The sequence below is a fragment of the Rana temporaria genome, chromosome 10 (assembly GCF_905171775.1).
Source record: "Rana temporaria chromosome 10, aRanTem1.1, whole genome shotgun sequence".
In the NCBI taxonomy this organism is placed as follows: Eukaryota; Metazoa; Chordata; class Amphibia; order Anura; family Ranidae; genus Rana; species Rana temporaria.
In genome coordinates this window covers 17,563,883-17,708,061 of record NC_053498.1, presented here as the reverse complement: position 1 = coordinate 17,708,061, position 144,179 = coordinate 17,563,883, and the positions used below count along the sequence as shown (strand labels likewise).

The 144,179-nt window shown below is 44.1% G+C and overlaps 2 protein-coding genes across 7 annotated transcripts; both read right to left on the bottom strand.

The window, feature by feature from the left end:
* Positions 1-6,766: 6,766 nt before the first annotated feature.
* On the bottom strand, positions 6,767-17,123 carry LOC120916380 (zinc finger protein 574-like). Of its 6 annotated transcripts, none has more exons than XM_040327316.1 (3): positions 17,037-17,123; positions 15,128-15,180; positions 6,767-9,591 (listed from the first exon to the last, which is right to left on the bottom strand). In XM_040327316.1, exon 3 carries the CDS (start codon positions 9,572-9,574, stop codon positions 6,986-6,988), a length of 2,589 nt encoding a protein of 862 aa, XP_040183250.1. In that variant the 5' UTR covers positions 9,575-9,591; positions 15,128-15,180; positions 17,037-17,123; the 3' UTR covers positions 6,767-6,985. The 6 variants fall into 6 exon arrangements, with proteins under 6 accessions (XP_040183250.1, XP_040183254.1, XP_040183249.1 ...); XM_040327320.1 differs by having other exon boundaries at positions 6,767-9,586; XM_040327315.1 differs by having other exon boundaries at positions 17,027-17,110.
* Positions 17,124-42,312: 25,189 nt separating this feature from the next.
* On the bottom strand, positions 42,313-95,044 carry POU2F2 (POU class 2 homeobox 2). Its single transcript, XM_040327314.1, has 16 exons — positions 94,962-95,044; positions 87,021-87,080; positions 79,534-79,568; positions 79,409-79,453; positions 71,318-71,476; positions 70,168-70,362; positions 68,335-68,440; positions 67,553-67,644; positions 66,987-67,133; positions 65,964-66,105; positions 65,729-65,877; positions 59,844-60,023; positions 58,009-58,072; positions 55,256-55,418; positions 46,341-46,414; positions 42,313-43,959 (listed from the first exon to the last, which is right to left on the bottom strand). The coding sequence occupies exons 1-16, from the start codon at positions 94,987-94,989 to the stop codon at positions 43,679-43,681; spliced, it is 1,920 nt and encodes a 639-aa protein (XP_040183248.1). The 5' UTR covers positions 94,990-95,044; the 3' UTR covers positions 42,313-43,678.
* Positions 95,045-144,179: the final 49,135 nt, after the last annotated feature.

Below are 144,179 nucleotides of genomic sequence, written 5' to 3'. Positions count from 1 at the left end.
ATTCACATGACAGGTTTATTGAGCTCCAGGAAGATCACTTCACTGTGGTCTCAGTTCCTTCAAGAGCAAAATCTCTGAAACTGCTATGTCTACCCCACCCCGTTCAGATGCCTTTGAATTTTGAATGAGGTCATATAATACAAAGGCTTCTGTGAATGGGCAGCAGAGTGGAAGGCATAATTTCTGTTTGTGCCTCTCTCCTCCCACAGTGTCCTTTGGGAGTGCAATAATCCTGTCCTGTATGAGTAATAGTGATAAGTCCCAGAGTTAACGTGTACCTAATTGGACATAAAGCAGTTGTATACCCACAGAAGAAAAAAAAAACTGAAAGGCATAACACACATCCCCTTCACTCCTTCGGCTCTGGACGCAGGATCCTGCTCTGTGAATGAATGAATGAATGAATGAATGAATGAAAAACGTATAAAGCGCGGCGCATGCGAACTGAATCGCTTCTGGGCGCTAGTTGTTCGTGTCTCATGTCATCAAAAGAGCAGAGTTTTGATTCGTCTTCTGAAAGTCAGGTGGTTTTCCTCCAACCGAATGCTGGTTGGTAAAGCGTTCCATAGTCTAGGACCCTGAAAAGCAAACCTTCTTTCTCCTTTGGACTTGTATTTGGTTTTTGGTACCCTGACCAGATTTTGGTCGGTGGATCGCAGAACGCGATTCGAATTGTGAGGTTCTATCTTGTCGCAAAGATATTGCGGAGCCTTCCCATGGATGCACTTATGTGTCAGGCAGAGTGCTTTAAATGCAATTCTGTCTTTTACTGGCAGCCAGTGAAGGGTTCTCAACGAAGGCGAGATTGATTCCCATTTTTTTTTCCCAGTCACAAGTCTGGCGGCCGTATTCTGTACGACTTGCAGACGAGAGATTTGGTACTTTGGGAGTCCGAGGTAAAGGGCATTTGCATAGTCCAGTCTGGAATTCACGATTGTTCCCACCACGACTGCTACGTCTTCTTTGGGGATAAATGGAATAAGTCTGCGTAGTAGGCGCAACAGATGGTGCGCTCCGCTGACTACTGACCCTATTTGTGCGTCCATTGTCATGAAGGTGTCGAAGATGACCCCGAGACTTTTGACTTTGGAGCTAGGGGTGATGATTTGGCCCAGAATGGGCGGGGGTGTCCAGGTTGTTGCCAGTTGACTCTTTCGGCTGGCGTGAAACATAAGGAGTTCTGTTTTTGAACTGTTGAGTTTAAGATAACTCTTAGTCATCCAGTTTTCTATCAAAGAGAGACATTTCTCTAAACTGAGATGATGATCCTTTTTGTTGCAGATGCGAAAATACAGTTGCATATCGTCTGCATAAGAGTGATAGAGTAGTTCTTGGCTACTGATAATATCAAAGAGAGGGCGAAGATAGATGTTGAAAAGCACCGGTGACAGGGGGGATCCTTGGGGGACTCCACATGACACCGTGCGCTTTTCCGACGTGAAACAACCCAATTTAACTGTTTGTGATCGGTTTTCAAGAAAGGAAGAAAACCATGGTAAATCACCTTCTGCGACTTCTGCTACCTTGGCTAGTCGCATCAGTAACAGTTTGTGGTCTACCGTGTCAAAGGCTGCGCTTAGGTCCAGCAGAACCAGGAGACAAGATTCTCCTTCGTCTGCGGCCTCGAGGGCATCGTCCCATATTTTGAGTAAGGCCGTTTCTGTCCCGTGTCCGGGACGGAAGCCTGATTGTAATGGATCCAGTAGATTGTGGGTATCTAGATGCTGTTGCAGCTGTTGTACCACTACTTTCTCCATTATCTTGGAGAGAACATTAAGGCCTGTTATGGGACGGCGGTGAGTTGGGTCCTTGGGATCCAGGTTAGGTTTTTTCAAGATGGGCTGGATTGTGCCCTCTTTCAACAGGGATGGCACTGTGCCTTCCTTAAATGACTGGTTTATAAGCTGTGTGATGGGTGGTGCCAGGATGTCGGCACATTCCTTCAGCAGTTTGGTGGGGATGATATCATTGGGCGATGTGCTGTTCCGCAAAGCACCAATGATATTTTTTGTGGTATCGATGGAGATCGGTTCCAGAGTGAACTTTGTTGATTGTAGAGCGTTTCTGTGGGTGTTTTGTGGTTGATTGACGGTGGGGTTGAGGGGGGTATTGTTTTGCATGATGCTTTCCCGGATTCTTTCAATTTTGTTGATGAAGAAATCCGATAGTTCATTGCAGAACTCTTGGGTGTCTGAGTTGGGGACTTCAAGACATCCTGGGTTCATGGTCTGGGTGACCATCTTGAAGAGTTCGCGGGGGCGGTTTAGGGCGCTGTTAATCGCCAAAGAAAAATGATGTTTCTTGGCTTTGAAGATTTCTTTATGATATCGTGTTGTTATTGCCTTGTAGATGATGAGGTTATCCTCTGCAGGACTTCTTTTCCAGGCGGCTTCCGCCCTTCTGCGCTCTTGCTTCAGAAGCGACAGCTGGTTGTTGAACCAGCCGGACTTTCTTTTTCGAATGCAGGCTTTGCGTTTCGGTGCTACTAAATCGGCTGACTGTAGCAGGGCTGCGTTTATGGCGTCCAGTGTATCTGCGGCTGTTTGATGTGGATGGATTGTTTTGATTCTGTTTCCCAAGGTAGATTTGAAGAGTTCCGAATGGAGCTTCTTCTGAGATCTAGCCCAGTGTATTGTCACCGGCTTGGGTGCTTTTATCACTGGGGGAATTTTGGAGATTATGAAATTAATTGCATGGTGGTCTGTCCATGGCAATGGTTCATTTTCTAAAATGCTTATTTTCAGATTTTGTCTGAAAATTAGGTCGAGTGTGTGACCTGAAGCATGTGTTGGCCCGCATATAAGTTGCTGTAGCCCTAATCCCTCCAGGTGATCAATGCAGGCGTCCGCAATGGGATCCTGTGCGGAGTTGGCCCACAGATTAAAGTCCCCGAGCAGCAAAAGGTGTTTGCTGTTAAGGGTATAAGTGGATATAAACTCCGTTAATGATGGCAAAAACTGCGATTTTGGCCCAGGTGGCCTATAGCAGAGGAGAATGTGAACAGTCTCCTGGGGGGAAGTTTGAAGTTGAAGAGTAAGGGTTTCCATGAATGGAAGAGGATTTTGAAGGGCTGGCTTAGTGATTGTAATGCGATTCTTGTGGATCACCGCCAGGCCTCCTCCTCTTTGCCCTATTCTGTTTTCCGTTATAATGCGATAGTTTTCTGGCACCAATTCTCCGAGAATGGTGTTGCAGTCGTCTGAGAGCCAGCTTTCTGTAATAAAGAGGCAGTCTAGATCGTTTTGTAGTAAGAAATCGTGGATTTCTAATCGGTGTTTTACTGCCGATCTTGTGTTGATCAAAGCACATGATATGTGCTCGAGCTGGGTTAAATAGTTAAAATTTTTGATGGTCGATCGTCGATCGAATCTCAAAAGTTGCTCTATTTTTAAGGCCTTTTTGGTGACGGCTGGTAATGCTGTTGCGAATTGTCTCAGACCCCGAATAGAGTGCGCAGAGTATCGCAGATTAGCCATTGTCGCCAGTCACATTGTCATCAGTCTTTCCTAATTGCGGCGGCCGCGAATGAGGCCTGGTCTGGCGCGGATCTCTGTAAGATCTACTTAAAAAAAAAAAAAAAAGAGAGAAAAAAAAAAAAAGAAGGAGCCACTCTTTATTAAAAGCCCCATGTATGATTACCCACAAGCCTGATGCACAAACCGTTTCACCTGAACAGATGCCTCTGGGGAGTTATATTGGAGAAATGTGCCCTTATTGTGTAGGGGGACTCAGTGAGTTTCTCTGCAGCAGGAAAATTATCACGGGGTGTTTGTAAGATGACCATACAGGAGATTTTGTTGCCCCCCCCCCTCCCTCCAAATGTGTTCGCCATCAACTTATAAAGAAGGATATTCATTTGTAAAGAACAGTCTTAGGCTTCATGTACACGGGACGTTTTTAGAACTGCTCCTGAATGATTTAACTTAACAGATAGTAACCCACATTTAATACGTCCGTTTTGCCACGTTTACATGACGCGTTTCGCCGCGTTTGCGTTTAGAAGCGTTTTTTTTTAAAGATTTTTAATACGCTCAAAAACACCTATAAACAAAACACGTTTGAGGTCTGAACCCATTTTTTTTTTGCTTTCAAAGAAACGCTGTTAAACGCAACTGCCTAAAAACAGCAATAAACGAGACTGTGTACATGGACACATAGGATAACATTGAATGAGTTCAAGAGCAGTTGAAAAAAAAGCGCCCAACTGCTTCTGAACGTACGTTTAGCAGCGTCAGGTGTACATGGGGCCTTACTTTGTCCTTTTTGGCACTCCTTTAAATCTATATCCAAAAGGAACCTTAAAAAGATAGGAGGTACTAGCAGCCCAATTTCTATACCGACATAAAACCTAGTCCTCTACATCAGGACCAAATCCAGCCAAACCATTGTGTATTTCATCATGGCCGGTCACTTCAACACCAATCCACTTTTACCTATAAGCCGTCGATCTGCATTTCCAAATTTCTATAAAAGCAGAGGGCCCCCCCCAGAGTAGTTTGTGCATCAAATACTTTTCTGTGCAAAGGTCTGTACTGTGCTATTCCCCTACAGCCCAGGGGCCATTTGGAAAGCATCAGGAATGCAGAGTGACCATTTACAGCAATTGTGCCATATAAACTACAGAGGTAAGTCTCTGGGTTTTAGAACCAGCCTGTTGGGGGAAGAGCATAGAGAAGGGGGCAACATTGACAAAACAGCAAGTTGCAAGACTGACAGCCAAAGGCATAATGGGATTTGTAGTTTTAACACAGCTGAAGTGCTGAGGTTGCCATACCTTTCATAGAGTACACAATGAAGGCCAATACCCAGAAAAGAGAAGCAAGGCCAAAACTCTTTTGGCCTTACTTCTCCTGGGGATCACAGAAGTGCACTTTGCTCTGCTGTCGGCCAACGTCACTGTGCTGGTCCAGGCTTTGGAGATATCCCAACTATAATGTTGGCATCCACCTAGATTCCGGCCCAGCAGCTGGCTCAGACTTTCAGCGAGACGCTAGCAGCCTGCGTCAGCCAGCCACTCCCGCTCTTTCTCCATAGGCGGATTCTCCAGTGAGGACTGGAGGGGCGAAAGCAGAGCCGGTGACTGACAGTTGCTGCTTTCTAAAAACCGAGTAATCAGCGGCCTTGATTATTCGGTTCTTGGTTTTCGAGGGATCAGGGGACCAATGCTGCATCCACCTAGGTAATTATTTATTTTTAGTCGTATAATAATTTTCAATTCAACTTCCCTTTTAAGAGTAGTTGCAGGCAACATGTCAAAAGTGGTGCTGTGAATTGGAGAAGCATGTCAAAGTGGAGGAAAAGCCCAAGTCTAACTATTTTTAAGAACGTTCTGTCGCCTCAAAAAAAAAAAACAAAGGATTGGGTGTACTTGCCTATTTTTAAAGTGGTTGTAAACACATTTTTATAACTTTATGCTACAGGTAGGCCCATATTAAGGCTTACCTGTAGCTACCCTGGATATCTCCTAAACCTGCACGGTTTAGGAGATATCCCCGTGTCTGCATGTGCCAAAGTGATCGACACATGCGCACTTAAGCAATGACATGCACGAGAGTGACGTCATCGCGGCTCCGGCCAATCACAGCGCCGGAGCCGCAATACCTGGAAGTAAACTCCGGGAGAGATGTCCGCGGCCGGAGGGGCGGTCGAGGATGGTTGCGGGGGCTTCGATCCAAGGTAAGTAATACATAATGAGCTAGTATGCTATGCATAGTAGCTCATTATGCCTTTATTTTTTTTAAGGGTTTACAACCACTTTAATCCCGCAGGTCTGGCTCCCCTGCATTAGTGGGGCAGCTACTGCAGAGGAGAGGAGGGAGCACAGACAATGGCTGGGTTATCGAAGCCTGTTGGTAACATCACAGCTCCCAGAATTGCCAACCAGTTGAGCCCTCACTGGCAGAGCTGCAGGATCCACGTGACCAGACCAGAACAGATGAAAAATAAATACACAGATCTTTTTCATACAGGATAGGGAGGAGGGGAGGGGGGATATTTTAAGGAATAGGTAAGCGACTTAAAGCGGAGGTTCACCCTAAAAAAAAAATTATCTACCATCCCATCCAGCATACTTGCGTCAGCTACAGTATGCTTTTTTTTCCCCCCTCGCTGTACTTACCGTTTAATCGTTGATTTTCTTTTCTTCTTCCCGCGGGGGAATAGGCGTTCCTATGAAGGGGCGTAGATGATTGACGTGCGGCTACAGCGCGTCACGCTTTCCGAAAATAGCCGGACTAGGACTCGGCTCTTCATGGCGCTATACGGCGCCTGTGCACAGACTAGGAGCTGACTGCGCAGGCGCCGAATATAGCCGAGTCCTAGGTCGGCTATTTTCGGAAAGCGTGACGCGCTGTAGCCGCACGTCAATCATCTACGCCCCTTCATAGGAACGCCTATTCCCCGCAGGAAGAAAAGAAAATCAACGATTAAACGGTAAGTATATCAAAAAAAAAAAAACTGTAGCTGACGCAAGTATGCTGGATGGGATGGTAGATAATTTTTTTAGGGTGAACATCCGCTTTAAGCTTCTCTTCCACTTTAAGCCCCGAAAAGAGAACACACACACACAAAAAAAAATAAAAAAAAGAAGAGTATAGGTTTGGCTTTTAAGACTTATATGACAGGTTTGCTTTAAGGGACTGCTGTTGTCATGAAGTGTGCACAGGAAAAAAAAAAACAGGTAGTGTTGACTTGCAGATGTCGCCATATTCACACATTTCTTACCAGCTGCAGCACACACAAAAAAACACAAACAGGACTTTCTACATTCACTAGTAAAAGGTAAATAACTAGAGGGTTTAATTAAAATATACATTTCAAACAACATGTTAAACTGGAGGGACACAATTAAAGCAGATTTAAACAGCGAAGCTGTATCCCTGCAACATCAGCAAAACGGGTAGCGCACCACACTGCGCCGAATAGATAACTCTGTTCTGTAGTTTCAGTAGATCACATGCTGGTTCCTGGCTTTAGTAGACTTGACTTACAAGGTACCGATCTGAATGTTCCCCAAGTGTATATTCTCCACCTGCAAAGTCTCAAACTGGATATCCTGTACATTTATGGAGCTGCCTTCGGGGAAAATTTCCACAGTCTCTATAATGGGAATGGTTTCTACAGTCTCAACTATTGCCACAGCACTGGAGAGGTCAGCAGCATGGGCCTCATGATCCTCCATTGGTATAGCCTGCTCTCTGTGCAGTTTCCTGTGCTTCCACAGGTTGGAAAAGGAACGGTACGCACGCCCACACTCTGGGCAGGTGTGGGGCCGTTCGCCTGTATGAATACGCTTGTGCTCAGCTAGACGCACTGCAATGGTAAAAGCTTTGCCGCAAACATCACATTTGAAGGGCTTCTCACCTGTGTGAAGGCGAACGTGGTCCTTGAGGTGGGTGGACTGGCGGAAAGCTTTGCCGCAGATTTGGCACGGGTAAGGCCGCTCCCCAGTATGAATTCGGCGGTGAACTTGCAAAGACGTTTCTGTGCTGAAGGTCTTATGGCATTCGGGGCATTCCAGGCTTCTGGAGCCTACTTTCGGCTTGTTCCGTGCTGGCAGGGGTTGTTTACTCTTCCCTGAGTACCCAGCGCCACTTCTTGCGCCAACGTGCTGAGTTGAAACATGCGCATTGAGTCCAGCATCAGAATTCACTTTCTTGCCGCAAATCGGGCACTCCAACTTGTCTCCCGGTCCAGCTCCAGTCCGGTTACAACGATGATCTTTTAAACGCTGAGAAGATGGGTAGTTGGCGCCACAGTCTGCACATCTGAAAGGCTCTTCACCACGATGGCCAATTTCATGGACCTCCAGTAATCTCTTGAGCAGGAAAGAAAGGCCACAAACTTGGCACTTGTATGGGTATTCCCCGGTATGGTGATACTGGTGCATGAGGAGGCGGTAAGGACGGTGAAAGCTAACCCCGCACTCCGTGCACTTGTACGGATAGGTTTGGCTGTGCACAACTAGATGCTGCTGAAGTGTTGAAGACTGGCTGAATGCCTTGCCACACAGCTGACACTTGTGCGGCTTCTCTCCGGTATGCGTAAGCTTGTGGCGGAGCAGATTGGCCTGAGCATTAAACGATTTACTGCAGACGCTGCAAGAATACGGCCGCTCACCTGTATGAGTCAGCATGTGGTTTCGAAGATGCGAGCGTTTCTTGAACGGCTTGCTGCAAGTTGGGCACTTGTGCCTTTTTTCCATTGCGTGCACAAAACGCTGGTGGCGCAACAGCTGAGACATCAGGGGAAATGCTTTACCGCAAGTTGAGCACACATAGCCCCCCCCGGCAGAGGTGGGGGAGGTGCAGTCTGATTTTTTTTCTTCCTCTTGCACAGGTTCTTGAGTTTTAGTGCTGTGCATTCGTCGGTGGTAAAGGAATTTAGTCATGTTGACAAAGGTCTGGCCGCATTCGCAGGAATACAGAGGATTAGACTGGTGGGTTCGGCGATGATTAACCAAAACCGATTCACTGGCAAAGCCCAAGCCGCATTCCACACAAAGATAATGATGTTCACTTTGATGTGACTTAAGGTGCTCTTCTACATCTTGGTGTGTAAGGAACACTTTACTACATAGAGGACAGTTAAAGGGGCCGGTCTTATGACATATTAAGTGTGCTTTAAGTTCTCTCTCGCTCTTAAAAGATGCTTTGCATATAGCACAAGAGCGGGTAACGTCATTCAGAGCAGCTACTTGTTCCCCTACAGGAGGAGCCAAGACACCTCCACTCACCTGTCCAGGACGGTCAGAGGGAGCGGTTTCCTTCACTAGCTGTTCAACTATCTGTTCATTAGCCAAAGGCTGTGCCGCCTCACCTGACTGACCGCTAACTTCTACGGCATTTTCCTGGCCTTGGAAATGGGTGGCTTGATGTTCCAGGAAATCCCCAGGAGATTGGAAAAGCTGAGTGCACTCAGAGCACTTATAAAACAAAACTTCCACTGCACACTCCTCCGCTACATCATCACTCTTTTTATAGGAATGCTCCATGTCCACTAACACTTGGGTATGGGAGACCGCATCGGATGAGGATGTTGGGACATGAAAATGTTGCTGACCGGCAACAAGGTGGACCTCACCAGGCGTAGAGGGGTCACACATGAGCTGTATAGAGTCCTCCACAACATGGCCTTCTGTCTGCAACACCACCTTGGACTGTGGCACATTTTGGGGTTCCATGTGCGTATATCTATGGGCCAGCCACAGATCCTGGCTGTTAAACAAGGCTTTGCATTCCTGGCATTCATAGTGAATTTCATTGCGAGACGGGCGCTTGATCTTTTCTGGCTTTGGAGGATTTTGGAGTAATCGAATATGCAGCTCCTGGTGGGCAAGCAAGTCACTGGGCGTCATTAGCAGCTGTCCACATTCCAGGCATTGGTACTGGTTCTCGTGGGAGCCAAGATCCAGGACCTGGTACTCGGCATCTTGGGAACCGCCTGTATGACTTTGTTGGTGCACAACAGCATCTTCCAAGTTGGGGTACTCCACTCCGCACTCTGAGCACACATAGCGGTGCTCTATAAACAGGACTGTCTCTTCGGACTCTGTCATTGCAGCATCTCCGCTCATCCGGACCGGAAACTAAACTGCCAAGAGAAAAGAATTGTCATTTGAACACTTCCAGACACAGTCACACACACAAAAATAATAAATATACAGTGCAGTGTCAGTCCTCCCCAAAAGTGAATTCTCTCTCAGGGACCCTGTTGATCGCTGTACTCTATAGAGATCTCTAGAATAAGCTTCCAGTTCTGCACATATACTGTGACCACGAGGAGTTCCAACTCTCCTTGCTGGACTTTCCATTTATTTGATGTTATGGAGGATGTAACATGAAGAGCTGAACACACAATAGACGGGAATAACCAAGACCTCCTAGGTGGACAGGAAGTCAGATGTACAGCAGGGAGATCTTGCCGCAGCAATAAGAAAAGAGAAGTATCCACTAAATACTTTATTTTTTCGCTCCAGGAGGCCTCTGCACTCCCCTCTTATCATGGACATGCTGGGTTGTGGGGGGGTCCCTCGCTGTCCTTATATACAATGCAGGGTTTGTGGTCCCACAGTGTATATGATGATGTCCGCATGCAATCACTAGTTGGAGCAACTTAGAAAAGAGGCTTTAGGCCAGTGGTTCTCAACTTGGGGGTCGAATGATGATTTGCCATGGGTCACTAAATCCTGGGCTGTTCCTGAAGCCCACACCACTCTCCCAGCCTTTTTGGGGCCACCAAGCAGGGCAATCACTAGAGCCTGTGGCCGCCCGGCTGTTCCTGGAGCCCACAGCTGCCCACTCCGCCTCTTCACAGGCACCCATTCAGTTCAAGGCATAGCCGGGGGGCAGAGACTAGAGATCAGCTGACTGGTGTGAATGTGAAGTGGGAGGGGCTGAAGGAGACCCAATCTCCTGATTTCGGCATAGGTGTCATGGCTAGGCTACACCACAAATTCGGACACACAGTGAAGCCGGAGACACAGTGAGCAACACTACCTGTGATTAGAGTTGCCATTAAAAGGACTCATGTAGTGCTAAATGTCTGTGGGTTAGGGGCACAAATTACTTGTCTTGCCTTGGGTGCTGACAACCCACGCTACAAAAATAATTTTACTGTTAAAATTTCCCAAGTTGTGGGGACCCCTATCAAGGGGGTCACAGCACTAGAAGGTTGAGAACCACTGCTTTAGGGGGAGCAGTAGCACAGATGCCCCCATGGCAAAGAGTAATGTATTACACCTAAGCCTGCTTGAACATGGGGCCGAATCCGATTCGCTCAGCGAATACTGTCCACTGATCCCCCTGCTGAGCAGATGACAGGTCCGTGTTCACTCAGTTTCTGCAGAGTGGACATGGACACAGCCTGCTCTGCTCCATGGGTGGTCAGATGTAAATAGACCAGCTGTCTATTTACACCCGACTGCCCTTCAATCCGCCTAGATGGAGCAGAATGGATCCCCTTACATTTTTTTTAGCGGACTGGATCAGATTGGAGGTAGGCTAGTGTAAACGGACACAAGTCTATTTACACCCACTAGTCCAAAGGGATACATGGGTCATCTGATCGGGTCTGTCTAAGAAACTGACACACGGACCTGATCTTATTGCCTGTGTCAAAAGGGACCTCATTTCTCATCCCCTAGACTTAAAGTGATTGTAAAGTCGGAAGTTTTTTTTTTATCCTAATGCATTCTTTGCATTAAGATAAAATAAAAATAAAAACTTGTTTGCAGCAGCCCCCCCCCCCAAGACTTACCTGAGCCCAATCTAGATCCAGCGATCTTGTAGGATCGTCTCAGCTGCCCGGGACTCCCCTCCTCATTGGCTGTGACAGCAGCGCAGCGCCATTGGCTCCCCCTGCTGTCAAATTAAGTCAGCCAATGAGGAGAGAAAGGGTCACGGCTCTGAATGGACACATGGACCTGTGACTCGGCCCGGGTGCCCCCATAGCATGCCGCTTGTTGTGGAGGCACCCAACAGGAGGGATGGTCCAGTATCAGAGAAGAGGAACCTAAGAAATGGAGGATCTGGGCTGCTCTGTACAAATCCACTGCCCAGATTGGATTTGTACATGTTTGTTATTGTCAACTAAAAAAAACAAGAGTTTACAATCACTTTAGAGTGTATTACCCCCGCATTTCAAATTCCTGATATGTACCTGCAGCATACCTCCCATCTTTCTGAGATGGGAATGAGGGACACCTAATCAGCAAAAGTATGCAGGCATAGGACACACCCCTTGCCATGCCCCCTTAAAGAAGAATTGTACAAAAAAATAAAAAATAAGATTGGTTAAACCCACGAGTGCCGTTTTTACCACTACTATTCCTTTATATTGGCTTTTAGAATGTACAAATGCAACAATTTAGAAAATCGGATGAAAGGTTTAGCACTGGGAGACACTTTTTGATGATAGATAAAAAGTGCATTTTATATACATAAATATATAGATAAAACCAAAAATGAGGGATAAATGAGGAAGAATGAGGGACATTGCTCCAAATCAGGGACAGTTGGGAGGTATGCTGCTGTATCATGTACTTGTATGAGAAAGTAGCATGTGCTCTTTGCATTGCTTCCCTTGTGTGAAGTCCCCAGTCTTCCTGCCAGTCCCTCTGCTTTCCTGTTAAAAACTGACCACACAGTGGTCAGTTCTTTAGCTACGTGGGAACTCAGCCTGCTCTCCTCCAACAATCAGACTTGTCCTGACCCCCCTCCCCCCCTTGCATAGCCTTTCACTGGGAAGATCAGTGTGCCGTTTCTCCTCCCCCAGCTCTTATGCAGCTGACAACAAAGGAAAAAGATGGAATGTTATCACTTGGATCTATACACAAATGTTTTGCCGTCATTTCAGGTTACAAAACGGAATGGGTTGTTTTACAAGGCGATCATTTACAATCACTTTAAAGAGGAAGTAAACCCTCTTCAAATAATGCCGGGAAAAAACCCACCTGCAAGAAAAAAGGCATAATGAGCTAGTATGCATAGCATATTAGCTCATTATGTGGCACTTACCTGAAATCGAAGTCCTCCTCGTTCCCCGCCATGTCCCCTCGCAGCTTCTTCCTGTTATCGTTGCTCCAGTGATGCGATTGGCTGGAGCGGTGATAACGTCACTCCCGCGCATGACCGGCAGATCCCCGCACATGCGCGGGGATACGGCGTTAATAACTCCAATTATGCCATTCACAAAAACGGCACGCTCAGTGTGCCTGCGCCGTTGTCTACAGCGCGCATGTGCCATAGACATCAGCGCCTGTCATTGTAAATATCTCCTAAACCGCGCAGGTTTAGGATATATTTCTTGCACCTACAGGTAAAGCCTTAATCTAGGCCAGGGTTTGACAAATTTGCTTGGAATCTAGGCGCCAGCTAAAAAAGTTAGGAGCCAGAAAACGCGCCCCGTCCCGACGAGCTTGCGCGCAGAAGCAAACACATACGTGAGCAGCGCCCGCATATGTAAACGGTGTTCAAACCACACATGTGAGGTATCGCCGTGATTGGTAGAGCGAGAGCAATAATTCTAGCCCTAGACCTCCTCTGTAACTCAAAACATGCAACCTGTAGATTTTTTTAAACGTCGCCTATGAAGATTTTAAAGGGTAAAAATTTGTCGGCATTCCACGAGCGGACGCAATTTTGAAGCGTGACATGTTGGGTATGAATTTACTCGGCGTAACATTATCTTTCATAATATTAAAAAAAATGGGGATAACTTTACTGTGGTCTTATTTTTTTTATAAAAAAAAAAAAGTGTATTTTTTTCCCAAAAAAAGTGCGCTTGTAATACCGCTGCGCAAATACGGCGTGACAGAAAGTATTGCAACGATCGCCATTTAATTCTCTAGGGTGTTAGGATAAAAAAATATGTATAATGTTTGGGGGTTCTAATTAGAGGGAAGAAGATGGCAGTGAAAATAGTGAAAAATTACATTAGAATTGCTGTTTAACTTGTAATGCTTAACTTGTAATACCAACGGCCACCACCAGATGGCGCCAGCTCACACATCTGGTGGTAATAACTTTTAATACCAATGGCTCACCACCAGATGGCGCCAGCTCACAAAAAAAAAAAGTTTTTTTTTTGCCCACCTTCCAAGCCAAGTCGCCAGGACACCATTTCTAGTCGCCATGGCGACCGGGATTTGTCGAGCCCTGATCTAGGCTTACCTGTAGGTGCAGGTTGTGTGGTTGGGTTTGCAACCACTTAAATGAATTGAAGCAAAACACAGTAGTGCACCAAGCAGGATGCAAGGCATTGAGGTAACAGACAATTTATTTTGGACAGAGCTGCTGAATGCCATTCAATGCACAGAAATGGGCTCCAAGTACAGCTGTATTAAACTTTTACAAATGAAACTGTTAGGTATTCAGACTGCGTCTCTGACATATTCAGGTAAAAGTAAACCAATCAGCTGGAAATGCCTTTTCATAACATGTGCTGGTGTGATCTGCCACCTGCACACTCCTTCAGATAACAATTGGAGCGCCAACAAGCCTCAGCATCCCGTTTTGAAAATATTCACTTAACACTTTCAGCAAATCAATTCTCTCTGACAGGGAACTTGGGAACTCCAGCAGGGAGCCGCTACCACAGAAACATATAGAATGGAGCAGGATATTCCACTGGTCAGCAACCACTCAAATGAAAATCAGTTCTAGCTGAAGCTTCCAGGTTCTTCTACTAGTTAAGACAAAACCAGATATCGCTTTAGTCAGAAAACAAAGCCCTACTAGATCACTTAAAGTGATTGTAAAGCTTTGCTTTTTTTTCCTCTTTTAACCATTTAAGACCCGGACCAAAATGCAGCTAAAGGACCCGGCCAGCTTTTGCGATTCGGCACTGCGTCGCTTTAACAGACATATGGGATAGTTCTATTGCATTTTTATTAACTAGTTTTTTTTTTTACTACTATCCACTATCCAATGAGGATCAGAGACAGCGGCTTGAGCTGCTGTGCTCAATCCTGTCACTGGAACGATTGGGCTCAGTTAAGTAAAGGGGGGGGGGGGGGGGGGGGGAGTTCCTGCAGCACAAAAGGTTTTTCACCTTAATGCATAGAATGCCTTAAGATGAAAAAAATGTAAGGGTTTACAACCTCTAACTTTTGCAGGTATAGCTATGTAAAACGCTAAAAATAAATGCCTATACTGTTCAAAATCCAGTAATACACTATCTCACCCTGCTCTGCACATGCTCAGTTGCTTTTACAACACTGTGGTAAAGTTTTACTGCTGCTCGGGGGCTCAGCAAAATGTCAGCCTCCATGAATAGAGCTTTCTTTTGGTGGTATTTGATCACAGGAACGATGCTGGAGGCAATTTACACACCGATTTTGGTAGCATAATTATTCATGTGGAATGTCATAATTATTCATGTGGAATGTATGTTCCATTTGTTTTTTTATTACTTGTTGTTGATAAAGTTCTGCTTTAACTGCATCACATGCCACTTATCCTACTGATGTGTGCGCTGTTTTAGGACTGCCCAATGATGAATAGGATAAAAGTAAAACTGGATGCGACCACTGTACCAAAAAATGTCAATGTCTTGATAAACAGTTAAAATAATAATAATAATGTCTTCCAACTATCTAGCTAATGCAGACATGAGAGCATCCACCTACCCGACTGCACAGCGAGCTGATCAAGGAGGATCAGGTATGTTCATGAAAGTAACCTACAAAAAGAATAAATTCAGGTTAGATGGACATTGTATAATCAATAACCTGTGACATCACAAGTGTCCTCATATCAGCACAAGGCATCTCTATAACACCTCAACTACTAAAATGCCCATACAGATTAAAAACGTATGGCACTTCCACCTATTAGAAGGAAGGGGAGTCTGCTTTGATTTGTTCTGCCATGTCTGGTTGAACTGCTACAAAAAGACCATGTTTGGGTCAAAGCAAACCACCAATGTGAACCAGTTAGAGAAATATATGCAGCACCATTGCAAACTTGTTCTATGAAGTGCAGTCTCAGGGACCATCCTCAGACGAGTTTAACCACTTAAATACCGGCCCATTGTAATATGACATCCACAGATGGGATCTCCCATCCCGGGTGGACATCATATGACGTCCTGGGCTTTGTGGGGGGGATATCTGAATGATGCCTGCAGCTAGAGGCATCATTCAGATATCTTTCTCTTCTGCCGGCGATTCTATGCAACATAAGAACGATCATAACGGCGATTTCGCCGCTTGATCGTTCTTATAGGCGGCGGGAGGGGACATCCCCCCCCCCCCGCGCTGCACGTTCTGAATAGCTGGACAGGGGGGGGCCTGGGGTGGCAGGGTGTTGGGGAAGCGGGGGGGGCCCTGGGTGGCAGGGTGTGTTGGGGAGATGGGGGCCTGGGTGGCGGCGTGTTGGGGAGGCGGGGGCCTGGGTGGCGGCGTGTTGGGGAGGCGAGGCCTGGGTGACTGTGTGTTGGGGAGGCGGGGGCCTGGGTGGCGGTGTGTTGGGGAGGCGGGGGCCTGGGTGGCGGTGTGTTGGGGAGGCGGGGGCCTGGGTGGCGGTGTGTTGGGGAGGCGGGGGCCTGGGTGACTGTGTGTTGGGGAGGCGGGGGCCTGGGTGGCAGTGTGTTGGGGAGGCGGGGGCCTGGGTGGCGGTGTGTTGGGGAGGCGGGGGCCTGGGTGGCGGTGTGTTGGGGAGGCGGGGGCCTGGGTGACTGTGTGTTGGGGAGGCGGGGGCCTGGGTGACTGTGTGTTGGGGAGGCGGGGGCCTGGGTGGCAGTGTGTTGGGGAGGCGGGGGCCTGGGTGGCGGTGTGTTGGGGAGGCGGGGGCCTGGGTGGCGGTGTGTTGGGGAGGCGGGGGCCTGGGTGACTGTGTGTTGGGGAGGCGGGGGCCTGGGTGACTGTGTGTTGGGGAGGCGGGGGCCTGGGTGGCGGTGTGTTGGGGAGGCGGGGGCCTGGGTGGCGGTGTGTTGGGGAGGCGGGGTGCCTGGGTGGCAGTGTGTTGGGGAGGCGGGGGCCTGGGTGGCGGTTTGTTGGGGAGGCGAGGCCTGGGTGACTGTGTGTTGGGGAGGCGGGGGCCTGGGTGGCGGTGTGTTGGGGAGGCGGGGGCCTGGGTGGTGGTTTGTTGGGGAGGCGGGGCCTGGGTGGCGGTGTGTCATGTGACTCCTGATAGGAATAGAAGGATGTGGCTGGCGCTCACGCGCTGTACACTGCGGAGTCCTGAGACACCCCAGGGGGCACAATGTCACAAAATCTCCTATAAATATAAAGAATGAAACTAAATTAACTAAAAAAAGGCGCCCTAAGCATAAAAATTTACTTTCAAGGCATTCTCTATATAAGGAACAGCCCCCACCACACTCCCCCCACCCCCACAGAGGGTCCATCCTCTGACTGACTACAGGAAACCACCCAGTACACTGCCCCACACCTAATTCAAGGGAACGTTCCTTTAAATTGCTGGCAGTCAGGCGCAGGCCTGCCAGCTGCCGGTGTGGTCAGAGTGTCAGCTCTGCGGGTCACAGGCCCGGTCCTTTCCTCTTCTTCCCGCCCCGTACACCTCACCTCCTCTCACCTACACACCGCGCCGCTCTCTCAGCGCGATTACAAGGCGGCCTCGCGTTGGCTGGCCTCGGGAGCCAGGTAACCAATCAGAAACTCCCTTCTTCGATGCGTTCGTAGGAAGCGACGGCGGGGAGTTGACGTCGCCGCGCTGCTCCGCGAGCGCCATGTTTGTTGTGGGCAAAAACCTTCTTAAAAAGTTTTCTTCCTTATTTCTGTAGGGGATCCATGGCTCTATGTCCCTGTAATGTTCTCAGCCGATGTATGTAACGTGTTGAAGGTTTTGTGCAGGGTTGACTGTGTTGTCATGGAGGTTGCCATGGCAGAGTTCTCCATAATAAAATGGTTATTTACATCCCCTTGCTTTAACCCATTGCCGACCGCCCTAGAGTAAGGATGAGCTCTGGCGTGTTCGCATGGTACACGTGCAGAGCCCGCCAGGAAGTCTGCACAGCGCTGCGCTAATCACAGCCAGGGAGACATTTCCTGATGTCTGCAGCCGAGCATCGGGACAATGTCTCCCTGGCTGTGATTAGCGCAGCGCCGTGCAGACTTTGTGGCGGTCTCTGCACATGTACTATGCGAACACGCCAGAGCTCATCCTTACCCTAGAGCAGTTTAACTGCTAGAGGGCGGGCAGCTGTTCTCCGGATCCTTTGTGATTTTGGACTTCCAGGTAGGGGGCGCACGTGACATGCATAGGGTGACCACATTTCCAAAATGGCATTCAAGGACACACACCCTCTCTCACCTTCCCCCCAAAAAGATGAGGGGGGCAGGGGGTAATGTAGTCGACTGTCTCTGGGTTGAAGGGGAATTTGGCGGCGGGTTATTTGTCAGGCGAATGTGCCACTTGCCACCAGATGCAGTGCCGCTTGCCACCCATAGCCTGCCACCAGTGCTGCTGTCACTCCCTCTGCATGAGCCACGTGCGTAGAAGGAAAGGAGTGGTGTCACTATCTGGAGAATGAAGATCACACCAGTCCCTGCTGCTTGCCACTGGGTGCCAGAGAAGGAGGAGGTGCCAAGGTGGGTGGGGACAGCAGTGCTGCACTAGGCGCAGGCAGAGCTTTTTTTCTCAGAAAATAGGTGCAGGAACTCAACCACGACCCCGTTCAGATTTCACAAACAGTAGAAGGGTCTTAAAGGGGCATTAAATACCAGGATTGCATTACATACAGAGTGCAGAGTTTCGGGGGGGTTACACACAGTGCAGAGCTGTCACTTGTAAACAAAGAAACCAGACTTCTGTGTTTGTGGTGAGCAGGGAGCAAAGGGTCTGACAGGCCAGAGGTGGTGGAACTGAGTTCCCCCCAAGTTCCCCCTGAAAAAAAGCCCTGGGCGCAGGCCTCGCTCCTGGTCTCACTGTCTGAGAGTAAATTGTCACTGGCTGCAAGATGCCAGGCAGTTATTAGTTAGTAGGGGGTGGCTGTGTCCTCTTTTTCATTCCGAGACATTGTATTGTCCTGGAATGAAGGTGCCCGGGACCCAGGACAGACTAGGGTGACCACATTTCTAAACTTCTATTCAGGGACACCCTCCCTTCCCAAAAATCAGCTTGTCCTGTAACGAATCACAGCACAGTGATTGGACACAAGAGGCAGGATTTATGATTTATCCAATCACAAGAAGGGGGCGGGATTGTACTCCTCCAAGCATTCCCGGCCAGGACAAGTACTGTCAGTGAGTAAAGCAGTGATGTGGCAGCCTTTTTTGTGGGCATCAGATTTGCCCGGGGGGTGGCTGTGTCAGTTTCATTCCGGGACACTGTATTGTCCTGGAATAAACTTGCCCGGGACAGACCTGCAAAATGCAGGACTGTCCCGGGCAATCTGGGACGCGTGGTCACCCTAGGACAGACATGTCATTTGCGGGACAGTCCCGGGCAATCCGGGACATGTGGGCACCCTAGACGTGCATGCCACTGGCAGCTTGCTTCTGCTGCAATTACACACAGCAGAAGGCGATGGGCGAGTGTGAGGCACTCAATGTCCTCCGGGAACCCACTGATCATCAGGCAGAGAGACAGAACTGCGATCTGCTTACGTTAACAAGGCAGATCGCCGTTCTGACAGGAGGGAAGGGATGGAGTTTATGACCCTGCAAAGCAGAGAATAAATTCCATCTCTTCCTCTAGTAAAAGCACCTCCCTCAGTATAGTAAAACCTAGGCTAGACACACATTTAACCCTTTGATCGCCCCTGATGTTAACCCCTTCCCAGCCAGTGTCATTAGTACAGTGACAGTGCATATTTATAGCAGTGCCAGAATGTTTCGGCGCAATATCACAGTCTCGCTAAGTCGCTGATCGCTGCCATTACTAGATAAATAAAAATATGCCATAGTTTGTGAATGTGATACCTTTTGCACAAACCAATAAATATACGCTTATTGAGATTTTTTTTTTTACCAAAAATATGTAGTAGATTACATATTGACCCAAATTTCATTTTTTTTTTTATTGGAAGAAAGTAAAAAAATAATGTTTTTATTTTTTTTCTAAATTATCAGTCTTTTTGTTTATAGAGCAAAAAATCAAAAAGGCAGAGGTGATCAAATACCACCAAAAGAAACTCTATTTGTGGGGAAAAAAAGGACATGAATTTAATTTGGGTACAGCGTCGCATGACTGTACAATTGTCAGTTAACCACCTAATCTGCAGAAGGTTTACCCCCCACCTTCAAGAGGAAGTGATGAGTTTTACTTCCTCTTTTTTCCCCTGCAAAGTAAAAGCATATTGGGCATTCTAGACCATCAAGTGGCGCTTACCTGCAAACAAAACCTGCGATGTCCCCGCCGGTGGCGGAATCCATCTTCACCCTTCTTCCTTCTGGGGCTGTGGACTCCGGCTCTGTGACTGGCTGGAGCCACATGACGTCACTACCGTGCATGCACGCGGGAGCCGTCAGTCATGGCACTTGCGAGTGAAGAAATGGCACAGAGGTCCGCATGCGCCCATGACATCATCAGCGCACTACAAGTTAATTATCTCTTAAATGGCGCACGTTTAGGAGATTCTTCCACTACCTATAGGTAAGAATTATTCTAGGCTTACCTCTGTGTTTTTATTTTTTGCGCTATTAAAAAAAAAAAAGACCAACAATTTTGATGTATTTTAACCACTTGCTTACTGGGCACATATACCCCCCTCCTGCCAATTTTTTTCCCAAATTTTTTTTTCTCAGTCTAGGTCGATACGTATTCTTCTACATATTTTTGGTAAAAAAAAAAAAAAAAAAATCGCAATAAGCGACTGGTTTGCGCAAAAAATATAGTGCCTACAAAATAGGGGACATAATTATTATTATTTTTTTTTTTTACTAGTAATGGCGGCGATCTGCGATTTTTATTGGGACTGCGACATTTTGGCGGACATATCGGACACTTTTGACACATTTTTGGCACCATTCACATTTATACTGCGATCAGTGCTATAAATATGCACTAATTACTGTATAAATGTGACTGGCAGGGAAGGGGTTAACACTAGGGGGTGTGAAGGGGTTAAATGTGTACCATGCATAGTGTTTCTAACTGTGGGGGAAGGGGACTGACTGGGGGAGGTGACCGATCTGTGTCCCTATGTACAAGGGACACAGATTGGTCTCCTCTCTCCCTGACAGGACGTGGATCTGTGTGTTTACACACACAGATCCACGTCCTCGTCTGTGTAACTGCCGATCGCGGGTGCCTGGCAGCCATTGCGGCCGCCAGGCACGCGCATCGACATCTCAGGGATGCGGCGGGCACGCGTGCGCCCCCCAGTGGCTGGAGGCCAGAGGCCGTATATAGACGGCCTCCCGGCAATTGGCATCCACACTGCGGCCGTATAAAGTCGTACGGCCGTCAGGAAGTGGTTAATATTGATTGTCTAAAATAAACATCAGCTCGATATACTTCAGTATTGGGGCTCCCCGTTTCTCCTTCTCCCTCTGTTTGCCTGACGCACTGAAAGGACGTTTTGTGGCTTAAAACATCCAAAGAGAGAAAAACACATAGGAAGCCATCATTGGGTTACAGATAGATCGGAACCAATGAGGATACATATATAGAGAGATCGTTCGTAAGATGCGATATTCTGGATCATCCCTGGTTATTCCTATGCTGTTTACCTTACAGTAGTAAGATAAGGAGCCACTGCACCTGCGGGTGAAATTGCACCGAAGACAGAAATCACCCAAGTCACCCAGAAATTCAGCACCTTTATGCCCTGTACACACGATCAGTTCGTCTGATGAAAACGGACCGATGGACCGTTTTCATCGGACGAACCGATCGTGTGTGGGCCCCATCAGTTTTTTTTCCCATCAGTGAAAAAAAATAGAACCGGTTTTAAATTTTTCGTATGGTTAAAAAACCGATAGAAAAAAACGATCGTCTGTGGGGAAATCCATCGGTTAAAAAATCCACGCATGCTCAGAATCAAGTCGACGCATGCTCGGAAGCATTGAACTTAATTTTTCTCTGCACGTCGTTGCGTTTTACGTCACCGCGTTTTGGCACGATCGGATTTTTAACCGATGGTGTGTAGGCATGACTGATGAAAGTCAACTTCATCGGATATCTGATGAAAAAATCCATTGGTTCGTTTTCATCAGATGAACCGATCGTGTGTACAGGGCATTAGGCTACTTTCACACTGAGGTGTCGCGCCGTCGGCGGTAAAGCGGCGGTATTTTTAGCGGTGCTTTACCGTTATTTTTGGGGCGCTATTCGGCAGCTAGCGGGGCACTTTTAACCCCTGCTAGTGCCCGAAAAAGGGTTAAAACTGCTGGCAAAGCGTCGCTGCAGCAGCGCTTTGCCAGTGGTTTGGCGGCGCTGCCCATTGATTTCAATGGGCATGGGCGCTTTAGGAGTGTATACACCACACCTAGAGCACCTCAAAGATGCGGCTAGCAGGACTTTTTTGAGCGTCCTGCCAGCACAACACTCCAGTGTGAAAGCCTGAGGGCTTTTACACTGAAGTGAAAGAATCCGCTCTTTCAGGGGGCTTTGCAGGTGTTATTTTTAGGTCTATAGTGCCTGCAAAGCGGCTCAGTGTGAAAGTAGCCTAAGGCCCCTTTCACACGGGGCAGTGGATGTGCGGTGGCGGTATAGCGGCGCTATACCGTTGGAATTGCTGCGGGATTCTGCCGCTAGCGGTGCGGTATTAACCCCTGCTAGCGGCTGAAAAAGGGTTAATACCGCCTACAATGCGCCTCTGCAGAGGCGCATTGCGGGCGGTATTACCGCGGTTTCCCATTGTTTTAAATGGGAAAGAGCGGTGAAGGAGCGGTATACACGCCGCTCCTCTCACCGCTCCAAAGATCCTGCTTGCAGGAGATTTTTTTCTCTCCTGCCAGCGCATCGCCTCAGTGTAAAAGCCCTCCGGCTTTCACATTGAGAAGGCTGGGGCAGGAGTTTTTCAGGCGTTATTTATGTGCTATTTTTAGCGCTGTACCGCCTGAAAAACTCCTCAGTGTGAAAGGGGCCTAAATCATTAGCACCTTTCTCTGAAGACACCATTCACCTTTGAACTGTTAATCACTTTTAATCAAATTTGAAGTTTTCCAATATTTGCACTTTATTACGTGGAGTGAGTGAGAAACTTATATAGCGCAACACATGCGAACTGATCAGAAGCAGCATGTGGGTGCCTGCAGGCGGGACTGTGATAAAGTTGTTCCCTTCAGTAGGACATTGGTTCTGAACTTTATTGTTGCTACCGGCAACCACTGGAAAAGTCAGTTATCATCTGTCCTTGGTTGCTTGGGCACAGTCAGTGCCGATCGACATGCCTGGACAAGTCCTGCTTGAGCGACATGCCTGCAAATTTCAGTATATTTAATAAGGGGTTACAGCAGCATCCCTGGGGAGGAGTCTGCCTATCAGTTCCACTGCTGCCAGCCTGTCTGGAAGCGAGGGGACGGAGCCACACCCTGGAGGAAACCCAGCGTTCCCTGCTAGCAGCAGACACGAGACGGAGGACCAAGATGGCGGAAGGTGGTCAACTACTGCCAGTCTTGACTTGGTTGCCAGAGTGGACGCTAGTAGACACTGGCTTTCGTTGAAGTTTGCTTTGGGGATGGTTGGTGGGATGAAGCGGCTCTGTCTTCTATGTCCTAAATGCCGGATACCCACGGCAAATGTCAGCGCGTGGGTCCAGTGAGGCCATTGTGGTGAACCGCTGCTGCAACCAACATTCGCACAACAGGAACCACATTAATTCAATGTGGACCTGCTTACAGGACTGTGTCATCTGCAGCCACGACAACCTCGGAAAAGCGGGATCGGGCCTAACATCATCCCCTAAAGGCTGAGCGAAGTTGCGGCCTGGTGACTCCCCCACTAAATACGAGGATGTTGGGAAAGAAAGGACTGTCATGACCCGCAGCCTGGTTGGGGACTCGGGAACCAGAAGTCCCTGAAATATCGGCTGCACTGCATCCATGTCCTTCGCCATCCGGATTCCAGCAGAGCCAGTGCAGGAGGTGGATGAACTCTCCGGTGAGCTGGATGTGTGGGGGCAGGGTCATTGACTGGGGTTCTCCCAGAGTATTAGTGTAATTTGGGTCCTTGAAAAGACTGGTAGAATAGTCATCCCCTGAAGAGAGCTCAGAGGAAGAGGAATGGGAGATGGGAACTTCTCAAGCCATAGAAACCCAGTCTGAGGAGGGAGGAGAGCCATAACCAGTGCTGGATGCCAGAGGAGCAGTAGGGACGCCCATCTTCAACAATCTAGTTTTTGAAAACAGACCCTTCACCACCCAGACCAGAGTGCACCTACAGGCAATGGGTAGTAAAATCCAGGATGCCTGTGCTCTGCCCAGGAAAGGGAGGCCTAAGGAACTACCCCGGTTCTCCTGCTTCCAACAAGAAGAACAGCGAAGGGTCGCTCTGGAGTGGGGTCTGGACTACCCATACATTCCTCCCCAGATAATGGACATCATGGAGAACTCCCGGGGAGAGTGGGAGGATGAACTCATCTGGGACTTTTTGCATGTTCCCAAACCTCTGAGGGTGCCAGAGTGGAGCTTGGGCCCGTTTTGGGGACATGCCATCTACAAGGATCGTGTGCTCATTGTAAGGACGGGTCAGCCTTTAAAGAGTCACTCGGTCTCTATTAGGGAGGAAGGGGGTGCAGGAAGAGACTACCTGAGTACAGCCACTTAAAGTGTTACATGGACTGTGGGACGGAAGCAGTGTGTGCCTTTTTTTTTCTGACTGCCGGATCGGACCAGCCTGCTGCCCTGGGTCCCCAAACAATGAGATGGATCCCATTGTAAGGTCACTTGGGGTAAGGTCTGTTCTCAGAACCAAAATTCTTTTGGAACCTGGCTGTTCGGGGAGGGGCCCCTCCCATCAGGAATTCCGAAGAGGACTGTTCACCTGTTGTGCATGTGTTTTTTTCCTATTGTTTCGTTATAACCCCCTTATAACAAAACAAAAACGTGTGTACTCCTGTTACTCATTATTCTCTGTTGAAAGGATGCGAACCCCCTTTCAGCGGAGGTCAAGTGTAGGGTGTGATGTTCTTTTGTCTTCCTTTAGGATCCTTAGTCCCCGTTCACACCTAGGCGTATATACGCCTGTAGTGCGACGCCGCAGCCGCCCCTGAGACGCCAGAGGGATGATTTAGCATGCACCTCTATGGAGATGGTTCACATCTCCACGCCGAACGCCGTACGCCTGCCGCCTGAAAAAAAGTCCCGGACCTTTTTTTCAGGCGGCTTTCGGCGTTCGGCATAGGAGATGTGAACCATCTCCACAGAGGGGGTGAAGGCTGCATTCACAATCGCGGCGCCGCGAATCGCGGTACAAAACACCGCTATTTGTCGCCACAATTCGCGGGACAAAACGCCGTGATTTTGTACGCCGAGGTGTGAATGCAGCCTTAGGGATGGAACGGCTGTCTGTCTCCATCTTCCTGGGAGGACAAGAATTTCTGTGAGCAGAGTATCTTTTCCAAGGGAGAGATGCTCTGGCCCAAAATGTGTATATACTGTTAGCTGCAGTGCCTTATTCATTTTTTTCTTTCCCTAAATAGCTTCCTTTACCTTAGTGCAGTCCTCCTTCACTTACCTCATCCTTCCATTTTGCTTTTACAGTGGGGATCGAAAGTTTGGGCACCCCAGGTAAAAATGTATATTAATGTGCATAACGAAGCCAAGGAAAGATGGAAAAATCTCCAAAAGGCATCAAATTACAGATTAGACATACTTATAATATGTCAAAAAAAAGTTAGATTTTATTTCCATCATTTACACTTTCAAAATGACAAAAAACAAAAAAATTGTGTGTGCAAAAGTTTGGGCACCCTACAGAATTTATAGCATGCACTGCCCCCTTTGCAAAGCTGAGACCTGCCAGTGTCATGGATTGTTCTCAATCATCGTCTGGGAAGACCAGGTGATGTCAATCTCAAAGGTTTTAAATGCCCAGGCTCATCTGACCTCGTCTAACTTTTTTTGACATATTATAAGAATGTCTAATCTGTAATTTGATGCCTTTTGGAGATTTTTCCATCTTTCCTTGGCTTCGTTATGCACATTAATACAAATTGTTACCTGGGGTGCCCAAACTTTCGATCCCCACGGTAAATGTCCTTATTTCTTCTGAGGAATCCTCACTTCCTGTTCTTCTGTCTGTAACTACACACCGTAATGCAAGGCTTTCTTCCTGGTGTGGAGAAAGCCTCTTGAGGGGGGAGGGGGCGAGCAGAAGTGTCAGGACGCCCACTAACACACAGCTCCATTCTCTATCTGCAAAGTAGAGAGTGTCCTGACTTGCCTGCTCGCCCCTCCTCCGTCAATAAGCTTTCTCCACACCAGGGAGAAAGCCTTGCATTACTGTGTGTAGTTACAGACAGATGAACAGGAAGTGAGGATTTCTGGTGAGTAAAAGAAAGAAATAATGACATTTAAATCCTCCAGGTCTCCTCCGCTAAGCTGGCCCAGTGAAACGGCAGACCAGCATAGCGGAGGAGACGCCGAGAGATACCATATCTGTATTTACATACTCTGCGCATTCTCTACCTACTTTTGTAAGTGCAATACCACTTTTTTTATTAAATCTATTTTATGGCAGTATACACTATGGAATTCCTCCTTTTTCTGAGATACTATTGAGTGTTCGATCTACTGCATACACCCGGCTTCAGCCACGAGCCTTTAGGGAGACTGTAAACACCCTAGGCTCATACTGACCGCTGTGATTGTGGTCACAGCTTCTGGTAAGGAGACTGCATCATCAGCACTTGGGTGTTCCCCTTGGTGGAATGAGTGTGTTTTCTGGCTCTATCACAAAGTCTATATATAAGAAGAATTTCCTGGCTTCATACACATTCAGTTGGGATTTATTGGGACTCTTGCATTATATATTGGATTGTCACATTCAGTCTGCAATTGCAGTAAAACATGCCTGTTATAGTCACTGTGTAACCAAAGGGGTTAATCCTCAACATTGTGTAAAACAGAAGTTTGATCCTGTCTTTTCTGATCCTCCCCTTCTTCCACTGTCCCCAATCCATCTCCCGATAGTACAGAGCTTTGGGGCCAAGCTGCACATGCTCAGTTGTGTGTGTAATGCTGGAGAGTTTTTTTTTCTTCTTGGGAGAGTACATGTGATCCGCATAGGGCTAATCAGCACTGTCCAGACAGAGGGTCAGTGGTCCTGCAGCCTCATAGAACAGTCAGAGGAGAATGAAAACTCCTCCTACAAGCTTTAACAGACACTGCTAGAGGTCACAAGACTGTAATATACTGCTGATAAGAAAAGGTATTTAGCATTTAGCAGTGTATATTTACTTTAATACTTGCATTTCCATGTTCTATGTACTGTGGGAGACTAGATATAGTGACTGCAGGGCCCTGGGTTCAGTAACACTTTCAGGCTGGATTCACACTTAACCGTTTGCTTACTGGGCACTTAAAAAAACCCTTCCTGCCCAGGCCAATTTTTAGCGCTGTCGCACTTTGAATGACAATTGTGTGGTCATGCAACACTGTACCCATATGAGATTTTTATCATTTTTTTTTTAACACAAAAATAGAGCTTTCTTTTGGTGGTATTTAATCACCACTGGGGATTTTATTTTTTGCTAAACAAAAAAAAAGACTGATTTTGAAAAAAAAACAAAAAGAGTTTTCATAGATTGTTATACATCTTTTCTCCTTCATTGATGTGCGCTGATGAGGCGGCATTGATAGGTGCCACTGGTGGGCACTGCTTAGCAGCAGTGGGTCTGGAGTGTGCCGGACCGATGTCCTGTTTACTCCAGATGGCAATCAGCTTTTTTTTTTTCTCATGTTTTCACCGTGAGGAAAAAAAAAAGCCGATTACTGGCTCTGTTTACATCAGGTGATCAGCTGTCATTGGCTGATAAGGGGCCAGAATCGGCTGATCACAGAGCGAGCCGCTCTTCTAATTTGCCTCAGTGTGAACCCAGCCTAAATAAACGTCCTATGTGCGCGAGTATTACCGTATTTTCCGGCGAATAAGACGACTTTTTGCATCTAAAATCATGCCCCAAAAGTCCGGGGTCGTCTTATACGCCGGGTACCTGTCTGTCAGACGGCGGCCATCCATTATTCAAAAGCCGCGCCTCCTCCTCAGACTGTTCCGTGATAGGCGGAACACTAATTTTCCCAGCAGAGCCTCAGTTCAGTGTTCCGCCTATCACGGATGCCTTCTCATCCTCGGCCGAGAGGACATCCGTGATAGGCGGAACACTGAACAGAGGCTCTGCTGGGAAAATTTGTGTTCCGCCCATCACGGAACAGCCTGAGGAGGAGGCGCGGCTTTTGAATAATGGATGCCCGCAGCCTGAGAAACTCTGCAAACAGGAGAAGGTAGGAAGATCGTCGAGGCAGGCATACTGGCACAGTGAGGCAGGCATACTGGCACAGTGAGGCAGGCATACTGGCACAGTGAGGCAGGCATACTGGCACAGTGAGGCAGGCATACTGGCACAGTGAGGGGTCGTCTTATACAGTGAGTATATCCCAAAACCAGAACTTTAGCTGGAAAATAAGGGGGTCGTCTTATACGCCCGCAAATACGGTAATACAGGAGATGCGTTACTGAAGATCACCAGGTAAAAACAGAGGGGGATAAAAGTCCAAAAAAAGAAAACAAATGCAGCCACCACATCTAATGATTGGTAAGCTGCAATACAGTACATTTTTGGTTTTGGGTTTAATAACGCTTTAAAGATTTTTACACATCAAGGCCAAAATGGCTTCCTCAACTGTTGATGGGTTACAGTTTTGTTGACAGATCTTTCCAACAGCGAAGTGGTAGGATATATCAAATCTGTCACCGAAAATGGATCTTTAAATCTGTATTGTTTTCAAAATAATATTTTAGCGCAATGTCTTACTGTGAGCTCAATAAAAATACTATCACCTCATCTTAATGTTCCCCAGCTTCGGCGCTTTGCAGAACCGCGAATCTCCATTCAGTCAGCAAGTCATTTGCGAGATTACGTTAGTGAATTTTCTCAGCTGGTGATAAATTTAGATCTTTGTTAACAGTATTAGCAATTTCGAAGCAGCAAGGTCAAGCAGTTAGCATATTTCATTCCTTATCCCCAATCATTCCCGTTTCCACCAGACACAATAAAGGAACTCGAGTCAAGAGGCGCTTGCGGCTGGAGATTGACCTCCCGTTTCATGATTTAAGATATGTTTAATAACTTTTTCAAATGTAGGCCACACAGGCCTAACTCATAACAGAACAACGACAAATACCACAGAATATACAATACACATTGCTTTCTTTAGGGGCTAGAACATTCACTGAGGAACAGGTGCTGCGTCAATTTCCTTGGCATGGCAACCAGGATTGTGATGGCAAGAAGCAGCTCTTGGGTTATTAAAAGAAAAGGAAAAAAAGGCGATTTTTTTAAATTTACCTCCCAACCCAAAAATAAACCCTGAAAAAATTGTTTTACATAATTTTTTTGTTAAAACCTAGAAAACAAATAATGAAAATTAAGTCAAGAGAAGGTATTTATACAAAAACAGACAAGAGGTCAGGCAGCACCATTAAAGTGTACATGAGGCCTACACCCATTGTTGGTGGGTTCAAAGCGATTCTCTGCCAGCTCAGGAGGCCTTCGCTGTGTTTAGCCTACAGGCACACTTTAACCTTGCCTCCGCTACCAAGGCTGTGCTTTGCAAAGTGCGACAGGACTCGGGAGCAGAAAGTCAAGAGTTCATTTGGCAAGCAACTACATTTATTTGTTGACTTTGGTACCATTGAATATCTCGGTCCATCGGCAGATCTGGTAAATATTGCCCCATAAAACAACCCTTTGCAGTAATCTGTTCCATCTGCCCGTTCTGAGGCAATCGTTTTGGTCTAAATTCAGCACTTCCCGCAGTTTCATAATCCTGAAATGCACCTAAAACCAGTCAGTCAACGGGCTGAGGCTACGTTTCTAGAATAAAATAAAAGGCATTATGCGAATAAAGTAGCTTATATATACCCAAAATCTTTTTATACGTTTGGCATTATGCATGTACAGTTTTCCTAAAGGCTTGGTTCACCTTTAGGAGCATTTGTCATAATAATATATATTTTTAACTGAAAAACTTCAGGCCTGCCGCACCTTGTCCCCATGTTGATGGGGACAAGGGCCTCATCCCCACAACCGTGGCCAGTGGTTGTGGGGATCTGCGGGTGAGGGGGCTTATCGGAATCTGGAAGTTACTAAGGCAAAGGATGTGCACTGTGCCCCCTGGGAAATACACGTCGCATGTCCCAGAAGGCGCAGCCCTTCATTGAGAAAGGAGGAGGGGGACAGGACTAGAGGCGCATTTTTGGGAGAGCCAGCAGCATTCCAATAACATCACAAAAGAAGAGTGGAGCAGCACTGAGCGGGGGGGGGGGTGTCTTAGCAGGACAACACTGAATCCACTGGACGAGTAACTGTGCAGGATCCACAGCCAGGTAAGCAAAGGATAAAAAAAAAAAAAGTGGGTGGAGAGCATGCACCTTGTTGGACTTAGCCCATAGGAAGCCAGCACATTTTAGAAAGTAATTGGAGTTCAGCTTTAAGCAAATAATTTTTTGCAAGCCTTTTGTGAAATGCTTACCTGGAGATCCGCCCAGTAACAGCACTTCCTGTTGCAGACTGCGGTGCAATCAGCAGCAGCCCAAAGGGCAACTGAAGGAGCATACACGGTAGGCTGACAACACTGCTGGCAAATGCAAGGCAGTCGTTTCCCACTATCAGTCTGCTACAAGAGATGCTGGTAATGGCAGGATCTCTAGCTAGGAAAATTTGTAACAGATTTATAAAAACTTTGGTTAAATTAGAAGTAAACCCTAGGTCCAAGGAAGCGGCCATCTTGGCCTCTGTTTAATCTTCAACTGTGATGATGATGCACATGTGATCAGTTATGACACCAACCATTGGATGGTTTGACAATTAGTCAGAGAGCACAACCAATGTGACAGTCAAATCCCTGGCCTGTGCCGGAAATGTAACGGCTTTTGGAAACTTTAATTTATGGGTTTACTTACGCTTTAAGACAACTAAATACAAAATAGCATGATGCCAAACATAATGAAAAAGATTTTGAGTATACATACACTTTACTACAGATGTGTGAAGCATCATTCACTTTGTATATACACAGTATACTATTAAAGGAGAACTATAGCAAAACACTTTTTTTCCCCCCTTCTTTTTGGATAGGGCAAGGGAGGATTATAAACCAATTTTTTTTTATTCTGTTGCCATCTGTGTCCCATTGCAGAGATTTCACTTCCTGTTTTATGACCAAACAGGAAGTGAGAGGAAATCCCTGCAAATTAAGAATTCCTTATGGAGCCTAAAAGGTCACCAGAACTAGTGTCCCTATTGGAAGATTTCCCCCTCTATTACTTTTCCGGGGACAACCTAAAATTTGGTATTTTTTACTTTCTCTTCCAACGATAATGGTAAACAGGACAAATAGGTTTAATCTCATTTAGGCTGCATTCACACCTGAACGCAGCGTTTTGTCCCGCGATTTGTCGCGACAAAACGCAGCGTTTTTTACCACGGTTTTTGCTGGAGGGGTGATTTTCACATTGTCGGCTATGGCCGAACGCCGAAGCCGCCTGAAAAAAAGGGTCAGGGACTTGTTTTGAGCTTCAGGCGTACGGCGTTTTGGCGTTTGGCGTGGAGATGTAAACCATCTCCATAGCCGACAATGTTAAATCACCCCTCCAGTGTATTTCAGGCTGAAATAGCGTCGGGCGTCAAAACGCCTAGGTGTGAATGGAGCCTAACGGAGACACAAACTGGCAGGGTCTAATCCCTCTCTACTTTTACCTCCAAAAATGTTTAAAAAAAAAGTTTTGCCTTTAGTTATACTTTAAATTCATACATCCTTGGATTTAGTCATAATATTAGAATCTGGGCCTCACATACAAAACGTATGAAAAAAATAAAAGGGGCATCTTTGCTTATAGCACCCAACAGGCCAGTTTCTAGTGTAGCTTCAAAAGAAGAAAGCAGACTTAAGTGGTTACGATCTTAACACTTCCTATCCCCTTCGTTATTGTATTGAGGCCCCTGGTTAAGTTAAACGTTCTCTGGCTTTTCCTGCGATTTGCATGACGTTTAGCAATGGTGGCAAATTCACAGTGCTGTTTCGTATTTGCACAATTTACAGTGACAACAGTTATTGTTCATTTTCAGTATAATTAAGCAAAACGTATATACTTAGCACAGGCGTAAAGATTCTTGGCAAATCCCATGAATGCTGGTGGTGCATTATTGTACAAACGTCATTACTCTATTGATCTCAATAGTCTGATGCTACTTTCAGAACAAAGCTTGCCTTTTTTTTTTTTTGAATGCCGATCCTTATACAGAACACAAACAGGCTTACAAATGTTGGCCAAGAGGAACGTACAATAACAACCCGAAAAGTCACCGATCAACAACTATCTTTAACTGAAGTGACTTCAGTAAACTGAAATCTGATTGGTTATTGAAGCCTGAACACATGTACATAATTTCATATATATTTGGGCTGACCATACAAGCATAACAGAGCTTTACTGAGCCCTGTAATCCATGGCATTTGATCACATGATATTTTCTTTATAGGACAGCACTGCACAAAGTTAATTGGTTGCTGAGAATAACGGTGCAGTACAATTCTTTAGACTAGGCAAAGACATCCCAAAATATCATGGATGTAGAAACAGACATACATAATGCATACAATTTAACAGTCATAAATGGCCAAACACAATAGTTTATGGTTTGGGCATTTTTGCAATACTTTTTTTTTTTTTTTTAGGTCTGCCACATTATATACATTCTACCCTAGACCGTTATACATCCGTGCTTGCATCAATTACATAACGGGCCACCTGCTATTCCAGGAAGAAATATTTTAGAGATTCAATGCTTGTCCAAATGATCAAACGCAAGGAAGCTCACTGGCTTTGGTAAGGCAGGTCCCAAAATAAAGAGGCTTCTCGCAATGGGTATAGTAATGAGACTCAAAATGTACACAAATAGGCACCAAACCATAAGGTGAAAAAGCCCATGAAGGTTTTTATTATTTACATTACAACCATATTAAAAAAAAAAAACAGCCAATGTGTTTTTGGGTCATAATCCTTCAGCTGGGCTTAGAAAAGAGGAATGAAGACTTGAAATGACTTGGAATATCAAATTAAAACCAGAAGAACCTGTGTTAGGCCCCATTCAGATATTGCATTGTGGCAACGAGCGTTCCTGCTTCCAATTCTGAAAGCACAACCAATAGGTTGCCCAATGCGTGTTTGTCACAGAAAAAAAGAACCGCTTCCTTTTTTTCGGCGATAAGCCAAGTGTGATTTTTAAACATGTGTTTTGACACAATTGCGGCGCAACAATCGTGGCATAATCGCGCCATGTTTGGGTTGCCATTGGGAATAATGGCACCCAAATGCGTGACATGCGTTTTGCCATGATATGGAATTGCTTAAAGTGAACGAGGGCCTTAAAGCGCAGTTCCTACTAAAATAAAAATATTAAAAGTCAGCAGCTACAATTACTGCAGCTGCTGACTTTTAATAATCAGATACTCACCTGGCCCAGGGTCCAGAGATGCGGAGAAACGAAGCGCCGCTCTTCTTCCCCTCCTCTCCGCAGCACCGGCATCACTACTGTGGGCGCTTCACAGCCAAGCACGCATTGCGCATGCACAAGCCGCGCACCACAATTGGCCGAGCAATAATCTGGGACCTGTGACATGTCCCAGATGATTGGCCAGAGGAAGGGTGGAGAGGTGATCTTCCTTCCGGTGCAACGGTGCCCAGGGAGGAAGTGGGAGATGAAACCCTCTAAAAAGAGGGTTTCCGCTCTACCCCCAAAAAATTACAAATGTCAAATGTGGCATGTTAGGGGGTCACCTTCCCTTAAAGCGGACTTTCCATTTTTGGGTGGAACTTCGCTTTAAGGGATTTATATCTGCGCTCATACTCCTTTTAACACTGCAGATTTACACTGTGGTATGCCTCTGACTACAGCATATAGTATATCCACAGTCTAAAGCCCTGCACCAAGGATCTATGCCAAAAACGTACATTTTGATGTGCTTGTGCAGCTCAGTGAACATTCTAAGGGGGACTGAACAAAGCAGGTACATTTGTATTATTGCAAGAGACACATAGCATGTCTCTTGTGCAATAAAGGTCCCATCTGGTTCCTTTTTTAATTTTATTTTACCATTAGTTCTGCTTTAAAGTGAGAATCAGAGCAAATACCGATCCCTTAAAACTGATTTTTTTCGGATGTTAATTTAATGTTCTTGTAAGTCTTCCTTCCTTTATTCTAAGCCCTGATGAAGAGGGTGTGTTGCTACCAAAATATTTTTTATATTGTCAAACTGTTAAGTAAAATCTTTTGGAACTCTTTCACCAAATTGTTTGGCGCCCATTTATAGGTTTACATTTTGGCCCAATATTGGTATTTCAGTTTTGGGTAGATGCTGGTGGGTCCAATCACACACTATTCCCTTATTTGGGACTTCAGTAACTAGACCTCTCCAAATGATCTCCTCCAGCCACCATGCATGGCCACCATAGGAGGGCATCATTCTTTCTGCAATAGCCAGTGGGGTGAATAGGCCCTCGAGTATCAACAGGAAATTTCATTTTGGAGTGGACTGACAAGTTAAGAGTATGTCACTTATATCTTATAAAAAAAGGCAGATATTTTTTAGGCTTATCCATCATTTAACCAATACATTCACTAATATCTAAGGAATGGATAAGCTGCATTGTATATAATATCAGTTTCTCTTCCTTGTTTGCCTTTCCCATGTAAAAGTGACAGGTACCCTTTAATACTTGTTTGGCACAAGTTAAACAGACAGATGCTGTAGTAGCCATTATCAATATGTACAATCTGATACATACAATACCATCACAGGGCTTATATTCATATACAAGTCTACAGAAACAACAAAAGGCCCATTAGGTGCACTAAAGGTTGTGACATTCTGCGACCTTCATGACGTTGTACTTTAAGCATATCTCACAACTAAATCCATTTTTGGCTTGATAGGCACTGAACAAAAAAAAGTATTTGGCAAAGAAGTCAGGTCATATTTGGATAATGAATTCTTGGAGCAGAGCTTAAAAAATTTGGCCATTTTACTATTGGATAACAGAGCTAGGCTGTAACCAGTTATTAATCAACACCTGGCAAGGACCTGTAGTTAGATATGAAAGCTGAGCTGTGATTGAGGTCACTGCACCAAGCTAATAAAAAATGACAATTACTGTGTTCCAGACATATATAGAAATTTCATCACTGATAACGCAAGATGTATTGATGTTCATAAAGTGCATTTGAACATTCAGTCCAAATCAGCCAAATGCATTCCATGAACATCTAAAGCAAAAGCGTGTGAACTTCTACAGTTTGTTCTCTTTATAAAACAGCCAAAGTGGTTGTAAAGGCAGAAGGTTTTTTATCTTAATGCATTAAGGATAAAAAGCCTTCTGTGTGCAGAAGCCTCCCCAATACTTACCTGAGCCCCATCTCGAGCGATGTTGCATGAAAGACTCGGCTGTCCAGGACTCTGCCTCCTCATTGGCTGACACAGCAGCGAAGCGCCATTGGCTCCTGCTGCTGTCAAAGTCGATGAAGAGAGAGAGGGGGCGGACGGGGCCGGGCCGCAGCTCCCTGTCTGTGTAGAATCAGCAGTTTCTCTGCAGAGGTCCAACACACCTCTGATTCAGAATTAGAGCGCATCAGTCAGCAGGAAACAATGGGCCAGATCCACAAAGAACTTACGCCGGCGTATCTATTGATACGCCGCGTAAGTTCTACGATGCCCCGTCGTATCTTTGTTTTGTATCCACAAAACAAAATACGACTGAATGTGGGCTCAATCCGACTGACGTACGTCTTAGTACGCCGTCGGATCTTAGGTGCATATTTACGCTGGCCGATAGGTGGCGCTTCCGTTGATTTCCGCGTAGAGTATGCAAATTAGCTAGATACGCCGACCCTCAAACGTACGTCCGCCCGGCGCATTTTTTTTACGTAGTTTACTTAAGGCTTTTTTCAGCGTAACGTTACCTCTGGGTCTATGAGGCATACGCAATGTTAAGTATGGACGTCCGGACAGCGTCGAATTTTCCGTTGTTTGCGTAAAACATTCGCGAATAGGCCTTTGCGTAAATTACGTTCACGTCGAAAGCATTGACTATTTGCGACGTGATTTCGAGCATGTGCACTGGGATACCCCCACGGACGTTCAAAAAAAACTTCATTTACGTGGGGTCAAGATGAATTAACATAAAACACGCCCACATCTTAGTCATTTGAATTGCGCGCCCTTACGCCGACACATTTACACTACGCCGCCATAACTTACGGCGCAAATTCTTTCTGGATACGGAAACTACGCTCTAAGTTACGGCGGCGTAGTGTATCTTGAGAGACGCTACGCCTGCCTAAAGATAGGCAGATCTTTGTGGATCTGGCCCAATAGCTTTACTGATTGGTAGTGTGTTGGACCGCTGCAGAGAGACCGCTTTCACGCAGAGCGAGGGTCCTTACAGCATGCTTTTGTACTCAGACTTCAGCCACGTTCTAAAGAATAAACTGTAAGAGTTTGGACATCGGTTTGAATGACTTGCGTCAAATGCATATAGCTTGGCTCCAAGATCGAATTGGCAAAGTTTACATCATGGCACCCAATCTAAAGCAATACAACCACACAAAGATTCAATGAGCCCATGTGATGTTCTTCAATCAAACTGGATGGTGACAATTCTATTGTCAACTGCCGCTACTTGACCATGCAAAACCCATTGCGAAGGTCTTACATAATTTCATATAATGGATCACATACATAAAAGTTTTTTGTTTTTGTTTTTTTGTTTAAAGTTGAAACATTCACAGTTACAAAGTGTCCACAGAACATTTTATCATCCAATTCCCTTCAGTTATCAAATGAGAGAGTTCCATGTGTAACAGAACCAATCTTTGCTCTGCAGCAGTAAGATTACAAAATGGATCTAAAAACACTTTAGGGCTCATTCTTTAGAACTTTTAGTAGAAGTAGAAGTATACAACATGCACTGTGGCCAGCATTTATTATCCACACTACAAATGGGAATGTCCAGTCATTTACCCAATGTTAGAATTACTTATCTTCTCTCCAGAATTATCTGTACACCAGCTAAGTCATCCCATGAAACAGATTAAGGGTAGCAACAAATATGTAGATTCCCCCCCATGCGTTGAATGAGTGAAATCAGTCAATTTCCGCATCCATGCCAAACAGCATGGATGGAGGAATCCCCCCTGCCGGCTGCTGTATCAGACGACAGCAGTACCCTCAGCTGCCTGACTACCTACCAGCAAGGCCACCCAGGGCTTGAATTTTGGCTGATTTAGTAGGATAGTAAGAAATTAAGCAGTGTATGACTAGCTTGTACAAATGGATTATCCAATATACTGTATATGCTTGCTCATGATTGGGTGATGGAACTCTAGAACTTTACCACATTCACTAAGCCCTGGGGAAAAGGAGTGCAACTTCAGTCTATTTGTAATCTATTTTAGTAAGTCAACCCCATTGTCTCCTACCTTTAATCTTATAAGTGATCAGGGCCTAAGTACATGGTTTCATTATTGCTATACATATACATTCCATTGGCTTGTTCAGTCAGTCAAGGAGCTGTGAGCAAATGTAATCTTTAAGACCCCTCTCACACTGGGGCCGTGGCCACGCTAAAACCGCGCTCGTTTTAGCGGCGCTAGCAGGGTGCTTTTAACCCCAAAGAAGGGGTTAAAAGTTCCCGCGTTGAGGCGCTTCTGAAGTGCTTTTCAGGTGCTTTGGAAGTGCTGCCCATTAATTTCAATGGGCAGGGTGTTTTGGGAGTGCCAAGTACAGTGCTCCCAAACCACTTTTCCCAACGTCCCGAAAGCGTACCGCCCCAGTGTAAAAAGTCACACCGAAATGACTAGGAAGCGGTTTTCAGGTGCTAAAATGCCTGAAAACCGCCTCAGTGTGAAAGGGGTCTAAAAACAAATTACAATCTCTTAAAGCCTAATGTCTGCTATTGAAGAAATAATTTAAAACGATCCCCTGCCAATCACTGCTAAAAAAAAAGAACTCTAAGGTTTGTTTTTTTCTTTGGCATGGGTAACACACACTAATGCCCACAGTAATCCACAGTCCGGCACTGGAAAGTGGGCAGGAACTTCCACAACCATAGGCAAAATGAGCACTACATGATACTACAGCAGAAAGGGGGGCGGGGCGGGGCATTTAATTATGTTTTGACTATCCAGGATAAAGCTGGCCATAAACTGTTTGAATGTGGGACAGTTCCTAATAAACCAGCCAAAAGTCACTTATTGGGTTACCTTGTCATCATCCTCCCACCCAACATCCTTTGATGAAAAGCGTTTCGCACTGTGCTTCAGTGCTATTCATATTCATGCTATGAATAAAGCACAGTACAAAACGCGTTAGCCTTTTCCTGATTGTTTGCTGTGGCGTGTGATGTTCTGTGACCAGTTTTAATAAAAAGGAACGTTTTTGGAGTGCAGCTGTCCCAGCTTCTTCTCTTCAAACTTCCCCTTTATAGTGCCGTCGTACGTGTTTTACGTCACCGCGTTTGAGAACGACGAGATTTTGTCTTGACAGTGTGTACGCAAAGAAAAACTTGTCAAGTTTCTCGACAAGCCCAACAAGGAACTCGTCAAGGAAAACTGTTTAATTTACGACGAGTTCCTCGGTCGTGTGTACGAGGCCTTAAAGTAACTAAGTGTTGGGGTAAGAAACCTAACAAATGGTTTACTGGGAAATGTTTATTCTATCCTGTTCAATGTGTTAGGCTAAAAATAACGCTGAGGATTTGGTATGAATATGCCCCAACCACCTGCTATGCCCATCTCTTTGGTCAATAGGAGCAATCTCAATGGACAGGAGGAAGATGAGGAGGGGAGCCTTTCTTACCAAGGACTTAACTTTCCTTATGAACCAAGTAGAGCCAGCTTCAGGAGGGGAACACTGGAAATAGTTTTCTGGCTTCGAGAGTCAACATCGGGTTCCTTACAATGCCTGCCCTTAGAGAGAACTTTTAAAATTCTCGGCAAGTTTGACATTGTGTGCTTCTAGATATCAATGTGATTTTGGTTTCACCTTCAAAATGAAAAGCAAAATGTAATTTTAGTTCCTATGCCATGTCATAATAGCATCCACACATATAGCTGGATTCAGGATGGCGAGCGCATAGTTGCGGCGGTGTAGCATATGGCATTTACACTACGCCGCCGTAAGTTAGCGAGGCAAGTACATGATTCACAAAGTACTTGCCTGCTAAGTTACGGCGGCGTAGCGTAAATCGGGCGGGCGTAAGGGCGCCTAATTCAAATTCAGCTAAGGGGGCGTGTTTTATGTTAATGGGGGTTGACCTGACGTGATTGACGTATTTTACGAACAGCGCATGCGCCGTCCGTGTACATATGCCAGTGTGCATTGCGGCAAAGTACGCCGCACGGTCCTATTGGTTTGGACGTGAAGGACGTAAATCCCTATTCACGAACGACTTACGCAAACAACCTAAAATTTTCGAATTTCGATGCGGGAACGGCGGCCATACTTAACATTACTATTCAAGCTATTTGATGGAATAACTTTAGGCCTGATAATGTGTTACGTAAACGGCGTATCTGTACTGCGTCGGCCGGGCGTACGTTCGTGAATAGGCGTATCTAGTGATTTACATATTCTACGCCGACCGCAATGGAAGTGCCACCTAGCGGTCAGCCTAAAAATTACACTTTAGGATACGACGGTGTAAGACACTTACGCCGATCGTATCTGAGCCTAATTTAAGCATATCTGGTTACCAGAATACGCTTAAATTAGCACCGGCGCAAATTCAGACTTAGGCTGGCGTATCTACTGATACGCCAGCCTAAGTCTTTCTGAATCGAGCTAATAGTATAAAAGTTATATATTCCGAGCCTAAATATATTTAAGACTAAGGCATGACTAGAGCAGCCCTTGAAACTGCCCCCAAATATGTCAATTTATCAACTCTACGAAATAAAAGAGCTTCCTTTTCAATTCATTTGTGTGCTGTTTGAGCTGGTAGTAGGTTAGGTGATGGTTAGAGATTTTTATATGTGATATGAATGGCCTGTGCTCAGATTTTGTACTTGGGCTCCATAGCTGTTAGATATGAGATAAATGTTCTAATCCTGAAAGGATACATCTTCCAGCACTGCCTTGCTGTCAGAATTCAGGACATGTCAGTCACTCCTGTTCGAAAGTTAAAGGTTAGTTCCATCAACTTAGGTTCTCTATGAGGGCAGCCATAGACTGATAGGCCTTCCAGATGCCACCTGTCCCTAGAAACAATCATGGGAGCACCACTAGCATGTTGCAACTTCACTTCTACCAAACTGAGGTTGAGTCAGATTAGTCACACCATACGCATTGCATGGTACAGTTATCACAAGAGCTGTATAAATCAGACACACTGACGAGGGAAAGGTATGGCAAGTCTGACGTACATAACTGTGAATGGAACAAAAAGCTGTCACACGCAAGATACCTTATTTAAAAGAGCTTGTTTAGTTAGCTTAAAGAAAACTGGCGCGTCCACAGCTGGTATTCTAATGGAAACATGATCAGCTGAATTATCCACACTGTAGTTCTTACAGCAGATCTGAATTAAAACACATTTTTCAGTATCTGGAATATGCTGGACAGCACATGGGGGTTGATTTTACTTAGTTTTGATTACTAAAACCAGAGAGTGAAAAGTCTGGTGCACCTGTGCATGGTAGCCAATCAGCTTCTAACTTCAGCTTGTCCAATTAATCTTTGACGAAAAAAAAAAAAAAAAGGAAACTGGTTTCTCTTCAGAGCTGCACCAGATTTGGCACCCTCCAGTTTTAGTTAATCAACCCCATGATGTCTAGAGCAGCCTTTCTCAACCTTCTTACCCTGTAGGAACCCTTGGAAAAACAAGTTTTAGGTCCTGTAACCACTGCTAAAATTAAGTCATCACTGCTCAGTGTGAAAGTGCTTGTTACACTCGTGGTCAGGGAAGAATGCCCACCTTACAGTGGTAATCAGAATGCCAACCTTCAAGATAGCCTAAAAGATCATTGGTGTCAGGTTGCTGGCACTGCCAAGTGGCATTAGGTATGGAACTATCCAGGCACCATCAGATCAGAGGCCACAGCTCAAGAAACCCCTAGCAACTTCGAGGGTTCCACAGAATCCTGGTTGAGAAAGACTGGTCTAGAGACTCCAGTGATGAGATCCCTGCATTTGGTTTCTGCATATCTGCCTCTCTCTGAGGAGTACGGAGTTGTTACCTTACTTATTTATTCATTAACAAGAATGCAAACTAAGAAGTGGAAACACCATAGTAGGCTGAAACACAGCCAAACCAAATGGCAGGAAGATTTCACCACTAGAGTTGCCAAATGATATACAACATCAGGAAATGACTCAGCTGCTCAGACCCAAACTACGACCTGGGTGGACTGACCCTTTAAAGTCAACTGGTTATTTAAAAGTGAGCATGCGCTATATGGTTATAAAAAAAAAAAAAGAGGCAATGGTTTACATAGCAGGTTGTGGTATTAGACAGGTGTCTAGAATGAACAATATCTGTACCAAGCCACCAATATTTAAACCCACCGCTGCCACATAGGAGTAGACACAAAATTAGACCTGCATACAGTACCATTTTTGGTTAATTTACCCCATTGATTTCACTCTTACTGCCCTTCTCAAAAACAGTTTGAGAGATAAAGCAAAAGAAAAAAAAAAAGAAAAAAGTATGGTTAACCCTTTTCACTGCAAGATATTCTACAAGACATTACAAGGCAATCTTCCTTGGCAGCTAACGGGCCAAACAACATAATTTGGTAAGCATTCCCTTTCACAGTATCATCTTTCGTTTAACCCCCCGATTACAAATCTTCACTTTTTTTGTTTCCATCACGTCTAAAGCTAAAGCTAGAATGAGGCCCATGTCCCTTTTGAGAAAGTTCAAAGTTCACTTTTTATAAAGAAAGAAAAAAATAAAATAAAACAGCTAAAAAAAACAAAAAATGTAAAAAAAGGATAAAGAACAAGGAAAAAAAGAGTGTTTCTTTTTTGGTCTTGATTCCTCTATTTTTTCTTTAATCCATCTTTCTGATAAGTCCTCCACCTGTCGTGGAAATTTTTGGTATGCGGTTTGTTCCCCCTCTCTTTACATGGCGCTTTCTCTGAAGGTTCAATAAGTCTATAGGTTTTTTATTTATTTTTTCAAAAACACTTTGGCACAGAGAAAAACAAGAAAAGAACTTTCTTTGTAAAACCCACAAAAAAAAAAAAAATTTAAATGGAAAAATAAAATGAGAAGTCTTTAAAGAGGCCGTTAAAGCTTTTGTTGACGTGGATGCAGGAGGGACAATCAAAGCTCCTCGCAGCTCACCGAAACTTAAAGTTTATTTTTTTTGGTTTCAACAACATTCCCTCCTTGAGTTTCATTTCATAAGATCGGCTTCTTCAGATGAGGTATATAAGACAGAGAAAGACGCGCGCCCCTGCAGCCCTCACCCTTTGATCCCCATTTTATCATCATCCACGGGTGTCAGGGCACAGAAGGAGGGGGAACGTAAAAATTTTTGGTAACACTATTCCTCACTCTGCCAACGCTCAAGAGTCTGTACTTTGGCACAACGTCGGCAGAGATCAAGTTCTTGTTTGGTTGATTTTTTTTGGTATCTTGGTTGTGTTTATTTTGGTTTCGTTTTTTGGTTTGCTTTGTATGTTTTTTTTTTTTGGTATTTTTTTTGTCCATCCACGGAAACATGATCCTGGATTTTTATCCCATGAGACACAGGTTAATAAAAACAAAAAAATTTGGCATCGTTATAAATAAATAAATACAAATAAAAGAGCAAAAGATAGGGGGCAAAAAGCAATGCTGCTAGTATACATCAAGCTTAAAATGCTATTGTGCACAGAGAGGGTTAAAATACATAAATAGATTTTTCTTTTTAAAAAAAGGACTATTTGGCAGGGAGGGAAGGAATTAATACAATATGGAGAACGTAAAGTAGTCATTTTTACAAAAGTAGTCATTTAAAAAAAATGTCAATGGAAAATAAACTAGGGAAAAGGGACAAGCTATTTTGGTTTGATCTGTAAAATTCTAAATGGCAGTATTCTTACTACCAAAAAAAATAAAATGTAAAAAAAAGGGTTTAAAAAAACAAATTGAAAAAAAAAAAAAAGAAGAAAAACCAGGAAAACAGGGTTTCTGTAAATACTATAGATCGTTTTTGTGGGGAAGGATTTGTTTTATAAATAAATTAATTAATTAGAAATGGGTTGGCAAAAAGGGAAAGGGTTTCAGTGCTGGCTAAACATAAAAAGTTATAAATAAATCTATGTGTGTCTTTTTGAATATGGACAATCACACATATACACAGAGTTACTCTGAGGTTCTAGGTACATTAGGCTTTGGATAAAGCTGTCGTTTTGGTATTTGGTGTAGAAAGGGGGGGCAGTGGTGGCCATTTTAAAAAGGGTGCAATTCACCTTAGCCCCTATATGTCACCCATACACGCCACCTCATTGAGTGGACACTCTCATGGTGAGGCTTCAGCCACTCCCTCTTTAAAATTTATAACATCCATTCCCCATAATAGAAGAATGTAGAGCACGAAGAGGGAGATGGATGGAGGTACTCTCTGCCCCCTGTTATTGGCTCATACTCATCTGTAACTGAAAAAAAAAAAAAATGGCACAAAGCTCAACATGACAAACAAGATAGAGCAGAGGGGTTCAGTCTTTGGAAATTCCTTTGGTCGGGGAGCTCTGTACACCCCCGCTGGGGGTGCAGCAAATTTTTGGTTTCTCTGAAGTATTTCCGAGGTTTGGGTTTTTGGTTTTGGTTCTTATTTGGTTTAGGTTTCTGGGCTTGTTTGGTTTTTTAGGACGTTCTTTTGAGTTCCAATCCCCCCCTCCACACATATCACTTCTTTGCTGGGAGGAATAAGGGGCCAGAGGCAGCGCCTTCTGAAACACGCTCTTCCCTCTAACCCCTTGTGGTATCCAGGAGCCCCCAGGTACGTAGAGACTCAGCATGGGTGCTGGTGGAGGTTAAAGGGGAGAGAGAGGGCTTCTCTCTCAATCGCTCTCCCCACTGTGTTGGGAGCCTCCTGGGCTGTGCTGGAAGGAGGTCATGGCAACGTCTCCAGAGGAAGTGGAGGAGGCCGGGGAGAGGCTTGGGGTTCCAGCAGATGCAATGCGTCCCATGCCATGGCCGATGAGGGGGAGACCTCCAGGGTTCAGGAAGAGCGGAGGACTCACCAAACTATGCGAGTTGGAAATGCAGGAACCGCTGGCAAGGATGAGGTTACCGCTGGCATCAAGACCGGAGAGTGGCAGAGAGCCACCACTGGTCAGAGCTAAAAGAAAAAAAAGAGAGGTGAATTAGGACAGGAGAAAGTAGCAATGGGTGCAGATTTGGAGGTGGTATTCTTTAAAAGCTTCTGCGAAAAACAACATGTGGTTTCTAATATCTTCTATAAATATTTCTTATAAAATGTTATTCCACAGGGCTTCCTTACCATAGCCACTGGAATGTCCTAAATGATGGAATTTGGGCTTGTACTGCCTTCTTTTTAAGCGTTTTTTAACGCAGCTTAATAAAACAAAAGGTAATTTATTTTTATTTTTTATTTTTAGCTGGTCATCTTGTTTTATTCATACTACCAGCCTTTTTGATATTAAAGAGCAACTTAAAAAGTGCAACATACCAGAATAAAATCTGAAACTTTTATAGAATACACCCCCATCATGATGTGAAAGACACGATTTGGTTGAAATATGGATGAGTAGAACTATCGATGACTCTACAGAAATAACTGTCAACTTTCAAACCCCAGTTGTAACTACAACTCCCATAGTACATGGCACAGTTGTATGTCAGCAGTACGTTGAGAGATCTTTTTATTCCCTACTGCAGATGGCATTTTTGGGACCCAAGTCCTGGCGTTGGTTCTCTGCAACATTGGTCTTTTGGAGACATCAAAAGGAACCAGTGTTGAGAGCTATGTAGGGTGTCATCGCCAATCTCCTTTGAGAAAATTCATGTTGTGGTGTGGTTGGACTTATGGATCATGGAGCTAAAATGTGCAAATCAAGAGTGCTGACGCTTTAAACTTCTTGCAGCTGTGATAATGTACTGCAAAGGCCACTACATTACATTTTTTAAAAGGGAAGTCGACAAAAGCATACGACATATTTCTTCTTGATGTACCTACAGTTGACACTAGAGGGCACTAGATGCATTTTATTTGATAAATGCACAGTACATTACCAGCCTAGGATAAAAGTCAGACTAATGCCGCATACACACGATCGGTTAAACCGATGAGAATGGTCTGATGGACCGTTTTCATCGGTTCAAACCGATTGTGTGTGGGAACCATCGGTTAAAAAAAAGCCAACTTGTTTTAAATTTAACCGATGGATTCCTAACAGATGTGAAAAAAACGATTGTTGGTAGGCACAACCCATCGGTTAAAAATCCACGCATGCTCAGAATTAAGTCGACGCATGCTTGGAAGCATTGAACTTCGTTTTTTTCAGCACGTCGTTGTTTTTTACGTCACCGCGTTCTGACACGATTGTTTTTTTAACCTATGGTGTGTAGGCGTGACGGACCATCAGTCAGCTTCATCGGTTAACCGATGAAAACGGTCCATCGGTCCGTTCTCATGAGGGCCCTTGTACACTATTGTGTTGTGTAAAACACGCTACTGCAACACATTACATTGGGGAGAGTTGTGGTGCCATTCATTCTGAATGACAACCTAACACACTTAGCTAATGCAACACAATTGCAATGTAGCGCACCGCAATGGACACATGTGAACCATCTTGTATTTCTACTGCCCTGCGTTACAAAAAAAAAGAGTTGCATGCCTAAATGCAGCCCACCTTAGCATGTGTTAAAGAAACACTTTGCATGAATAGGCCCAAAAAGGTATCAACATCATTAAAGACACTTCTATATTTTCCATTGTAGACTTCATGAAAAACACAAAAGTTATAAGTGGATATGTGCAGGGAACAGTTATTTAGCAGCCTCTGCATTTTACTTAGGGTCTGGCGTTTAAAAAGAAAACATAACGCACCCTTAAGGGCTTGGACGAGGAAAAAAAGTTAAGCATCTAATTAAGTTAAGATCTTATAGCCTGAGATTTATTGGTCATCATGCTGACCTTTAACTGATTTCCTAACAATGAATCTACAGATTTTTTTTTTTATTATTATAATTTTTAGATGCGAGCTCCACAAATGTTTGCACATACGTTTGGCCCACCTGCACTTCCAGCCCCAAGGGTCTACTCTTGGCTCAGATCACATTGATTAGTGACAAAGGATTGACTAGTGTGGTCCATTATCTTTGGTGGAAACCACCGTTTCACAAGCAGGCCACAGGGTTATAGTAGGCCAAAATCAGAAGTAGATGGTTAGCTTTGCTGCCAAAAAATTTGTCTGATTTTATGGCTACCTTTCTTAGTTGTCTCTGTGGTTCCATTTAAAGGGCCCCTGATGTATTGTACCATTTTCAGTTACGGTTTCCAAAGCTCCAGCTGAGAATTAGGGGTGTTTTAGTTCAGACAGCTTACGGCAACTGCCAAACCGTTCATCTGATGAATGGACGCGTGTCCACAGTGACATGAAATGTGGTGGTGGAAATGTCATAGGCATCACGACAATGGTTAATGGGGATGAAGCATGCCATGATTTATCATGCGACTCGTCCTATCCTACAAACCTTGTATGGTGGCCAGTGGGTTTCCAGCCATGAGGGCCGGGTTCAACCCCGGACTGACCCCGAGCACTGTGCCCCTGTAAGACCAAGAACATGGAGATGATGGGAAGGTTTGAAACCTGGCAAATAAAAGTTCGATTTTTTTGAACACAGGCATTTATATTCACATATTATTGCAATGAACAATGTTGTGCTGTAACACATAACAACCGAGGGTTTAACAATCTACTCTTTTCGTTGCTGTGAAGTTGGTTGTCTTGAGTTATAGCACATCAGTGTTCTTCAAGCAGGTTATGAAATCACTTTTATAATGTTGCAAACCCTACTTACCCTTATTCAGTTATGTGTACAACCATCATTTGCAGGCATAGGTTTTTGGCAGATTTACATACAGGTAAGGAATTTAATTCTGCAGTAAACCCGTCTACACTAACAAGTACAAAGCAACACTGACATACAAGTGTATGTGCAGAAAGAGGTGCAAATACTGTCTGCAGCATAGCAACAGGGATAGCAGAGGTTACGATTGCAATGGGGCACAATGTGGTGGCTTAATCACTTCTTTTGGAGAAAAGAGGACACAATACAAGGGTGAGGTAGGTGTAGAGGTTGGGTAGGCTTGGTGCAGAGGAGAGGTAATTATTATTATACAGGATTTATATAGTGCCAACAGTTTATGCAGCGCTTTACAATATAAAAAGGAGACAATACAGTTACAATACAATACAATAAAATACAAGAGGGTTAAGAGGGCCCTGCTTAGAAGAGCCTACAATCTAATAGGGTGGGGCAGGTGTTCCGAAAGGTTGTAACTGTGGGGAATGAGCTGATAAGAGTGGTAAAAGATTAGTTGGGAGGTGCAGGAGACATTAGCAACAGAAGGAGTTCTAGGATGGGAGGTCAGGAGACCTGGATCATACCTTACACTGAGGTCTAGGTCTATCAAGCCATTTTCTGCAAGGAGGGGCATGGGCACACATACCGTCACACAAAGCCCAGGCCTCTCGTTATGCTGGGGCATGTAAACTTCTAATATTCAAACTTTTAGAAAGAGTGTTTACAGTGAAGGTTCAAGGTACCATCAGAGGTTTTGTAAAAGCAGTCTACGAAGACCCATAAAAAAAGGTTCTAGCACCATGTGCCTTTGCTTTATCTAGGTAATAGAGGTTTCATTTGGTACCAGATTGTCAGGTCTCATGTATCCTAATTAAAATAGCAGGTTGGTCTTAGGGTGGCCATTAAGTTATTGGGATTGGCACATGTTTCACTATGAATAATGTATGGTCAGACAAGTCCCAATAACCTTCCAAGACCAGACAATCATATGTGCCACTCAACTGACGTGAATAGCAGTGCCATGGTTGAAGTGGCCATCCTTAAAATTGTTCTAAAGTCCAAGTGCTTTTACTCTAAAAGCAGAGGGCATCGGGAGTCATAGGCTGTTGCTTCTGTCAGTCAAACTCCTGTGAAAAGTAAAAGGGGAAGGGGCCTACCAGGGCTGTGTGCATCTATGGAGACACACAGTCAGTGCCAATCCTGACCTCCCTGGGGTCCTAAGCAAAATTCTGCTAAGGGGCCCTCTACCTGACCCGTGAGGGCAGACCTTAGTACAGAAGCGTGCACACGAGTGACGTCACCGCGCTATGACACAAGTGGGAGGCGGGCCACTACGCAGCTTGGGTATGATAAGGCGTTTCGGCCCTGCACACAGCCCAGATCAGGAGCACACCGGCATGGTTGCTCCCTTAGCACCACACTTGCTGAGGGGGTACTTTTCCGGGCGAGTAGGAGGAGCAGCAGAGAGCACTGGTGGGAGACTGTGAAAGAGGAGGCAAGGGACTGCTCAGTGCAATATTGTAGCACAGAGCAGGCAAGTATAACTGGCTTCCAAAGAAACAAACAGAACAAAGGATGGGAATTAAGTCAATAATGTACAGTAGCTCATTTAGATCTATATGATAACTAGACCAGCAAGTACAGACTTTTTAATAAAATATGCACATATGATAAAGTGATCTCTGTGGTAAATTTAACATTTTATATATTTATATTTTTTTTCTATAATAGCATTCCCTTTTCGCAAACCTGTACATTTAGCTGCCAACGCGGTCTTTACCCGCACTGCTCAGTATTTTCCAACAGGACCGCAATAAAAATTCCTACACAAGTTCTGGGTTGAAGCTTAGGTCCCAATCCCCCGCAGCAATGTCTGGGCCTGGTGATTGGCTGCCCCAAGTGGTACATTATGGTAAAAAGGGACGAGAGTCATACGCTTCCCTATAATCACCAACTATTTGTTGAGGCATTAAGGGATTGAACAATTATTGGCAGTGAAGTGTGTGTGCTAGCAAGTGAATCCATTACTTTGCCAAAATTACCATATATAAAGTATAGGTCCAATTCAAAGCCCAACAACAACAAAAAATAAAAATCGATTTTTTTTTTCCGTAAAAAGGAGCCCCAGCCAGTATTTAAAATAGAAAAAATTATATCTGGTGGCATTATTAACCTCCTTGCCAGTGCAGTTTTCTGTAGTACCTTCTTTCTGCCACAAGATGTACTCAGTCTTCCAGGATGAATGACGCTTGGCTTCATTCAACTCCAATTAAAGGAGTTGTAAAGGGAAAAAAAAATTTCACCTTAATGCAATCTATGCATTAGGGTAAAAAACATCTGATGATGCTGCCCCGAGCTCCCATTTTACTTACCTGACCCCTAGAAAGTCCCGCGCTCGGTCCCGAGATCCTCTTTGCCGCTCAGCCTGGCCGCTGATTGGCTAGAGCGGATGGATTGAGAGCAGCACAGCCATTGGCTGGCGCTGCTGTCAATCACATCCAGTGACGCGGCGCGCTGAGGGGCAGGGCCGAGTGATACAGTGAGCGGCTATGGCCGCTTGCTGTATCACGGGAGCGCGCCCGCAAGGACTCATCACCATGTGAGCTCTCTCGCATGAATGTGGCGTGTTCTTGCGGGAAGGACCAGAGATAGCCGCCGAGGGACCCCAGAAGACGTGGATCGGGGCCACTCTGTTCAAAACAAACTGCACAGTGGAGGCAAGTATAGCATGTTTGTTATTTTAAAGAAACATATTTTTTTCCTTTATTAACCCTTTAAGGACATACTATGAGTACAGGGAATTATGCATCCTCTTTATAAGGGGGTGTGATCATGGTTCACTCAGAGTGTAATATATAAAGCAGATCAAGGGACAGGCTGACAGGTAGGCAAAAGAGGCAGTCGCCTTGGCCTCTTCAGCAGGAGTGGGACGCAAAAAGGGCAGGACCTGCAACCTATGCTACGAGGACCACAGCTCATGGAGGGAGGAGGAGGGCCACCTAACCCAATTAAAAAAAAGAAACCTTTGGACTTTTTGCCTTGGGTGCTGAAGGACCTTGTCTCGACACCGAGCATACCTCTGTATTATCAAAGACCACCCACCACTAAGGATGACTAGAGGTCGAGTAGGACCTTGGAAAGCGGAGAGTATAAAAATAAAAAATAAAAAAAACACCCACTACGAGTGGAGCTTTCTGGGGGGTGGGGTGCCACTGAGAAGGAAAGCCTGGAGCCCAAAGTTGGGCTATAACTAGTCATATACTAGAGCAGGGGTCTCCAAATTGCGGCCTGCAGGCTGAATGTGGCCCTTTGCTTGCCTTTATCCAGCCATTTTGGCACTGTTCCTTCTACTGATATGAGGTACTATACTTTCCATTGACACCAAAGACAGGGCACGGTCCCTCTAACTGACAATCTCTAACACGGACACCAGTGATGGGACACTATTCCTCCCACTGACACCAGTGATGGGACACTATTCCCCCCACTGACACCAGTGATGGGACACTATTCCTCCCACTGACACCAGTGATGGGACACTATTCCTCCCACTGACACCAGTGATGGGACACTATTCCTCCCACTGACACCAGTGATGGGACACTATTCCTCCCACTGACACCAGTGATGGGACACTATTCCTCCCACTGACACCAGTGATGGGACACTATTCCTCCCACTGACACCAGTGATGGGACACTATTCCTCCCACTGACACCAGTGATGGGACACTATTCCTCCCACTGACACCAGTGATGGGACACTATTCCTCCCTCTAACACCAATCTTTTGATTTTGTTACTCCCACTGACCAAGCCTATGGCATTATTTACTCCCACTGATGTCAGGGAATTTCTACTCCCACTGGCCATAGTCTCCCACCCCCCGTCAATTTTGAAGGCCACCAAACATGTTTCAAAAGTTTGGAAATCCATGTGCTAGAGGATCTCAATGCTTCATCAGACTGCAGAGATCCTTGACTATTTTTTTTTCTTTACTTCTGGATGATGCATACACTTCACTATATCTGGAAGGACATTTTGACCGAATAAAAGGATTGATGGGACTAGCAGTCCCTTTTGTACCAGAAGGAACAGTTATTAAACCCGCTGTAAAACTTTTTTTTTTTCATAACTAGTACATGATTTTAAAAAAATCCTCTCATTTGCAGAGGCTCCTCCATGTAGTGAAGTGAAGCAGCTGTCTAAGGTGATTATGTAGCAGTACTATGACATGCCACTAATAAGATCACCGCTCGCAGCTACCCATGCTGTCAGACGCATTACAAGGCATCTATGTGATCCTCTCCAGCTGCTGCCAGCATCATGTAACGCAAACTGAGAAGCAGCGTGGCGCAGAGTGAAGGTTCTTTCTTACGGGAACAATACAAATTTGTCTTCTGCTCCATCTTAAACAAACAATTACTATAACAGAGGAAAATATATCACATTTTACATAAACTTGGAACAGAGGTCAATGTAGCACATCGGTGTTGCTGGTTTAATAAAAGTCTGTACTTTTTGGTATATTTATCATTTAGATCTACACAACAAATAATTGTCGGATGCCACCTTCAGTTCCTGCCTGCTGTTCATCTGCAACACAATCTCCCTTCAGGGCTTTCAAATAAAAATCTCACTGTGCTTTATTTAAAGAAGAATTCCATGTACAGTATATTTGGACCAATATAACTATGTATATACAATACCTGGGTGATGGGGAAAAAAAATCGCTAGGTAGACAACACTACCCCAGCAATTTCCACTTTGGGTCCTGTGCTATTGTGAAACTGCTTTTCATTTACTGAATAAATGCAAATAGTTTTCCGATTGGAGGAGGTGCACAAAATGACGTAAAATTCCCCGCCTCTCCACCTTGTCCAATCAGAGAAACATTGTTAACATGTATTATGAATACAGGGAGGTTGGCCCCTCAGCATGGGTGCCATTTAGAGAAAGTTTTTATCCGATTGGACAAGGCAGATAGGTGGGTACAGTGAAGTCATGCTCTTCACCTCGTCCAAATCAGAGAATGATTTGCATTCATTCAGAAAATGAAAAGCAGTTTCTGAATGGTTTCCCGGCTGCCTGTATTCACAATGCATTAGGCTGGCTACTCAGTACAGGACCCTGAAGCACGTGGAGATTGCTGGGAGTAGTGGTGCCTGCTATGTGGCATCAGCCATGTATGGTATACATATAACTACAATGGGGAAAATAATAATTTAAACCCCGGCAGATTTCGAAAGTTTGCCCACTTACCAAGAAATTAAGGGTCTATAATTTTTTATTATAGGTGTATTTTGAAATGATAGACACAGAATATCATCCAAAAATCCAGAAAAAAAACCCAAAAGATACAAATGTTATAAATGAAGTTGCAGTTCAGCGAGTAAAATAAGTATTTGATTCCCAAGCAAAACATGACTTGGTGGAGAAACCCATTGTTGGCAAGCACAGAGGTAAGGCATTTCTTGTAGTTGGTTACCAGGTTTGCACACATCTCAGGAGGGATTTTGGTCCACTCTTCTTTACACATCTCTAAATCCCTAAGATTTCTCGGATGTCACTCGGCAGCTCAAAGTTTCAGCTCCCTCCATATATTTTCTATAGGATGAAGGTCTGGCCAGGGCTAGGCCACTATAACCTACTTGAGCCACTCCTTTGTTGCATTGGCGGTATGTTTTTGGTCATTGTCATGCTGGAAGAACCCATCCATGACCTCTCTTCAGCGTTCTGTCTGAAGGAAGAAGGTTCTCATCTGAGATTTTACAATACATGGCCCCATCCATTGGCCCCTTAAAGGGGCAACGTTGCCCTGTACCTTTTAGCAGAGAAACAGCCCCAAGCATAACGTTTCCACCTTTATGCCTGACGGTAGGAATGGCGTTCGTAGGGTCATAATCAATTTTGGTCTCATGTGACCACAGAACTTTCTCCCAATCCTTCTCAGAATCATTTAGATGTTAATTTTCAAACTTCAGAGACCAAAATTGAGCTATTTGGCATCAACTAGACTCGCCGTGTTTGGAGGAAGAAAAATGCTGACACAGGCCCGGATTCACGTAGAATCGCGTATCTTTGTGCGGGTGTAACGTATCCTATTTACGTTACGCCTCCGCAACTTTGACAGGCAAGTGCCGTATTCTCAAACCAAAGTTGCGGCGGCGTAGCGTAAATAGGCCGGCGTAAGCCCGCCTAATTCAAATGTGGTAGATGTGGGCGTGTGTTATGTAAATTTCATGTGACCCCACGTAAATGACGCTTTTTACGAACGGCGCATGCGCCGTCCGTGAAAGTATCCCAGTGTGCATACTCAAAATTAACCTGCAAGAAGCCAATGCTTTCGACGTGAACGTAAATGACGCCCAGCCCTATTCGCGAACGACTTACGCAAACGACGTAAAATGTTCAAAATTCGATGCGGGAACGACGTCCATACTTAACATTGGTACGCCGCATGTACGCCTCATATAGCAGGGGTAACTTTACGCCGGGAAAAGCCCAACGTAAACGGCGTAAATGTACTGAGTCGGCCGGGCGTACATTTGTGAATTCGCGTATCTAGACGATTTACATATTTCTAGGCGTAAATCAGCGTACACGCCCCTAGCGGCCAGCGTAAATATGCAGTTAAGATACGACGGCGTAAGAGACTTACGCCGGTCGGATCTAACACAAATCTATGTGTAACCGATTCTAAGAATCAGGCGCATGGATACGACGGTTTGGACTCAGAGTTACGACGGCATATCTGGAGATACGCCGGCGTAACTCGTACGTCAATCCGGGCCTATGACTCTAAGAACACAATTCCTACAGTCAAGCACAGAGGTGGAAACATCATGCTCTGGGGCGGTTTCTCTGCTAAAAGGTACTTTGTTGCATTAAGGGGCCAATGGACATGTATTGTAAAATCTTGGAGGAGGATAACCTTTTTCCCTCAGCCAGAACACTGAAGATGGGTTGTGGATGGATCTTCCAGCATGACAATGACCCAAAACATACCGCCAAGGCAACAAAGGGGTGACTCAAGAAGAAGCACATTAAGGTCATGAAGTGGCCTAGCCAGTCTCCAGACCTTAATGCTAAAGAAAATTTACGGAGTTGCTGAAACTACCAAGCGATATTTAAGAAACCTTAAGGATTTAAAGAAGATCGGAAAAGAAGAGTGGACTAAAATCCCTCCTTCCAGGGTTAGCCCCTATAGCTCGTCTCTGCACATTTTGCAGGACCTATAATGGTGTTTGAGGTAAGCATACGAAGGCAAAGCCAAGACTATCTGATATGTCTGGATTGTAAAGGACGTAGATAGAGCTGTCGAACTTATAATTATTCTGATAGTAGTAGGCTTGGTTTTAGTTTAAGTTTTTTTAGTGGCATTGTTTCAGGGCTACGTTGACCGATTCTCACTGTATATCTTATGATTAGCAGTAAGATTACTCTGCCCTGTACAAACGTTGGGTATATTACTAATTTCTAATGAACAAAGATATGTATCTTAATATGGTTTACTGATTCGCCTTACTGTTCCACTCACTTGAATATGCAAATAGCTCTGCACAAGTTGTGAGAAATGTCATAGCATTCTTGGAAATTGTGCCCTTTTTCTTACACAATGCCAAATGTTTTGTTTGGTTGTTTGATAAAAAAATCTAAAGTTTCTAAAAAAATTAAATACCTTGGATGAGAACCTTGAAGAAGGGGCATGACAATGACTTAAAACATATCGCCAAGGAAACAAAGGAGTGGCTCAAGAATGTCATGGCATGGCCTAGCTAGTTTTCAGACCTTCATCCTATAGAAACATTTATGGAGTGAGCTGAAACTTTGAGTTGCCAAGTGACAGCCAAGAAACCTTAGGTATTTAGAGAAGATATTCAAAGAAGAGTGGACCAAAATCCCTCTTGAGATGTGTGCAAACCTGGTAACGTCTGACCTCTGGGCTTGCCAACAAGGGTTTATCCACCAAGTACTAAGACATGTTTTACTTGTGGATCAAATACTTATTTTACTCACTGAACTGCAACAAAGTTTATAACATTTGTATCATGTGTTTTTTCTGGAATTTTGGTTAATATTCTGTCTCCGTCATATAAAATACACCTATGATAAAAATTATAGACCCTTCGTTTCTTTGTTAGTGGGCAAACTTGCAAAATCTGCAGGGGAGCAAATAATGATTTTCCCCACTGTATGTAAAAATATACCATACCAGGATTTTGCAACACGAAAGAAGGACTTGAAATGGGATAGGTTATTTCTCTTGTTGCCTATAGCAGACAATCAGAATCCTTATTTTAATTTTTAAATCTGTTGGCTGCTATGAGCAACAAATGATGACCATTCCAATTTTTCTATTAAGAAAAGTGTAGCAAGAGGTCAGCCTGCTACAAACTGGATTCCTCAGTGGCTCCTTGTATCTTTTGCCATCATAACCCCTGCACCCGAGTTCCCAGCTCTCACGACTTTCTGCACACATTATAACAGAGAGTCTTACTTCCATGTTTGGTCTCTGAAAAGAAAAAAAATCTTGTGGTTGTTGCAAGCATAACTGTCTCCATGCTGTTTTCCATCACTTACCCTGTACTGGGGCTAAGTCCTGTCAGGCTAAGCCCAGAATGAGTGCTGCTTTGGGGGCTGGCGCTTGTGCTGTTGCTTGGTGGGGGTGTGGCAGAGGGGGGTGCTGTGTTGGAAGGTGGGCGAGGATGAACAAGAGACCCCAAAGCGGAAGGTAAGGTAGTCACTGAAACACAGAGAAAGCGAGTGAGGCACAGACCCACTGATTGGGTTACAACAGGATGCAATAAATCAAGAGGTTATCTTTAAAGGGAAGTGATAATGGTTTTGATAATGTTGTCATGTTTATTAGTATTTGTATAAAATCTTAACATTTTAAACACCAATAAGAACATTACTGTCTCTACTAGCAGAGGGAAAGGGTCCTTCTCTGATTCATTTAGGGCTCTGTGCAGCACAACAGCTGCTTTATGAGACTTTAGACTTGCTTAGAGCTCCACCTGCTAGCTACAAGTGGTAAATAATGCACTTTTATCTATCTGCATTTTTTTAGATTCTACATGAAAATCTATTAAAAGTGATTGTAAAGCCTAAACATATTTTACCTCAATGCATTCCCTGCATTAAGGTAAAAAAAAAAAAAGGGGGGGGGGGATTAACCTGCCTGGCGGTCTTCCCGAGTCTGACACGGGGTTAGATTTTCCTGCTGCGAGCGGTAACCCCGTGTCAGTCACGGGCTTGCCTCGCTAGATCCACAGGCACAAGTTACTTACCTTGTCCCTGGATCCAGCGATGCCACCGCGCTGTGTGAGCGAGTGGGACCTCGCTCGATTCACACAGTGCCTCCGTGTGACGCCGATCTCCGTTCCCTGCGACGTTACGACGCACGGGGACGGAGAACGGCGCCAAATTCAAAAAAGTAAACAAACACCTTACATACAGTATACTGTAATCTTATAGATTACAGTACTGTATGTAAAAAAAACACACCCCCCCTGTCCCTAGTGGTCTGTCCTGTGTCATGCATGTCATTTTATATAATAAAAACGTTTCTTTCTCCCTGCAAACTGTAGATTGTCCATAGCAACCAAAAGTGTCCCTTTATGTCAAAAATAGTTTTAGATCAGCTAAAAAACAGCGATAATAAATTATAATCACTTGCAGAATTGTGCGATAGCGATTTGTGGGGAAATTCGTCATAAAAAAAAAAAAATAATGACAGCAACAATTCTGCAACTGAGCAAATTTCAGTGATTTTGATTTGATTACATTATTGAATAATTTTTATTATAATTATATTATTATTTGTTATAATTATTTATAATTATTTATTATATTATAATTTATAATTTTGTTTTTAAAAAAATGTCATACCCGGGATGCCTATTAGAAGCTTGTTTGGTCAGATTTAAGTGAGTTATTTCTAAAAATTACAGACCTACAATATAAAACGCCAAATTTCCTTGCAAATAATGGTACCGCTTTTAGCATGTTTTTTCTGACAGAATCATACCGCCAGGGAGGTTAAAGTAACAGTATCCCTCCCTCATACTTACCTAGGCTCCCTCTCAAAAAAGCACTGTGCTCCTCTGTAGTGGCTCCCCCCCAACCCCAGGCCATTGGCTTTTTTCTGCTGTCAGTCAAATCCTGCAGCGAGGGAGCGGAGGGCGTGGTCAAGCCGTGCTGTCTGCATCTATGGGTGGAGACAGCCCCTGCTGGTGTGCCACAATAGGAAGAGACTTCCTAGGCACACCAAGAAGAGGAGGAGGAGTCAGGAGCACTGGTGGGACCCGAAAAAGGAGGAGAATTGAGCTGCTCTGTGCAATTCATGTTTGTCAATTATAAAAAAGAAAAATGACTTTACAATTCACTTTAACTTGGTTCTATATCACACCTCCCAACCAAACTGCTCTGCTCGTGAAATTATTTAGTCATTAATTCAAGTGATGACATCACTGGGTCTAAAATATGGTAAGTAATGAAAAACAGAAAGGTTTTTATTACAATTTGCATTAGCATGTTAATGTAGGGATAAAAGGAGGAACTAGGAAAGGCAAAAAATAAGCAGAATAAAAACTTCAACTTTAAAGGTCACTTCCACCCAAAAATAATAACTGTGGGGTAGATGGAAACCTAAATCATATACAGTCATCTCCCCAAAATAGATTCCATTAAAACTTAGAACATACATATTAGTGGGGACACCTTTGCTACAGCATAGTGAGTATATCTCACCATTGAAGCTTCTGAGAAGCCAGGGGGTGATTTAACCTTTATGCCGCGTACACACGGTCGTTTTTTGTCTTGTAAAAAAAACGACGTTTTTCAAACTTCATTTTAAAAAACGACGTTGCCTACACACCATCGTTTTTTTAAAATGCTCTAGCAAAACGCGGTTACATTCAGCACGTACAGCGGCACTCTGTTCCATTCAAGCTCGCGTCATAACTTGCTTCTGAGCATGCGCGGGTTTAAAAACGTTGTTTTAAACGTCGTTTTAGCCTACACACGATCATTTTTTATGACACAAAAAACGACGTTTTGAAAAACGTCATAACATTTATTTATTTTTTGTCGTTTTTCAGAAGACATAAAACAACGTTTTCCCCACACACAGTCATTTTAAATGACGTTTTTTAAAAATGTTGTTTTTTTTTCCATCACAAAAAACGACCGTGTGTACGCGGCATTAGATGCCTAACCAAAAAAACAGACATATCAGGTTTGAATGGAACTGACCTTTAAATAAATAAACAGCAGAAAATGAAGTGAGCATGGAGGGTTATAGGGTGCAAGGAGAATGGGTGGCCGGTTACCTGTTGTGCTGAGAGTACTGGAAGCCTGGGAAGTGAGCGTGGGCACAGACACCGGGGTGTGCACCTGGAGCAGATCAAGGAAAGGAGGAGATATGAGACCGTGAAGGGTGGGTGAGGAAAACTGAGGAGAGACAGGAGGTAAAATTTGGGGTTGCTGTATGGTGCAAAACATGTGGATCACTGCCAGTGTCTGTACGGTGAATATCCATGCCTAGCATAAAATTTGTTAATAGGGTGAGTGCAATTTTCTATTTAAAATAAATCCTTTTCTTCTTCATAAATTATTATATACACACACACACACACACACACACATACATATATATATACACACACACACACACACACACACACACTGCATTTGCCCAACAAAGTGTATGCAAACCTAAAATCTATCCGCACTTCCTGTCACGGGCTGAGAATGCTAGCGCAACTTTCAATTAGCAACAGCATTGTCAGCCTTTAACAAAATGGTGACCATCCGCGCACAGACACCAACTCTCTGTTGCATAAATGTAATGACACGATTAAAAGATGCCTTCAGCGCCTGTTTTACACCTGTAGAGAACATCTCAGACACGTTTTGCCCTTTTCCGGGCGTAATCGTAGGTGGAGAACACATTTGTGCAACAGTGAGTCAGTGTCTGTGTGCAGAAGGTGTTATACCGCTTCAAGAGGGTAAAGACAAGACTAATCACCTACTGGACAGGTACTGTGAGTATCCTCCACCTTATTGTGCAGGAAACAATTAAAGGCAACAGAACTCTGAGAAACTTAGAAATCCTCCCTTGCAGTGGGGCTGGGCTCACACTACAAGGGTTAACTACTTGTTTAGGTCTAGGGGGCATACAAGATTTACTTAATCTGTACTTCTAGACTGGACCCTTCAGCATCTTCTCCCCTATGCTCCAGTGGTCTATGGTCCTCATATCAAGACTGGTGCTGGGTTCTTAGCCCTGCATTTTTGTGATGATGGGGAGGGACAGCCCACCGCTGGAGCATAGGAAATGTTGTCAACCAGGGGAGTGAAGGATCAGATAAGTAAAATTTATTTTGCTCTCCCCGAGACCTAAAGGAGCACTTAACACTTGCAGTGCAAGCACAGCCCCACTGCAAGAAGGATTTTTCAGATTTCCCAGAGTTGGGCTCAAAGAAAGAAAACAACCTCGCCCAATCCCCAAGGAGCTTGAAACATTGCCCAATTATAATAGAACATGTATTTCCAAATTGGCATGGTCCTGGAACAGGACCGTATACTGAGATCACCCACATATAAATGATGGAACACAGTCCTGAAGGCTGACTACAGGATCTAGTCTTTGAAGACTATATGAACCTAGTCTTTGACGGACTAGTATGCTAGTCAAAATATCACTGTATTTGCCATGACCTTAGTAGCCAGAAAATAGAAATCCCTGTTGAGTACCAGAAAGTGGGTGTTTTTTTTCTCACTTCCTGTTTTATCAATTAAACAGGAAGTGAGGTGAAAGCTCCTAAAAAAGGACTGCAACTAATAGACAAAAAGTGGTTCAAACCCCTCCAAAACTAAGATAAAATATAATTTTGTCTGGAGTCGGGTTATTCACATGCAAATAAGGTGTGAAAGTGGAGTTGGTGTGGCATGTCTTGGTCTACAAAAGTAATCACATGCAGATGGACAGGGTGAGCCCACTTCTGCTGCAAGAGTGGGGGGGGGATCTATTTTTCTGGCCACTATGTATGCAAGGATTCCATGACTACAAATGGTTCTTCGTGTTTGAACTGAGACTGTGGTCACCACATGTGCCCCATACAGCTTCCCTGTGTCATGCTGAGAAGACAGGACGGCTCATTACCAGATGCGTCCCATACATCTGCCCTTTGCCCTGGCTGGTGGGGATGAGTGGCATACTGCTACATGGGTTGATGCGCTTCTCCTTCTGCCGACGGTTACAGAACCACACGCGGATCACTTCCTTCTCCATGTTCAGCTGCTCAGCAATCACAAGGATCTCCTCGGAGGTAGGTTTCTGGTTCTGGATGGCACAGTGAAGAACAGAGGAGGCGTAAGAGAATGCAACAAGAGTACAGCACAAAAAATGTGGGAAAACATAAATTGGAAAACCATTACTACATTGCGTAAAAACAAACCTGGTTGTTGTCAATGCAGGCAAAGTAAGAGAATTTCTTTGACCTTTTCACTTCTGGAAAAATATTTATTTTCACGCATAGTAAAAAAAATCAGCTACTAACTTCAGTTTGTTAAAATTAAAGTAGAACTATAGGCAAAACTTTTTTTTTTTTTTTACATTTTGGATACAGAATACTTAAAAGGGAGGGTTATAACCTCTGTAAGGTTTATTTGTGCCCTCTTTGCTCTGATGGGGAGATTTCCCTTCACTTCCTGTCCCATAACCAAACAGGAAGTGAGAGGAAATCCCTGTAAATTAAGGGAATTCTTTGGAGAACCCCCCCCCCCCCCCCCAGTCACCAGAACTGAACCCAGTCCATTAATTTTTCTGGGGACAACCCAACTTTCATTCTACTTTCACTTTCAATGTTTTAATGATAATGGTAAACAGGACAATAGAGGGTGAATTTCCCTAACGGGGGCACGGACAGCAGTAAAAACTGGCAGTGGATCCAATTCCTCTCCTCTATCCAAAACAAAAATAAATGGTTTTGCCTTTAGTTCTACTTTAAGCTTTGACAATAAAACCTGGAAGCTAATTGGTTGCTATGCAAAGCTGCACTTGCAGGGTTCTGAGAAAAATGGCAGGATCAACATCCCTTTTGACGCAACGTGTAGGGAGGAGCGCCGTGCTGACGTCCCCGCCTTCAATGCATCCCAAAACTCTGGGAACTGCATGGAGAGGCAGCCCGCTTGTTTATGCTTTATATATTCTACTTAACTGTAAGTACAATACTTTTTACTTATTAAATCACCATAAAGATTTTACACATTTATTTCTTTATGGGGGATCGTGTTGCAACATATACCCGAGTGGTGTTACCCAGGAAGACGCTGAGACCATTGCAAAGTTTACCAAAGGCCCAGGCTGGGTATTAAGCCGAAAGCGCTTGTGATCTTCCGTTAGAGGAGATCATTGGAAGTCGGTAAGCGGCAGTGTGTATAGTGGTGGAAGTCACCTCTCTCTTATCACAGCTTTTGGATGCATTGTTTTTGTCAGCTTCACATCTAAATTTTTCACTTTTACTTGATGGACTTTCTTTGTGATATTTACTTTCAAATATTTTTATATTTGTTTATATTCGAGAATGAGTTTGAATGATTTTTTGTATAGTGTATGGCTTAGCATTACTGTCCTCTTTTTCATAAGAATTAAAAAAAAAAAATCCTTGGGGTCAACCACGATATTCATTATTTTTAATGAAAAGACCTTTGGTTTTCATCATTTTAGTTACGGGTATGGAATCTAAATCTTGAATATTCTTTATGGGGATGAGATGTAATATTATAAAAGAGTCTCCAGAGGCTGCTGTGAGCTGCAATGTGGATAAAAGGGATGTTAGAATCAGGCTAAAGTATCTGTAGAAAATCATTGAGGGCATCTAGTAAAATGAGAAACTGGAAAATGGCCAAAAGTACATGGAAAGATAAAAAGATTATGTAAAGGGGAAGGGAGGTTTGTAAATTTAACCTGTAGAATTTAGTGCTGGTGACTTGTCGTTAAGATTCCCCTATCGAGATGGTTCCTATAAGGGCTGCGCAGGCGCAATACTTGCCGACGGAAATCTCCGAACCTCGGTCGGCATCCAGGTTCATTCCTTAACATCCCGTGGATTGGAGGATGTTAAAAAAAGAGCCAGGAGGCCGAGCGAGCGGAGCGACCCGTCCGAGCGAAGCGCTTGTGATCTTCCGTTAGAGGAGATCATTGGAAGTCGGTAAGCGGCAGTGTGTATAGTGGTGGAAGTCACCTCTCTCTTATCACAGCTTTTGGATGCATTGTTTTTGTCAGCTTCACATCTAAATTTTTCACTTTTACTTGATGGACTTTCTTTGTGATATTTACTTTCAAATATTTTTATATTTGTTTATATTCGAGAATGAGTTTGAATGATTTTTTGTATAGTGTATGGCTTAGCATTACTGTCCTCTTTTTCATAAGAATTAAAAAAAAAAAATCCTTGGGGTCAACCACGATATTCATTATTTTTAATGAAAAGACCTTTGGTTTTCATCATTTTAGTTACGGGTATGGAATCTAAATCTTGAATATTCTTTATGGGGATGAGATGTAATATTATAAAAGAGTCTCCAGAGGCTGCTGTGAGCTGCAATGTGGATAAAAGGGATGTTAGAATCAGGCTAAAGTATCTGTAGAAAATCATTGAGGGCATCTAGTAAAATGAGAAACTGGAAAATGGCCAAAAGTACATGGAAAGATAAAAAGATTATGTAAAGGGGAAGGGAGGTTTGTAAATTTAACCTGTAGAATTTAGTGCTGGTGACTTGTCGTTAAGATTCCCCTATCGAGATGGTTCCTATAAGGGCTGCGCAGGCGCAATACTTGCCGACGGAAATCTCCGAACCTCGGTCGGCATCCAGGTTCATTCCTTAACATCCCGTGGATTGGAGGATGTTAAAAAAAGAGCCAGGAGGCCGAGCGAGCGGAGCGACCCGTCCGAGCGAAGCGAGGACGTGAGGCCGACTGGCCACTTTCCTCAAATTCCACGTCGCCCTGGATGCCGGCCGAGGTTCGGAGATTTCCGTCGGCAAGGATTGCGCCTGCGCAGTTCTTACAGGAACCATCTTGATGGCCGGAACCAGATCGTCAGATCACCGGTTCACATTACACCGACTTGGGATCTGACTTGTCAGACCTCAAGTTGCCCCAAGTCGCTGGACATAAGAAATTCCATTGAAGTGAAAGAGTCGCTCTGACTTCAGAAAAGGTTCCTCTACTACAAGGCGACTTCTAGGCAACTTGTACCCATAGATTTCAATGGAAGTTGCCTCCAAGTCGGATCTCAGTCTTAACTGAAGCAACTTTACAGGACAAGGAAATAGTTTACTCAGGCAAACCCCTCCCTCCCACAGAGCTGATTATTCTGTGACTGGCCACAGGCAAAGTCGCCTGTCCTGGAGGCAACTTGAAGTTGCATTGTAAGACGCTCAAAGTCGCGCTTAAGTTGCCTCCAAGTCGTGCTGCAAGTCGTGTTGCCCCTGTGTGAACTGGCACTTACTGTATAAAGGGTGCAGCAATCATGGTACAAAAAATACACATGGTTAATGATTGGATAACCACAACAAAGCATGCTCAGTGTAAGCATGCATTGTTATTTATATTTTTAATGAGGGATGACTGGCTCTCCTAGTAGACACGCTTTGTTGTTAAACATATTATACTCTCACCAGGCAGTAAAAGGAAGCACCTGCCGGAGGCTGCGCACATTAATAGCCAGCTGCTTAATGTCAGTGGAAAAAAGTCAAGCTTTGGCTCTCCCTCTCCCACCCACAGCATCTCACTACTGGGCAGCAAAAATATTACTATTTTTATTATTATTAATAATAATAATACCACCAATAGTGAGGTGCAGGGGGAGGGAAGGGGACAGACCGATCTCAACTTTTTCCTACCAATGTCCCAATTTCCATATTGGAGCGCTTCAGTTTTCAGATACCCCTGGGAGCGTGAGCGTGCGCAGACATTTACTGTACAGATGTGCAGCGGCCCCCGTTCTGTTTCTGGCAAGAGTTTCAAGAATATGTATAACCAAAACGTCTTTCTTTTTAGTTTTGGATTGAGTAGAAAAAAGGTTAAACTCCACCTTTGTTGAGAAAACAAAACAAAAAACATTCCCCCTTTTTCAATCTTTTTACATTGCAGGGATTAAAAAAAAAAAAAATGAATTCAGATTTTTATCTTTTGTTATTCTGAAGAGATAGCCGTTTGTGTCCATGTGCAAAGTGTGCACCCGTAATTGCTCGTAAACGCACAGATCCCGATTCTTTCAGGGGAGAAATGACCGCTTATGTGTTCATACAAAGTATGAACAGCGATCTGTCATTTCCCCTAGTAAGTCCCACCCCCCTTCAGTTAGAACACAGAGAGGGAACACATTTAACCCCTTGATCACCCCTTGTGTTAACCCCTTCCCTGCCATTGACATTTATACAGTAATCAATGCATTTTTATAGCACTGATCGCTGTAAAATTGTCAATGCTCCCAAAAATGTGTCAAGTGTCCGATGTGTCCGCTATAATGTCGCAGATTACCGCCATTACTAGTAAAAAATAAAAATTATTATTAATAATAATAAATAATATTATTATTATTATTATTAATAAAAAAAAGACATAATTCTATCTCCTATTTTGTAGACGCTATAACTTTTGCGCAAACCAATCAATATACGCTTATTGCGTTTTTTTTTTTTACCAAAAATATGTAGAAGGATAGAAAAATAATATATATATATATATATATATATATATATATTATAGACCGATCTCAACTTTTTCCTACCAATGTCCCAATTTCCATATTGGAGCGCTTCAGTTTTATATATAATATATATATATATATATATTATATTGGAGCGCTTCAGTTTTATATATAATATATATATATATATATATATATATATATATATATATATATATATATATATATATTATAGACCGATCTCAACTTTTTCCTACCAATGTCCCAATTTCCATATTGGAGCGCTTCAGTTTTCAGATACCCCTGGGAGCGTGAGCGTGCGCAGACATTTACTGTACAGATGTGCAGCGGCCCCCGTTCTGTTTCTGGCAAATATATATATATATATATATATATATATATATATATATATATATATATATATATATATATATATATATATATATATGGCCTAAACTGAGGAAAATATTTTTTTTTTTTTTTTTTAAATCTGGGATATTAATTATAGCAGAAAGTAAAAGATATTTAGGCAGATTCAGAGCAAGTTACGCCGGCGTATCAGTACATACGCCGTCGTAACTCTGAATCTATGCCGGCGTTAATTTAAGCGTATTCTGGAAACCAGATACGCTTAAATTAGGCTAAGATACGAGCGGCGTCTCCTACGCCGTTGTATCCTAAAGTGTAATTTTTAGGCTGGCCGCTAGGTGAAAAAAGGTGACGGAAGGGAGCTCCAGAACACATCCTGAGATTGACAGCCCCAGGTCTGTTCCCATGTGCTGTATGAAAAAGGGCGAGTTCCTTTCCTCCAATCAGCTCTCCTAACCGTGCTCTGCAGAGTGTAATCTCAGCATTCCATCCCCCACTTTCTGGAAGTTCAGACAAGCTTTATAAATTCTGGACTTTGAACAGATGTAGAGAAGAGAAGACTCCAGATGAACAGCTACAACTTACGTAGAAGGATTTGTTTCATCTCTGTGTATCACCTGAGACCAGTCACTTCACTGGGTATATGAAAAAGGTTTACAACCACCAGGGGCTCACTCACAACAAATACATTTTACTACAATAACCAAAAATACATGGTCAAGAGAAAAACAGGTTATTTTTCATAGACCCCGATCATATAAATTACACTGCAAAAAATCCTGCATACTTGTTTGTTTTTTTGCATTGACTCGTACTCCTATTCCTGGTCAGTTAAAATACATTAAAATGCATGCCAACACAACCTGTACTGACACATGTATTGCAGCGACCACGTCCTCAGGCTATTTCTTTACAGTATGCATGCAAGTTGTCTCATTACTGTTAACCATGTCTGTCTCACCGCAATAAAACTTTTCTCCAGTGCAAAGCGCACATTGGTCTCGATGCTGGTGCGTTTCTTGCGTCTGCGGCCAGGGAGTCCATCATACACTCCCCCGGGGCTGCTCAGTGGGTTGGGACTAGGCAGAGTGCTATCCACAGACATGGATTCTAGGCAGAGAGATAGATAAATTAGTAGCCAAATAATGGGGCTAGAAAAGAGATCAGCAGTTGCATCAAAGACTGATCTGCCTTACCTGCATCGCTCAGCCACTTCTGTAAAAGGGGCTTAAGCTTGCACATGTTCTTGAAACTTAAGTTAAGTGCCTCAAATCGGGAAATGGTTGTCTGAGAGAAATCGTTGCCATACAGTTTGCCCATGGCCAGGCCGACATCCCCCTGTGGATGATTGAAAAAATCATCAGTATCCTTGGCAAAGCTCATTGGAGCATAACACTCCCTATATCACTATATAGTGATGCATAACATCACCCACCTGCACTACAGCACCCTCTACATCATACTGAGGTACTTGCAGGAAGGCACAAAATCATAACATTTTGCAAAATACCCTCTACATCATGGATCCTCAAACTACGGCCCTCCAGTCGTTGCGGAACTACACATCCCATGAGGCATTGTAAAACTCTGACATTCACAGACATGACTAGGCGTGATGGGAATTGTAGTTCCTGAACAACTGGAGGGCCATAGTTTGGAGACCCCTGCTCTACATCATAACATAAATCGAGAACTGCATCTCTCATAATAAATTTGACAATGACCGTGGGCCTAGACAACCTATGCTACTGGTAATTACAATGATAAAATGATTTAAATCCTAAAAAAAACCAAAAAAAACAAAAAAACAAAGAGGGGTTTGCTTCAAATAAACCTTTTTTTTTGTTGCTATAAATATGGGTAGGAAGAGAGTTAAAACACTACAGTTATTACTGCTAGAAGGTTAGAGCCCTCTAGCAATACACACCAAACTAGTAGCATGTGCAGAGTGCCCCCAAGGCTCTGAAATGAAGATAGATTGGGGACAGGGGAAGAAGCAGAGGATCAGTGAAAATGGCCTTTTTCCCCACAAAGCAGAGGATTAACCCCTTAGCTTCCACAGTGAGTATAACAAGCATGCTTTACTGCATATAGAGACTGATTTTACCGTTGTGGGTCCATTAACACTTTAACACAAACGGGGAAATTGTACCAAACCCCCATCGCAACAAACCCCCTTCGCAATACAACATTCTTTTGTTTCACATGCCGTCTCCTACCTGAGTGAATCCCAGCTTGATCCTACGCTGCTTGAAGGTTCGAGCAAACTGCTCCAGCTCCTCCAGATCACTGGGCTCCTCGGGATGAGATGCTTGCTCTGTGTGTGACATAATGGGGGGATCCTGGGGCCCTGGACGGGGCACAGCCTGAAAAAAAGGAACCGGCATTCTGAGAAGGGATCCGCACTCAGAGAAAAAACAGGGCCGTCAGAGAACTTCTGTAGAGAATACCAGTTGCCCCTGGCTAGGATTCACTGACCAGGAACAAGCATACACACCTATCCCAAGATAATTATAAAGCACGTCATGTGACAAGAGGTCAACAATGGCAGAGAAAGCCATTGGATTAGGCCCCTTTCACACTGGAGACACAGCAGCGGCTGTTTAGGGTCGGTTTGCAAGCGCTATTTTTAGCGCCATAGCGCCTGCAAACCGCTCCAGTGTGAAAGGGGTCTTAGTATGGAAGGTATGCAACTAGTATTTTCAGGAGAGGTCAGCAATGGCAACCCCTATAATGTTTTCGAACGTGTTCACTTACAAAGACTATAAAAAAAACATTCCCTCACCTGAGTGGGAAGTCCAGGCCTTGGCTGACCCGACATGAGATTCCCCTGGCCTTGTTGAGGTAGCTGGAAGAGATTTGATGCAGATAGGAGGCCTGGAGATGACAAAAATATGTTCAGTGGAAGAGTAGCATCAAATCTGTTATTTCCAGAATAGCACCAATGGGCTCATTCACACAAGTCTGACCTGCTGCATTGGCTTACAAGTATGCTCATTGCATTGCAGGCAAACATGCTTTGCATTAGAGCAGCCCATTCATTCGGAAACAAAAATTCAAAACATTTTCAGCAGATGCATTGGGGGTGGTGATGAAAATCAATAGTAATGTTATGTATGAACACATGTAACATGTTGCTGCGAGTTACCACAAGATCAGGTGAATGAGCCTTAAACTGAGAGCATTTGTAACGTCTATACCAGGGTCTCCAAACTTTATAAGAAAAGGGCCAGTTTACGGCCTTTTAGGCATTTGTAATGAGGGGGTGGACTGTGCCCAGTGGCAGTAGAAAATGCCCTGGCATCAGTGGGCATAATGCCTCATCATTGGTTTTATTGGGAGAAGAAGGTCCCATTATTGGTGTCAATGGGAACAATAGTACCACTGATGGTGTCAGTGGGAGGAATGTTGTCACATCATTAGTGTCAGTTGATAAAATAGTGCCCCAAGGGCAAGATAAAGGCAAGAAAAAAGACCACTGGTTTATCCAATTATAGCTGGGTTTTGTGTTCATTTGAGATAGAAACAATTCAGGTTTCTTTGGTATATTAAATTACTTTCACTCACCTTGCTGGCCCTGTCCTGCCTGGGGTAGCAGGAATTGTGTGGGGGACTGAAGATGATGCCCAGGAAGAAGAACAAGCTGCTGGAGTTGTAACAACTGCTGAATATCCTGAACAGTGAAGAAAAAATAAAATATCATTAGAAGGAAGGCACAGTAAGAGTTTGAGTCAACAAGCTTTGGGCTTGTGTTGATGAGCAAATGTTGGAGACACCTCTAAAATCAATCAGATTACACGGATAGGTGCATCTGGCCTGCAGTTGACCTCCTAACCCTGCATTTGGATTGGTTCAGGCTTTTTGTCCAATCTCAAAGACCTGTATGGGATAAACGGTGGTGGAGAAGTTCTTACGTGAACAAAAGCCCATCAACACAGACCCTAAAAATTACAATCTAAAAGTAGGGCAGCCTTAAGGTGCCCATAAATGGAGTGCATTTTTTGACCTGTGGGTGGCACCATCAGCCCCCCCCCCCCCCCCGCCCCAACATTATTTGATCTGAAAAATTAGGGAGCCAAGTGCAAGAATGTCAGCTGAACAGTGGTGACATCCAAAACAATACACAGGAGTGGAGATTTGTCCTTCCACGTTGTTGAGCATGGATGGGTAAATGGAGAAAACTTAAGCCGGCCATTGACTGTTCGAATCTTTGCCGGTTCCTGCTGAACAGGCCAAGATTCGAACCATGTATAGGCAAGCTGAATGTGCCCAAGTTGTTTGATTGATTGATTAACTTGGGTACAAACAGCCTGTTGGATTTTACATGCCATTTTTGCTAGCGGCTGTTCGAGCCATCAGCAATAATCACTGTGTTCTACCGGCAGGGGCGGCTTCTCTCGCCCCCCCCCCCCAGTACCGGGAGAACAGACACGCTCCGTAGGAGGGATTATCCCATCAACACTGACTGTGTTGATGGGTGAATCAAGCGATTTTCTTTCCTGCAATCAGTCTATGGCCAGCCTTACAGTGTATGACCAGCTCGAAGCAGACATTTGATGAAATAAACAGTGGACATTTTTTTTTTTGTAACATATATCAGAAGACAGCCGTTTGTTGGACAACTAGACTGCCATATTGTATAATAACAGTGGACACACATTTGATGGGGTAAATAGTAACAATTTTGGTAGAATGAATGCTAGAAAAACATTTTGTTGGATAACCAAAAGGGAGCCAATAAATTTAGGAAAGACAAGAGATGGTAAACTTCTCCAATAGAGATGTAAAAAATCTGTGAGAGTAGGGAAAGGTTAGAACTTCGGACAATGCTTATTACTATATGTCCCTTCCTGTCCCAGTGACAACAAAACCCCTTATATCTTGTATGACTGTCATAGGGACTGGAAGTGAGGGGTAAAAAGAGGTCACAGATCGAAATATAAACCTGTCAGAAATCAGAACTCTTTCCAACTCTATCCGAAGCTTGGCTGCAGTTGGGCTTCAAGTATTATTAATATCCAACTATTACAAGTCACTGACCCAGAGCAGGTATAAAGATCAGGAATTCTGATTTCACTGACTGCATGCTTGTTATAGCTCAATTTTAAAAAGTACTGATAACAGAGTCAGTCAGCTGACTAGCACTTTCAGAAGGTCAGAAATAACAGCCTCTCTCTGCAGGGGTTTTCTTTAACTACATAGAGTGTAATTGTGCATTTAGCAGTGCCTGGACTAGAAAAACACATAGGTTGGGAAATCTTTGTTGCCCCTGGGAACCAGAGACTCAATAGAAAAATAACAGAACCTGACTGCCACCGGCAAAACCTCCAATGTTGGCTAAACAGAATACAGAACCTGATAAAACAGCACTGTGTGCCATGGCAGTCCAGAAGTGCTCACCTGTGCAGTAAGGTGGATAGGCTGGGATAAAGCAAGTTGGTGGGATTGCTGCTGGCTGCCGGGGGTAGTCTGGGCATCAGACCCTGACTGGGAGGCGCTGGCGGCAGCGGCAGCATTGGACTGCTGGACAGCGGCGGCAAGGAGCTGAGCTTGCTGGAGGAGCAGCTGCTGCTGTGCAGGGAGGAGGGCAGTGAGCTGTAGCCATTGGGATGAAAGGCGCGAGGTGGGAGGTTTGGAAAAAGGAGGGAGGGGGTAGACAGGGTAAATGCAGGAGACAAAAAAGTAGAAGAGTTTTAGGAGCAGGAAAGGTTAAAAAAAAAAAAAAAAAAAGACAGTAAAAGGCAATTAGAAAAGGAAAACATTAACAAAAGCAAAGCAGTCAGCAATAAACATAAACTCAAAGCCAAGAATATCACACAGATTTATCTAGAATCCTAAAATATCTATTAAAGTCAAAGATGCTCATTTATATTGCAAATTTGCGCTCACACTGGGGCCTGTTAAACCGAAGTGCGTCTGAGTTTGAATCCTGGTCTGAACTCACTAAATTATAAAGAAGTGTTCCCAGGCACACTCCGCTGCTAGCCAGACTAGTGATCCGTGCTTTAGTATATTGTCATCTATGGAGAGTTCTGTGCTTCGGCACAGTTTGCACCCACAGTGAAGCAACCTGCACTGGACCACAAGTGAACTGTGCTCGGGGCCCCATTTCAAAGTGGTCTAGGACACTGTGCACTTAGATTCTGGGAGTGCTTTGAAACACCCACACTACACAAACGGACCTGCCCAAGGTGGTGAATCGTGCCTGAGACCAGTTAAAATGCTAGTGTGAGTGCACCCTAAAAAGTTTGAATAAAAATAAATGTTTTACTAATGCCTGCTACAGGTAACAAATATAAGTCCAGTATTGCAAATATTCAGGTTGGCATCATGGGAAAACTGACATGGTATTTGCCACAGGGCAATCTTATAAAAGCAGTTGGGATTAAATTATACAGTATATTAGATATGGGTAGACTTGAAACTGATCATTTATATCTTTGGTCCAGCGGGACTAAATGAAGGTATTGTGTGGTCAGCTAATGTGATGTTAGGCTCCCCGTAAAGACGAAAATAAGCATAGCATGCAGAAAACAGGACAGGTACTTACCCCAGCAAGCTGACTGCCAGCAAGGAGAAGCTGTGTCTGTGGGAGGGAGGTAGGTGGTTGCTGTGGGACAGAAGGAGCCTGTGGGGTAGGTGGGGCAGTTGGGGGGACTGGAGTGCCAGGGAGAGACGGGGATCTTTCCCCACATTCTTCATCTGTAATCTACACAGAGACAACATACCTCAGAATGGATAAGAAACTAAATGGGATAACCACTGATTTGTATTCATATAAATTGATGCCAAAATTGAGAGTTACTACCGAGTAGTACAGAAGAGTAAAAAACATCAAGAAGTGTAAATGATCCAGGAGCCCATCAAAGCTTATCAATTCTGTCCTAATGAAGATTGACATTTTTTGTTGGTGAAGATGACAATATTAGCACTGTGGCTTGACATCTCAATTTCTGGCTTTCAGTGCCTCCCAGGGAGCTCCTTGGGAGGCACTGAAAGCCAGAAATTGAGATGTCAAGCCACAGTGCTAAAATGTGGAGTTTGTATATTGTACCAGTGATTGCATGAGTTTACCCCATTGTCCAAACGCACACTGGTAATAAGATTCTTCCAACACACAGTTAACTTGCCATTAAAGGTTTGCCATAGCTTACAGTACAGTACATGAGCTTCAATGCATGTTCTATTTCTTCATAATGATCGTTCCTTTTAAGCATATGGCTGGTATTTCCAATTATATATTAAAAAATCTCTATCTATATTACACTGTAAGACCAAAAGTATGTGGACTCCTAGCCAAGTTAATGAGTTCAGGTGTTGCCAGTGAACAGTATTGTTAGTGCTCCGGCATACAAAGTCATTTTAGACAACTGTGCACTTTCCAACCTTGTGGCAATAGTTTGGTGAAGGCCCTTCCTGTACAACTGTGCCCCTATACACCAAGCCAACTCCATACAGACATGGTTTGATTTGGGGAAACTTGAGTGGGCTGCACAGAGCCCTACCCTTAACTCAACTGAACACCTTTAAAATGAACTGGAACACCAATTGCGAGTTGCCTTTTCACCCAATTGCCCCAAACCAGATGCACTTTTGGCTAAATGGGCAGTTAGGCACAAATTTCCACAAACACACTCCAAATTCTTGTAGAAAGCGTACCTAGAAGAGCGGAGGATGCCGTTGTTGTAAAAGGCCAACTTCATATTAAATTGGTTCTAAATGTTAAGGCTTCATTTCCACTGGCGTTTTTACAGCCACTGTTGTTAGGCTTTTTTACAGCTTAAAAACGCCTGTCCATGTTTATTTTGTAAAAAAAAAAAAAAAAATTTTTTTTTTGGTGAGCTGCAGCTTTAAAAATGCCGCGTTTTTGCGCGTTTTTGCGCGTTTTTGAGCGTTTTTAACATCTGGCGTTTTTACAGCTCTACTCTGGAGCTTCAGAACGCCCTGGTCCCGCGTTTTTTTTACAGCTCAAAAACGTCTATGCCACTTGCAGCTCAAAAACGCCTATGTGGGAATGAAGCCATAGAATAACATGGACAGGCGTTTTTAAGCTGTAAAAAACGCTCAGAAACGTGGCTGTAAAAACGCCAGTGGAAATGAGGCCTAAAAGTTTTTTTTTTACCCTAATGCATTAAAGGTAAAAAATCCTCCAATACCTGTTCCCCCGCCCATTTAAGCAAAAATAAATAACATTTAAAAGAACAAAGTGAAAAAAATATATAAAGTGCACATATATTTTGTAAAAAAATAAATACAAAATACATTTTTTTTTTTCATGCATGATCCCGGAAAACATTGCATCCGTGTTCAGTTGATCATGGGTGCAATGTGGGCTCCTGCAGACATGTCCTCTGGCTTTCAGCCCAGACTTCTTTACAGACTTTCTGTTTGAAAGCCAGAGGACATGTCAGTGTATTATGAGAGCGCTCATCAGTGCCCTGCAGTCCATTGAAACTACAAGTCCATTTGCCGTGGTGGAAGACGTACTTGTAGTTTATTTATTCACAGGAATCTGCGAATGAATGATGCAGCTGTATGGGTGGAGCCCTGCACAGACTTGCGGTTTTAAAAAGTGACAGCGTGTGCGGGAGGGGGAGGGGGGTAAATCAGGGGCAAGAGCTGGAACACGTTACATGTTCCACCCCAAATATGAATGGAACATTCTCCAAAAAGGTGAACTTAGCCTTTAACATTACTTTAATGCCTGTGGTTTTAACATGGTATATTCAGCAAGCTCAGATATGGGTCTTCAAACTACGGCCCTCCAGTTGTTCGGGAACTAAAATTCCCATCATGCCTAGTCAGGTCTGTGAATGTCAGAGTTTTACAATGCCTCATGGGACGTGTAGTTCAACAACAGCTGGAGGGCCGTAGTTTGAGGATCCCTGCTTTAGACCATATATTTTTGTTCTTTGTCTTACTTTCATGTCTAAGCGGGGGTTCCGCGGGAAAACTTTTTTTTTTTTTCCCATATGCTTCTGGCACTCTTACCTTATATAATAGGGTACTCTACTGTCCTAATATTATAGCCGCCACCATTCTGATTCAGTCGCAAAAGATGAGTTTTAAAAATCTTGGATGGACGCTTCCATCTTGCTTGTGGGTACACTGAAGCCCACAAGCAAATCCTTCCGGGATGCGGTGAATGCTGATGTCCTGCAAGAGTCATGTAATGTAGGAAATCACGCGAGACTTCTTCTCTTCAGCTAAGGAATAATCTCCTGGGCAGCGTCACGCTGTACTCCCAGGAGACATTGCAAACTCGCCCCAGAAATCAATGGGCCGATCGCAGCTAAAGCGACACACCCACTCCCGCGGGAGCCAAACCAGGAAGTGCCTTGTTCACAAAGGAGAAAACAAGGTATGGACTTCATTTAAAAAAAAATTGGACAGCGAACTGGAAATGTACACACTGATCCCCTGTTATTAAGGTGGACTTTAATTTAGGGTGAACCTCCGCTTTAAACCTTAATAGAGACCTTTGAAATTCTGTATATTTGAATCCTTAAAAATAGACCATTTTCCCTGTTAAATGCTATTTGGAATGTTTTTCCTCTACTCATCCACCTTTTGTATGCGCTGGTTACGATACACTAACTTTTAATACTCTGCTTCGCTTTATCAGGCTCCGACTGTAAATTCAGAAGATTGTTTCATCAATATATGAGCGGTCGATAGAAAAACAAGACTTTAAAACTGCAGCTGGATGTAAAATTATTGAGACAGAATTTTCTAGCGCCACATCTAGTTTATCCAAGTGTTTTTGCTTCACCACAAACAGAAGCGGGGAGTGCGCTGCTATTTTTCAGGAGTAATTCAGACAAAAAAAATAAGGGGGTACATGCTTCGAGGGTACTGCTTAGGCACAATAAACGTTTCCAGAATTTCCCTATAACATAGCAATCTTATTCTTTGAGTTTTGTTGCACTTTAACAAATTAGTATTATAAAGGTTTAATGTAGGAAATAAAAAAATGCAATGAAAAAGGTGTCAGAGCCATCATATTGTTTCATAAATGTTATATCGTATTTATCGGCGTATACCGTGCACTTTTCTCCCCTTAAAATCAGGGGAAAATCGTGGGTGCGCGATATACGCCGATACTGCTGTTCCCGGGCGCCGCCGAAATAGACCGAGCCGAGCGTACTGCGCACTCGGCTAGGCTCGGCCACGCTCAGCTCCGCGAGACAAGCCGAGAGCCGCAGCCTAGAGCCGAGCCGAGTGTACTGCGCGCTCGGCTCCGGCCGCAGCCACGCGAGAGGAGCCGAACACACAGGAAATCCGGCTCCTCTTGGCTCAGCAAAGGCGCCAAATCCAAAAACGGACACTCAAAACGATGGACGGACCCCGCGAGGAAGTCGCAGAAGGACACCTCCAAAGCCGCAGACGGACACCCACAAGGCTGGACGGACACCGCGCAAGGCCGCAGACGGACGCTGGACAAGGCCGCCGATGGACGCAGGGCAAAAATGTAAGTTTTTTTTCCCTTAAACTACCTTTCTAAGTTTGGGGTGCGCGTTATACGCCGGCGCGCGGTATACCCCGATAAATACGGTAATCTACACTAGAAAAATAACTGGAAGCCCATTAGCTGTTACAAACATTATATGTGGAGTTATAAATCTTGTCTCATTTTGGCAGAATCTGCCTTTTCTTGTTTAGAATCCCTTTGTATTATATTTTAATGATCTTAAAATAAGCTTAGGAAGTTGACTCATTTGTGAGAAAAGATAGACAATGTGTTCGGAATGATGGTCTGGGGGGGAAATATACCGTAAAATGGGTGTATGGGGAAGTAAAAGAGAGAAGTCAGAAAACGAGTGCAATACTGTGACAGCACGGGGGTTTCCCCTATCATGTCCCAGATGTATCGCCAGGCCACACCGAACCCCACTGAGCTCCCAGTGCTCCCACCATGTACTCACAAGCAATATGGCTGACTGGTGCATCTATGTCATTACCAATATACAGAGACTCGCACAAAGGGTGCTGCTTTGAAAGGTTAATTTTAGAACTCCTTGTAAATAAAAGCGTGTGGAGGTTTGTCCTTACCGATATTGCAGTGCAGTCATTGAGTTGTGTATTGTAAAATCAGGGAGCTGGCCAAACATCAGATGGCAGTTTGCCAGTAGACCTTTTATAAGCATGCTTAGCTTAGCTTGCCCTAGTTTGCATGTTTATGATGAGGGGGAAGATATAAGAAGGTGGACATTGCTGGTGAAGCTTATTTCATGGAAAGCAAAAGAGAATGCCTTGTGCATTTAAAGGGGCTGTAAAGGTACAATTTTTTTTCCCCTAAATAGCTTCCTTTACCTTGGTGCAGTCCTCCTTCACTTACCTCATCCTTCCATTTTGCTTTTAAATGTCCTTATTTCTTCTGAGAAATCCTCACTTCCTGTTCTTCTGTCTGTAACTCCACACCGTAATGCGAGGCTTTCTCCCTGGTGTGGGGTGTCGTGCTCGCCCCCTCCCTTGGACTACAGGAGAGTCAAGATGCCCACTAACACACAGCTCCTTCTATCTGCAATGTAGAGAGCGTCCTGACTCTCCTGTAGTCCAAGGGAGGGGGCGAGCACGACACTCCACACCAGGGAGAAAGCCTTGCATTACTGTGTGGAGTTACTGACAGAAGAACAGGAAGTGAGGATTTCTCAGAAGAAATAAGGACATTTAAAAGCAAACTGGAAGGATGAGGTAAGTTAAGGAGGACTGCAATAAGGTAAAGGAAGCTATTTAGGAAAAAAATAAAAATGTACCTTTACAACCCCTTCAAGTATAAATAAAAGCAAAAAAAAAATGTTTTTTTTTTTTTAGTGTGGATAAATTAGAACACTTGTCAGTTTCCATTTCTATCTGTGCCCCCGTTAGGGAGATTCAACCTCTCCATTTGTCCTGTTTACCATGATCATTAAAAGTAAAAAAACTATTTTGGAATGTCCCAAGAAAAGTAATAGAGGGGAAATCTTCCAATGGGGACAATAATTCTGGTGACCTGAGGGTCCCTGAGAGATCCCCTTAAATTGCAGGGATTTCCTCTAACTTCACGTTTGGCTAATTGTCTCGACTCGGTCAGTTATAAGAACTGAAAAAACGGCAGATTCTGTGGGTGGGTCTGTTGTCTGAAGCTTGGTGGGTGGAGTCATGATGAAAAGCTGCTCAAGGACACAGCTCAGGTATGTATAAACGGAGGGGCGGCACTGATTACGGAAAGTTTTACACCTTAACGCAGTGAATGCATTAAGGTAAAAATACCTTCTGCCTTTAAAACTACTTAAAGGGTTTGTAAAGGAATTTTTTTTTTTTATCTTAATAGCTTCCTTTACCTTAATGCAGTGCTGTTTTCATGTCCTCATTGTTCGTTTTTGCTCTCAAGTTGCTGCAATTCTTCTCTGATCTCCACACTTCCTGGTTGTCTGTTTCCTGATAACCACAGTACTGGGAGCTTTCTCTCTGTGGTCACTAAGGGCCAGATTCACAAAAGAGATACGACGGCGTATCTCCTGATACGCCGTCGTATCTCTGTGATCCGCCCGTCCTAACTATGCGGCTGATTCATAGAATCAGTTACGCATAGCTAGCCCTAAGATCCGACAGGTGTAATTGACTTGCACTGTCGGATCTTAAGGATGCAATTCTATGCCGGCCGCTAGGTGGCGAGGCCATTGCGGTCGGCGTAGAATATGCAAATGACTAGTTACGGCGATCCACGAACGTCCGCATTACCCGTCGCTCTAACTTTCCGTCATTTCCGTCGAGATATGCGTCGTAAAATTAGGGCTGAGCCCTAGGTGTTCTAAGCCATGTTAAGTATGGCCGTCGTTCCCGCGTTGAAATTGAAAAAATCGCGTCGTTTGCGCTGGACGCCATTTACGCTAACGTCTAAACAAATGACGTCTGTGCGACGTAATTTAGCGCAATGCACGTCGGGTAATTTCCCCGACGGAGCATGCGCAGTATGTTCGGCGCGGGAACGCGCCTAATTTAAATGGTGCCCGCCCCATTTGAATTAGGCGGGCTTGCGCCGAGCGGATTTACGTTACACCGCCCGCAAGTTTACAGGTAAGAGCTTTGTGAATCAAGCACTTACGCTGTAAACCTGCGGCGGTGTAACGTAAATGGGATACGTTACGCTGCCGTGGAGCAACGTAATTGTATCTGAATCTGGCCCTAACTCTTCAAGGAGGTGCGATTACTGTGTGTCTAAAACCCCTCAGCACCAATCAGTTTCGTTTTCCAAACCATCACTGCCCTGTATTGGCTCTGTATGCTCTGTACATCACAGAAGCAGGAAACAACATTCAAAAACGAAACTAGAAACTGAAGGTACAATATATGATTGATTTTTTATCTATTTTTAATCATTTTTAAAAGGAATCAGTTAACTATTATGTCTCTATACCCTGTAAACAGTCATTTCAGCAAAAAAAATGTTTTCCTTTACAACTCCTTTAAGTTAATATACAGACTAGGGGTGCAACGGATCGTGCCCGATCCGCGATCCGAACGGGTCGACCTGTTCGGATCGGCACAGTATGCGATCCGCGGAACGCACCGCCGCCGCGGCCTTAGGAAAGACCGCGGCTTCGGCCTAGCTCCGGAGCGGTCGGCCATCTTGGTACACTCGGCGGCGGTGCGCGATGACGTCATCACCCCTCCCTCTGCTCGTGTATCTTCTCTATTCTGAAAGAGCGCGCTGACTCTGCATTTAACATTGCAACCTGAGTACAGTACAGTGAGACGGACGAGTACAGTACATCAGTACAGTGAGTTGGCTATGGGAAAAATGGCTATACAAGTGTGTTACTGTTTAGTGTGGGGGCAATGTTGGCTATGAATATTATATTACAGTGGGAAAAATGGCAATTACAGTGTTACTGTTTTATTAGTGTGGGGGCAATGTTGGCTATGAATATTATATTACAGTGGGAAAAATGGCAATTACAGTGTTACTGTTTTATTAGTGTGGGGGCAATGTTGGCTATGGCTATTAATAATAGCCAACATTGCCCCCACACTAGTAAAACAGTAACACTGTATAATTGCCATTTTTCCCACTGTAATAATAGGCTATTACTATTATTACTAATATTAATAGCCTATTATTACAGTGGGAAAAATGGCAATTACAGTGTTAGTTTTACTAGTGTGGGGGCAATGTTGGACTGGAACAGTGATGGTGATGATGGTGACTCGGCGAGTGGGGGGCAATGGTGAACATTTAAGAGTAATTTAACAAAACTTTTGTTTGTCTTGTTTTTTTTTTTTTTTTACTGATCCGAAAATGATCCGATCCGTGACTCCTGATCCGAGGATCGATCCGATCCGTGAGTTTTTTGATCCGTTGCACCCCTAATACAGACCCTATGTTTTCAAATGCATATTGTCGTCCTGATGAAGGGGCAATGCCTGAACCCAAAACTTGTTGGCGTTTTAGGTTCCCCTAATGTGAAATCATCTTGGACTCTGCAACATCTGGGACTCTACAACCATTAGTATGGAGCTCTTATTACATCCATATTATTTTCTTATAGGTAGTCTTTGGTAAACTGCTAAATGAAGCCTAGATGAAGTAACCTCTGAAGATTTTGACGCTTTGAATGGTGAAAACGTTTGTTATAGTGAAAACTCTTGCACTACATACCTTTGGAGAGAGGGAGAAGGGAGACGATCCCTTGTTTTGTTGCACCTGAAAAACACAAACAACATGTCTAATGGGCATATTCTAAGGTGATTATTAGTAAAACTGAACAGAGAAAGATGGTTTACCTCATGTAGGGCATCTGCACCATTCCTTTCATTGTCTGCAAGAAAATAATAAGATATAAATCAGACTTTGATATCTGAGGCTAGTAAAACCTGGGGCAGTCCACCATCTGACAGACTCTACATGGCTGCTACAGAATGTCAATGAGAACCAGCTACAGCTTGACGTCATACTGGTAGACAATTTACTTTGGCACAAAAATAACCCGTTCATGTGGTTAGTCCGTTTCTCAGATCTATGGAAATATGTACAATTCTGGACATAACAACATTAGCGGTGAACCAACTGTTTTCACTTCTGAACATTTTCAGAGGAAAAAAGGATATTACCTGAACACCTTTAAACCTTAAAAAAAAAAAAAAAAAAAAAATCGTAAAAAAAAAAAAAAAATGTGTCCCTCATTTTGGTCTGATGTATATAAATGTTTATAAAATGCACTTTTTAGCTATCAAAACGTGTTTTCCAGCGCAAAACCTTTAATCCGATTTCTAAAAATTGCTGCATTTGTAAATTCCAAAAGCCAATATAAAGGAATAGTAGTGGTAAAAAAAGCCCTTGTGGGTTTAACTAGTCTTGTTTTTTGTACAATTCTCCTTTAAGGGGTGTGGCAAGGGGCGTGCCCTATGCCTGCAAACTTTTGCCGATAGGTGTCCCTCATTCCCATCTCAAAAAGTTGGGAGGTATGCTGCATCTCTGTGCTTCTCTATACACTGGCTGATTGTGACTGGTTGGAGCGGCTTACAGAGTACTGTACACCTTTTCCCAAAAAACGTAATACTGCCAAGAGCCATCAGCCAGGATGTAAGCAGTGGGCTGGCACTTGGGAAGAGTTAATTTTATGGAAATATGAAAACGATGGGCGCCAGTCTGGAAATGTGGGCATTCCTGGGCAGACTGCATTTGCATGCAGATCACCCCCAGTAACACCGACATGTGATGCCGTTTCTGCACGATTGAAAGAATTGGAAAGGGGCGGGTCAGAGACCGTCAGGATGGGGAGAAAAGCACTGGAGGATGCCGGATGCCCTTCAGTCAAGAAATTAGACTTGCTGCAGCTTCTAATGCACACTCGTGACAACGCAGGACACCTATTAGAAGACAGTTACCATCTTATATCAGACGGTGCCTTAACCTCCCTGGCGGTATGATTCTGTCAGAAAAAACATGCTAAAAGCGGTACCATTATTTGCAAGGAAATTTGGCGTTTTATATTGTAGGTCTGTAATTTTTAGAAATAACTCACTTAAATCTGACCAAACAAGCTTCTAATAGGCATCCCGGGTATGACATTTTTTTAAAAACAAAATTATAAATTATAATATAATAAATAATTATAAATAATTATAACAAATAATAATATAATTATAATAAAAATTATTCAATAATGTAATCAAATCAAAATCACTGAAATTTGCTCAGTTGCAGAATTGTTGCTGTCATTATTTTTTTTTTTTTATGACGAATTTCCCCACAAATCGCTATCGCACAATTCTGCAAGTGATTATAATTTATTATCGCTGTTTTTTAGCTGATCTAAAACTATTTTTGACATAAAGGGACACTTTTGGTTGCTATGGACAATCTACAGTTTGCAGGGAGAAAGAAACGTTTTTATTATATAAAATGACATGCATGACACAGGACAGACCATTAGGGACAAGGGGGGTGTGTTTTTTTTACATACAGTACTGTAATCTATAAGATTACAGTATACTGTATGTAAGGTGTTTGTTTACTTTTTTGAATTTGGCGCCGTTCTCCGTCCCCGTGCGTCGTAACGTCGCAGGGAACGGAGATCGGCGTCACACGGAGGCACTGTGTGAATCGAGCGAGGTCCCACTCGCTCACACAGCGCGGTGGCATCGCTGGATCCAGGGACAAGGTAAGTAACTTGTGCCTGTGGATCTAGCGAGGCAAGCCCGAGTCTGACACGGGGTTTCCGCTCGCAGCAGGAAAATCTAACCCCGTGTCAGACTCGGGAAGACCGCCAGGCAGGTTAAGAAGGACCTTTGGGACCACCAGGATTTATTCTAATTTTAGATTGCAAGTTCTAATGAGCTGGACCCTCTGATTCCTTCTATATTGAATTGTATTGTAACTGTACTGTTTGCCCCCACCCCTGCAGCCCCCGCTATATAAATCCTGTATGATAATTATTAAAGTGGTTGTAAACCCTATACATATACCCAGTGAAGCAACTCAGGTGATACACTCTCCTCTACATCTGTTCAGAATTATAAAGCTTGCCTGAGAGTTCAGAAAAGAGGGAGGGGAGAGCTAAAGTTACACTCTGCAGGGGCAGCTCCACAAAGGAAGTACGCCGGCGTAGTACTTTCAAATTTCCCGCGTCGTATCTTTGTTTTGAATCCTCAAAACAAGATACGACGGCAAGATGCAATTCTTCGGCGTCCGCTGGGTGGCGTTCCCATCGTATTCCACGTCGAGTATGCAAATTAGCCATTTCCGACTATCCACGAACGTATGAGTGGCCGTTGCATTCTTTTACATCGTTTCCGTTCGGCTTTTTTCAGCGTCGAATTTGAAAATATTTTATTTTGTTTGCGTAAGTCGTCCCTGAATGGGGCTGGACGTAATTTACATCAACGTCAAAACAATGACGTCCTTGCGATGTCATTTAGCGCAATGCACAGCGGGAAATTTAGGGACGGCGCATGCGCAGTTCGTTTGGCGCGGGGACGCGCTTCATTTAAATGGAACACGCCCCCTACTCGCCGATTTGAATTACACGCCGTTACGCCGCGAGAGATACACTACGCCGCTGTAACTTACGGCGCAAATTCTTTGTGGATTCAAAGATTAAAAAAGTAAGTTACAGCGGCGTAGCGTATCTCACATACACTGCGCCCATGCAATTGTATGTGAATCTGCCCTTGCAGTGTTTAGTGAGGAGAGCTCTGATAGCTGATTGGAAAGAAGGGACACGCCCCTCCTTCGCACAGCAGCAGAGCTGAGGCTGTCAATCAATCCCAGGCTGTGCGCTGGATATCCCTCCCCATCATTTTTCTCTTGGTGTCGGGAAAACTTGTCAGAAGTGATTCATGCTGATAGCAGAGGAGCGGAGCAGCAGAGAGAAATGACACTTAAGGCTCTTAATTGAGACAAGTACACACTATAGAGGGATAGGCTTTGTTCAGATTTCATGTATAAGTATACAACCACTTTAAAGCTACAAATTGCATATACAACTTTTACAAACTATTGGATTCAGTCATTTGAGTGGCTTTGATAATGCTTTCTGTGAAAAATCTAAGCGGCTTAGGCATTTTTTTATAACAAAGAGTTAGAAAATGTTCTCATTCAAACATTTATAGTAGAAAAAAATACATAATAAACTGAATAAAAAGGTATTTAAAAATATTAAATAAAAATCATATTTGAATTGTACTTTGGATGCTATCAAACAATTAGCAAATGTGTATGGGGCAATAGCTAAGAAAATACTGCTAAAAACACAAAAGAAATCCAATCCAAAAAAAAGAAGTTGATGCAAAAAGTAAGAATATGCGAGAATTGGTGAGAATTGTTCAATGGCAGATTGTAGCAGCCGAGATCAGCAGAATTGTATCACCCACTGGAGGAGACTTCCTCATCGGGTCACCGAGAAGGCAAGGGGGGGGATTCCAGAATGATGAAGAGGACTTCCCTTGCAATAAAACTGTCGCATTTTTCCGGTAATGGGGTTTCCTCAGTGTGTGAAGGATACGGCAATGTATTAACGATACAGGAACATAGAGGAAGTGGATCCCGCTGTCACACAGAAGCCATGGGGTCACCATAAGGTGCTCTTATATCAGTTACATTGCATCAGCTTTCTGTTGTGGTTTGAGGCCTACATTCACCATCTGAGAAAAGAAAAATCCCTGCCTGACCAGTGACTTGTTACAGTAATAAATCTTATTTGGTTATGCACAGTAATTCTTGTCTGGTTTAATCCTCCATTATTGATGGCATTTTGAACCCTGATGAAGGGGAAGCTTTGAGCCCCGAAACACGTTGGGTTATTTTTTCTGTACAATTAACTAGACTTTAATAGTGCTATGAGGCTCTCATCCATTCTACACTTACGAAACTAACCTGGGGGCCCCCTTGAGGACACCCCAGGTAACAGAAAGCTCCCTCTTGATTTGGAATTGCAACCTCCACCTCTTTCCAAGGGTTTGGGAGAAATTGATTTGGTAAAAAATTGTAACTATTGTGCAGGGAATTATACTGGAGCCCCTCCTAGTCCCCTCGTTAAATCGGGTTGAAAAGGTTTGTTTTTTATTTTGTAAATAGGTTCCTTTAAGCTAGTGCATTGTTGGTTCTCTTACAGTTTCCTTAAATTTCCCTTCTAAATGTTTTTTTTCCCCCTTTGTCTGAATTTCTCACTTCCTGTTTCTCCTCAGTAAGCTTGCCCCCTTTATCTGGCTGGGGGTTAGTCAGCGAGGACAGCTTACTGAGGAGGAACAGGAAGTGAGAAATTCAAACAAAGAAAAAAAAAAATTAGAAGGGAAATCGAAGGAAAAGGTAAGTGAACCAACAATGCACTAGCTTAAAGGGTTAGTAAATTAATTTTTCCCCCCCCCCTTTAAAATAACAAACATGTTATACTTACCTCCACTGTGCAGTTCGTTTTGCACAGAGTGGCCCCAATCCACGACTTCTGGGGTCCCTCGGCGGCTGTCTCTGTCCTCACCGCAATTACTGACCAGAGTCATGCGAGAGAGCTTGCATGGTGGTGAGTAATTGCGGGCGCGCTCCCGTGATACAGCGAGCGGCCATAGCCGCCCACTGTATCACTCGGCCCCGCCCCTCGGCGCACCGCGTCACTGGATGTGATTGACAGCAGCGCCAGCCAATGGCTACGCTGCTCTCAATCCATCCGCTCTAGCCAATCAGCGGATAGGCAGAGCGGCAAAGAGGATCTCGGGACCACGCGGGACTTTCAAGGGGTCAGGTAAGTATAACGGGGGCTCGGGGGCCGGCATTATGAGATGTTTTTTCACCTTAACCACTTGCCGTCGCTGCACCGCCGAAATACGTCCACAAGGTGGCTCTCCTAGGCGAGACCACGTAAATGGACGTCCTGCCTATTAGCCGCCACTAGGGGCGCACGGGCGCCGCCGGAGGCGCGCGCGCGCGCCCCCCGCTCGCCCCCGACTCCCGTGCGTGTGCCCGGCGGGCGCGATCGCCGCCGGGCACACGCGATCGCTCGGTACAGAGCGGGGAACGGGAGCTGTGTGTGTAAACACACAGCTCTCGTTCCTGTCAGCAGGGGAAATGCTGATTTTCTGTTCATACAATGTATGAACAGAAAATCAGTGTTTCCCCTAGTGAGGCCACCCCCCCCCACAGTAAGAACACACCCAGGCATACTTAACCCCTTCCCCGCCCCCTAGTGTTAACCCCTTCACTGCCAGTGGCATTTTTATAGTAATCTAATGCATTTTTATAGCACTGATCGCTATAAAAATGCCAATGGTCCCAAAAATGTGTCAAAAATGTCCGAAGTGTCCGCCATAATGTCGCAATACCGAAAAAAAAATCGCTGATCGCCGCCATTACTAGTAAAAAAAATATTAATAAAAATGCCATAAAAATACCCCCTATTTTGTAAACGCTATAACTTTTGCGCAAACCAATCAATAAACGCTTATTGCGATTTTTTTTTACGAAAAATATGTAGAAGAATACGTATCGGCCTAAACTGAGGAAAAAAAATGTTTTTCTATATATTTTTGGGGGATATTTATTACAGCAAAAAGTAAAAAATATTCATTTTTTTCAAAATTGTAGCTCTATTTTTGTTTATAGCGCAAAAAATAAAAAACGCAGAGGTGATCAAATACCACCAAAAGAAAGCTCTATTTGTGGGAAAAAAAGGACGCCAATTTTGTTTGGGAGCCACGTCGCACGACCGCGCAATTGTCTGTTAAAGCGACGCAGTCCCGAATCGCAAAAAGTACTCTGGTCTTTGGGCAGCAATATGGTCCGGGGGGTAAGTGGTTAATGCATAGATTGGATTAAGGTGAAAACAATTTTTACTTTACAACTCCTTAAGAGCCCTTTTACACTGGTGCGTTTTTGCGGCGTTTTTGCAGCGTTTTTGCGGTAAAAATAGCGCTATAATTGAAAACGCGGTAAAATCGCGGTGTTTTACCGCTATTTTAACGCTCCGCTATAGGCGTTTCCAGTGTGAAAGGGCTCTTAAAGGAACCTATTTAGAAAATAAAAAACAAACCTTTACAACCCCTTTAAGCCATCCCACCAATTTAAATTGCAACCACTTGCCAACCGCAATACCTATAAACACGTTGCGGCTTGCACGTGCTTTACTGGGATTATGGCCAAAGATATCAGCCATAACTCCCAGTATCATTTATTTGCAGCCAAGTGGCTCACGAGCCGCTGGAATGTTTCTCAGGCTTACCGTTTCTGCCGGTTCCTCTGAGAAACGATCCGGCGGTGCGGCCGGCTGCTCCCATAGGCGATCAAAAAGTAGATAATCTTTGATCAACTGTATAACCTTTGAGAACTGGAGTGATGTCACTTCCTGTCCAGCCCAAAAGTAAATAATTTTTTGTTTATTTTAGAGCAAATACATTTTTATAAAATAAAAAGGGATTTGGAGTGTTTTTTTTTTTTTACCCCAGATGTCTGCATAAAGAGAACCTGTCATCCTTATTTATATAAGGATGCTTACATTCCTTGTAATAGGAATAAAAATTATTAAAACATTTTTTTTTATGAAAAAGTGTCAGTGTAAAAAAAAAAAAAAATGTAAAGCACCCCAAGCAAACGCATATGTAAACCGTGTTCATACCACACGTGAGCTATCACTTCGAAAGTTCGAGTGAGAGCAATAATTCTAGCCCAAGACCTCCTCTGCAACAGGTAACCTAGGTGCCTAAAGCGTCGCCTATGGAGATTTTTAAGTACCATAGTTTGACGCCATTTCATTTTACAGCGTGACATGGTATCTACTTACTCGGTGCAACATCATCTTTTACATTTTATAAAAAAACTGGGATAAATATATATATTTTTTTAATTAAAGTGTTTTTTTTTTTTTTTTTTAAATAATAATATACTGTATATCACATTTTCAAAACTGCTGCACAAATACCAGGTGACATAAAAAATTGCAATAGCACCATTTTATTCCCTAGGGTCTCTACTGAAATAAATAAAATAAAAAAATTCTAGCAAAAAATACTGATTTAAAATTAAACAGAAAAGTGCCAGAAAAGCCTGCTGTGAGCTGGACTGCCTGAAATATATTCCATAGACCTGTGTCAACCAGTAGATTATCCCTTAGGTGTACCACAAATGTACTCCAGAAGGAAGAATATTAGATTATCTTGGAGGTGTTCACTGGTCTGGAGAAATGTCATTCTAAAGTAAACATTATACCACGTCCCACCAAAACCCAAATTCCGAGAAAATTTTGGGTGGAGTTATTCAATTAATTTGTTTTTAGTCACATTACCTGCGACACCCCCTTCTGTGTGCAATTTCCCGAGGTGACCCGGTTTAGACATTCTTATTTCTGTGGATGAAAAGAGAAAATCTATCAGAATGTTGTGTAAAAAAAATACAGTGAATAGTGCACGTGTATACATCAACGCAAAAAAAAACATACTGTATTTGTTTAATGAAGTACCCAATGACCTGGGAACAAGAAGTTAGAATGATAAAAACCCAGCAACTTTATTAGCAGAGTTAAAGAACCCTTCTTTTGTCTCAATCACCCGTTTTATTGTAGTCTGATATCCTGCTAATTCAAGCTATTCACAGCATAGCAGTAAACTAGGTTTACTAAACCTTGGAAAAATAGTTTGTGTGCTCAACACCTACTGCAACACCTATGCCGTAAAAAAAAAAAAAAAAAAAAACTAGACACAGATAAAAATATATACACACACACACAATGGGCCAGATTCAGATACATTGGTGTATCTTTCCGGGTGGCGTAACGTATCTCAGATACGTTACGCCGCCGTAAATTAGGGCGCAAGTTCCGTATTCAGAAAGAACTTGCGCCTTTAGTTACGGCGGCGCAACGTATGTGTGTCGGCGTAAGCCCGCCTAATTCAAATGTGGATGATGTGGGCGTGCTTTATTTAAATTACATGTGATCCCGTGTATTTGACGTTTTTTACGAACGGCGCATGCTCGAAATTACGCCGCAAATCGTCAATGCTTTAGACGTGAACGTAACTTACGTACAGCCCTATTCGCGAACGACTTACGCAAATGACGTAAAATTTTCAAAACTTGACGCGGGAACGACATCCATACTTAACATTGGCTACGCCTCATATAGCAGGGGTAACTTTACGCCGAAAAAAGCCCAACGTAAAAAAATGCGCCGGCCGGACGTACGTTTCTGAATCGGCGTATCTACCTAATTAGCATATTCCTCGCGTAAATATACGGAAGCGCCACCTAGCGACCAGCGTAAATATGCAGCCTAAGATACGACGGTGTAAGACACTTACGCCGGTCGGATCTTAGGGAAATCTATGCGTAACTGATTCTCTGAATCAGTCGCATAGTTACGACCACGCACACTCAGAGTTACGACGGCGTATCTCCTTTCTGAATCCGGGCCTATATATATATATATATATATATATATATATATATATATATATATATATATATATATATATATACATACATACACACACACACATACACTATATATATATATATACACACACACACACACACACAGCTTTTCTTCTCAGAAAATATGTGCAGGAACTCAACCACGACCCGTTCAGATTTCACAAACAGTAGAAGGGTCTTAAAGGGGCATTAAAAACCGAGTGCAGAGTTCAGGGGGTTACAAAGCTGTCACTTGTAAACACAGAAACCAGACTTCTGTGTTTACAAGTGATTGTGGTGAGCAGGCACCAAAGGGTCTGAGCCCAAGGTGGTGGAACTGAGTCCCCCCAAGTTCCCCCTGAAAAAAAGATTATATATATATATATATATATATATATATATATATATATATATATATATATATATATATATATATATATATATAAATAAATAATGCAGCGAATCCTGTGTGTTTCCTGCACACCAAATCGTACGGCATTCATGCAAACAACAGGGGGTGTTATATTAACAGCACCCCAAAACTGTTTGCAAAATACAGTGCGAATGACAGAATTGGGCCACATAGGTGTGAATGCCCATGCGATCCAATTCCAGTGCGAAAAAAAAAAAAAAAAAAAAAAAAAAAGGGGGGTCTCCTGCACCTTTTTTTGTGCAGATTTGATGCGATTTGAGGCATGCAAATCACACCGCACCGACTTGAATCACTGCAGTGATTGCAGATTCAAAACACATTGCAGTTGAGATCTGCAGCGGGTGTCGATATTAAGTTAAGGAAACCCCAAACGCAGTGCATTTGCCCACACTGGATCGAATAGTACAGAAGTACCATGCGATGCAACTGCAGCGAGTTCCCAAAAGTAGCGACTGCGCTAATTCTGTGCGATTGCAGCCCTTTCAAAATGAATAGGCTGAAATCGCACCGCACAGAACGTCAAGTGAATTTCACAGACTGTACAGTGTTCCCAGGTCCTCAGACTACCAACATCTGGTGTGGCGTCTCAACTGCTAGAAAAGAGAAAACAACAAAGACCCGACAGAGATGCTAACCCTTCCATGTTCTCTTTTTAGAAAAAAAAAAGAATTGTTTCCCACCTGTTCCACTAGGGTGAGTGCTGCCACCTTAGAACAGGAAGTGCATTACTGGCAGGATCACCAGGTGAAAATAAAGGGCAAAAAAAAATAAGAAAATGATCCCCTTGCATCCAGCAACAGCTGCTCAGTGATCGGCCGCACAGCGCTGCATGTGAAAGCGAGCGGGGTGAGAGGTGATGGGATAACCAGTCTAGTGAGAAGGTTAGAAGGTTAGAAGGTTAGTCATGGGAGACTCTCACTTCTGCTTCTGGTTTCCCTGCTAAACAGACTAATTACTAAAAATACACGCAACGTTCATATATACTATATTCTATACACAGACCACACATGTGGCCTTATGCTTACATCACCAAGAGAACCTACAAAGCTCCATATGCAGAAATGTTCTTCACTCCATCCTCATGGAAATTATTTTTGGTGACGGAGTGATAGACAATAGCATTAAATAAATAAATAAAAATGTATAGCAAGTTTAATATTAGAAGGGAATAGTAAATGGTATTTATCATCCATCTAGTTCCATTATGCTTTTCCACTGTGCCTACTGGTAACTTCTCAGAGTTTGCTGTGGACAGGCGCGATGTGTGGCTCTAGTGTGCTTTAGGTGTGTTTTATATGCACTTTATGAACGTGCGTTTTGAGGAAAGTGCATCAAAGATACAGCAAGCAGGATGTTTTTTTTTTTTTAACACACCGCACATACATTCATAGTGTATTTTTCCCTCAATCTTGATGTGCTTTATGTATGTCTTCCATATCTGTGCAGTAATCCAGTGTGAGACTTTTCCTTCCTAAAGACTGCTCGCCGCTGCTCTCTCTCTCCTTGTACAGGGTGACTGGTCTTGTCTCCGCCCCCTCCTGTCATTTTCTGTAGGCAGCCTGTAGTAGGTGGAGCCTGCTGGGCTCCTCCCACAGCTCTGCTCTCTCTCTCCCCTTGTACAGGGTGACTGGTTTTGTCTCCGCCCCCTCCTGTCATTTTTAGTAGGCAGCCTGTAGTAGGTGGAGCCTGCTGGGCTCCTCCCACAGCTCTGCTCTCTCTCTCCCCTTGTACAGGGTGACTGGTCTTGTCTCCGCCCCCTCCTGTCATTTTCTGTAGGCAGCCTGTAGTAGGTGGAGCCTGCTGGGCTCCTCCCACAGCTCTGCTCTCTCTCTCCCCTTGTACAGGGTGACTGGTTTTGTCTCCGCCCCCTCCTGTCATTTTCTGTAGGCAGCCTGTAGTAGGTGGAGCCTGCTGGGCTCCTCCCACAGCTCTGCTCTCTCCCCTTGTACAGGGTGACTGGTCTTGTCTCCGCCCCCTCCTGTCATTTTCTGTAGGCAGCCTGTAGTAGGTGGAGCCTGCTGGGCTCCTCCCACAGCTCTGCTCTCTCTCTCCCCTTGTACAGGGTGACTGGTCTTGTCTCCGCCCCCTCCTGTCATTTTTAGTAGGCAGCCTGTAGTAGGTGGAGCCTGCTGGGCTCCTCCCACAGCTCTGCTCTCTCCCCTTGTACAGGGTGACTGGTCTTGTCTCCGCCCCCTCCTGTCATTTTCTGTAGGCAGCCTGTAGTAGGTGGAGCGTGCTGGGCCCCTCCCACAGCTCTGCTCTCATTCCCCCCCCCCCCCGTAAAGGGTGACTGGTCTTGTCTCTGCCCCCTCCTGTAGTTTTCTGCAGGTAACCTGTAGTAGGTGGAGCCTGCTGGGCCCCTCCCACAGCTCTGCTCAGGCTATGTACAGCACAGTGATGATGCCACTGCTACTTTTACAAGGTAATGCCTGGGTTTAAAAAGGCAAACCCAAAGTGGATTTATAGTCTTTGTGGCTATTAAATGATATATATTTAAATTACTGTTTTTGCGCCAGGAGTGGATAATTGATTTGGTAATGCTTCCATGCCCCCTAATGATTTAGGCAAAGAAAAATAATTTTAAATAGCAGGTCTGCTGTAAATTGTGCCTGAATGGTACAGGCTCTTTGTATATAGAGAAGGCAGAGTGAGAGTGCCGCTGTACATGAACAATGGGAAATGAAAGTGAGAGAAACATTCTACCCCGGTCTGTGTGGAGTGAAAAGTATAAAGCGATTATATGTTATGATAAAAACGCATTGCCAGAGTATTGTGCGCTCGTGTGGGAGGTTTCGGAAACGTCTGTTTCGAAAGGTTTGACCAAACGCTATTGCATTAACGCGTTGTGTTAGATTAAATCAGCTACCCCTGATCCCTGCACAGTGCAGTCAGCCGATAATATGGGAAATCATATACTGGCTCTCTCCGGAGGCTGCTGTAAGCTGCATTGTGCCATATACAGTCAGTAGCACGAATTCCGCAGCCAATTTCCCCAAATACAGGACTGCACTGTGGTTAGTTGATACGCAAATGGGGGGGAGTGGGGGTGGGATGGTAAATCTAGTAATCAATGAAAAGGGTAATGAAAGGTGAATTAACATACATTACATACTGATCGAGATTCAAACCACCTATGGGTGGGCTTTATGCTCAATGGCCCCAAAGTGGTGATAATATGACTTCAGCACAACCCGGGACTGTGACCCCCTGACATGCCACATTTGTCATGTCTTTTTTTTGGGGGGGGGGGCAGATACCCTCTTTTTAGACGCATACAGCTCCCACTTCCTCCCGGGGGACAGGAAGGAAGTTCTTCTCTCCCCCCCCTCCTTTCTTGCAATCTTCTGGGACACGTCACAGGTCCCAGAAGATTGCCCGGCCAATCACAGCGTGCCTTCGCGCAAACGCAGTGCATGCCCAGCTGTGAAGCCACAGCCCGGCACCCACAGTAGTGATGCCGGTGCCGCAAAGAGGAGTGGGGCTTCGTTCCCCAGCATCGCTGGCCCGTGGCACAGGTGAGTGTCCGATTATTAAAAGTCAGCCACTTCACTTTTTAAATGGGCGGAACGCCTTAAAGTGAATTGTAAAAAGATTGCGCTGTGTATGATGTCCATTAGAACAACCACCAAGGTCTCTAAATTCCGTGCATGGGCTGAAATTTAAAGTTTAGAAACTGTATTTCTTTTCCTACTTTTCCTTAGCATGCCGTAGTGGAGTGGTCGAAGGGCACGTTGACTTGTCTACATTGCGTTTAATGCAAGCATTATCCCCCTGCAACACGCAGACAGGCATGTAAAATGCAGCATTGCAGCGCCATTCACTTCGAATGGCATCTCAAGGCACCTGCACTGAAGAACACCACAACGCACGGTGTTACAAAAAAAAAAAGAAGTCATGTATATTTTTTTATTATTATTTGGGTTCCTTGGCAGTAAGGATGAGCTCCGGCGTGTTCGCATAGAACACGTGCAGAGCCCGCCAGGAAGTGAGCACGGCGCTGTGATAATCACAGCCAGGGAGACATTGTCCCGCTGCTCGGCTGCAGGGATCGTGAAATGTCTCCCTGGCTGTTATTAGCGCAGCGCCGTGCACACATCCTGGCGGGCTCTGCACGTGTTCTATGCGAACAAGCCAGAGCTCATCCTTACTTGACAGGCCAATCATTTTCAATGGGCTGCCTATACATAACATGTATTAATGCACTGCACATGGTAAACGACCCTTTATTAAGTGCTTGTTCACACTAGTGGTGCTAAACCCCCACTGTTCAGCCACGTTTTTGCTATTCCACCTTTAACTGCAGAGGCAGCAGCCAGGTGCAAACGCATTCCTCAGCCATAGGGTTGCCACCTGTCCGGGATTCACCCGGACAGTCCAAGGTTTTGAATTATGTGCCCGGGTTTCAGTCCCCCTGAAACCCGGACACATTATTCAGACAGGAATGTAGCTTGGAACAGGGCCTGACAGGAGGGCGAGGGAGCACTATGCGGTAGAGCTGCACGATTAATCGTCAAGAATCGTTATCGCGATATTTTTCCCGTTGCGATTCTTGACACAGGGTTTCACGATCTTTGACATGAAAATAATTTTCTCTCTGCTCTCAGCCAAGAGTCAAAGTCTGGGCAGCCTGCCAAGTTTTGAAAACATTCTTTATCAGTGGAAAGTTAAGTCTAAACATTGTATCACATTGACTTTTACATCAAAGGAATAAACTTCTGTATGTAAATTAGAAACACTTAAACACCAAACCTTTTTCTGACAGCTCTTTTCAAGTTGAAATCATTTTTTATTTTTTTTTGCTAGAAAATTACTTAGAACCCCCAAACATTATATAATTTTTTAGTAGAGACCCTAGAGAATAAAATGGCGGTTGTTGCAATATTTTATGTTGCGCTGTATTTGTGCAGCAGTCTTTTTGAATGCAATTTTTTTGGAAAAAATTACTTTAATGAATTAAAAAAGAAACTAGCCAGTAAAGTTAGCCCATTTTTTTTTTTTTGTATAAATGTAAAAGATTTTACGCCGTGAGAATCGTGATCTTTATTCTAAGCAAAAAAAATCATGATTCTCATTTTGGCCAGAATCGTGCAGCTCTACTATGCGGCCTATATTACTATTCTCTTTGGAGCACCCAAAAGGTGTCCCAGGTCTGTTATCCCATAGTGTACACAAAAAAAAACACGTTGCTCTGCGCCGCTAAAGTGTTCGGGTTTGGCTTGAAAAGAAAGTGGCAACCCTAATCAGCCATGATTAGGTACTTTATGGCAGGAATTTTACCCCCTATTGCTTTTGTTGGACATAGAGTTATATTTACTAAAATTGATGAGTGCAAAATCTGGTGCAGCTGTGTATGGTAGCCAATCAGCTTCTAACTTCAGCTTGTTCAATGAAGCTTTGACAAAAAATAAATAAAAAAAAACCTGATTGGCTTCTATGCAGAGTCACACCAGATTTTGCACGCTCCAGTTTTAGTAACTCAACCTCATTGAGTGCAACCCATTCATGGGGCCACTCAGCAAACGCCCTGCAATTGTATGCAATGCACAAAGCTGCGGCAGGCTAGTTCAAGATCAAATGCTCCCCGATACCATAGGAGTGTGAACAAGCCCTAGAAGAGAGAGTTTTCCCTGCTCTGTTCCTGCATATGCTTTGGAGAGGGTAGGCACCGGTGCACAACTAGGGTCTTAATAGTAAAACGCATCAGTTTGTTATTACATCTCCAAATTTTAAGATCTTAATTTCAAGATTTAACTAAAGAACAATTATTCAAACACTTTCTGAAAAGGGTCAATTCTCTGTAAATAACTCCAATGAGAGAAAAGCATTCATTAGACTAGAAGCTGATTGGTTGCTGTGCGGTAACGCACCCTGCCATCCAGGGGTGAACTGACAACCCATGGGGCCCCTGGGCAATGGAAGATTATGGGGCCCCCTGGGCTTACAGATGGCCACCATGCCAGGAGGCAGTGCAGCTAAAATCTCAGGATTTTCACATCAAAAGCATGTCGGTTTAAGACATATCAGGGACAGATGTAAAAAAAAAAAACACAGATTTTTACATACTGTCCCTGGTTTTATTGAGCCTGGCAACCCTGATGGGGGCCCCCTAGTGGCATGGGGCCCTCGGGCAGTGCCCGAAAGTCCCAATGGTCAGTCCGCCCCTGCTGCCATCCCATCTTTTACTGGTTGCTCAGGCTGACCTAGATCAGGCACAAAGTTCTCCCCTCTGGCTGTAAAGAAATCACTATTGAATGGATACCCTGAGAAGATGTAGCCGTGCTTCTCCCAGCATCCCTCGTCTAACTGCAGCATCTCAACATGCTGGAAATGCAATGCGGTCCCGGTCCCAGTCACTCCCCCCCCCAACCCAACCACTTTACTCACCTGTTGCCCAATGATTAGAGATCACCATGATGGGAGCTGCAAGCCAGTACAGATCACAGCGAATATGAGAGTGATGAGACAGAAACTGGCTGTAGGAACTAACCCACCCACACCCTGCATTAACCCCAACCCTGCCACAGTCACTGCATTAACCCTTTAGGGAGGAGAGTGAAACTGCTGACAGTACGTTGAAGTGCACTTGCTGCTTGTGCACTATCATTCTCAGTCTTCTGCAGGATCGCCTTTCTCTACAGCTGTATAATCTTCAACTGCAATCATGTTACCATAGATTGTACCCCTTTAATAAAGCCCAACTTTGGGGATTACACAAAAATCACCCCTGTGCGCCTTTCTCTGAGCTGCAAGGATTAGATTGCTTGTTATGCCTAGAGGTAGAGGAATACAGTGTAAAACTGACACTATTACTTGCACTAGCTTCCATTTGTGCAACTGGTCCCCTGAAGCCTCTTCTCCTGGCTTGGTTCATACTAGTGTGGGCCGTGCGTCCCGCGTTTGCAGGGGAAAATTTAATTGGCTGCTCTGCCACGTGAAATGCAAAAAAAAAAGTGCATGCACCTTTTTAAAAATGCGGCCGCAGGAAAACCGCATCGTCTTTTTGACCATGGGGTTCCCGCACCTGTGATCGTGCTGCGGGCTGAGATGCGTGGGCGTGCCATTCAAAATGGCAGCCCTGTGCCTCTTACAAGAGCAGTGCGATTCGGCTGTGGGTGGTTGTGGATGTGGCAATCAATGCGATTACCGCACCAGGAACGCACGGCCTGCAACGGTGCCTAAAGCTCGGCTGCAGAGATCTGGAAATGTCTCCCTGCCTGTGGTTAGCGCAGCGCCGTGCAGACTTCCTGGCGGGCTCGCACGTGGTCTGTGCGAACACGCCAGAGCTCATCCCTAATGGGCAGGTCAATTAATCGATCAACTTTAGTACAATCACCCTGTTGTATTTGGGTCATGAGATTACTGTTGGCAGCTATAGCTGTTAGCAGTAATCATTGTGTACTGTCGGCCCGGGAAGGCTCCCCGCATCCCCCTGCTGGCAGTACACAATAGCACTGCAGTAGAGATTCCCCCATCAACAATGACCTGTTGTTGCAGGAAAGAAAATTGAATTATCTTTGGCAGTAGGGTTGACACCTCATCCCTTTCAAACCCAAACACATAGTAATTACACAACTTCGGTGGCTGATTAAGGTGGTAATTAAACTCACTTGGTGCCTTATCTGCATTAAATTAGCCTCAGAACCTGTGTAATTCATATGTGTTCAGGTTTAAAGGGATGAGGTTGCAACCCTATATGGCAGTGATGGCGAACCTTGGCACCCCAGATGTTTTGAAACAACATTTCCCATGATGCTCAACTACACTGCAGAGTGCAGAGTACATGAGCATCATGGGAAACATAGTTCCAAAACATCTGGAGGTGCCAAGGTTCGCCATCACTGATCTATGGCTTGCCTAGGGCACTCCAGCAGGCAGTTGTATGCAGTTGTCATCAAATACAATGCAGGGCCAACAGCCCAGCATTGTACTTGAGAATGGAAAAGGGGGCACAAAAATAAAAATAAAATTTAGGTAATTTACTGGGCGACTGGACCTTTAAGATTTCAGCCCACCTGTCGCGTGAATAGTGGCGGGGAGGCAAGTCCGCGTGCCCTTTCTAGGATTTTTCAGTCCCCCGATGGCCCCGATATAAAAGGGGTTCCAGCCAGGGTCTTTCACAGCTGACTGGCATCTACTTGGCGAGCTCCCCTCACCCTTGTCGCAGGCACTTTATGTGGTATGTCACCCTTGTTTCAAAGGGGCACTTTGGTTACGATTACTCTGGATTATATTTCACTGGCCACAACTGCCTATCATTGCAGAGTACAGTTTCGGTAACCTCTGCTGTCCGCATGCAACTATAAATTCCAGAAGCAGGACTCAGAAGATTCCTACTGCTGGGATTTGCATTGTGGCTAAAAGCCCGCGTGAAAGGAGCCTTATGCCCCATATGCACGATCGGAATTTCCAAAGGAAAAAGTCAGACGGAACTTTTTCATCGGATATTTCAACCGCGTGTGTGTGCCCCATTGGACTTTTTCTGTCGGAAATTCCGACAGAGTAAGAAAGAGAACATGTTTTTTTTTTTTTTCTGACGGAAAATAATTCTATCGGAAATTCTGTTTGTCTGTATGGAACTCCAACATGCATGCTTGGAAACAATTTGACGCATGCTCGGAGGCATTGAACTTCATTTTTCTAGGCTAGTCGTAGTGTTGTACGTCACCACGTTGTTGACGGCCGGAATTTGGTGTGTCCGTGTGTATGCAAGACAGCTTGATCGGAATTCTGATCGTGTGTACGGGGCATTACAGTTTATGCCTCTACCCATAGACCTAACAAGCATTGCAGTGTGGGAGGGGGACGATGCATGGGTAACTTTTGCATAATTCCCGGAGCAGGGCTTTAAGGAATCATTCACACTTTTCATAGCGGTTACTTGCATTCCCGCTCATGATTTCGTGTGGGAGCGGTTTTCATGCAAATTTCAACGTTGCATGTAAGGTACTGTAGCCCATTCGCTGCCCTTTGCACATGTGTCGCCCAAATGAAGTTTCTGCTATTTTTTTCAAGCTTCTAAGGCCCCATACACACGAGAGGATTTATCCGCAGATACGGTCCAGCGGACCGTTTCCACGGATAAATCCTCTCAAAGATATCCGCTGATTTCGATGGGATGGAGTGTACACACCATCCCATTGAAATCCGCGCGGAAATCCTCTGGCGATGACGTGTCGCGCCGTCGCCGCGATTATGACGCGGCGACGGGCGCGACGCTGTCATATAAGGAATTCCACGCATGCGTCAAATCATTACGACGCGTGCGGGGAATCCCTTTGGACGGATGGATCCGGTAAGTCTGTACAGACGAGCGGATCCATCCGTTGGAATGGATTCCAGCAGATGGATTTGTTGTGCAGCACAGCAAATATTCGATCTGCTGAAATCCATCCCAGAGGAGATTTCTCCGCGGAAAAAGATCCGCTGGCGTGTACACACCATAGGATCTATCCGCAGAAACCCATTTGCTGGGATTTATCTGCGGATGGATTCTATCGTGTGTATGGGGCCTTAAAGTCGCATTTTGGCTCAATTGCAGAACTGTCAATCGTGGCAAAATCGCACTGCGTTTTGGGTGCCATATAGAAATAATGGCACCCAAACACGCATTGTATGTTTTGCACCGATTGCCATGCAATTTGTGAATGGCGACTCGCACTTTGCATAGCGGGAACTCACGTTTCCGCTTGCTATTTTGTGTGGGAGATTTTCAGGCAATTCCGTGTGCTGCGCATAAAGTAGCCCATTCACTTCAAGGAGCTACCCTATGCCAATTTGTCGGCCAAAAGCAGCTCCTGCTCTTTTTTGGGTGATAGGGTGTATGCGATTTTCAAGGGCACGTTTTTCCACAACTGCCGCACAGTCCTATCCTATGACAATCGCACTGCATTTGGGGTGCCATTTAAAATGAATCGCACCAATTTTGCCCGAAATTCTACGGTAAATGGCCGGGTGTGAATGGGGCCTAAAGACTTTGAAGCACCCCCTGATATGGATCAGCTCATTTTAAAGTGTATGTCAAGCCAAGACTTTTTATTTTTTTTAAATGGATGAAAAACTATTTTTTTTCAAGATGTAACACACGGCAATGCATGGTAATGGATTAAAAACATGCAAATTTTTTTTAAAAAATGCAGCACACAGCAGTGCATGATATATGCATTGTGGGGCACTGCAATATGTTGGGCTCTACTGTACAATGTACTGGGGTGCCATTCAGGAGGAATGGCACCAAAATGCACTGTAGCTAAAGCAGGTGCATTGCTATACTTTGGGGGACAACTATAAATGAGAGCTGCTCTATCCAGCCAATATTAGTCAAATTGGAAAATATAATCTAGTCCTGACTTTGAAAAATACCCCAGAGTCACCATTCTCGTTGGAAAAATGATTACCCAGTATGGACCTGCCTGGCTGATCGCTACACATAAACTTGCATGCTCAGCCTACGCAGTCATGCACATTCATGCCAATCACATGCTATAGAATGATCACACAGCAATTAGATCTTTTGACACTGTCCTGTGTCTATTTTCTTCTACACAGATGACTTCCTGCCCAGTAATCACACTGCAGGACACCATCGACAACTTTGGTGAAAAAATCAGAAGGCATTTTTTTTGCGCTGCATCTTTTCGTGACGCCTTTTCTGACGTTTGTGCTACAAAGTAATTAAACTGGCTAGCAAGTTGTCAGCAGGTTATGTTAGAGGATCATTTTTAGAAAGACATTTTGCAGCCAGCATCTCAGTAGACGTCACTCACAAGTTATTGAATAGAAATCCCCTTGGTCCTGTCACGTAAAACGTGCAAAACGCTCATAACAGGGCCTGAGGAAGCTCTAGTGAAATGCTTTTTAAAGTTTTCAATAGCGTTTAACCTAACTGTCAGATGGCGCATAAAACCAACCGCCTGACCGCACCCCTAGGGCACAATGCATTTGACTGCCAGCGGTTATTGTAATCCTCTAATCCGAAAGGATGGCAGACAAGAAAGCGCAAGTACATACAGCAGTCATGTGACCCTAGCCTTAAAGAGAACATGTATTTTGCCTAAACAGTGACAGGTTTGCTTGATATCAGGCAACACTATGATTTAAAGCGGACATTTAGCAAAACCATGGCCATATTAAAAATATGGAGTATCCACCCCCCCTCCCCCTTCTGGATTTTTTCCCTTAATTCTACTCTTCTGAGGAAGCCATGTCTATAGGTAGCTGATTCAGCCAAAATAGCACTTGTAAGGTTAGACATCAATGTAAACAAGAAGACCTGCCTTGAAGTCTCCCTTCCAATCCATCCAACGGGTGTTCAGTAGGGTTGAGGACAGGGCTCTGTCCAGGCAACTCAAGTTCCTCTACAGCAAACTCATAAAATCATGTCTTCATGGTGCTTTTTGTGCTCAGGGACACAGTCATGATGGAATTTGAAAGAACCTTCCACAAACAGTTGTCACAAAGTTGGAAGTGCACAATTGTCTAAAATATCTTGCATGCTGTAGCATTGATAGTACCCTTCACTGGAAACACCTGAGCTCAGTAATTTGGAGGGTGTCCTCATAGCTTGGAACATAATGTACATGTTCAGAGGAATAAGGATGGGAGTAGGAGGCAAAGTAGGATGAGCCAACTGTCGCTTATCTCTGGATGAAAAGAAAAAAGCCCTTGTGTAAGGCATTCAAACTTGTCCAATCTGTCTTTTCGCCTCTTCCCCAAGAGCCCATAGCTCTTTCAAACTTGTCCAATCTGTCTTTTCTCCCCACTTTCCCAACAGCCGATTCCTCTTTCAAACTTGTCCAACCAATCTTTTCTCCCCACTTTCCCAACAGCCGATTCCTCTTTCAAACTTGTCCTACCGATCTTCTTTCCCCACTTCCCCAAGAGCCCATCCCTCTTTCAAACTTGTCCAACCAATCTTTTCTCCCCACTTTCCCAACAGCCGATTCCTCTTTCAAACTTGTCCAACCGATCTTCTTTCCCCACTTGCCCAGAGCCCATCCCTCTTTCAACCCTATCCAACTGATCTTCTCTCCACTTTCCCAAGAGCCCATTACGCTTTAAACCCTATCCAACTGATCTTCTCTCCACTTTCCCAAGAGCCCATTACGCTTTAAACCCTATCCAACTGATCTTCTATCCAATTCCCCAAGAGCCCATTACGCTTTCAACCCTATCCAACTGATCTTCTCTCCACTTTCCCAAGAGCCCATTACGGTTTAAACCCTATCCAACTGATCTTCTCTCCACTTCCCCAAGAGCCCATTACGCTTTCAACCCTATCCAACTGATCTTCTCTCCACTTCCCCAAGAGCCCATTACGCTTTCAACCCTATCCAACTGATCTTCTCTCCACTTTCCCAAGAGCCCATTACGCTGTCAAACTTGTCCAACTAATCTTTTCTCCACTTGCCCAAAATCCCATTACTCTTTCAAACTTGTTCAACTAATCTTTTCTCCCCACTTCCCCAAGAGCCCATTGCTCTTTCAAACTTATCCAACTAATCTTTTCTCCCCACTTCCCCAAGAGCCCATTGCTCTTTCAAACTTATCCAACTGATCTTTTCTCCCCACTTTCCCAAGAGGCCATTGCTCTTTCAAACTTCTCCAACCAATATTTTCTCCCCACTTCACCAAGAGCCTATTGCTCTTTCAAACTTGTCAAACCAATCTTTTCTCCCCACTTCACCAAAAGGCCATTGCTCTTTCAAACTTTCCCAACCAATCTTTTCTCCCCACTTCCCACAGTGTTCATTGCCCTGCCAAACTTGTCCAATCAATCTTTTCTCATTTCCCTAAATGTCAGTCATCTGAAAGGGGTTCGCTGTTACCGTAAATATTACATCATCACATTATCCACTCTAAAATATAGCTGATAATGATAGACTCTACTTGCTTCAAAGCATTGTAACCACAAAAAAGATAAGTCAAGATATGAAAACCTATATTTGTAAATGATTTCACTCTTTTACATTAAGGTGGATTGTTTATTCGTCTTATCATGCGTTCAATAACATAGTGCAAAGTAGTGTGAATAAAAAGCTGAGCTGTGATTACCTGCACAAAAGAAACACACTTTGTGCTATATTATCAAATAAAGGCCATTGTCTCCCTGCATTATCTTGCTTTCCTTACAGTATAAATCTCTACATACTACATTTACATTATAAAACCACATTCCCTGGAGCTCAGTTCTGTCGTACTCATTGATAGATATGCTGCATAATTTATACCCCCTATACATTTATGAATAACTAGCATGTCATTTTATTGCAATGTATTCATTGTGACAGGCCTACAACTTAACTCTTACCTGCCTCTCAATACAATTCCTTCACCCAATGCCTCCCACAGATTGATGTGTGCATACACTACAAGTCAAGGTAAAAGGGATCCATGGGCAAACTACTAAGTACAAAAGCATTATTAACAATTTCCAAATACATTAAGTCACATACAAAGTTTAATTTTTTTTGTGTGTCATCTGCTGGACCCTAGTGAGTAATATGCAAATTCAGTGCACCAGTCTTCTGGCATTTGGTTGCCACGTGTGTCAATAGTGTGGAAAAGGTTTAGAACTTTCTCTGATTTTTATTGCCGTTCTTTGCCATCCCTGTAACCCCTCACCTCCTCGCTTTCCCTCTTTTCTTGTTCTGGTGTCACAGGGACACAAAGTCAATCTTAGCAATGGCGTCATGGGTAGGGTAACCAGGTGTCCCCGGATTGAGGACACTGTCCCCGGTTTTGTCCCCGGATTCAGGGACGATCCTGGGCGGGTGCATCACGAGCTGGTGCAGAGAGGGGGCGCCCAGGGCCGGCCCTATCATGGGTCCTGCTGGGCCGTCTCGAACAGGGAGGGGACGAGCGCCACCGTATTATACAGAGCGGGGATATCCCGCTTACTCAGCTGTTGGACAAAGTCCCGCCTCCTGAGCCGGTTCCTATGAAAGGCAGCACACTGGTGACATCTATTATATGAGGCGGGACTTCTGAGGACAGCGGCCGTGCGAGTAAACAGGAGTTCCCTGCTTTGTATAATCTGTCTCCTCACCTCGCTGGGCACTGAACAGGCTGGGCTGCTGGGCACTCTTCAAATGTGCTTTAAAAATCGGAATCCATGGAATCCTGGTTGAGAATGACTTGACTAGAGGTTCACAGAAGATTTGTAGTAACTCAGTTATGCTACTAAAATTACTAGGAGTAGAAATTGGTCACTAAACAGATGGAAAAAATGTCTCCTTATGAATTATCTGCCCATTTTACAGCTGGGATATGTAGAGATAAGCTCTGTATTCTGCAGGCTTGCGGTAAGTAGCAACTGGCATGACAGAGCCCACCTCCCCGTATCTCAGTTGAAGACTTATCTCAGGTAAATAAGGAGATACAGATCATATAATCACAGGATAGGGACCTATAGAGGCCAGCCCATCTTTTTTGGTTTTGGCCCAAAAAAAAAAAAAAAGAGATAAAGCATTACACTCACCAAATTGCTCTAAATAATTTATTCCACGGCCTCTATCGCTGACAGCACTTCTTTTACGTACAGATTCTCTGAACAAAGCGTTAATCCTTACCTTGCAATATTAAACCATAATGACTCTTTACATTGATATCAGATGTTCTTGCGGCTTTTCATTTCGGAATAAGCAAACTTTATTTTGTGTGTTTACTAAAATAAATACTTTAGATGTGTTTTCAGTTACAGAAAGTGAAGTAGGGTGCGATATGACTGCATGTTCTGACACTAAGGCAAGAGTCAGAGCGAGATCGTTGGAGCGTGGGACTGTCCCGTAAACCACATCCTGCAATAACACAGCGACCTGGAACAGGTCCCTCCTAGATCTCGGTGGCATGCTGACACAGACAGCACCTGTTATAATGTGACGTACGTAGCGCAGGGCTTTCGCTGTACACTGGCATACAGAGAGGTAAACAGGATGTATTGCCTCCACTGCAGGACTTGGTAAATTGCTATTAAAGCTGGTACATCAGCCTTGAACAGTTGTACAGGCTCCTCTTATGTACTGAATTGGCTTACTCTGATTTCACTGTACACTGCCCAGCAGTGTCCTCTGGCCCCCTTTTCCATCACCCCCTACACACAATGGTGTCCTATGTCCCCCTTTCACATCACTCTCCCTACCCCAGCATTGTCCTCTGGCCCCCTTTTCCATCACCCCCTACACACAATGGTGTCCTATGTCCCCCTTTCACATCACTCTCCCTACCCCAGCAGTGTCCTCTGGCCCCCTTTTCCATCACCCCCTACACACAATGGTGTCCTATGTCCCCCTTTCACATCACTCTCCCTACCCCAGCAGTGTCCTCTGGCCCCCTTTTCCATCTCCCCCTACACACAATGGTGTCCTATGGTCTTCTTTGACATCATGCCCAACCAAAAGCAGTGTCCTCTACCTCGTTTCACATCATTCCCTCACAGCAATGTCCTCTGGCCTATAAAACTTAGTATTGTGTATATAGAGTCTGGCCATGTCCTCTCCCCTCTACACATTATTTCCCTCCACCACCACAGTGGTGTCCTTCTCTCCCAGTTCACATCATCACATTGCCCCCCCAACTATGTCCTTTGCCCCATTCACTCTCATACCTTATGCTGGTACACAGAGCGAGAGGCAGGACAGCTGTGGAGGGAGGGCGGGAGCTGCCAAAATTAAAGTACCCATTCATAAAACAGTTTAATTTTTGGCACGTGCCGGAAATGTAACACTCCCATTGGTTGTGCTCTTAACAAAACTGTCAAATCATCCAACGGCTGGTGTCATAACTGATACCCATGTTCAGCATCATGGCAGTTGTAGATTAAACAGAGGCAAAGATGGCAGCTTCCTTGGCAAAACGATAGGGGGGTTACTTAAACTTTAACTTTTTATATTAACAAGCTGGTGAATGGTTCCTAGGACCGCCCTGCTCTCTAGCAACCAATCACCTGCTGGTTAACTTTAAAGGTTAACTCAGGCAGATCCTACTCCTGCCTTCCATCCAGCACTGTTCTGCCTCCTGCTCTCCGCTCTGCTTTGAGAAGCACAAGTGCAGAGGCTGGGGGAAAGAAGTGCCCCCTGGCCGGACCACGGAGGTCCGTAATGACTGTGTCTGGATCCGATCCGCAGTCTGCCATTTAGTGATGCCTGATCCACTGCTTTTCTCCCCAGCATGATTGTCCCTGGCCCATCTCTTTCATTCATTGGATTTCAGTTTCTGTCATGGAGGCTCAGCATCACATGTGGTGAACATACCCATCTAAAAGCTTGTCCAACAAGGGTACAAAAAGCATCTATGAAATGTTAACATAAATATTTGTTAATAGTCTTTAGATTGGCCGAGTCTCCCCTTTAGCAGAGATCATGTGACCAAGTGTCCAGGCTTTTTGACATACGGTCAACAAAGAAAAGAACTTGTATTTCCTCTAAGATGAGTAGATCAGTCCTCCTATCCCCTAGCTTGTTCCCATTTGATCATAAGTCTGCTTTAATTAAATTCCTAATCACTCCAGTAGCAACCCAAACCCAGGAGATCTCAGTAATGGTGTCTTCAGCAGCAGGTGGGCTCTGACATACAAATTAAAAGTGATTTTTTTTCCATTTCCCCAAGTATATGCAGTAAGCTTGATGATACCTTTATAATCTGCTCTATCCACTGTTTCAAATACACTCATTCCTTCTCCAAAGAAGATTTTGTCAAAAGCCAACAAACCATCTCCATTTTAAACCATTGCCTTTGGCCTGTGCTATACATGTTCTGCCCTACAGAAAGCAGTAACCCATGGCTGTCGCAGGAAGGCCAGAGGTGGCCTAGGCACATTTATATACCTTCCAACATTTTGAGATGGGAATGAGGAAGCCCAGGTTCACACTGGGCTGCGGGAGTGAAGCCGTGCGAGTTCAGCTGGCAGTCCCGATTTCAGCCGCGATTTCAGAGACATCTGTGCAGGTGTCAATGTAAATCGAACTACTTTTTGAAATCGGTGCAGCGCCGCAGATGTGGCGTTGCACCGATTAGGACTGTGCCATTGCCGACAATTGCCGGAAAATGCCGCCAAATTGAGATGCGATTTGACATCTCAAATCGCATCTCAAATCGTACCAGTGTGAACCAGGCCGGACACCTACTAACAAACGTATGTAGGCAAAGGGCAGGCCCCCTGCCACACCCCTTTAAAGGAGAATTAACCAAAAATAAAAATAAATAACTTGTAAAAAGAGTTTCTGGTTACCAATTAGAATTTCAAACTTGGCAGTGTTTTTTTTTAGAAACACCGTAAAAAGAAAGGCATGCTTTAAAGCAAAACTTTTGCCAAAAATAACAAGATAAAATGTATTAGCCCATTAGTAGATAAAATAAAAAACAGCTTTTACTGCAATATTCACATTTGAGTTTTTCCCTGCAGTTCATTTTTCCTACCACTAGATGTCCTCGGCTTGACATTCAGCAGCTGCAGGAGGTAAATGGAGTACATCGGTTCCTCCACATGCTGCTCCCAACGCCTTCCTATCTCTGTCCTGCTGCCCTGGGCCCCTATGTGCTTCCTTGACCCCCCTCGCCCTCTGGTGTTCTGCCACCATGGTAAGATCCCAAGACGGCAGGAGGGTGGCCCACTGTGGTACTGTAATAAAGGGTGCCACAATGGTAGTAAAGGGCCCCGGGATCAGTTGGCAGGGCCTTGGTCGGGGGCCAGGGGGACCCTTCTTGCACCAGGGCCCTGAAGGTTCTTGTTACGCCTCTGGTGTGGGTGTATACTGAGCCTTCACTTCATGCTGCACCAGCCCAAATGAAGCCAACTGCCGCTGATCTGCTTGGCACATCAATAGTCTATTAGCAGGTTATAGCTAGAATACTTACAGATCTCCCTGGTCATCACTAGCCCTTTTGAGTCCACAGATGTCTATATTTCATTATTTAGGTCATGATAAAGAGGGACTTTTTGGGTGTATTACATTGAATTTTACAAAAAAAAGTTTTAAAAAATGACTAAACTTATTTGGTTCAGATGGTGACAAGCGTGTGTGGCGGCAACCAGGCGAGGACTGCAAAGACAAATGCGTCTTGCCTACAGTCAAGCATGGTGGTGGGAGTGTCATGGTCTGAGGCTGCATGAGTGCTGCCGGCACCGGGGAGCTACAGTTCATTGAGGGAACCATGAATGCCAACATGTACTGTGACATACTGTAGCCGAGCATGATCCCCTCACTTCAGAGACTGTGCCGCAGGGCAGTATTCCAACATGATAATGACCCCAAACACCTCCAAGAAGACTACTGCCTTGCTAAAGAAGCTGAGGGTAAAGGTGATGGACTGGCCAAGCATGTCTCCAGACCTAAACCCTATTGGGCATCTGTGAGGCATCCTCAAACGGAAGGTGGAGGAGCGCAAGGTCGCTAACATCCACCAGCTCTGTGATGTCATCATGGAGGAGTGAAAGAAGACTCCGGTGGCAACCTGTGAAGCTCTGCTGAACTCCATGCCCAAGAGGGTTAAGGCAGTGCCAGAAAATAATGGTGGCCACACAAAATATTGACACGTTGGGCCCAATTTGGAAATTTTCACTTAGGGGTGTACTCACTTTTGTTGCCAGCGGTTTAGACATTAATGGCTGTGTGTTGAGTTATTTTGAGGGGACAGCAAATTTACACTGTTATACAACCTGTACACTCACTACACAACATTGTAGTAAAGTGTCATTTCTTCATACTGTCTGTTTTGTATGTACAAAAATTTCAAAATAAAAATTTACCTTTAAAAAAAGTGTAATTTCTTCAGTGTTGTCACATCAAAAGATAGAATAAAATATTAACAAAAAACGTGAGGGGTGTACTCACTTTTGTGAGACACTGAATATATATATATATATATATATCAATATTTTTTTTCGCCACAAAACGGGAGTTACTGCTTAATAGCTAGATTCAGGTAGGGCGGGGCATCTTTCAGGCGGCGTAGCGTATCGTATTTACGATACGCCGCCGTAAGTCAGAGAGGCAAGTGCTGTATTCACAAAGCACTTGCCTCCTAAGTTACGGTGGCGTAGCGTAAATGGGGCCGGCGTAAGCGCGCCTAATTCAAATGAGGATGAGGGGGCGTGTTTTATGTAAATGATTGGTGACCCGACGTGATTGAAGTTTTTTAAGAAACGGCGCATGCGCCGTCCGTGTACATATCCCAGTGTGCATTGCTCCAAAGTACGCCGCAAGGACGTATTGGTTTCGACGTGAACGTAAATTACGTCCAGCCCCATTCACAGACGACTTACGCAAACGGCGTAAAATTTTCAAATTTCGACGCGGGAACGACGGCCATACTTAACATTGGCTAGGCCACCTAGAGGGCAGCTTTATCTTTACGCCGGCGTACCTCTTACGGAAACGGCGTATCTTTACTGCGACGGGCGCACGTACGTTCGTGAATCGGCGTATCTAGTCATTTGCATATTCTACGCCGAACTCAACGGAAGCGCCACCTAGCGGCCAGCGTAAATATGCACCCTAAGATACGACGGCGTAGGAGACTTAGGCCGCTCGTATCTTAGCCTAATTTAAGCGTATCTGGTTTCCAGAATACGCTTAAATTTACGACGGCGTAGATTCAGAGGCGTAACCCTATGTGAATCTAGCTATAAGAAATCACAGCTGAAAGCTGATTGTTTGCTATTTGACACACGTTTCTTTCTCCTAAAATGTAATGTGTGGGTCCCAGAGCAATAATGGCTCTTTTACATCACGCATATTACGGGATTTACATATTTTGAGCTTAGTGGTCCTTTAAACACTTCTACAGACAACAACTTCCTGTAAGCGAGACAGGAATCCCACCACAGAAACCAGAATTTCACCACATAAATCACAATCTGTCAGCTTTGACACTCAACACAAAAGTCTAAGTAAACAGGCGAGGCTTCACTTACAAAGTAGCGACCATTTTGACACTGGCTTATTCAACAAAGAAAGTCTGCACTGGCCTATAACAACCTAATGAAGGTCGTGATTCTCTGATCTGACCAGTAACTGAAATCTGATTGGATGTTGCAGGTGGACGTTAAGAGCCCTGACTCAGGAGCGGGGCCGCCAGCATCCCTAACAACCAGTGAATATCGGTGACACCACCCCTTGTGGCGTCAATGACCCAGCATGCCCTCAGTCACAAGGGGGTGGGTTCACCAGGTGACATCACCGGGTGACCCCCGCCCTTTTGTTATTAAAGAGCAGGATCTGGGGGCCACCTTGTTAAAGTGGGCTTCCAGATTCCCAAAAAAGCCCCCTGCCGGCAGACCCCCCACAACCACCGGCCAGGGTTGTGGAGAAGAGGCTCGTGTCCTTGAATTATTTTTCCCATCATGGGTGTGAGTGGGGCCCCATGTCAAGTTTTTCCTAAGAACTCACAAAGCCTAGAGCCGCCTCTGAACCTCCCAGTCAGCAGATTGCCCACCACACTATAACTCCTTATTATATCCTCTTAGGTTGTTGCTGTATTGTATTGTTATTTCAAATTTTTTATTTTGAATTAATAGCTGCTATGCGGGGTGATTGGATTTTGATCTTGTATTAATGTATTTTAGGTTCAATGTGTATTATGTTTTGTTGTGTTTTGTCTTGTTTGTTTATCCGTTGAGGAAAATAAATAAAAATATTTATCAAAAAAAAAAAAAATGTTGATTGAGTTTACTTATGCTTTAACCACTTAAAGACCGCCTAACGCCGATATACATCGGCAGAATGGCACAATCACATCCCCTTTAAGTTCCCAGCCGTGGGTCGCGGTCCAAAGCTCCGCGCCCGCGGGATCCGATCGCCGCCGGTGTCCCGTGATCGGTCACAGGAGCTGAAGAACGGGAAGAGGTGTGTGTAAACAAACCTTCCCCGTTCTTCAGATAGAGACAATTCCTGGACAGCCGCACTCCTTGAAACGATGTCTTTATTCAGCAAAAAAAATTAATTCAAAAACACAAAACAACCAAAAACAGTGCAGTCAAAAAGGAGAGGTGGACAAATGTCAGTGATCGTCTGTTCCCTGATATAGGGAAAGACGATCAATGAAGTCACACGTCCAGCCCCACCCCCCTACAGTTAGAAACACATATGAGGTCACACTTAACCCCTACAGCGCCCCCTAGTGGTTAACTCCTAAACGGCAATTGTAATTTTCACAGTAAGCAGTGCATTTTTATTTTAATGACAATGGTCCCAAAAATGTGTCAAAATTGTCTGATGTGTCCGCCATAATGTCGCAGTCACGAAAAAAATCGCTGATCGCCGCCATTAGTAGTAAAAAAAAAAAAATGATTAAAAAAATGCCATAAAACTATCCCCTATTTTGTAAACGCTATAAATTTTGCGCAAACCAATCGATAAACGCTTATTGCGATTATTATTTTTTTACAAAAAATAGGTAGAAGAATACGTATCGGCCTAAACTGAGGAAAAAAATGTTTTTATATATATTTTTTGGGTATATTTATTATAGCAAAAAGTAAAAAATATTCATTTTTTTCGAAATTGTCGCTCAATTTTTGTTTATAGCGCAAAAACTAAAAACCGCAGATGTGATCAAATACCACCAAAAGAAAGCTCTATTTGTGGGGAAAAAAAGACGCCAATTTTGTTTGGGAGCCACGTCGCACGACCGCCCAATTGTCAGTTAAAGCGATGCAGTGCCGAAACCCAAAAAGGGGCCTGGTCCTTTAGCTGCATAATGGTCCGGGTCTTAAGTGGTTAATAGGGATATATGGAGAACTCATGGGCCGGTGACAAAAGTAGCTTAACTTTCAGGCTGTGATTGGGGGGGGAGGTCGGGGAAGATAACCCTCTTGGGGGTCCTGGACAGCAGAGCACTGAATCCCACCCTAGACCACCTACGATGTATTTTGTGTATGTTGATACATTGTGGCCCAGATTTTCAAAGGAGTTACGCCGGCGTATCTCCAGATACGCCGTCGTAACTCTGAGTGTGAGGCGTCGTATCTATGCGCCTGATTCTTAGAATCAGTTACGCATAGATTTGTCTTAGATCCGACCGGCATAAGTCTCTTACGCCGTCGTATCTAAGTTGCATATTTACGCTGGCCGCTAGGTGGCTCTTCCGTCGATTTACGCGTTGAATATGGTAATGAGCTAGATACGCCGATTCTCAAACGTACGTGCGCCCGGCGCATTTTTTTACGTTGTTTACGTAAGGTTTTTTTTGGGCGTAAAGTTACCCCTGGTCTATGAGGCGTAGATGAGACGTACCAATGTTAGGTATGGACATCGGAACAGCGTCGAATTTCTCACGTTTTATGTCGTTTGCGTAAGTCATCCGTGAATGGGGCTGGACGTAAGTCACGTTCACGTCATCTAGGCATTGAGCGGGCGTAATTTAATTTGAAAATTCGACGTGATACTGCGCATGCGCCGTTCGAAAAAAGCGTTATTTACGTGGGGTCATGCTTAGTTTACATAAAACACGCCCCCCTGTTCCTCATTTGATTTAGCCGCGCTTACGCCGGCACATTTACGCTACGCCGCCGTAACTTTAGACGCAAGTGCTTGGTGAATACAGCACTTGCCTCTCTAAGGCTCCATTCACACCTAGGCGTTTTTACGCCTGAAGCACTACGCTCACAAACGCCAGAGGGATGAAATAACATTATTTGCTATGGTGACTGTTCACACCTGAACGCTGAACGCCCAAACGCCTGTCGCGCGAAGCTCAAACACGATCCCCGGACCTTTTTTTGTCGCGCGTATCGTGCGGTTTGGGCGCATTTGAGCGTTTCCATTTCCCATAGAAAGTAATGGAAACGCTCGATTCAAGCGACTTGCGCGACAACGGGCATTTGCTACGGGCGTTTCGTCGCTTTAATCAATAGAACTTGTCGCCCATGCAGAAGATTAAAAAAATCTACCAACATAGCAACAAGTGATGAAAAGATGATCATTTTTCCTATTGGCTAAAATAAAAAACGTCGAAGTACAAAAACGTCGGACAACGCTGTATGCAAACGCGCAAATAAGCATGAAAACGCCGGAAAATAACGCGCAAAAAAACGACCGAACGACCGACGCTCAGGTGTGAATGCAGCCTAAGTTGCGGCGGCGTAGCGTAACTACGATACGCTACGCCCGCTTATATATACGCCTATCTACGTGAATCTGGGCCTGTATGTGTATGTAGCCAATTGTTCCCATTCCGGTAAAACACACACCGCCGATATGCGCAGTAATTACAAGCCAGTCAATTAAGTATACAGTATGCAGTTAACCTCGATAATTTCATTACGCACTTTCGAGCCTCGAAAAAAACAGCCGCTTGTCATATAAACCGCAAGACAGCCACTGGATTTGTAAACAAGGCTATCCTGCTCTAAAGCTGTCCTTCTGCTGTATTGCCTGAGTGGGCGAATCAATGAAAGGCTGACATATTCGATCTGCTTATACAATTTTTACTGTTCTAATTTATGGAGATTGCTAGTTAAGCTGCTGGATGTCCGTATTGAAAGAGAAACCCTTTGTGGTTCCCAAATATGAGCAGCTGCCTGAACTTCCACAAAACAAATCACAGCTAATGATTAAGAGGGGCGAAGGGGACGTGATATTATTTTTTATTTATTAGCCTGCGATTAGTGTTGCTCACGAATATTCGCATTGCGAATATTCGACTCGAATATAGCATATTCGAGAAATCGCGCTATATTTCGAATTTCGCGGTGAATATTCGCAATTCCGAATATTCGCATTTTTTCAATTTGATTTTTAAAACAGATCACATCCTATCGACGTCTAAAAGCATTGCTGGTATGATTAGAGACCCTGGGCCGAGTAGCTAAGCTGAGGCGATCCTTTTATGTTGCCAAATTGAAAAAAAAAAAATTGCGATTTTTCGCTATTGCGAATGCGAAAATGATTGCGAATTTTCGATAACTGTGGTAGGAGAACTCTGATTGTCTCTGATGCAAAAGGGGGGGGCTTTGTGTATGTGTATGTTATGAATATTTGTATGTTTGATATTATTATTTTTTGTAAGAAGGAAAAAATTGCGCATACCTTAAAAAAGGGGAGAATACAGCAGCAACTCAAAAATGTTATACAACATAAATTAATACAAGACAGAAAATGGAGTCGCTCTACAAGAATAAAAAATATGTCTAGTGACAAGACATGTGGGCAAATTATAAAATAAGCAAGCGCAAATAACTTGTGAAATACACAGTGAAACAAATATATAAAGAAATATAGTCCCAATAATAGAAAAATAATCTTTCATAAAAATGTCTGATATGTGAAGTGAAAAAAAGTCCAAAGCATGCAGCATGAACGTGTTCAATCTTCAAGGTGTTTGATTGACAAATGGCTGTGACAGATGGATAGAGTAAAGAATCACCACCAATGCAAAACACTTTTTATTTTGTATTGTAAAATATCACGAATATTCTGAGCCAATCAGAGTGCTCCTTCCGCATTTGCCGAATATTCGCAATTATTTTGTATTGTAAAATATCAAGAATATTCTGAGCCAATCAGAGTGCTCCTTCTGCATTTGCCGAATATTCGCAATTATTTTGTATTGTAAAATATCAAGAATATTCTGAGCCAATCAGAGTGCTCCTTCTGCATTTGCCGAATATTCGCAATTATTTTGTATTGTAAAATATCAAGAATATTCTGAGCCAATCAGAGTGCTCCTTCCGCATTTGCCGAATATTCGCAATTATTTTGTATTGTAAAATATCACGAATATTCTGAGCCAATCAGAGTGCTCCTACAGCATTTGTCGAAATTGCGCAATAAATATCGCATTCGCATGTTGCGATATTTCGATAAAATATCACGAATATTCTGAGCCAATCAGAGCGCTCCTCCAGCATTTCTCGAAATTGCGCAATAAATATCGCATTCGCATGTTGCGATATTTCGATAAAATATCACGAATATTCTGAGCCAATCAGAGTGCTCCTACCGCAGTTATCAAAAAATCGCATTATTTTCGCATTCGCAATAGCGAAAAATCGCAATCATTTACTTTCGATAAAATATCACGAATATTCGAATTTAGCGAATATATCTCGAATATTCGAATATATATTCGAGATATATCGCGAAATCGAATATGGCATATTCTGCTCAACACTACCTGCGATGTGAGCTGAATGTTAGTAAATAGCACATGCAGGAGGTTTACGGAGGAAGCAGAAAGTCCCATCCAGAGCTGTGAAGACATTGGGGTAGATTCAGTAAGATATGCACATTTTTTACGTAGGCGCAGGGCACCGTTTTTGCCCTGCGCCCCCGCAGTAGCAGTAGCTCCGTAAATTGCGAGGGCGCTCCGGCAAAATGCCCGGCGTAAGAGCGCGCAATTTAAATTATACCGTAGGGGGCGGGAATCATTTAAATTAGGTGTGGTCCCGCGCCGAGCGTAGTGCGCATGCTCCGTCGGGAAACTTTCCCGACGTGCATTGCGGTAAATGACGTCGCAAGGACGTCATTTGCTTCAAAGTGAACGTGAATGGTGTCCAGCACCATTCACGATTCACCTACGCAAACAACGTAAATTTCAAATTTCGCGATGCGGGGACGACTGGTATACTTTAGCATTGGCTGCCCCTGCTATAGAAGGGGCAGCCTTACACAAAAAAACACCGTACGCAAACGATGTAAACTGCGTACGCAGGGCTCGCGTAACGTTGTGAATCGGCGTTAGTATGCAATTTGCATACTATACGCTGACCACTATGGGAACGCCCCCTAGCGGCCATCGCAAGAATGCAGCCTAAGATATGCGGGCATAAGAGCCTTATGCCACGCATATCTTAGGCTGCAGTCGGCGTAACGAGCTTTCTGAATACAGAACACTCGTTACGCCCAGGCAAGTAAGCAATTGCGCTGCGTAACTATGGTTACGCAGGCGCAATTGCTCTCTGAATCCGGGCCCATTTGTGAATCACCAAATTTAATCCGGAGCAACGACGTTCACTTTTCTGTATGGAGATTTAGGCAAGCCACACTTTTCTGAAGTAATTGCTTTAAAGAGACCCTGTCACCTTGTCCACGTGAGGGAAAGTGGCAGCGACTCTGGAAATGGCATCCCAGGGCTTTTTTTTTTTCTCAGGGAAAAGGTGCAAGTACTCCCTGCTTCACCCCCTTGTCTCTGTCCCATACCCACCTCCGAGCACAATCACCTACAGATAGGAACAATAGATCCCACCCAGTAACAACAGAACGGATTCTCACCAGCAACAATAGATCCCTGAAGCAATAATAGAACCCCTCCAGCAACAATAGACCCCCTCCAGCAACAATACATCCCCTGCAGCAACAATAGACCCCCTCCAGCAACAATAGACCCCCTCCAGCAACAATAGATCTCCTCCAGCAACAATAGATCTCCGCCAGCAACAATAGACCACCTCCAGCAACAATAGTTTCCACCCCCCCCCAACAATAGTTTCCACCCCCAGCAACAATATGCTACCCCAACAATAACCCTCTGAGTCCCTGGATCCAGCGATTCCTCCCCGCTGTGTGAGCGAGCGGCGTCCTCGCTCGATTCACACAGTGCCTGTGTGCCTCCGATCTCTGTTTCCTGCGACGTTACGACGCACGGGGGCGGAGAACCGCGCCAAATTCAAAAAAGTTAATAAACACAATACATACAGTATACTGTAATCTTACAGAATACAGTACTATATGTAAAAAATACACCCCCTTGTCCCTAGTGGTCTGCCCAGTGTTCTGCATGTACTTTTATATAATAAAAACTGTTCTTTCTGCCTGCAAACTGGAGATTGTCCATAGCAACCAAAAGTGTCCCTTTATGTCAAAAGTGATTTTAGACCAGCTAGAAAACAGCGATAATAAATTATAATCACTTGCCGAATTGAGCGATAGCGATTTGTGGGGAAATTCGTCATAAAAAACTAAAAGTAATGACAGCGACAATTCTGCAACTGAGGAAATTTCAGTGTTTTTGATTTGATTACATTATTGAATAATTTTTATTATAATTATATTATTATTTATAGTTATTTATTATATTATAATTTATGATTTTGTGTTTCAAACTTTATCAGACCCGGGATGTCTACTAGACTCTTGTTTGGACAGATTTAAGTGAGTTATTCCTAAGAATTGCAGGCCTACAATGTAAAACGCCAAATTTCCATGCAAAATAATGGTACCGCTTTTGGTACAAAATTCCAGACATAACCATACCGCCAGGGAGGTTAAACATCAATCAGCCAAATTGGGAAGAAGATTGTAGAATGTCCTGATTGTGGGTGTAGCTCGCAGTGGACAGAGAGCCTTAACACTGTGGAAATGCGCACAATAGAGCAATGCGCAAAAACATGCAGGTTGCACATTAGGGTGCTGCGGTGCCGTTCATTCTTAATGACACCCCAATTACCCTTCGTTGTGGTGTGCTGCCTTTGAAAAACGCATACGTGAACCTTTTTTTTTGTTGGTGCATTTTAGAGCATTAGAAAGCAGGCTGCCCTAATACAGCACACGTTAACACGCCAAGTAACATACCTCAACACGCTTTGTGTTAATGCACAATTTGTAAACCCTGCCTAAAACTCTACCGATCCCAGAAAAAATCTTATATTTTTTTTGTCCAGAAAGGTAGGTTAATAATACGGAATTCTGTTAACCTTCTGGCTACTGAGGAGTCATATACAGAGAACATACAAGGGATTTTACAACCCTCCCTCCCCCCTCCTGACCAGGTCAAATACGCTGTTTCCAATTTAGACTCACTTATGCGTTGGCGACATCATGTGACTTGATGTCCGCACAGGTCCCCTTCTATTGAAGATGTTACAGAAAAGCCAGTGACTACATCCTGGTGGTTTCCATAGAGACACTGCTGGCCAATTGCACGAGAGCGTCTGACCCTTCAAATACGCACACAATGACAAATACAGCCAGCAGATATGACACTCGGAGACATGGACATATTTGCTGGCATGTAGACCCATGTAGACACATAATCTCTTCAATATAGATTAACACCTGACTACCTAGTTCTACATGGCAAATCATATCCTAAGCCATTGCATTGGGTACATACAGTATACAGAACCTTTCAAACAAATATCTTCTAGACCCATTATCCTCAATAATTAGATGCTAGGTACGATATTGGTACAATATGGATCTTCTAGACCCATCATCCTCAATAATTAGATGCTAGGTACGATATCAGTACAATATGGATCTTCTAGACCCATCATCCTCAATAATTAGATGCTAGGTACGATATCGGTACAATATGGATCTTCTAGACCCATCATCCTCAATAATTAGATGCTAGATATATCGGTACGATATGGATCTTCTAGACCCATAATCCTCAATAATTAGATGCTAGGTATGATATCGGTACGGTATGGATCTTCTAGACCCATCATCCTCAATAATTACATGCTAGGTACGATATCGGTACAATATGGATCTTCTAGACCCATCATCCTCAATAATTAGATGCTAGATATATCGGTACAATATGGATCTTCTAGACCCATAATCCTCAATAATTAGATGCTAGGTACGATATCAGTACGATATGGATCTTCTAGACCCATCATCCTCAATAATTAGATGCTAGGTACGATATCAGTACAGTATGGATCTTCTAGACCCATCATCCTCAATAATTAGATGCTAGGTATGATATCGGTACGGTATGGATCTTCTAGACCCATCATCGTCAATAAATAGATGCTAGGTACGATATCAGTACAATATGGATCTTCTAGACCCATCATCCTCAATAATTAGATAATAGGTACGATATGGATCTTCTAGACCCATCATCATCAATAATTAGATGCTAGGTACAATATGGATCTTCTAGACCAGGGGTGCCCAACCTTTTGAAGAGCGATGGCCACTCAAGCGACTTGGTAACCGTTCGTGGGCCACAATGAGTGGAGCGGGCAGATGACAGGTCGGTGTCCACTCTGCGGACACAGCCCACTCTACTCTATGGGCTCTCCCATATGACGGAAAGGGACAGATGTAGAAAAGGTCTTTTTTTTGAGGATTGGATTGGAGATAGGCAGGTGTAAATGAACCAGTGCACCTGCGGGTTAGTTGCACTTTGCCATAGACCTCTATTATATCCTGCAGGTGTGTTGCACTTTCTGAAAGCGGACCAAACCCACAGGTAGTAACAGCCTATGGCACAGAGCAGCTTACCCTGCAGATCAGTTTGAAAGCAGCCCAGTAACCTCTGCAGAACAGATCTGCCCATATATACACTGATTTTAGTAATAAACTTACCTTTTAATAACATTCTTCCATTCAGGTATCACCAGCTGTTGCTGTCCCAGACAGAGCGCATTTGGTATCACTCTGCTTGTGACCGGAGCGGTGCTATACAGGAAGCATCTGCTTATGCGGCTCTGCTCCACAGCCACTTGCATCCTCTACTGCTGGGTCCATTCACAACACTGATGCTCTGGGATGGCGGGTTGGCAACCTGCGATCTGGGCTTGCCATCCCACAGCAGGAGGTCACAGGCCACATCAGAGGGTTTCGTGGGCCACATGTGGCACTCTCCAGTTTTAGTAAATCAACACCTATGGCTCTTCTGCAATAATACAAACTTACCTGCCTGCAGGTTTCTACCGGATGTATGAGGAAAAGATGATCCGCACTCCAGTCGTTGCTCTTAAACAATTGACATATTTATTGACAAGCCACAGTAGACAAACGCAATTAGGAAAGTTGACGAGTTTCAGCCTACAAGGCCTTAGTCATAGGCCTTATAGGCTGAAACGTGTCAACCTTTCCTATTTGTGTTTGTCTACTGTGGCTTGTCAATAAATGCGTCAATTGTTTAAGAGCAACGACTGGAGTGCGGATCATCTTTTCTTCATTAATCTACGCAGCCAGCGACTGTGGATAGAGCACCCGGGAGCTCTGCTTTCCATGTCATATATGGGTAGTAGCATTGACTTTTTGGTTTATATTCTACCGGATATACTCTGGGCTCCGCATGCACAACTCAGTGTGCACTCTCTAACATGCTTCAGGTGTGCCGGAACGACTCCCATGCACATGCGCAAGATGACATCATTCCCCATCACCAAAAGCCTGGCACTCGGGGGAGAAGCTGTAGATTCGAGGGGGGCATGCAAGAAAAATAAAAAACAGCATTTTTGCTTGTACATGATTGGATGATAAAATCAGCAGAGTTTCCCCTGATTTCAGATCTTCCCCTCAGATTTACAGAGACTGCACTTTTTAAGTGAACTTGCAGTGCAGAGTGGATTCTCCTTTAGTAAATCAACCCCACAGGCTCGAGTAGCATAAAGTCTTGGGGAAGGGGACCCAACTTTTGGTCTTGCCCACTGCATTCAGAATACATGCCTGACTCCTGCATTGCAACACCAAACTCCTGAATTCATTTCCCGCCACTGACAAAATCTGCATGGAGTTTGTATGTTTGATTTTTTCTCCTACAACCCAGAAAAATAATGGCATCATAAAACTGACCTCAGTGTAAATAGGTGAGAGTGTACATGTACTACATCCTTTAGACTCTAAGCTCCTTCAGTGTCAGGGGCTGATGTAAATGGACCTGTGCAGTCTATAAAATACAGGGAAATATGTCAGTGCTGTACACATACAGGAAATAAATCATTGCTCTTTGTATTGCTTTACAAAATAAGAAAGGTGAGGAAATTCCAGTGCTGACCAGCAGAGGGCACTCTAAGACTAGAAAAATAATTTGACATCCGCGCACAGAGGAGGATGAAGATTGTGGTACCCAGTAGCCACTATAACAATTGCTGGATGTGCCAGTATTTGTCTTCACCTTCCCCTCCCTCAATTATATTCTACTCCTTTGTATCGATTCTTTACCATACTATCCGCTTCATTTAGTTTACAGCACACTTTTTTTTTGTATATACAGCTCAGTGTAACTATCAGAGACCTACAACTAACGTTCAGACTCACAGGAGTGGATGCAATCTAACAAGGTGGATCTGGCACGGACGGGGGGGATAAGACGGGTGGATAGACACAATGTCGATATGTGGATTCTGTAGACACAATGTAATATTGAGCAGACACATACAACATTGATGTGGACCCAGACAAGCACGGACCTCTTGAATAACCCGATGTGAAAGACCACACTGCGAAATGTATGAATTCTAGAATATACTACCCCTGTAGTCACGGAAACACTAGAACGCACCAATATATAACAAGTAACATCCAGAAAAATTCATACATTGTACCCCTTTGGAGCACAGCCTTCATGTTCAACGGAAGGCGCCTGTCGTTACAATTTAAAGGACACGTCCGCCTAAAAGTCATATTCCAGCTTCACGTAGACACCAGCATGATATATCAGTGATAAGCACCTTTTATCTCTAAGGGTCCTTTTACATCTAAGGTATGCGTATAGTAATGCACATGTAAGCATATAGTAATGCACATGTAAGCGTATAGTAATGCACATGTAAGCGTACAGTAATGCACATGCAAGTATATAGTAATGCACATGTAAGCGTATAGTAATGCACATGCAAGCGTATAGTAATGCACATGTAAGCGTACAGTAATGCACATGCAAGTATATAGTAATGCACATGTAAGCGTATAGTAATGCACATGCAAGCATATAGTAATGCACATGTAAGCGTATAGTAATGCACATGTAAGTGTATAGTAATGCACATGTAAGCGTATAGTAATGCACATGTAAGCATATAGTAATGCACATGTAAGCATATAGTAATGCACATGTAAGCATATAGTAATGCACATGTAAGCGTATAGTAATGCACATGTAAGCGTATAGTAATGCACATGCAAGCGTATAGTAATGCACATGCAAGCATATAGTAATGCACATGTAAGCGTATAGTAATGCACATGTAAGCGTATAGTAATGCACATGCAAGCATATAGTAATGCACATGTAAGTGTATAGTAATGCACATGTAAGCATATAGTAATGCACATGTAAGTGTATAGTAATGCACATGTAAGCGTATAGTAATGCACATGCAAGCGTATAGTAATGCACATGCAAGCATATAGTAATGCACATGTAAGCGTATAGTAATGCACATGTAAGCGTATAGTAATGCACATGCAAGCATATAGTAATGCACATGTAAGTGTATAGTAATGCACATGTAAGCATATAGTAATGCACATGTAAGTGTATAGTAATGCACATGTAAGCATATAGTAAAGCACATGTAAGGCCGCGTACACACGGTCGTTCCAAACCGATGAGAATGGTCCGACGGCCATTTCCATCGGTTCCCCGCTGAAATGGCCTGATGGTCTGATGTGCGTACACACCATCGTTCCAAAAACCGATTGTGTCAGAACGCGGTGACGTCAACCACACGACGTGCTGAATAAAACGAAGTTCAATGCTTCCAAGCATGCGTCGACTTGATTCTGAGCATGCGCGGGTTTTGAACCGATGCTTTCTGTACTAACCATCGATTTGGACCGATCGGGCAGCGGTCCATCGGTTCGATTTTAAAGAATGTTTTAACATTTTGGACCAAAGGACAATGGACCGATGGGCCGTACACAGGGTCGGATTTGACCGATGAAACTGGACTTAAGGCTTTCATCGGTTTGGACCGACCGTGTGTACGCGACCTAAGCGTATAGTAGTGCACATGTAAAATGGGTCTGTAGAGTTCTTCCTTAAAAACACACTAAACTGCAGAACAGAAATGTGAATCGGCCACACAGAAAATAATAGGATTTCTATCTGAAATATTTCATATTCATGCAGTAAAATAAACATGTTTTACTGTAGAAAAAAAGAAAAAGTGTGAGTACGCCTATAATAAGGCTCACCTGTAGGTACTGCAAATATCTCCTAAATTTGCACAGTTTAGGACAGGGGTTTCAAACTGGCCATCCCCCCAGCTGTTGCGAAACTACAAGTTCCATTAGGCATTGCAAGGTTGACAGTTACAAGCACGATTCTCACAGGCAGAGGAATGATGGGACTTGCAGCTTTGCAGCAGCTGGAGGGCCGCCAGTATGAGACCCCTGGTTTAGGAGATATTCACTATATACACTGCTGCCAACGTCATCGGCGCATGTGCACTGAAGATACGGCCTACTGGTGCCATTTCTTCAGGACCTGTGCCCTGACCGGCAGCTCCCGCGCGCATGTGTGGTAGTGACGTCATCGTGGCTCTGGCAAATCATAGTGCCAGAGCCCACGAACCCGGAAGTAACTCCAGTAAAAGATGTCAGCCATGGGAGCGGAGTGCAAGGGCATCGTTCTAAGGTAAGTATTTCATAATGAGCTTGTATGTGATGCAGGTTTTGTTTTTTGGGGGGGGGGGTTTACAACCTCTTAAAGAGTTTTTTTAAATTATTGACACTTCCCACTGGCACCACCAAGTGTGGGAGGGAGTTCCACATCCTTGCCGCTATGAAAATAAAGAAATCCTTGAGCAGTTTAAGGTTAAACCGCTTATTTTTAACTTCATTGTTGACACTTAATATCATTTTAAAGAGGTTGTAAACCCTTTTCTTGTGAAAAAAAAAGACAAAAAAAAGACAAAGGCATAATGAGCTCGTATGCATTGAATACAATCCGCTTGGAGGAAAACCATCAGGCCTTTAGGAAAAAACTAAAGACCCACCTCTTCTGAAGGACCGGCACGACTCTGGACAGGAAGCGCCTTGAGGCGATTTAGTTCGCATTTGTTGCGCTATACAAGTTACTCACTCACTCGCACAGTATGAAATACTTACCTTAGAACTAAGCCCTTCAATGGCACGCGCAAACCGCTGAGATGGCTGACATCTTCGCTGGTGTTTCTTCTGGGTTGGCGGGGCTCCGGCGCTGTGAGTGGCCGAAGCCGCGATGATGTCACTCCGGCGCACACCCGCGGGAGCTGCCGTTTGGGGCACAGGTTCTTAAGGTTCGGCAGGGAGAGCCGGACCTTCAGAGCACATGCGCCTATGACATCATCGGCTGCACGCACTCTGAAGTGTGCAAGTTTAGGAGAAATTCACAGTACCTACAGGTGAGCCTTGTTATAGGCTTGGCTGCAGGTACAACTAAAAAATTTGACTTTATTTCCTCTTTAAGCTCCCTGAGACTGAACAGCTTTCTCCCTATGAAAAAATAACCACTGAGATATTTGTATATGGTTATCATATCTCCTCTTAAGCGTTTCTTCTCTGGGGAGAATAAGAGTACATATTAATGTAACATACAGAGTAAAAGCATAAGTGAGCAATTTTTGGAGGCAATGAGATGTATAATAGATATATAGATAGCTAGATAGATAAAGAGGAATTTTACCCCTCCTGTGTTATTTTATTTTTTCTTACCTTGTCCTGCAATCTGCCGGGTCCCGCATCACCATCCTCTTTATGAAACTCATCAGGGGGGTATTGTCTCTTCCAGGATCTTGCAGCTGGCCCTCTGGTGACCTGCATGTGCCATGGCGCATCAACAGGGGGCAGCCTGCAAGAACCAGGAAGAGACAAACTCCCCCCCCCCCCCTATGGATTATACGCATGCACAGTAGAGTCAACTGAGACCTCCTGGGATGCATGATGTCAGTATTCCAGGAGTCTGCGAGCAACTGAAATGTCATTCTCACCTACGCGAGAATACAGGAGGTTCCGGAGATAAAAAAAAGGTATTAAAAAGGATAAAAAAAAATTAAGGGCCAGATTCTTAGAGGAGATACGCCGGCGTATCTCCAGATACGCCGGCGTATCTCCAGATACGCCGGCGTATCTCTGCGTCCAGCCGGTCGTATCTATGCGCCTGATTCTTAGAATCAGTTACGCATAGATATCTATTAGATCTGACAGGCGTAAGTCTATTACTCCGTCGGATCGTAACTGCATATTTACGCTGGCCGCTAGGGGCGTGTACGCTGATTTACGCGTCGAAATATGTATTCAGCTAGATACGCGAATTCACGAACGTACGCCTGGCCGACGCAGTACAGTTACGCCGTTTACGTTAGGCTTTTCCCGGCGTATAGTTACCCCTGCTATATGGTGGCGTAAGTGCGGCGTACCAATGTTAAGTATGGCCGTCGTTCCCGCGTCAAAATTTGAAAAAGTTACGTCGTTTGCGTAAGTCGTCCGTGAATGGGGCTGGACGTCATTTACGTTCACGTCGAAACCAATGACGTCCTTGCGGCGTACTTTGGAGCAATGCACACTGGAAGATTCCACGGACGGCGCATATGCCGTTCGTGAAAAACGTCAATCACATCGGGTCAAGCCTGATTTAAATAACACACGCCCCCATCTCTTCACAATTTGAATTAGGCGGGCTTACGCCAGCCTATTTACGCTACGCCGCCGCAACTTTTTTTGAGAATACGGCACTTGCGGAGGCGTAACGTAAATAGGATACGTTACGCCCGCACAAAGTTACACCATTCTACGTGAATCTACCCCTAAGCATCCAATTGTGGGTGGGGTTGGGAGTGCAATGATGGAAAGTGGGTGGGAAGGAGGAAGATCCACTTTAATACCTACAAAATCATATAGATAAACATCCTCAATAACTACAGATACAATTTTTTTTATTATAAAAAAACGATTATTATTATTATTATTTTTGTCATTTTTAATGAAATCTACAAATGAAAAATCAAGCACGGCATGTCCTCTAACCCTTTCACTTGTTACGACTTATCTCTGGAGGTATGACAACAAAAGTCTTGCGAACTGCAGCTTGTCGATCTTTGTGACACAAAAACATGTCTAACCGCAATGACTGGGAATCACTGGACTATGTCCTATAGATTATCTCATGATAGCATCCATCCCGACACAGGAAAAGCTCTTTCGCTCCTTAAGACACTTAATCCGGGACTTCAGTCTTAGAAAATGTCTGCAGCCTAGTGCCTGCAGCTAAAATATTTGGTGCACCTACAAATGTGAATCAATGGACTTTTCAAGATGACATAGAACAAAGAACAATGTAGCAATACCCAGCAACCAATCAGAAATCTGTTTCAAAGGACCATTGCTCTAAATCAAACAATGGAGCTGAAAGTAATTTACTAAGTGAATTCGCCACCATCTTTCTAAAGCAAGTTTTAAAATGAAAGCAGATATTTGTTTGCTTACGCTTTTAAATGTCTTCCTTCTTTAGTGCTTATAAACATGGAAAGCTGTACATGTGCCCACATGCTTTGATGTATTTTGGGATTGCCGATCATTAATGCCCCCCCAGGCAGTGTTAGAAAAAAAAAGCTGCAGCACTTATCTTCAAAACGGCACTGTCTCCTGCAGTACCTCTTCTTCACCATAAGATGTCCTCAGTCTTTTAGGATAAATGATGCTTCAACGTCACTCAACCCAGAAGACTGAGCACATATTGTAAGTGCAGGGCATCACCACAGCGCCATCATTCGTGCCCAGAGCACCACTGATGTCATCACGTTAAAGTTAAAACTGGAGTGTTCTGTTTTATTGTTCCTTGTATATGCCATTCACATTCTTTCTTAAAATGGAATTGTGAATTAAAAAAGTTGACCAGGCAGGCCTTTTATTGCAGAAGAGACACATATGTTTATTTTGCAATAAAGTACTCTTGCTTGCTTTATGCCAATGTGCACTAAGCTGTGCAAGCAGGGAAGCGGGCATGTGTGGGAGTTGTGTAACCCAGCACGGGCAATTAGCATGGCCGAAGAGCCTGACCCCGGAAAAAGACCGGGTGAAGATGTCAGTCCCGGCAAAGGAGCTTGCAGATGTCGCATCACTAGTGGGGAGGAGAGTATAATTCTGCTTTAATGACACCACAGCATCCTGCAAATATACTCATGCGTTAGGATCCAAAATCGCAAAACAAATGTGTGAATGGGCCCTTAAAGTTTTATCATTTTTTGTGAAGGGAATGTGATTTTATATGTACATCAGATTATTCACATATAGTGGTACCTTGGATTATGAGCATAATTAGTTACAGAAGAATGCTTGTTATCCAAAGCACTCGTATACAGGCATACCCCGCTTTAAGTACACTCACTTTACATACACTCGCGAGTAAGGACATACCCACAAGTGTATGTAAAGTGCCTTACAAGTACTGTACAGACATTTTTTACCCACAGTAGAAGGAGCTGAAGCTCTGAGAGCATAGCCTGCCCTGTTCCAGTGTGCCCCTGACACCCCCACTACAGCTCCTGACACCCCAAATACAGCCTCTGAACCCCTACTACACCCTAGAAGTGAAAAAAGGTATTGTTTCACTTTAAGTACATTTTCGTTTTACATACATGCTCTGGTCCCATTGTGTACTTAAAAGTGGGGTACGCCTGTAATTAGTTCCACAGTGACTGCTATTGTATGCAGTACCACATGTGGCCAGAGGTGGGGGGGGGGGCAGAGACACTCAGGAATGGAGTGTTTTTCCGAGTGTCATCCGCGCCCCTACACACCCCATTGGCTTGAATCCTGCTCGTCTTGCGAGACAACGCTCACAAACTGAGTCAGGATTTAAAAAAAAGAATAGCTCGTATTGCGAAACGCTCATAAACCACGTTATTCGCAATCCCGAGGTATTACTGTATCTTAAACCAGGGGGCCTCCACATTTTCTAAACTAAGGGACGGTTTATTGCTCTTCAATATTTCCATCAAAGGGCCAGAAGCTGGTGTCATTGGAGGAATAATGCTTAATCAGTGTCAGTGGATGGAACAGTGTCCCATCATTGGCATCAGTAGGAACAATAATGGGGCATTTTTTTTCTACTGAGGCCTCGTACACAGGACCGAGGATCTCGACGGGCGAAACACATCGTTTTGCTCGTCGAGTTCCTTGTTAGGCTGTCGAGGACCTCGACAAGCCAATTTTCTCCATTCCCGTCGAGGAAAAAGAGAACATGCTCTCTTTTTGGCTCGTCGAGTTCCTCGACCGTTTCCTCGTCGAAAATGTACACACGACCAGTTTCCTCGGCAAAAAAAACAAAACAGCAAGTTTCTTGCTGGTTTTTGCTGAAAAACTTGGTCGTGTGTACAAGGCCTGACACCACTTATGGGACCCTATTGGTATTAGTGAAAGGAATTATGCATCATCGTTGGTGTCAGTGATCGGAATACTGTCTTGTATCAGTGAGAGGAACACTGCCCCAAGGGCTGGATAAAGGGGAGCACAGGACCGCATGTGGCCCCCAGGCCGCAGTTTGGAGACCACGGTCTTAAACAAACAGTACAAAATAATTGTATTCCTAGACCACTAGGGTTTTATTCCATGGTCTAAGAATACAAATCATGTGTCCTGTACTGTAATCCAAGATAGGAAATTTACAAGTGTTACCAAATATCTAGTTTTCTTATTGGATATGTAGGCTCCGCTTCATGGTTTGACAGCTATGGCTGCTAAAAAAACTTTTAGCATCCGACACTTCCCAGGGTGTCAGATGCTTGGCCCCCCATTGCCCACGGTGATTACACCTACTTACTCCTACATTAATCCAAGATAGGAAATTTACAGGTGTTACCAAATATCTAGTTTTCTTATTGGATATGTAGGCTTTGCTTCGTGGTTTGACAGCTATGGCTGCTAAAACATCCGACACTTGCTTGGCACTCCGTTTTCCACTGTGATTACTCCTACTGACTCCTACATCGCTGCTGTCTCCTGTAGTGATGTACATGCTTTCGAATTGACCCACAGTACACAGTGAGGACAGGGCTGTCTTAATGAGAGGGCACACCTGGGCACTGCCCAGGGGCCCCAGCTTCATGAGGGGCCCCTGCACTTTCCCCAAAGCAACTGGTCCTTGAGCCCACACTGCCCCGAAATTGGGGGACCCATGGTGGCACTGAGAGTGATAGATACACAGGGGAGGCAGTCTGCCTCCTACCTACTTGATGTCTGTTTACCTGCACTGTCATCGTTGTTGGGGCCCCAGAGCATTTCTTTGCCCAGGGGCCCATGATGCTATTAAGACGGCCCTGAGTGAGGACACAGGTATCTGACACACCCAGAAACGTCAGATGCTAAAGATTCCGTCGCAGGATTTATCTTTACAAGGCTGTAAGGAACGGGTGGCAGGATAGGCAAGTATAAAAGATTCTCATAAAAAATTACCTTCAAGTAAGCGTTTAAATAATGACTAAAGATGTGCGCTGAAAACCCACTTCAGCTTTACTTAAGATGGTGTGAAGAACCATCTGAGCGTAATTCAGTCATGTCCCTGAGCTATAACCTCCCAATTCTGTACATAGAATAGAAATAGCTGGCAAACAAATGTTTATACAGTAACATCTCCCCACAGAAGGAGTTACTGTCACCGAGGAACACACACTGCTTTGTGTATTGACGCGGAATGAAAGCACATTGTACGATCATGATAGTCATTTATCTGTGTATTGATTGCACTTTATACTTAAAGGATACCTATCACCGAGCGGCAGGGCTTAATGTGCTGTGTCAAATTAAATACATGTCATTAGAGAAAAAAATAACTTGACTTGCTTTAATCATATTCTGCCATTTACTCCAGAATCACTAATGTAATTCATATTATTTCCAGCGGAAGGCTTTTTGACAGAGGCGTAACTGGAAATCACAGGGCCACACAGCAACTATTTTAATGGGCCCCCAACAGCCGATGTTCATGGTGTAGAACTAAGCGGTTATAGTTCATACTCTTAAACAAAGAGGAAAGGTAAATAGGCAACAGTCAGTAGATGGAAAAACAAACCATTATCAGTCGTATTGCCGTATTGTCAGTGGGGAGGAGAGGAACTGTCCCCACATTGGTGGTGAGTAAAGGAAAAAATACACTGGCAGTGCTCAGTAGGGGCAAAAAATATGCCCCATAAGTGGTCAGTGGGAGAAAAAAATTCCCCGCCATTGGTGTTCTGGGGGATGCCCCAACATCGATGGTTATAGAGAAGAGAAAATGCCCTGGCATTTGTGTGGCGAGAGGGGTAAATGCCCCAGCATTAGACTTCAGAGAGAAGACAAACTGCTCCAACACTGGCGTTTAGGGAGAAGAGAAAATGCCCCATCATTGGTGTTCACAGAAAGGAGAAAATCTCCCAACACTGGTGTGTACGAAGAGAGAAGATGAAATTCCCCAGCATCGGTGTTTAAAGAGAGGACAAATACCCCAACATTGGTGTTTAGAGAGAGGAGAAAATGCCCCATCTTTGGAGTTCAACGTGAAGAGAAAATTCCCCAGCATTGGTTTTCACAGATAGGAGAAAATCCCCTGACACTGATGTTCAAAGAGAAGAGAAAATTCCCCAGCATTGGTGTTCACAAGAGAAAATCCCCTGACATTGGTGTTCAAAGAGAAGAGAAATATGTCCCAGCATCAGTGTTCGAAGAGATAAGAGACAATGCCATGGCATTGGTGTGCATAGAGAAGAGAAAATGCCTCAATATTGGTGTTTAGAGAGAGAAGAAAATGCCCCGAACACTGGTGTTTAGAAAGAGGAGAACATCCCCTGGCATTGGTGACCAGAAACTGGAAAAATGGCCCAGCATTGGTAGTTAGTAGGAAGAAAAAATGCCTCATTAGTGGTTAGTAAATATAAAAAAATGCCCCAGTGTCAGTGATCAGTAAAAGGAAAAAATATCACTAGAAGAAAGAATGGCCGCTGACATGGTGGTCAGTGGGTGGAAACATATTAGGGGCACTGTTGGGGGCTCTGCAGGGGGCTCCAGGTCTCTGTGGGTGGCTGATGGACAGTGTGGGGAGCTGGGGGTTCCGTAGATGCTCTGGATGAGGGGAGGCATTGCTCTACAGAGCTTTACAGAGCAGTGCCTGGTGCTGCAATGCTCAGTGTTCCAGTATTGGGCTTTTGACTTTGCTTTGCAGAGTGTTCTGGACAATTGTCATTTTCTGTCCCATTAAAGGGTGCTTTCTTTAGTCCATTATACTCATCTTATGGACCCCCGAATGGGCTCTCTACAACACTCCTTCCACCAGCCATAATCTACCTCCATTCTATAGACATACATAGATACCAATGATAACATCACTGGGACTAGAATAAAGTATGTCAGAAAGCATATTAGTAAAGGGAGATTGGAGGAACCAGGAAGGGCAGAATTTTATTTACGAATAAATGTCAGTTGTGAATTTGGCACAAGAGAATTATGAAGGCTACTATTTTTTAACCTCTATTTTTGGGAATGCCAGTTTACTGGCTGTCATGCTGATGTTTTGGGTTCAACACTTTCCGAATTAAGGACTCAAAACATGATTAGGAAATATCATACCTCTTTAACACTCGTTGGTAGCATACTTCTGTGTCTGTTGCTCTCTATTGCTTGTGTTTGAGATAATACAAATACAGATACACTTACATTTTGCCTCATTGAGTTTCTCCTGTAATGGTTGTCTTCAATCTTATCTACAAGGTCTGCTCTATAGAAACCATTGTTTTCTATATCTGAAAAGATAAGTGCACTTTAAAACAAAGTGCATGACAATCGGAGACAAGTCCTATAGAAGTCTGAGGGCTGCATTGAAGTCAATGGAAAAGGCCCCAGCACAGTGTAGGGGCGTCTTTTTGCAAGATTTGGGATATTTAACATTCCCCTAGATCTCACTGGATGGATGCTGATTTCACACTCTCCTGGTGATTTAAAGCAGGTCTAATTTAGGATGATCTTTTTTCACGATTTTTAACCTTCTGCCAACCACCTTACTCTTAGGCCCCGTACACACGACCGAACCGAACATGTTTCAGCAGACATGTTCGGTCGTGTGTACGGCCGATCGGACAGGTTTCCAGCGTACATTTGTCCGCCCGACCGTTTTCGAGCGGACAAATGTTTCTTAGCATGCTAAGAAACATGCCCTGCTGGAATCCTGTCCGTCGGACATGTTCGGTCGTCTGTACAGACTGTCCGAGCGGCCGCCATCCCTCGCATGCGTCGAATCACTTTGACGCATGCGTGGAAGCATTGAACTTCCAGGGCCGCGCACATCGCCGCGGCGACGGCGCGGCCTCATCACCGCGTATCGTGTACGCACAGATTTCTGTATGATGGTGTGTACAGCCATCATACAGAAATCTCCGGGCGGACATGTCCGCTGAAAACGGTCCGGTGGACCGTTTTCATCGGACATGTTTGCCCCCGTGTGTACGAGGCCTTATGTGCAGTAGGTTGCAAAGAGGGTGATTTCTTTAATGCCCACATGCCTCACATATGCGTCCATGGACAGCCAAGGTTTCTGTGTTGAGAGCTTGCTCGCTGTGCACTCCTAGCACAGTTACCCAACTGCTATGGCCAGATCCCAGTCTCCAGTAATGGTCAGAAGCCAATTCCACGCAATAACATATAAATACATTCTGAACTATAAACACAGTGGAACTCTGGGAATACAAGTGACACATATATTCTTCCTTGAATCTTGGTGCGCTTTGTGTATTTTTTCCAGATCTTTGCAGTAATCCAGTGTGAGACTTTTCACTCCTGTAATAAAGACCGCTCACTGCTGCTCTCTGTCCTTGTGCAGGGTGACTGGTCTTGTCTCCGCCCCCTCCTGTAGTTTTCTATAGGAAACTTGAAGTGAGTGGAGCCTGCTGGGCCACTACCACAGCTCTGCTCTCTGTACAGCCCAATGACATCGTCACTACTAATGTAGTTTTGCAAAGACATTTGGTGCTTACAAATTAAACTTATATCCTTTGTAGATATGAAAGAATATATTTACATTACATTTTTTTGTGCCTGTAGTTCAGGCATCATTAAATGGCGGACCGCGGTCCGGATGCGGACCGAGTCAATGTCTCATCCGGACCCCTGCATTGCCACCCTTTAGGAGTTGTTCTGCCTACAGCCATCACTGCTGCCATTCTCAGAGCCGGTGACTTGTCGGTATGGTTCCCCTATCCAGATGGTTCCTGTAAGGACTGCACAGGCGCAATCCTTGCCGACGGAAATCTCCGAACCTCGGCCAGGAAACAAGGCTCATTCCTTAACATCCCCGTGGATTGGAGGATGTTAAAAAAAGAGCCAGGAGGCCGAGCAAGCGGAGCGAGCCGTCCGAGCAAAGCAAGGACGTGAGGCCGACTGGCCACTTTCCTCAAATTCCACATCGCCCTGGATGCCGGCCAAGGTTCAGAGATTTCCGTCGGCAAGGATTGCGCCTGCGCAATCCTTACAGTAACCATCTGGATAGCCGGAACCATATTGGCAGATCACCGGCAGCTGGAGGCAGGACAGCTCTGGGCAGAGGGTGGGGGCTGTATGAGTTAATAAGCAGGTGATTTGTTGTGAGGATGCTGGAAGAATATTTTACAGACTGGACCTCCGCAAATTTTAATTCAATACCCCTTTTCCCAATGACATTTGTTTGGTTCCTTTTGGCCCAGCTCACTATAACCTGAATGTTTAACTCAGCCTTTCTCAATATTTTCAACACAGAGGAACCCTTGAAATAACTTTCCAGTCCCAGGGAACCCCTACTAAAAATGACTATATCTACAACTCATGAAACATTATGTGATGTGTGATGGTCAGTGGGAAGAATGCTCCTCACACTGATGGTCATTGGGAAGAACACTTCACTCCCCTTACAGATAGCTAATAAGATCAATGGTGTCAGTGGGAACTTGCACTATATGAACCACATAAATTGGTCCTTGCTGAAGGAACCCCTATCAACCTCTGGAGGAACCCTGAGTTAACTTGTCGTCTCTTTTGACAACAGCTTTATCAACATTTGTGGCTCGTGCTGGCACAGGAAGCTGGGCACAAGCAGCAGTTTTGGTGACCTTGGCATCTCAATAAAAACAGAACCATGTGACACTGCTTAGATACTTTAAACCTTAAGAATTCACAATGCCTATAGCAGCCTTTCTCAACCTTTTTACCCCAGAGGAACACCTAAAATAATTTTCAGGTCTCAAGGAACCCTTGCTAAAACAAATTCATTGGGGGTCATTTACATTTGTAGTCAGTGTGAAGCTTTGTCAAGTGGTGTTGGCCCAGGAACTATGCAGGCACCAACAGATGGGAAGTTAATCAACCCTCAAAGATCAAACTCAAAGAACTCCTAGCAACCTCTGGAGGAACCCTGGTTGGGAATGACTGGCCTATAACTGACTTGAATTTAAATGTATGCCTCTTCTACAGCATGGCAAAAATGGAGAATCTGATTACTTCCAAGGAACCACAACTTTCAGTTGACTTTCAGTGACGAAGCCCGCTGTTCTTAAGAGAGGTTGCATCTGCCAGGCTACTGATGCTTTGTACCGAGGGCTTCTGTCAATATGCATCATAATTGCCTCTGCATAATTGCCTTTGGACCACCTGTAGTTTCAAGTGAATCTTGATGGTCCGTTGTCTTGAATATTGGTACACAACACTACAAAACAAGTCCCTAAAACCACGGAGCCCCGGTGTAAAAAATATACGGGGCCCTCTCTTTATATACAGTACTCTCAAGCGCCCGGTTTAACGCCTTGAGAAAAGGGGGCCTATGTTTTCCGCCTTAAGAAGAAAAACCCAGCTGGAGGCTGATTGGTTGTTATAGGCACTAGCTTCAATTTCTTTGACTAAAGTTTTTAGACATAAGGCCCTCTGTGTATAGATTCTTTATATTCAATTTTATTCATGGGCATTACTTCCACTATTCAGCACTATATCCTTGCAGCTCTAAATATTAATATCTCAATCTATATGTCATTATATCAGCCTACATGTCGTGAAATAGCTTTGCCATTATATTTTTCCAAGAATGCTGCATGTTAATGCATCGACCTGTGATTTAAAGGTAGTACTTCTAGTTCACTCATCTTATTATTGTGTCATTGTTCATGCTATTCAGTGTTTCTGCATTTTCTCATATCACTATGCATGTTCTTATGTTACGCCGTATTGTACTGTATCACTGCTGGTGTTATTATACTGCGCTGCATGCTATTATATTTCTCTGCATGCTATCTGGATAGAGTTCTGTGTTTCGACATATAGACTGCTTTGCAATGCATTGCTGGTAATCTGTCTGTGAAAAGGTAGAGAACTGGGGCATACAGGAAAGGAATAATTATTATTTAACTCACTCTATCGAACCCTGCTCGTCAGTCTCTGCTTTCTATCTATAGTCGTGCCTCCGACTTTCCCATATTCAATTACTGGCTCTTAAATAGCCAAATCCACTTAGGTTTAGGAAAGGAAATGTATTTAATTTATGAATTTAAAGAAGGGATCTGGTCTAATTAAAAAGCATTATGCCTTTTTTTTTAATGCTGTTGAAATGTCCTGCAAATGCTTGAACATACCAGTAAGTTAAGGGTGATCCAAACCCAATCACTAAAATCTAACATAAGCTTTAACCTGTTATTGTCATTTCAAAAGTAGTTTTCAGTCTTTTTTTTACTTTTTTGCTGCTGTAGGCTGGAACAGATGCACCACATGACCCAATCTACAGTTCCTACAGTTTAAATTAAAATCAATTTAAATGAATACATTTTAAATTCAGATTATAGATTATAAAATATTAAAATAATAAAATTTAAGTGAAATTAGATTAAAAGAGAAGTACAGCCAAAGCTTGTTTGGCTGTACTTCTCCTGTGGATCAAGCAATTTTTTTTTTTTATTAATTTACACTTGATATATAGTAGTGTCATGTCACAACTGATTATAAAAGAGAAGAGAGGCGCCTCTAAGTGTAGCAATATGGTTACATTTAATGAAGGTACAACATTTAGCAACATATTGCTACACTTAGGCCGCGTACACACGGTCGTTCCAAACAGATGAGAATGGTCCGACGGGCCATTTCCATCGGTTCACCGCTGAAGTGGGCTGATGGTCTGATGTGCGTACACACCATCGTTCCAAAAACCGATCGGGTCAGAACGCGGTGACGTCAAACGCACGACGTGCTGAATAAAACGAAGTTCAATGCTTCCAAGCATGCGTCGACTTGATTCTGAGCATGCGTGGGTTTTGAACTGATGCTTTCTGTACTAACCATCGATTTGGACCGATCGGGCAGCGGGCCATCGGTTCGATTTTAAAGCATGTTTTAAAATTTTGGACCGAAGGACAACAGACCGATGGGCTATACACACGGTCGGTTTGGACCGATGAAACTGAACCTCGGTCCATTCTCATCGGTTTTGTCCGACCGTGTGTACGCGGCCTTAGAGGCGCCTCTCTTCTCTTTTATACTCTGTAGCTCCTGTGGAATTTTGCTTCGAATCCCCTTGTGGAGGCTTCCATTTGTGGATGGACATTTTATGGTTACACAACCAATCACATTGCTATAATCTTTTTATATGGACTACAAACTGAAGGATTTATTAATAAATGGTTGTGGAACTAATCATTTGAGTTTCCATTATTTCTTATGGGGAAATTTGCTTTGATATACAAGTGTATTGGATTACAAGCATGTTTCTGGAACAGATTATGCTCGCAATCCAAGGTTTTACTGTAATGACTTTACAGTAAAAAAGTGTCTATCAAGACAAATAGGTGGATTCAGATAGGTTTACGCCGGCGTATCAGTAGATACGCCATAGTAACTCTGAATCTACGCCGTTGCAAATTTAAGCGTATTCTGGAAACCAGATACGCTTAAATTAGGCTAAAATTTGAGCGGCGTAAGTCTCCTACGCCGTCGTATCTTAGGGTGCATATTTACGCTGGCCGTTAGGTGGCGCTTCCGTTGAGTTCGGCGTAGAATATCCAATTGACTAAATACGGCGATTCACGAACGTACGCGTGCCCGTCGCAATTAGTTACGCCGTTTACATTAGAGATACGCCGGCTTAAAGATAAAGCTGCTCCATAGGTTGCGCTTTCCATGCAAGGTATTGACGTCGGAACAGGCCTATCTTTTTACGTCGTTTGCGTAAGTCGTACGCGAATCGGGCTTGACGTAATTTACGTTCACGTCGAAACGGCGTACTTTGGAGCAATGCACACTGAGATATGTCCACGGACGGCGCATGCGCCGTTCGTAAAAAACGTCAATCGCGTCGGGTCACCGGTCATTTACATAAAACACGCCCCCCTGTTCCACATTTTAATTAGGCGCGCTTAGGCCAGCCCATATACACTACGCCGCTGTAACTTAGGAGGCAAGTGCTTTGTGAATACAGCACTTGCCTCTCTAACTTACGGCGGCGTAGCGTATATGCCATACGCTACGCCTGCCTAACATTGCGCCCGCCTACGTGAATCTGGCTAAAAGACTGCAAGTTTGAGTTTCTGCTCTCCAAAATTACTACTTTGCTCACATATTTTTAATAAAAAAAAAAACTATAAGTAGCAGAAAAAGAGTCAATTATGCCATGATGATCATACCAAATTGAGATAACCCCAGTCTAGGCTGTGCTACCCATACGCTATGCACAGCATCTTAATCATATTGGTTCTGTGAAGGATGATTTAAACATTAATCAGCTTGGCTCAAATTACATCAAGATTAGCCAACTAATGCCTCCTTTAACTCCTTCAGCAGAAGATTGTCACGGTGATAATGATCATCAATTTACAGGAGAGGCAAAGCAGTTTGCACATTTGCATGACAGCAAACACAAGCCAGAACAGAAGAGAAATTTCAGCACTGGGGTTTCACGGACAGCTCAGTTGAGGCATGTTAAACACTAGTGAAGGGTGGAACCAGACATGGTAGAAGGGTGAGCACAATGTATGGCTTTTAGCTTTTCAGGAACCACAAGTCACAGCATACCTTGCCAAATGTAAAGTGGGAAGGAAACATTAAGTATTTTTTTCAGGATTAGGGAAAAGCACAAAATCTGCTCACATAAAGGGTTAAAGTGACACTAATATTCTTTTTCTCCAAGATGAATACATACACATACACTCCTCTTGGCGCTGACGGCAAAAACATGCACACTGCAAGCAGCAAACGGGAGCTTTCCCAAGGCCCGCTGGTAACTTTGCCAGGAGCGCGCATGTCGCGCACTTTCTGCACAGCTGTTTTTTACAATATTGCATGCAAATATATACGGCCGCTCGTCTTTTTGATCATGTGACTGCCATGGCAGCCAATCGCGGCGGTCACATGATCATAAACCCCACGTTCCAGCATCTGAAACCCCTTAAAGGGCCAGGAGTAGGCAGCACCAAGGGGTTAAAGGAGTTGTAAAGGTAAAAAAATCCCCAAATTGCTTCCTTTACCTTTGTGCAGTCCTCCTTCACTTACCTCATCCTTCGATTTTGCTTTTAAATGTCCTTATTTCTTCTGAGAAATCCTCACTTCCTGTTCTTCTGTCTGTAACTCCACACAGTAATGCAAGGCTTTCTCCCTGGTGTGGAGTGTCCCCTTGAGGGGGCGAGCAGGAGAGTCAGGACGATCTCTACGTTGCAGGTAGAGAAAGGAGCTGTGTGTTGGTGGCTTTCCTGACTCACCTGCTCGCCCCCTCTCCCCTCAAGGGAGGGGGCGAGCACGAGACTCCACACCAGGGAGAAAGCCTTGCATTACTGTGTGGAGTTACAGACAGAAGAACAGGAAGTGAGGATTTCTCAGAAGAAATAAGGACATTTAAAAGCAAAATGGAAGGATGAGGTAAGTGAAGGAGGACTGCACTAAGGAAAACAAAGCTATTTAGGGGGGAAAATGTACCTTTACAACCCCTTTAAAGGGTTTGTAAAGGTAAAAAATTTAAATGCAGGGTCTCTTTAAAAAGTGCGATTGCAACAAAAAAGAGTAAATTACTTTATTGGGAGGCATTGAAAACTTAATATTTCCAAAAAGAAGATATATTTTTAAGTGTATGGAATTTAAAATAGTTTAATGTGATTTCTCATGGCTGCATTACATTTTGGGTTGCGGATTTACCTGGTTAATCCTGCCTGTGCTGCTCCTCCAACAGATAAACTGACCACAGTAGCATGGCAGCCGATCCATGCTAACGTAGTCAGTTTACATCTTGTGTCATCATGCTGAAGTTATAGGCTCACTGTGCTCTACCACAACATAACTGTATCTTCTGTAGTGTGTAAAAAAACAAGTGTCTTCTGCCCATCCCCTTCTGCATAATGTCAGACTGCTCTGACGTTTGCTGCCGGGTCTAATTATGTTCCATTGCCATGAAACTTCAGAAGTTTGGCGGCAACATCACTTACCATTCTGGTGTACATGCCCCCGATACTGAATACTGGACACGCCACCTACAAGTAACGTGCTGTAAAGCCAAGAGCAGTGCATGTTAGTTACGGGCATGTGTTCTATACTCACTACAAAGCCTATAGTCCATTTCAGGAGCGAGCAAGAGAGGGTGGCTACGTTCCTACACACAGTGTGACCATGGAGAACAAATGTAGCCACCCTCTAAAAGGAAGTCAGATCACAGCAACATCATTTGGAGATTTGGAGGAGGCAAGGGGAACGAAAAGAGACTTTTTTGAGGCTACCCGTGACCACGCTGACACGCATTGCAAAGGCATAATCCACTGTTGTCACTATCACAAAGTCAGTCCAGAACAATGATGTACAGCCTATTATGGAGTTAATGCATGTAGACAGGAAGTGACTAAAACAGGCTGGAGGTGATCGGAGGCACGGAAATGCAAAAAGAGGACGGCAGTATTTTATGAAAAAAATTAAAATTTTTGGTAACGGTACATAGGCTTTAGCAAACTAGAAGTCATCCATTTAGGGTTTAAACACTGCATTCTCCATCAACAGACAGTACAATTGGCACCCAATTATAGACAATTAGCCTAGACATTAAGTAAGAGAATCTAATGAATCTCTAAAGCCCTTTACACACGATCGGTCCATCCGATGAAAACTGTCTGATGGACCGTTTTCATCGGTTAACCGATGAAGCTGACTGATGGTCCATCATGCGTACACACCATCGGTTAAAAAAACGATCGTGCCAGAACGTGGTGACGTAAAACACAACGACGTGCTGAAAAAACGAAGTTCAATGCTTCCAAGCATGCGTCGACTTGATTCTGAGCATGCGCGGGTTTTTAACCGATGAACGTGCCTACAAACGATCGGTTTTGTTCTATCGGTTAGGTATCCATCGGTTAAATTTAAAACAAGATTGTTTTTTTTTTAACCGATGGATAAATAACCGATGGGGCCCACACACGATCGGTTTGGTCCGATGAAAACGGTCCATCAGACCGTTCTCATCGGTTTGACCGATCGTGTGTACGCGGCATTAGCCAGCCTCTAAATATAATACCAAGGAAGAACATTAGCTTTAAATATATATGCTTCAGATGGATATTTAGACATTCTAAAGAAATTACAGCTGGAAACCTGATTGGCTGCCATAATCATGACCTCATTAATGTTGATGAACCAGTTATAATGCTAATAACACGTTTCAGTCGTTTTTACAGTACAGTTAGTAAAGGAGACAATAGACTTCTGTATATCGTCCCTTTCAGCTGGACTGCGGCATGCGTCTGTGCAGTGGGGCTTTGAAATGCAATTTGTTCACCAATGGCAGGTTGTAATATTGCTGTTAATGTGACTGTGGAATATATACGGCAATGGGAGGATGTTAGATAGCTGCGAGAAATTTGGGGGGGGGCATGTATAACCTTCATATAAAATATCCATCATCCATGGTAATAAAAATTATAAAGTACAAACAAATAGAACATCCCAAACACATAAAACAAAGAGAGTGAGGTCTTCTAAGAGACTGCTTAAAGGGAACCTGTAAGGATAAGGTTACCACTGCTGACTTGATTTAAAAGTTACAAGCTCTGGTGCTGTGGTCATCCCTAATCTCGCTGTACTACAAAGGAGACTACTTGCCTTTTATAAATTAGGGAGTCACTGACCTGGAACAAGCATGCAGCCAGTAAAGTAGGGTCAGTGATTTCCAGGCATATATAAAAGACACAGATGGATCAGTGGCCATTAATATGGGTGGCACAGTGGCTAAGTGGTGGGACTGGTAGGTCCCTTGGCTCCTGTCCAAATTGGCCCTACTATGTGTGTACAAATTAGCTATGCACATACTATAGATATTACATTCTGCATACGAGTCCAAGCCCAAGCAATTGGGGAGGGTTCAGGAAAGACGCGCGACCACCGACCTACCGTGAAAAAAAACTCACCAAGAGAACGCTAAGGAAAAGGCGGGCTTTCCCATAGCCCATAGCATTGCTGAAAGTTGGATACAACTGAATGGGTATATATATATATATATATATATACACATACACAGTACATTCATTTTTTAATTCATCATTACACATATATTTTTATTCATTACAGGTAGTGTAAGCACTTGAATTTGAAATGTTATCAGTCTCTTTTAAAGTTGTTCTGAAGGCTGAAGTTTTTTTACCTTAATGCATTCTCTGCATTAAAGTGAAAAACGTTCTGAGTGCGCTCTGTGATGTCAGCCACCAGCGGGCTTCAGCCCACTGTCTGCTGAAAACAGGTCACATGAGAACAAACTTCCATAACGACTCTTTTTTGGCTAGAGACCAATTAGAAAGCACTTTGACATACCATTTTCCTCGCTGCCCCAATAGCCAACATTCTTTTCCTCACTTTGATGCCCTGGGATATGGGTGGGCCTTCAGTGTCCTCACTTACAATGCAGGACTGCTGGTTCTGCATTGTAGGTGATTAAGTCAATGTGTGACCAATGGAGTGCCAAAAGGGAGCGGCTTCAGGAAACAGTAGAAGAGGAAGAGCAAGCAATAAGGTAAGTAATACTGCTTTTTTTAAGGTACCTGAGATGAAACAAGCAGTTAGCCCTTGCAGTGGGAGGGGGGAGCCTTTAAATTAGTAGTTCGTAGTTTAGAATTTTCCCTGGAGTTCAGCTCTACCGTTGAACTTAAAACAGTTCTTCAGTCAGATCTGCAAAAATTAAAAGTCAGCAGCTACAAAAACTGTAGTGGCTTACTTTTAAAAAACAGACACTCACCTGTCCAAGGATCCAGCGGAGTCCTCACCCGGTCTGTTTCTTCACTGGTCTTTGGGTCCCCGGTGCCAGCATGTAAACTGTGACTCTTTGCGGCTTCAAAGCTGGCTGCCCACTGCACATGTGCGAGCCGTACTTTGGGCATGGTCTCGCAGCCTTCTGGGACCTGTGGTTTGTCCCAGAAGGTGCAGGCAGGAAGAGGGGTTGAGAAATTTTAAAAACTAGGAACCTGCCCACCCCAAAAAAACAAATATGTCAAAAGTTGAAGAAGAGGGAGCCACTTCCCCTATTGGATGAAGTTCTGCTTTGCTTTTTGCCGGTGGTATACAATCCATTTCTGCCTTTCATTCTCTAAACTGTCCTAGAAATATGACACAAAGGAGATATTTTAAATGAAACAGCATCTGCTCTTCGGTTTTTTTGCCGCAGCATGTTGCACAAGTCATTCTCATGTGATAAAAGACTTATTTCCTTTCTTCATCTAACGTCTATGGCAGGGGTAGGCAACCATGGCCCTTCAGCAGGTTTTAAACTACAAGTCCCATGAGACATTGCAAGACCCTGACAATCAAAGGCATGACTCCTAGAGGCAGAGGCATGATGGGATTTGTAGTTTTACCACAGCTGGAGGGCCGAGGTTGCCTACCCTTGGTCTATGGGCACCACTAGGCAATGCTGGGCAGACTCTTGCATGGAAGATCTTCCATAAACTGTAATGGCTTATTATAATACCTTACTTACCTTTTATTAATATAGTATATTATTTTAGGTATAATTAAATATACTCATGTGACCAGAGTATAGCCAGTCAACGCTTTAAGGCACAGGAAATGTGAACACGCATTTCATATGATTGTTCGATCACATTAAGGTAGACAGCAACACAGAACAATCTTCTGCCAATGATGATCTAATTATCTAACGGTAGCCCTACATGTATTGATATGATCATTCAATAGACCAAGCAATGTGACTAATTAGATCCGGCTAAATAAAACTCACAACAAGACGATTTATGCCTCGTACACACGATCGCGATTCACCAAGAGAAAAGTGCGAATTCTGACCGTGTGTATGCTCCATCGCACTTTTTCTGTGAGAGTTCCGGCCAAGAAAAGATTGAGAGCAGGATCTCAATTTTCGTGACAGGAAAAATTCCTATCAGGAATCGCGTTCGTCTGTATGCAATTACAAACGCAGAAAAAAACACGCATGCTCAGAATCAAGCAGAAGAGCCGAACTTCCTATTGAACTTCATTGATCTCGGCTCGTCGTACGTGTTGTACGTCACCGCGTTCTTGATGTTCGGAATTTCAAGATTAGTGTGACCGTGTGTATGCAAGACAAGTTTCAGCCGTTTGCCTGCTGAGAAAAAAACGCGGTTTTCTTGTCGGAAATCGCCATCGTGTGTACGAGGCATTAGACTTTACCATGGAAATGCGTAGTTCTTTGTGTATGCCAGAGAATGGATCATAGCGAAAATCAATAAAAAAACAACAGTTTTTCATCGATAACAATACTGTGTGTGTTGCGTCGTTCGATGTTTTTATCTGTTGATAAAACACTTGTTTATCGCTCTTACCTAGATCGATCGCAAATCGCTATATGTATGGGCGCTTTATTGAGGTACGATCTTTCAAGAATGAAAAATCGCACGTTCCTTCAGACCGCAACGTCTATGGCTAGTTTAAATTGCAATAATGAGAGAGAACATAAAACATCTGTAAGATAAAGAGCACAAAGAGAGCACAGATGAGAGAGCGGACAAAAAGATGAGACTGCAGGTGATGACAGTGCAGGGGTGACCGGATTAAATTGGCTGTTCGCAGGCCGCTCTCATTCTTTGTTTGCTTTCTCTGACTTTCTCTGTTTGAGCCTGTGTATTTTGCTCTCTCTCGCTCTGGCTCCTTCTCTCGCTCTCTCCCCCGGGTCTCTGCTGATTGTAACTGACACACTGACTCCATTTCACACACTCATATTTCTCGTAAGATCAATACTTTTGACTCCCTACAAGACAATAATCGTGCGCTCGCCGCCACCAGTCGATCAAACACATTATTAGAGCTACGTCCCAAGGGAAAGAGGCACAAGGGGGGGGAAACGGAGAGAGGAGAGGGGGCTCAGAGCCACAAGATGCCCCCACGGTGGCACACGCTGCCCCATTCTCCTATGCCCTGCTCCTCTCTCATATTTATAGATACATCCCAACACTGATTAATGCTGCTAAATGTTAGATAAGCCGCACAGACAATTGCAGTTTAAAGCTAAACTCTCAAAGGCTTATTCAGGAAGGCAGTGTAAAGAATGACAATGATATATAGAAAGAACGGTAAAAGAAGGACTCAGGGATGAAAACACCTCTGGATGGGGTGGAGCAAGTCTAATGATGTGCATTACGCTTACCTAGGAGCCAACGATCCGGAGATCTTTCAGGTGTAAAGTTCGAGAGCCGACTTCCGTTCCCAGCGTGCCGCTCAGCAGGCAGCCAGAATTACTTGTTGACCCCATAAGAAGTCTGTGGGGATTTTCCCGACAAGCGGGCAGCTGCAAGGCAGCACACTGGGAGCGTAATCGTGTTGGCTCCCGAACTTTACACCTGCAGGATTGGTGAAACAGAGGTAAGCGTAATGCGTATCATTACGGCTCGTTCTCGCGGACCGCGTTGCTGCATACTTCCCTGCGTTTTCTAAAGCAGGCTAAATGAATGAAAGCACAATTTCTACATTAGGGCCCATGCCCACCAATGCGTTGCATTGGGCAAAAGTCATGCATGCTGCATTTTTGATATGCAAGCAATGTTAAAGTCCAAACATGATTTGACGATCCACCATTACCTAATAGGTAAGGCCAGATTTAGGCATCATGCAGCCCAAGGCTTTGCATGTTGGCATTGATTTACTAAAACTGAAGTGCAAAATCTGGGATAGTTATGCATGGTAGCCAATCAGCTTCTAACTTCAGTTTGTCCTATTAAGCTTTGACAATAAAACCTACAAGCTGATTGGTTTCTAGGCAGAGCTGCACCAGATTTTGCACGGTCCAGTTTTAGTAAATCAACTCCACTGTGTCATGTATATTAGTGACGACTAAGGCCCTTTTCACATGGGTTCCTCTGCTAAGCGAAATCCGCTTGCTTAATGGGGGATCTCTTCACTGATCCCTGCTGAGCAGATGGAAGACAGGTCTGTGTCCGCTCAGGCATGCTCTCCTCTATGGGGCAATCTGACGGAAATGGATCGCTTCCATCCGATCTGCTGGACCGATGGGGAATAGGACCACCTATGAAGCCTCGTACACACGACCGAGGAACTGGTTGCTGGTTTTTGCCGAGAAACTCGGCCGTGTGTACGAGGCCTCAGTCTGTTTTTTGGCAGACAGGATCGAATTGGATGAGAGCGGGTGTCAGCGGACATCTGTCCCCTGACATCCGCGGCTCCATGGAAGAGATTGGAGGGTGCGATCAGGTCCACCTGAAAAACGAACAGACTGACCTGATCGGACAGCCCGTGTGAAAGGGGCCTAATGCGACAAAGCACTGATCTAACTACTACTACACTACTACTTTGAACCGTTTTCAACAGCACAACCACGTAACAAGAAAAGCAGATATGGGGGTTGATTTACTAAAACTGCAAAGTGCAAAATCTGGTGCAGCCCTGCATAGAAACCAATCAGCTTCCAGGTTGTTTTTTTTTTGGTCAAAGCTTTATTGAACAAGCTGAAGCTAGAAGCTGATTGGCCACCATGCATAGTTGTACCAAAATTTCTGTG

Bases quoted from the DNA above. Each gene is read 5' to 3' on its own strand.
- LOC120916380 (XM_040327316.1), bottom strand. From the start codon at position 9,574: ATGAGCGGAGATGCTGCAATGACAGAGTCCGAAGAGACAGTCCTGTTT.
- POU2F2 (XM_040327314.1), bottom strand. From the start codon at position 94,989: ATGGTGATCTCTAATCATTGGGCAACAG. The intron at 67,645-68,334 runs GTGAGTGAAAGT...TGTCATCTCCAG, and splicing joins GGCAGGACAGGGCCAGCAAG to GCCTCCTATCTGCATCAAAT. The intron at 46,415-55,255 runs GTAAGTGATGGA...TTGGTCTTACAG, and splicing joins GGACTTAGCCCCAGTACAGG to GGGCACAGTGCTCGGGGTCA.